Consider the following 126687-nt stretch of genomic DNA (forward strand, 5'->3'; position numbering starts at 1 on the left):
TAATATTGTGCATGTACTTTCAAAGTGTGTGTGTGTGTGTGTGTGTGTGTGTTTATTGTAGGTAGTGCTGACATTTTTTTCTTTTTTTTTTTGGTGTGTTTTTGTGTGTGTGTGTGTGTGTTTTTTTTAGCAGAGAAGATCGTGCAATTTAGGAACAGTTCCTGTTAATCCAAAGACACACAATTCATTGATCATTGCATTCAGCAGTTTGTATACTTGGTAAAATAAACAAATTTTTGTAAATACGAGACACAAACACCAAAAAGCAGATGGCATGAAGTCATAAAGAGCCCATGTTTAAAACTATAAATCTCTCGTCATATCTATCCGGATATTTTGGAGGGCGTTTGCAAATATTTAATGCAAGCAACTGAACCTAGAGCTCAGAAACTGTGTATGAACTGAGACTTCACTGTAGAAGCATTACTGATAGAGGGCAGTATTAGCAAAACACTTGAGGTATTGTTTGCCCTTCAGACTACAGCAAACCTGAGGGAAATGTCAAGTGTGTATACATGTATCATGGCACATCAATTAAAATAGCTTTCATTTTCAAATCCAATCAATTCATAATGAATGACTTTGCCTTTGTACAATATAAAGGGCATTTACAACAGGTTTGTATGAAGGATTATTACTGTAGATAATAAACATGTGGGGAAAAAAGGAGAGAGTTGGCCAAATTCAGAGACCTGTATACATGAGTGTGGATTTGATTGAATTCAAACTTTAGTCAAGCTCACCACAAAGTTTACATCAGAATGGTAACATGTTGGGTTCAAAAGAGTACAGCTGTACAGGTTTTGCATGGTACAGGTGTATGTGGTTTATACAAGATCTTCACTGAAGTGCTGAATACACCCTGTCTTCTACATCAATTTGTAAAGGGGCAACCCTGCCTGTTTGTTGTTCTGTTGTTGTATGGTTTTGTTTTTTTTCAATCAGAATTGTATAGCTACTCGAAGTGGTGCTTACACTGGAGTAAGTTAGACACACTTTCTGTACACATAATAATTATTCAACGTACCGTACAATTGTATGTATACCCCATGTACACTACACTTGTATCAATTTATATTGTACGTATACGAAATGGCTACCAACTACTACAGGTGTATAAAAGCAGAAATTTTTGCGGTGTTGAAATTTTCACGCATTTCGCGCAACCAGAAACCAGCGCGAAAATAAAAGTACGCAGATATTTTTGCTTGCCATACGTTCCTGTGCGTGATGTCTTAATTCCACGGATTTAAAAACACGCGAAACTCTTCTTACCCGGCCAAGCACGAAAGATTAGTTGCGCGAAAATATCCACTTTTACAGTACTGGATCCATGGAGAGTCGAATGCAGAAAATCGAAACTGCAATATCCTCCAAAGTAATGCACCAATACGATGCATCATGTTGTCCTACTGAGTTCTAATATGACTACACAAATGCATGTACCCGGTGCATTAAAGTACAAGGAAACAGCTCACAAGTAGGACAAAATTACACAAAAGATGAGAGCACAGCGAGATGAGCTGCGGCATCAGTGCTGCACTCAACTTTCTTCAATGTATTGAAAAAAGCTCTTGAATCTGATGCTCAGCTTCCTACAAATTTGTATACGTACATGTACAGATGTACTCTACATTTACACCAGTATAACAATAACATGCCCATACTGAAAATGAGATGTGCATTAATCTTACTACAATATGTACAGATTCATAATTTGTATGCTGTGCAAAGCTGAACCTGAACTTTCTCATCTATAATTGTAATTAATACATTGTGGCAGAGTGTATTGTACATGTACAGTCATATCTGCCTCTGCGAGGTGTATTTTATACAGGTTCTACAAATTAATAACATGTGAATTAACTGCACCTTTGAGTTCTGGTCAGTTCTCAAGAATCTACATTTGTACCTGTTTATAGTGTATTAACATTTGAATTCTACTCAGGGAGGTTTTTAAAAGTAGCCTCTAAGAACTACAGTTGTACTTTGTACAAGGTGCTACACTGTATCTGTCTAGTCAGGACAAGGACCATTCCAGTTTGACCAGGCTATTTTCATACCATCTTTTTATGAAGTCAATAGAATGCTGCAATGTGTGGAGTCTTGTTCCCTGTCATCTTTAATAATGATGGCCCATTCACCATAATTTGTTTCAAAATTCTTCTTCTCTACAGACCAGATCTTGTTTGGACCAGATCTTGTTTGGAAGTGAGTAAAGACTCCTCCACGATCCAAGCGATGATGTTAGGGACTGGTCTGTGGAAAACACCTCAGTGCTCTTGATATTTTCAGATGGTCAGAATTCAGTTTCTCTTTATATGTCAGGATGGTACATGTACACTGTATATTTGCTGTGGCGACAGCAGTGGGACAAAAGGCAGAATCTTTCCTCTGATACTTGGGCAATTTACATTCATGGAGTACATGTATCTTCAGCACTCTGGGAATCTGAGGCTTACAATGCTTCACTAGGCTATTGGTGATGTGGTGACACGGCGAAGAAGGCAGATGTGTTTTGTCCCCCATGGGGTGAAAGAGGGTCATTCCTTGAAGCTAAAAAAACAATTTGCCACAATATCTAAGAATTCAAATACATATACCGGTAATAGCAATTTTCTTTGCTACCACTTGGCTACCACTGTAACTGTTGACATCTGGAGTAGTTGGCCAAAAGAGGTGGTCTGTGCCTGCTTATTCCGCCCATTAAAAATTAGGGTGGATAAAGGCTGGGTATGGGTAGTGAATAGCATGTGACTGTGAGTACCAGGTAACAAGCCTTAATCTTGGGTGTGTTTACGAGATCGGCCACACCCTTGACCCTTCCCGCCATGCATCTTGTGCACATGTGCAGTAATTGCTTCCATGCACACTACATTAACCCGTTGAGGACGAGTCCCGAGTACACTCGGGCAGAGTGTCTATGGGAAATGCGTGTTGCAGCAAAATTAGTCCGTCCTCAACTGGTTAAAGATACAATTGTAGATCACAGCAGAAATTTCTACATTCTGTAGTGTACGTACGTAGTGTTGCCCATGCCTGACCACAAATAACAAGAATGGACTGTTATTAGTGTTAAATACAATGATCATTATGGAGTGTCTGGTAAATTAACCCGTTGAGGACGAGTCCCGAGTATACTCGGGCAGCTGTCTACGGGAAATGCATGTTGTAGCAAAATCAAACCGTCCTCAACGGGTTAAGTTTACCAGCAGCCATCATGGAGAAACTACACAAGGTCTTCTCCTTTTTCTCCGGTGTAGATTCTCCAGTGTTCGTGATCCAGTCAACCTTCAGGTTAGAGTGAACGGGTAATACACTGTAGTTAGCACCCTCCTGAACATCCCAATAGTGAAAGCTTGAACTACATGTAAATGCAAGTTATTATATTACACTAGGATGCAGTAATTACCCTCAGACAATTCATATTCTGAACACTAGCATTTTAGCACAGTTAATTTTTAAAACTCGCCTGGGTAAAGATGAATAAGCATGTTTTCAATTCTACGAAATCAAAACATAAAATACATACACTGTACTACATGTATGTAGTATTACACATGACAAACAAGAAAATATTAAAGCGTATACTGTACTCTAATTTTGTACAAGTTTTGTTACATTGTATGTAAAATGAGAAAAAATATTTAGAAATCTAGGTCTACACTGCCAAAATTTCAAACTTACTTAGACTAAATTAAACAACCCCCTTTGCGGCATGCTTTGTACAGGGTGCCTATTTGCGCCAAGGGGCCACTTTATTCATTGATGAAAAGGCCCCATCTGGTGTCACTGTCAGTCACTTCCCATAACACAATTGCGAGTAACTGCAACCAGCCCGAACGCGAAGCGTTCGCACAGTACTACTAGTGACTGTGTCTGTGTACAAGGAGTGCCCCAGGGTTACACAAAGTTGCGAGCAACTCCTGCTTGTGTTCTGCAGTAGGACTTAACCCCGGGGCGCTCCTTCACACAGTTATACTGTGGGACTAAGCACACATGGACACACACGATGTTCATTAACCCCGGTGCGAGGCGCTATTACTACTGCTACTAGTACGCGTTGGGGCTGACCGAAAGGTCAGTCTGTATTTGGTCGTCGGGGATATGTTCCGCGGAGACTGCGTCTGGCTTCATGGATCCCCTCTGCTCTGGAGGAGAGCGATAACGTCAAAAAAATAAAAGACTCCTCCAGACAGACATATCTTTCCGTCTAGTGTTGGGTTCGCTGTTAGTGTTAGTGTTGCGGTTAGACGCTCATTACTGTAGTCGTTAGCTGTTTTGATGAATGAAGGTGCCCCTGCCAGAAATAGGCACCAAACCCAAGGCCTGCCGCATACAGGGTTGTTTAAATTACTATCTAACGACGTTTACTACTTGTACTTGTAGATATATATGCTAGGTCTTGTTGTTTGATCTGAGAACAAAACTGACAGATCCCTGGCTTGCCTACAGCTACACTACCTAGTACACTGTAGATATCTACAATGTACTATGGAAACACTCGCTACAGACACCAGTACAGTCTGCAGCCTGTGTGTTGGTCACCCACCCTTGATTATTTTTGGTCCTTACCTATGTAGGAAGAGATGTCAACATCTCCATAGTCAGGGGACATTCCATTCGGTTCACCAGACATCTTGGTTGGTGTGTATCTTCGGCTTCGCTAGTCCTTGCAACAACCTGTAACAGTGTGAGTGTGATAGTGATAGTGTCAATGACAATGGCTTGATGCAGAGCCTGACGTATCAGTCACAACCAGCTGTTTCAACCACTCACGTTTCGATCCCGTTAAGTTGTACACAAAACTTTCTCCGGCCTCGATGGAATGTTGAAATGACTGTGAGTACGGGTGTGATACGAAATCCGTCGTGGAGCTGATGCAAAGGAAAGTGTAGGCGGAAGGTTACTCTGTCTCGAAATGGGATCAGCTAGCAGCTTGTCGTAACTATTGATAGAAAGTCTAACTCCGTAACTTTTTTACTCTCAATCTTCTGTTCGCTCGATGCGTGACACATAAACTTACAACTTTCGCTGGATCTTCACGGTGACGTCGCGTTCGCTGGCCGCTGCGTTGAGCTTGCATGTGAGCTGAGCCTGGAGGCCAAAGGAACTCTGTTGTGCAGGCTGCTGCTATCTTATGACAATTGTATCACTTTTCTTCTATGCTCTATATCTCCTATCCACCTCGTCCTGACAGCTCGTCCGACTGAGAGCTATTACGGGAATATTAACAATGCAACTCTGATTTTTAATATCAACTTCAGCAATGTTTTCCCACTTGTATTCTGCAGACGTGTTGATGCCCTACGACCCCGGAAGAACTACCTGTATCCAAAAGCTCTGTTGTATACGGGTTGTATACATAGGCTCGTGTGTGTGTGTAGAGCGGCGCTGCAACCGATCATGCCGCTAGCGCAAATTTCTACACTTCGACCTGTGCACTACCGCAACTGCCGCTGCACGCTTCACACGCTGTGTTGTGGTACACGCCTACTTTCTAAGAACGTTTGGCACGAAAAGTGTAATTAGTCTACCACCAAGGAGCATCAAAATAAATGCGTAAAACGAAAGAATGTATAGGCCTTACACTCAGCAAAAAAAAAAAAAAAAAAAAAAGTAAACACTTTTTCGGGTTCATAATTTTCATAGAAGATTTTGATGAAACTCAATGTATCATAATAATTATACCATATCAAAGCTAATTTAATTGGCTATCAACCTAATTTTGATACACTGTAGTTGGTCAATATGAGTGAACACATTCGTTTCTGTCCTCCAAGACACAAAAGTGAAAATTGCAAATATTTACATGTTGTCTTTCGGCATTTGCAAACGCCCTTCAAGATAACAATGATAACAAAAGACCACTTGAGAAACATGAATAAGATAGCAAAAAAAAAAAAAAAAAAAAACCTTAGAAACCTCAAACAAAATCGAATTTGGAAATTAGGCCTAAAGCAGGAAGATAAGAATTTTCTGTCAACTCAAACTTCAAATGACATAAATTGAGTAAGGGCACAAAGATGATTCTTATGAAAAGAATATCTTTATTTCATTCTTCTTATTTAGTAATTCAAGAATTCATTAGACAAATTCAAGAAGCAAATACTATTTACAATTTTTCCTAATTGAGAAATCAATTCCTGCAATTTCTTCAATATTGTTTCTTCTCTCATTTCATTTCTTAAGCTGGATTTGACAGAAAATTCTTCAATTTCCTCCATTATTTTTAAGCTTTTATTGATCTTTTGGGCTTCAAAGATATCATAGGGATCATATTGAGTTTATTTTTTGTAACTTAATTCATGCTTTTTATTGCGTTAAATTTGTCTTTTGTTCTTATTGCTACATGGAAGAGCACTTACTCATGAATGACAACTTGTTTATTTTTGCAATTTGTACTTTTGTGCCTTGGAAGAGAAAAACAAAGGTCAATTCGCTCATGCGTAAAGTTTCCCTTTTCATTGACCTGGTAGGTTGGTAGCTAATTAAATTACCTTTCATATGGTATGAAATATGATAAACCTATACATTAACCTTTAGCCAAATATTCTACGAGAAATGTAAACTTGAAAAGTGTTTACTTTGTTTGTTTGGTTTTTTTTTTTTACTGAGTGTATATCAATAATTATGGAAATGAAAATGGACAATAAGAATATGAAATACATGGATCATCAATACAATATAACAAGTGTGAGGATAACCTTTAAATTTTGTGTGGACTGCACAGAATTGTATAGGTTGTAATGATCCAATCGAACATAATCATTATAACAATAATAATCATAATAAGCCTTAATAACTACAATTCTCCGACATCAGAAGAAGCTGCCATGGACTTCGATTTTTTTTTGTAACTGCATGTTTACTGACATCACAGGGACGGCGGAACCGGGGAGGGGGGTACTTTTTTTACCCAGGAAGTGGCACTAGGAAAAAATGGAACCTTGAAGTGTAAGCGCGGTAAATTTATTCATTATTATTATTATTTTTCTTTTTTGCTTGTCAGCTAAAGAAACCCGGAAGTATGGAATGTGAAAGATGGGCTGAAGACCTTTTGTTTGTTTGTTTGTTTGTTTGTTTGTTTGTCTGTTTGTTTGTTTGTTTGTTTGTTTTTTGATTGTTAGTTGATGAAACCCGGAAGTGGCACCAAAAGTATAAAGTGCTCCCCCCCCCCCCCCCCATTTTTGAAAACGTGGCGCTGGCACGGCATCAACCGATCACCTATTTGTATTGTGGAAGGTTTAACCCCTTGGCTCTTCATCCTGGATCTTGCGACGTATATTTCCGCCTGAATTATTATCAGCACTGTCTGCAGGAAGCCGTTAGTTTTGTTTGATAAGAACCTTATTTTCTATTCCTACCATACCACATACAATGCCTATACATGGAAGCTCTGACGGCCATCGCAAATATTTAAATCTCGTGGTGAAATTTACATCGAAATTCAAAACTACTTTACATGGCATTGATTTATTTGCGAATTTGTCGAAAATGCTTTCTCTCACCTAATTCAAAAAACAATGACATTCTATTCAAAAAATATATCAGATGTTCGTGCATTGAATTCTGCTACAGATTTCACTAACGTTTCACAAAATGTTCACAAAATGATATTAAGCAAAGTTTGCAAGCAATATTATCGCAAACTCCGTATTGACCAAAGTCTTGAATATCATCGCGATTTTTTCCCCCCGAGAGTTATAGCTTATAGGTGTTCGAGGCATGTATGGCATCATTAACCTTCACGGAGCTCTGCTGGTATAATCTGATAATGTGTTTGAATTTTGTGTACATATTAACTTTTTGACTCATTGGTCAAGGAAAGGTTGAAGGGCGACGGAACTTAATTGTTATCAATTTTTATGATAATATGATTATAGTTTGTCATTTTTTTGGGAGGGGGGTTGTCAATACGAAACAGTGTTGTGTAAAGTGTCATTATTTTGTTCTATTTCTTTTCTTTATGTCTCCTTGTAAAGTTGTAAAGCTGTAAAGTTTGATGTAAACCAAATAATTATGGTTAGTCTTCAGACTTTCATTTGGTGTTTTTTTAATAAAACCGAAATGGAATTGAATTGAATTGAATTGAACTGAATTTTCCTCTCTTGTTGTTATTCTTCATCTTCTTCATCTTATAGCTGTTTCATTTTATTTGGAAGGGGGTGGCAATGGAAAACAAGGACATTGTAATACAATGACCCGTCTTGAATACAATGTGCTTATGATAGGCCTTACACATCAATTATTTTGTTCTATTATCCAATATTATATGAAGGTCTTTTTTTTTCTTGCACATAGGGAGTTTGCATTTTGCTGAAATTAAACGCTGTATTCGAAGAGGCGAATTACATTATGTGGAAGCCTCGTTGGATAGGGTGGCGTATATCTTTTAATTTTGATTTTGTAAAGAACAATGAGGTAAATAGATAATGTACAAGACAGGCGGAAGATTATAGATTACCCAAATTTAAGTATGAGCTTTCACGATCCACAAAAAGATATTTCGGCCCTCTTAAGATATGGAATAGTCTTCCAGATGATATTAAGCAGTGTGTCTCCATGTCTTCATTCAAGAGAAAACATTAAGAATATATATTGTAAAATCATTTATGTGCAATAGTGCCCTCCTGCATGCAATAGACCCCTTCTCATTGATGCTAGTATAGTATCAATATTTTTTGTTTTATTTTGTTTTTGTTTTGTTTTTTCGCATTGTTTCGTCTTGGTGTTAATCATAATAATTGTTACCTTGAATAGGGAGAAGCCTTGACAGGTCAATGGCCTTTGCTTCTCCCTCTTCACACTGTATTGCATAAGATTGACATGTTGTCCTTTATTGTTCATTCTTTTTTTCACCAGTTGTGCAAGTTGTGGAAATAAAATGAAATGTAAATATTATATATATATATATATATATATATATATATATATATATATACATACATAATACACAACGTCTCATCATCTTTCAGCAAACGCGAAAGTTTGTACCGTCACACTCCTGATCATTACTTTTGCATAATGTCAAATTTTTAACAGCAAACTAATGATTCAAGATATGGTTAGGCAAGAAGTATACAAAAAGCTGCTTCGGCATCAGATAGCCGTGTGAAGGCGCTGTAACGTGCAGCAATAGCAAAACCATCGAGGAATTCATTGGTTGCATCAAAGAATAATATCTAATCATCAAGACAAAACAGAACCGGTGTTGCATATATTATACACAATAGCTTGCTCGAGACATTTTTTTTTCTTTTCACGGGAGTAATATTATTCCATGAATACTGAGTAGTTTGCTCTGCGATTCTATAAAAATTGAGTATTACAGATTTCTATTTCGTCAGCTGCACCGCTTTTGGTTTTAAAAACATCATTTTGTATAATATAAGGTTTAATTAATAGATGTATAAATTGCTATTGACATTACATTGCTTTTGTAAATCAAGTTTGATTATTCCATTCGTTATTTCCTATATGTCACACAGTTTCGTATACATTATTCGTTGTTGTTCTTGTTTTATCAGGCATACCGTCACTCTGATATTTCGTTGAATTAAAAATATAGTTCACACATTTATAGGATGTTTACTGCTACAACGTGTATATTTTAGTCATCTATTGAATAAATGGACCCTATTTTGCCTATTCATTCATACGCGTATTTTTGTCCACTCCTCAGAAGCATTTCCCGCTCTTTCAACATAACAGTCTACTAGCAATAATCAGATTGACACAACATAGAATGTATGATTGATGTCGAGAGAACCCCTAACAAAAGGAGCGCATTAGAAGATTCGAGTATAATCATAACATTTCATTCGTAGAATATGCATGCGCAAAACTCAGAATGGTATCTAAACGTATAGATGAGGTAACGGGGGGGGGGGGATTTCAGGCACACCCATATAGACGTAATACGACGTCACTCTCCCACTTTTGTGAGTGAAACCTATACTTGATGGTTGATGGTTGCTTTTTTTGTGTGTGCATATCAATCATGAATTGGAGGAAATAAAAGACATGCAAGGGTGGATCATAAGATAAATACAAAAAACATACACAAGTACTACACCCATGTACCACACAGGCACACATACACGCAAATAGTTTTATAGAGTGCCCGTGATTTCGCCGCAAGAAAAGACAATAATATACATAAAATATTGCACGTTCACAACCGATTTCAGACAACCCCCCCCCCCCCCACCCAATCCAATCCCCGAGCGCAAGCATCTATATTGTAGGTAAAAAGGTTTATAGATTCTGGACTGAATGTTTTTCCTTATTGGGTCGACGCCACTTTCTAACCTTGAGCATGCGTGGTTCCTTAAAATGACGTCATTACCTCGACGGCCACGTTCAGGTCTGGAGGTGAAATCGAAAAGCATGCAGAACTGAGACTTTGTACCTTTCTCGCTGGCTCCGATGATGGCGCTCTTTATAGCATGAACACTCATAAAGGACAAGTCCACCTTCACATTTTGGATTGAGTGAACGCAACACTAAATTAGTAGAACACATTCATCCGTGAAAGTATGGGGAAAGTCGGACAATCCGTTCAAAAGTTATGAATTTTTAAAGTATCTGCGAAGTCACTGCTGAATGAAGAGACTACTACAGTGTATGATATGTCACATGCGTACAACGATATAAGGAAAATAAAAAGAGAATTTAACAAAACTCTACTTTTTTTTTAAATAAAGTGTACATATCTTCGACTTGTTACTGACATGATGTTAAGGGTAATATTATTCCCCCTACCTTCTGAAAGAGAGAAGTCAAGTATTATTTTACTATGCAAGAAATGTGAAAATGATAGATGTTAAATATTCTTTATTCTTTCTTCATATCGTTGTACACATGTGACATCACAAGCTACAGTAGTCTTCTCATCCAGCCGTGACTGAGCAGAAACTTCAAAAATTCATAACTTTTGAACGGATTGTCCAATTTTCCTCAAACTCTCACTGATATGTTGTACTAACATTGCTGCATTCACTCAACCCACATTACTAAGAAAGTGAACTTGTCCTTTAAGGGCTCACAAGGGTAAATATTCCCCTTAGAGAGGTGTGCTAAAATAAAAAAAAAATAAAAAAAATCTGTCAAATAGCTGGGAGAAATCTGGTGCTTCATCTTCACTAACCTGGATCCATCAAATTTCCAAAGGAGGTTCTTCAGCTCAAACTCTGTCCAAGGGTTCGCAAAGCCAGACTACGAGTTCTTTTCACTCAAAAAATCACCTATTATCTGTACATGCACCCAAGCAAATAGTCCATTTAAATTCCCTGAGAAAAGCTTTCATCTTCCAAACAAAATGCAGTTTGTAGAGGAATTCATACTCAATATCTGCAGCTATTTATTTTTTTTGTAAAACTGTATTTCTAATCTTTAATTACTTTTTTCTTCATTTATTTCAGTATCTTTGGTACGATTTTGTGATGCCGTCAGGGACATTCCATTTTATTTACAGGTGTGAGCCCTATAGTAGAGGTCATATTTCTTAATTGATTTTTCAAAATCATAAATGTGTTTTAGATGATATTTGCCCCTACATCATATGAGAAATTGCACATTGAAGGGTTGTAAAGCTTCTCAAAAGGACACTTTGGAAAATGATGCACATTGGGGTTTTTTTCAAAATAAATCCTGCAGTTTTAGTTAGTTCAACATAAGATGAATATAAAGATACAGGCAGTTATCCTTGCATAAGGGGGTATCATCATCACCTAATTGTAAGCACTGTAAAAGACTTTGATTTATCAAACAGATTAATTTTATGTATTTTGAACTGTTTCAGTGGTATAGCCAAAACAAAGAAATACATAAAAATACCACAATCATTGAAAGTTGTGTGGTAATGACTACTTTATTATTCATGAATTCTAGTCTACTTTGTACTAAGATCTAGTACAAAGTGTAGTTAAGCAGAGTAAGTGAGGTAGGAGAGGGGGGGGGGGGGAGGGAGGGATTTGACAGAATAGATCAACATAAACCAGCAGAGCTTGTATGAGATGAATGTTCTCCTTGACTTGTGTGCATTACATGTATACTCTACAGGGCTCACACGCCCCGGGTAAATATTTCCCCATAGAGACGTGTGTTAAAATTCAAATTAAAAAAAAAAAAAAATCTGTAAAATAGCTAAGAGAAATGAGATGTTTCATCTTCACTAACCTGGATAAGTGAGATATACCCTTTTATCCATCACATTTTCAAGGGGATTCTTCAGCTCAAACTCTGTCCAAAGGTTCGTAAAAGCCGTGTTCTTTTCACTAAAAAAATTACCTATTTATTTCAATATTTCAATATTTCAATATTCAAATTTTATTTTCGTATTTCTGGATGGAAAAATACATAAAACAACACAAAAGGGCTGTGAGTTGGCTCAGTCGGTAGCGCGTCTGCCTCACGATCGAGAGTCATACAACTAATGCACGTAAAAGATCCCGCTTCATTCATTCATCGTAAAGAGCAGGGTGTTTAACCCGGTGAAGTGGTCCCGCTTCACATCCTCTGGACCCCATGGAAGACCAGCTTAGTGTAGCTGAATATGGGCTATCCAGTCATCTTCTCAGATGGAAATGAACAAACAAACAAACAAACAAACAAACAAGCAAGCAAACGAACGAACAAACAAACAAACAAAATATAATAACAAAATGTCCAGCTTGGATATACTAAAAAGAAACACAAACATAGTACATAGCGGTCGATGTGTCATTTTCAATCAAAGTCAAAGAATGTTAAAGAGAAATACGATGGAACCTACTAAAAAGCAAAGCTTGTTGAGTGTAGGTCCAACAAAAGCCTAGTGTGGAAAACAGGATGAGGAGCACGGATACAATTAAAAACCAAACTAAAGAGAATGACTATTAATACTAGGGGATACAGAAGATTCTTCTCACATAATTTTATGTGTATGATAAAATGAGAATAAGTAACCACATGCTGCACACTATATAGCAGTTGCTCTAATAGCAATTTTGACAGGGGAGTAATTATGTAAACACGACATAATTTTATGGTTTTGACATTCCGGATTCCATTGAAAAACACACGGGGAAAGAGTCGGAAAATGGAAGACATGAATCAACAATTCCTATATGTGATATACCAGCCAGCTGTAATGCCGCGTGAAATAAAGAAAGAAAGGGAAACATGAGGCGACCTAAGGTCTTATACTAGAAGTGGAAGGAAAACACCGATAGGCAGGAATTTGAGAGAGCATGCGACTACTTGTGCATAAGTCTGTTCACATGGCAACAACCGAGCCGTATAGCAGAACATCCATGAGCATGATAAAGAGGAATGTTAGTGCACTTGTGTGTTGTAACTATATTCAATACATGCTGTCTGAGTTTACGCTTAAAGGATGATAATGACAAACAGCTTGTAACTTCTGTAGTTGGGAGATCATTCCAATATTTTGGACCTGTAAACATAATTGTGTTTTGGGGGAAAATTGTTCGAGTGCGTGGAAGGTGATTTTGTTAGCGTCACTCTGGCGAGTTGGATAGTGGTGGACAGAATTGTTTCTTATGAACATCTGTTTAAAAAAAAAAAAAAAAAATTACGAAGATATTTGAGGAAAACTTATACATAAAATACCTAAGTTATAATCAAACTAATTTGTTAGTTTCAAAATTTTATTTTTCTGGAATAATGTGTTTGTGTGAGATAAATACCCGGCATGGTTAATAATTCTGATCCGAGTCGCTCGCTTTTGAAGAAGAAAAAGCGAATCCAGCAAATATTTGGATTCGTTACCCCACGCAAGAATTCCATAGTTGAGATATGGGGAGATCATGGTTAAATATAATGTATTATAATCTGCAAAATATGGTTGGGAAAAAAAATGTTTCAGTTTGTTTAGGATTCCTGTGTTTTGTGACAACAAAAAAATGCTTAAAAAATTAAAGTGAATTTTCTAGGAGAGGTCGCTATCGATGTAAAGTCCTAAAAACTTAGTACTATTTAAGTACTACATTTTCTGTACATGCACCCAAGCAAACATAGTCTCTTTAAATTCCATGAGAAAAGATTTCATCTTCCAACCAAAATGCAGTTTGTAGAAGAATTCATACTCAATATCTACAGCTATTCGGATTTTTTTGCCAAACTGCATTTCTTATTTTCAATTAATTTTTCTTCATTTATTTTAGTATATTTGGTACGATTTTGTGAAGCGGTCAGGGCCATTCCATTTTATTTACAGGTGTGAGCCCTATTCTTGTCATACGATCGGTAGAAAGAGATTTTTATCCTCCGTACTTACTGGGGAAAAGCTCCTTGCATGCGGTTTGCTTTGTTCAGGGCGGCCACCTCCCTGCTTTGTTGCCGTCTTGCCTTTTCGTTCTTTAGTAAGCAATGATGAAGATGACGGTGAAGATGCAGGAAGGCAAACGAGCTTTTGTAATCGCAAGAGTAGGGATGAGTGTCTTTGTGTGAGGTCAAGGTAATTCTGGCTCACAAAATGATATTGTAACTGAATTATTAACACTCGTGTGAGCGGGAAGAATGACCAATCAATTTACGCCCTTGTGTGTCGCGTTTTATAAAACCTTCTCTGCCATTTTGGACAATTACCTTATGAGGCTCGAACGAGAGGATGCATTAATTTTTAATCAAGAATAGACAAAAATAAAACTACTCAAAAGCTTGTGATATTGCCCCCCCCCCCCCACACACACACACACACTTCTCAGATTGAAATCCCGTCGTTTTTCACTTAGACTATTTCCTCTAAAGTTTCTGGAAGTTGAAAGAAACAACTTGCCGAGTTTCTCTTGTTGAAACGGAAAAAAAAAATGAAACGATGCAAACAATTCATGCACGTCAGGTTCGAGAGTGACTGAATTCTTCAAAGGAAAATCATCTTCATCTATATCATTGCTTACTTGCTCAATTAGTTCGTTCAATTGACTTTCTATTTCATTTATGTATGAAAAAGAAATTCAGATATCAAATCAAATCAAACCAAAATTACCAATGACTGACTACTGACTAACCACTTATCAGGGTATAATACTTTCCCATTAATCAATGAATCATTCGTGGGAATGAACTGCAAGTTTCAGCTCATTATTCATCGACAGACGCCTTTCTTGTAAAATGCATCGAGAGAAGAACAATACAAGATGATTTCTACTCTTGGATTGTCCACACAATCACTGAAACCCACCCATACCAAGGCGGTCACAGGTTTAGCTTCCCAGTCGTTTGTTTACATTGAATGGGTTAAGACCAGTAATTTAGGACAGTCAACCCTTGAGCAGGTATTTTCTTTAACCCTTTGTGGGCACTCAGTGCTGATTACACTGAAAACATAATAGTGTTGAACACACGGTCCAAAGTCCCTGACACAAAAAGGATTAAATAACCTTAACGTGATTTAAGTTTACTCTGGTTGTTGTTCTTCGGTAAAGATCATGTGCAAAACGATACTGACATTAGGCCTATAACCTTCCAATAGACTTAATTATTGTTCAAATCTGCTCATGGTTGAAACTACTATGTGTAATTCGAAAATTCCAAACAATAGGTTATTCTTTACCTTACTAGTGTTTAGTAGGCCTTTCTATGATGATAATAATATATGGCAGGTAAACCTATTATAACAGGAAGTGGTTGGAAGAGAAAAACATATTGATTATAGTACAGTTTTTTTTTTAACAGAAACAATGAACTAAATCATTCACTTGACATTCGAGATTAAAAGTTTGAATAACGTGACATTGTTTCTGTACTTTACACAGGCACGCTGCCAATGTGAAGCAGAGACAGTCGTTCTCACGAAACATTTTTTGTGTTTTGTTGTCAGAACTTTCAAGATACTTTGACATGTCGGAGAAAAGTAAAATAAACTTTTTGTTCAAATGAGTACTTTGACTTCCCTGATTGTGGGAAAAATTTCGCGACTTGCGCATTCAAACGGTGCCCTCCCCCCCTTAGGTTTTAAGATCTGCACTGTCTACTGAGTCTCGCTGGAGTGGAAGATTCACTCTATAGCTTTTGATTATGCGAAGTGATTTGAGTTCGTGTTATGTCTTACTCAAGTGGAAAATATCTTCAAAATCTATTCTACAGTAAGTCAGAGCAGGTAAGGCGTTGGACCAGCGTTTCTCCTCGCACGTTCAATGCCTACGCTGAAAGGAGTGGAAACAGATAACAAGGATAAGAACAACTGTCGAATATGGGGTCCGTCGAAATTGCTGAGCACGCGAGCTCGCGGGCGACATCCAAACGTATAAAAAGATCTACACGAATAAGATCACTTCATATTGGTATTAAGTCAGCCGAAGTTGCAGGGCAGCCGTCGTTAAGGTTCATAAGACTTTGGTGACATCCTCCTCTCACACCAGTACGATGGGAAGCCCACTCCTTGTCTGCCGGGCAATATTTATCTGCCTCGTCCTCGGGAATCACATTCGTGGTATGATTTACAGATTATTTCTCCTTTCCTACTTTTCAGATCATTAATCTATACTTTCTATAATATTCTAAGAAAGATCTAGCTTTATGTACCTATTTCAAACCCTTAGAATCAATGCATAAAATATTGTTAATTTCGGTTTGTTCCTTTCATTTCTTCGTTAGAAATGCTTGTGCGACTTAAGTGTATGGAAACGGATTTGGGCGGATAAAGCTGTTGTCCGCTGGTTCTCAGATGGCTGATTAATAAGCATGAAAGCGTAATATGTAATGTAAAATGTCAACTAAACCGATCATACTCGTTAAGGTGCAGACACATAATGCAAGCCTCACACCGATTTGATTCATGGCTTCGTTTGTTTCGTTCATGTCTTTTTTTTTAAGCCACATCATGCATTTCGCTTTTTAAAATTTCCAATCACTCTCATCACAAACTGCCAGAAGTACTAATAGGAAACACATCAGAGTATAGTCACTGCATTATAAACCTAGAGAATGGTGATGGATAATTTTTATATAGTGATAAAAGGGACTATTGGTTGGAGTTTGTCTGTGTGTGTGTGTGTGTGTGTGTGTGTGTGTGTGTGTTTCGCCCATAATGCCATACAATAGTTATTCTTCTTGTTGTCACTATCAATTCGTCCATCAATCTGGAAACACGGGAGTAATTATGACAAAAATGTTCATGTTTTCGAAGCTATCTTATAGGCGTTAAGAAAGCGTGGCAGACATAATAGCCACAGAGAGCGAACGAAAGAAAGTAAACATTAAGTGACTGAAACAATGTGTTTTCTGAGTCACGGTATAGTATTGCATTAGGCACACAATTTGTTATAGAATACTAGTTGCTATTAAAGTCTTCAACCATATACCCACCAAAGGCATCAATTTATTTTATCTAGATTACTCAAAACACTTTATTCTATGCAAGTTTAATCAAATTGGCTCACTGTGAGATAAACTCACCAATTAGAGAAACTATACTATAGGTATTGCAACGGTTTTCAAATAAACGTTGTAACTTATTTGAATTAAATGCAGATGGTTCCATCTTTGCAAACAATCGCAATTAGCTAGATAATGCTAAATTGGGAATCAGTCAAACTAACAGTAAAATGCAGTGTCTTAAATACGAACACAATACAGTATGGAAAACCGAACATAAAACATGCTATAATAATCAGACTTGAGCAACATAAAAGCTCTAATAATGAACAGATTATTCTCACCAAAGTCTTAAAAAAAAGGAAGTAAAACGGACATTTTCATTTTCTATGCAACCGGTTAAGTTACACTAGTCTTCACAAGACGACAAGAACAATTCTCTTCAACATTAAAGGGGAAGGCTAGTAACTGATCAGTGGGAATCAGTGGAAATGCTGGGAGATGATTGTTCCAATCCTTGTGAATTCATTTAAGAGTACATTATATATCTATCGTTGTGTGAAAATTATTAGCTTCAGAACGGTCTCATATTTAAGTAATGTGCGGATTAATGCCCCGTCACTGACCAAGCACGCTAACCTGGAAACATTAAACTGCACATTACGTGAATATGAGACCATTCTGAAGCAAATAATTTTCACACAATAATATATATATAATGTACTCGTAAATGAATCCCACAAGGATTGGAACAATCATCCCCCAGCATTCGCACTGATTCCCACTGATCAGTTACTAGCCTTCCCCTTTAAGAGAAAAAAGTTTTTCCGCCTTTCACAAATGTATTTCTCTATCATATTACTTTTATTGATTTGACATGGAATTTACAACAAATCATCTTTTTGCGGTAACCACTATTTTTGTTTGTTTCTGTATTGCGCTGTATTTATATTGTTGTTTTTTACTCTGCTATTGCATTTGTATGTCTAAACTATAGAAATAAGTTCTAATTGCATTTTGTAATATGAAAAATGTCACAATATGATTCCTTGATCAGCCGATTTACTTAAATGACTGTACTTTTTTTTTGTTACAAACATAGACGAATAAAATGACTAGATAAACCCCTAAAACACCAAAATGCATTTCATATTAGTGGCAAACTGTAGGCCTATATTGTATGGACAGAACTTATTTTTCAGAGACTTAAAAAAAAACTACCAAGAAGTATTTTCATATGGATCAATTGCCGCACGCTTGCACATCATACTTCAGTATCAACATATGCTCGCGTGTTTTTACCATCTTTCAAGAGTGTGGAGTATTCATGACGTGGACGAGACTGATGGACCTCTACTCACCTCTTCAAGAATTTTGATTGAATTACTGGTTTTGATTGACATCAAATTTTGCAATGTGCATAAAAGTCCAGCAATAGCACGCTCTCTGTATTTTTAAAAAGTCAGTATTTGTCTCAAAGTTGAAGAGACGGACTCAAACGAGAAATGAGAGGAAAAACTCTGAGGCCAAGGATCCTTCACCAAAGAAAGAACCTGAGGTACGGAGCCAGAAGCCGTACATGAACCGAGAGCAGACCGGCGAGCCTCCTCCGGGAATTCTCCCCTCACTCCAGCTGGTCAACCAGCCGAGGACCAGTTGAATAGCCCGCATCTCTTCAATAGCATTCGTACACATGCGAACAAACGACCAATGAGGAGACCCATTCAAGCTATTGTCGATGCTGTATAAAAGAGAAGGTGACTCAACGAGTTTACGAGGTCATTCAGCTGGACATTCATAAGCACATGGAGAAAATTGCGACGCTCGAATCATCTGTTCAAGATCTCTCACTGCAGCTGAAAGAAATGCATCATCTGCACGAGGACCGAGAGCAATACTCACAGATACAATGTCTTCGTTTTTATGGAATCCTCGAGGGACAAAATGAAAATACCGATCAACTAGTCATCGACACACACCGATCGCCACCATCCTGGAATCACTCTGGACCCCGGGCACATATAACCGTCGCCATCGTGTCACTTCTCATAAAGATCTTAAGATTTTAAATGATACTTTAAATATTGAAATTAGTAAAGTATCAAATTGGTTTAAGTCTAATAAACTTTCTTTGAATATAAAAAAGACTCACTTCATTTATTTCAAACTTCATTCTCATAATGAAGATACGCTGATACATATTAACATTGATGATATCCCATTAGAAAAGAAAACGAATTCAAAATTTCTGGGAGTATATATAGATGAAAGTTTGACTTGGAATGAGCATTTGCATTATGTTACAACGTGTATTTCTAGAAATATAGGGATAATTTCCAAGCTGAAGTTCTTTCTTCCTCGTTCAACTTTATTTCTATTATATAATTCCTTAATTCTCCCATATATAAGTTATTGCAATGTTGTATGGGGTACTTGCGGCTCTACCAAATAAATTCTATATTCAAATTACAAAAGAAAGTTATACGTATTTGTACAGGATCGCATTTTCTGGCTCATACTGATTCTTTATTTCATGAGCTTAAAACATTGAAGGTTTTTGATTTGAATATTATTCAAGTAGGAGTAATTATGTTTAAATATATACATGATCAACTTCCATCATCGTTGGATAACATGTTTAGGTTCAATACTTCTGTCCATTCGTACCCTACTCGTATATATAGAAATTTTGAATCCCAAATTATTAGTGACACATAAATCTATAAGACATTCGGGTCCGGACATTTGGCATAATCTCCCGGATAATATAAAGTCCTGTTTAAGTATTTATTCTTTGAAAGCTTCACTAAAACGATATTTGATACAATTATATTCTCCAAACCAATTGAGCTGACAAATATTTATAGTAAATGATTGTCATCTTATTGTCAATCTCTATTTTCTTCCTTCAACTGCATCTTGCACTCTCACCTGCAGCTGCACTGCACTCACCTGATCACCTTCCTCCAAGAGAGTTATGTCGTTGGATAGTCATTTTATGAGGCCTCCATCCATTTCAAGCTTAATCGCTTATGATGGTGGTCTCCTGCATTCAATGATCTCTGTTTTTTACTGAAAAATACTGTATATCTTATTTTATGTTTCTGTGTATCTACATTGCTCAATGCAATCACCTATGTGTATCTATTTATGTACTGTTATCGATTTATTTCACTGCACTTGTTGTTCTTTGTCTTTGTACTTTTTGAAGTTTGTATTCAACTTGCATCTGATTGAATGCAGAAATAAAAGCAAGCAAACAAACAAACAAACAAACTTCGAGGTACTGGAACCGCGAATCAGGCCAAAGAACCAACGACCAATCATCATCAAATTCTGCAGGTATATAAAACAAGACATGAAATCTGCTCTGTCAGATCCAGACTCAGGCAGGGTACGGATATCTGCATACAAGAAGATTTCACCACCAAGAGAAAAGCGATTGTCAACAAACTTCGTTCTCATGCGAAAGTCCAGAAAGTCTCTTGACGGAAGGATCACTGCTCTCAGTACAGATGGCAAAAAAGGTCTCCATCTTTAGCCTCGCGGCCATCGATTCTAAACTTTAAAGCCAAACACATTTTACTAACTAATTTCATAACACATGAAGTGCATTATGACTTTGAAATATCATTGGGTTTTTTTTCCTGATCTGTGAAAAATAATCAAAATGACATGAAGTGTCTTACTTGCGATATCTGGATACATCTTTCATGTTCCATTCTATAGATCCTGGTGGTTTTTTTTCTTGATTCCTTCAAAGATTGGATTTGTAATCGATGTGTCATTCTCGAACTGACTTTCAATACATACCATGAAACTCAAACTAATGTTGATGCCTATATGAGTTACTCTTCAGTCGAAATTGTAATAACTCAAAGTGATTTTTCTGTTGATCAGCAATCGTTACAATTCAGTCAATTACAGGCCAAAGGCCTAAAAATATACAGTTTAATGTGAGAAGTTTATTACGAAATGTAGAAGAACTGAAAACTATCACGTCTGGTAGTGCAGTAGATATTGGTGCTTTTAATAAAACTTCGTAAGACGATACACATTGATCATTACAAGATTATACGAAAAGATAGATATCGACATGGTGGAGGCGTCGTTTCATAATCAAACTATGATCTTGAAATTTAAGATCATTCGTCTCTTCAGTGTTTGGAAGCTTTAGATTTCCTTATGCGTAAGAAATTTTCACAGTCATTTATTTATTATATATTACATCCCAGCAACCACGTAACGTTTTCAGAACGTTTCCTAAACGTTTTTTTTTTTTTTTTTTAAGGTTCCGTACGTCTTTGTATAAAATGGACGTTTTAAAAACGTATATATTATAACGTCAAAGTTGGGACTTACAATTTACCGCAAAGCACAGGTTTTTTTTTTAAACGTTAAAAAAAACGTTTTTATAACGTCCATTTGAAAGGTTTTAAATACGTCGAAAACTTTCCACAAAAAGACTTTCTGAAAACGTTTTGACAAAACGTCCAAATAACGAACTTGGATCGTTTCAAGAACGTTCAGAAAACGTCCCCGTGTTAGCTGGGATGGTATCGCCCCATACTCATTATCTCTCCGTAACGCAGGTAACATTGTTCTCTCGAAGCCTCGTACAGATTATTGTAAAAGAACAACACAATACAGGGGATCAGTGCAGTATACAACGCACTGCCGTATGCCTTGGAATCGACTTCCAAGTCCACATATATTTTTAAAGGGCTTGGAAAATTGTGTTTCTGATTTTATGTGATTATCAATATGTAACATGTAAATGTGTATTCTTCATTCATTTTCTTTCTCTGTTGAATGTACTTAAATGCCTATTTTTGTGTGTATATCACTTTTTATCATCAAAGCTTATAATTGTACATGTATGTAATTCTCATATGAAATATGACTCTGAATTTGTGTATTTTTTTCTTGTGTAACCGCATAATTGCTTTAAGTTTCTCACGTAAGGGACCCAACACAGCGCTGTTATGATAGCAGCGCTGAGTGGGATCATCTCTCCATTGAAGGTCTATTTTCACTATTTTTATGTAATATATTTTTGTTTGTATATGTTTTTTTTATGACAGAAAATAAATACAGAACATTACAATACAGTACAATAAAATGAAATACAATATAATACATTTTTTTTTATTAGCCATTTAGGACAAAATGTATTCGATGTTTCCTTGTAATTGTTTCCTTCATGAAAAATAACAACAACTGATACTTTGATCGTTGCCAGAAGCTTAGAGCACTAAACTCAACTATGAACAAAATGTATGATTCCTATGTTTTCCGGCAGGAGGCTGTGGGCAGTGTGAAGGTTTTCGACATATTTGGAGCATCTTTTCACCAAACCTACCCGACAAATACCCACCGGACTTCCGAGGAGAATGGTCAGTTACAACTTCAGAAGACGAACAGGTAAACTTTGAATGATTTCTCATACACTCATTAAAAAGAATGTTCGTTGTGCACCTGCCCCCATCCCCTCAAATCACACACACACATACACACTCACTCTTCCCCGTCCCCCCCCCCCCCAGCTTCAGATCTTCTCAATACTCGGCAATTTTCTAATTTTGAATATTGTTCAGTTGTTTATAGATCAGTCTCTAGTATAAAAAAATAGAATATTGACTTTGTCTTCTTTGTACCAGCGAGTGAATTAAACTATTAAAAGTGCGATGTACAGGCAGTCACGATGAATGCCATTAACAAAGAGATAATTCACCACACCACAACTATAGGAAGTTACGTGCTCTCTCCTAAGACGCTTTCATTGAGGACACCTTACAAACAGAGAATTAGCCTCATTAGCATGGAACCCAAATGGAGCACATCAGTGAATGTAATTATCAGCTGAAATTTCCTCCACGATTATTTCTTTTAAGAGCACCCCTTAAACACTGTTAAAGAAAGAGGGGAAAATGTTTTCTAAAGCAGCATTGATAATGCCACCAGTGATATGAGATGAAAATGCAAATAACTAAACTACATTCAGAGCGTAACATTTAATAAGCTTGCTTCTTCTTCCCACTACTATTCCCCTGTACTCCAGACATCAAGTCTTTGATTATAGGCTTCGTTTTACGCACAGGCGTCATTGCGATATACTGTCATGATTAGCACAACTGGGGTCACATCAGATGAGTAGGCCTATATGAGTATAAGATACGCTATCTTGAGAAACTCCTCATCCTATCATCTATGAGACGTTAGGGAGCTTTAGATTTTCGTGACGGGGACGTTTAAAGGAAAAAAAATGTTCTGAATATGCGCAAAAACTCGCGTCAAGTCGATCTATTTATAGCTTGCGTCGTACGAGTTTTTCACTACGCGTTCTGGGCTATTTTTACGTCCGCTCAAATTCACGACGTAGAGAGCTACTTCATGCACCCATCATAAGGGTGAGCCATTTTATTTTTCATACGTTGCATCCCAGCGTAATCTAAAGCAACTTTTCAGCACGACGCAAGGGGAGAGGATCGTCGTCTCAAACGTCCGCGCCGCAAATCTAAAGCTCCCTTTTCACTGAGAATGATACGACTGCATAAAATTCCATGGCAAGATGAACATGATTATTATGATAAAAGGCACCTTTTCAGCCAAGCATGTACTCCTTTGTTGCTAGCGAGTTTATCAAACATTATCTACAATATTAATGAGTTACAATGCGCTTTCTTGACACTTTGTTAAACTGTTTCTAAAGGTTTCGATACAAGTTAACGTTCTGGAGATCGAGCGACTTTGGGACACGCTCACGGTAACTCACCGGTTCACCCACAATAACAGCACCAACACTTTCAAGCTAACGAGCGCCAATGTGACGTCACTGTTTCTACCGAGTGGCGGTCACACAACAGTCCAGTTTTGCAGTGACGTCATGAGGGAATTTGCTGGGTTTGACTTGGATGTGTACTCGTCTCTCATTGTTTGTAAGAAATTTTAGGTTTCGCTTCCTGTCTTCCTTTCGCTACATGTCCACTTTAATCATGGATAATTTTGAGTTTCATACATGCAGCAATGCCCTTTATTTAATGTTTGAGATAGATAGTTTCGACGGTTTCAATTAATTACATCTCCCCAGTCAGTAAGACTGGCACGTAGGGTATGTTTGATCTTCCTAGAAAGTACAAGATTCACGTGAAACACATGCCATACGACAGGACGCTATGTAAACATCGTGATTCGATTGTCTTTGGTGAAAATATTTACAAAATATATAGAATTATGTCTTTTGATGACGTCACTGGAATGCGCCTTCCAAATATGAAAATGAGAACGAAAAATGTATTAAATCCATCAGAAATAGTATGGGTGTGACCGCCAAGTACGATCTTGAAAACTGATTCCATTAGATGTATGTCAGTACTAGTATCTTGCTTCCCCCGTCTTGCTGGGTGCACGTCACGAGACCGACACCCACGAGTCATACAGCTCAAGAGTCATACAGCCCACGAGTCATATAGGTCACAAGTCATACAGCCCATGAGTTATACAGCTCACGAGTCATACAGCCCATTAGTTTAGCTAAGGAGGCCCATGAGACCGACACATTTAGCCCCAGTTGTATCTGTCAAACTCGTTGGCTGCTTTTACCTAGTGTCGAACTCATGGGCTTTAGTTGCTTAGCGTCGAACTCATGGGCTGTATGACTCGAGAGCTGTATGACTCATGGACCTGATTTCACTGTCGAACTCGTGGGCTGTATGACTCGTGGGTGTCGGTCTAGTGGGATGACCCCGTCTAACCCATCTAGACGCTAGCCTTAGAATAGATTTAACGGAGACCTTTTGCTGACCATTTCATAACAAGTCGCGTTGTTTTGATAACAAGATTACGTGTTGAGCTGAGCATCTGTTATTGAAACGCTCTTTCTGAGTCCCTTTACCCAATACCATCCCTACCATAGCCAACACAACTTGTACACTTTGTACACAATATCTTGGCAATTTCAGGGTTTTCTTCTTTCTTTTTTTTTCCGTAAACGCAATGCAATATTTTCTAGTTTCATATCATATCATGATTATAGCTGACTGATCATTATTTTGAGCTGGATTCATCAAGGACTGACATTATGTTTTAAACTTTTTCAGCAGAAAAAAAAGAACATTCGTCAGTTTCTTGTTCACCGAGATGAACGGAAAATAATTGTGTGGTGATAATATCATCTGCTTAGTTATGTCCGTATTCCTATCAACTGTTCGAGAACTGTTTTTATAAAACTCAGCAAAATTTCACAATTTCTTAACTTTCTTAATATCTATCCCATTTTGATCAGAATTTCCTTGCTGCTCCAATACAATTTTACTCTTACTGATCGTACTAAGTTTTAGCCTTTCGGAATTCTCCTTTAATCTATGCAACGTGTGCCTCCTAACTGTAAAGAGAAACTCGTTTCCATCTTAAAGTATTCAAAGCAAACAAGTTAATAGGCAAACTGTATTATGTTCTTGATGGCATCAGCCACGCGTGGAAGCGTTGATCTTCACGGCTTCGTGTGTTCGTCGGGACTGCAGACGATCAAGACTGTAGCCAGATGTGATCACGTGATCGATTGCCATGACTTTTCCGACGAGATTGGATGCGGCAGTGAGTATTCGTCTACTCGAGTGGATGAAATATACAAAGTCAAAGGGTCATTTACGCACACACTTGCATACATTTAGACATATCTCTCCTTTTCTCACATGCTTTCTCTCTCCCTCTCTATCTCTCTTTCTCTCTCCCTCTGTCTCTCCCTCTCCCCCCCCCCTCTCTCTCTCTTTGTACGTGAGTACAATGCATTTTAGTCTAACAGTGCTATTCAATCAAACCAAATTTTTGACGCTTACACACGTCTTCTTCAGGGTCGACATGAACAACGGGACAATTTATACACGACTCAACAATCATAAAGCCCTGGAATTATGTAATTGACAAAATATACACCAGCTAGCAGCTAGCACCGTGCCATTTTACACCAAAACTTGATAACGAAACGACGTATAAAGAATCATCGTAGAGCTGAAAGACCGTTCACGACTGTTCTGGGAAAGTCGTATAGATGTGCAGTTTCCCACTGCGCATGCTGTTATAGTCATGAGTGACAGCTGTGGGGTCACCTTTCGTGCGCGCTCCCATTCATCCCCGCCCAGTTATACCGTTCTGTGGTCGCCATACGTTCAGACGCACACGGAATGCTGATTCGTTATCGAGTTCTAGTTCGAAACGATGCACTGACCGTCGTTTCGCTATACGTCGTTTCGTTATACGTCGTTTCGTTAGTCAGCGTTCAGACGTATAAATTCATCGTATAGCTATACTGTTTTGGTATAGCTATACCGTTCTAGTGTATTTTCTTTTGCGTCTGAATGCGCTGGTAGTTATACGTCATTTCGTTATACGTCGTTTCGTCATGTCGTCTTTCAGACGTATAAATTCGTCGTACAGCTATACCATTTTAGTATGATTTTTTATTCTTACGTTTACGTCTGAACACCCTGACTGATAGCTGTGTTGGCTGTGATTTACACTTGGAAAAATCAAAATTTTTCTAAAATCTCGAAATTTGGGTGCAAGCTGCTAAGCAACTTCATCCAAACGCCCTTGAAACATCGCCAGAAAAATCGCTAGCCGGAGTGCGATTTTTTGAAACTTCGCGATGTTTGTGGCGAAGTTTAGCAAGTGTAAACCCAAACTGCAGAAATATCGCGATTTTTCATCACGTGACTTTCGGTATTTCCGGATTGCACCGGGTGTTTACGTCACATTTGCGAAATTTCGTGATCCTCCTGAATGCTGCTTTTATCAACTTTCCCATACTTAGCTTAAGTTTTACACACTTATTACGTATGTGATCTAATGTAGCAAGCTAGATAGATTTACTGTAAGTTTACACTCTCGAGAAACGCAAATTTATGTTAGCATCAGACTGATAAAAAGCCATGGCTCAACGTTCCAACCAGCTGCAAGCAAAATATAATACGAATAGCGCGCGCTTCCACTTTTCTACCGTTAACCCCGAAGTGGAAGAGAGGTAAATACACGTGTGCACTACCGAACAAAAAATCGCGATGTTTCGTGAAGCTCAAATTTAAACGGTAACGTAACGGTGGAATCGAAATATCGCGATCTTTAAAATCGCGAAGTTAGGTGTAAATCCTGCTATAGACAATCGATTTGAGTTTTTCTTTGCAATTTCCACCAGTTCTCGAAATACCTAACTGTGAAATCTCGGTATTCACACAGCTAGCTACAGGGAGAATCACTGCTAGCTAGCTTCGCTGATGACCTCTTTTTGGAAATATGAGTGCGCGCTCGAGAGGAGTGTTGTCGTGTACTTCCCCACTGGAAAGAACACAGTGTCCCACAGTGTGTTCACATAGTCGACTATGTGAAAACGCTCGAATTCAACTGTGTGAAGATTTCACACTGTGGTGTGGTTTTCACAGAGTATTCACAAAGTAATGATTTGTTTCATACTGCAAATTAATGACTCACATTAGGTCCTAACTGTTAAAACGCTCGAATTTAACAGCGTGAAGAGATTTCACACTGTGTTCACACTGTGTTCTTTCCTGCAGGGAAATTGAAATAGTACATGACTGTATTTTCAATGATTTGTGTACAACACATAACCTAATTTGGAGCTATTTCGATAACAATCAAAACAACATGAACAACAACAAAACAACCTTTTAACAGATTGTAGTTAAATCACATGTCGATTAATAATCTTCAATTGAGAACGATATGTATTTTTTTTTCGACTAACAGTCACTAATGACGTTTTTCAGACTGCAGTGCTGAGTTTTTCGCGTGTCGAGGAAGCGATATCTGCTTGACAGCGGATTACCAATGTGACGGTGTAAACGACTGCCCTCTATCGGACGATGAGGAAAACTGTGGTGAGTTTTACCAGAACTTTTATTTGTCTCTTTTCATGGATATTTCATTTTCCTCAAGGATCCTACGAATGTTACTTGTATATTTATATCAAGTTTCATGAATGTCACATCTAGACCTCCTAATGCTCAGTTTGACAATGCAGGCACAGTAAGGGGAAAAAGTTTGAAAAGGAGTATAGATTAAGGAGATGATAGATTCTCATGCCCATGACGAAAAAAAAAAAGTCCAAATCTTTTACTGTCAACAGCATATAATGAGACAAAAATGGGAAATTTCTTTGAATATGTTTGTACATATGGCAACGCCAACGTTCTTTATAAAATATAGCCAGTGAATATTAACCACCAGTTCAGCTTTGAAGAATTTTGACCCCCCCCCCCAATACTGAAAGGACTTTAGCAACTTAAACTTTTGGTTCTGTGTTTGTGGGAGTGGAGGTACAATTTCTATGATTATGCCAATAATTAATAAGGAACGTTGTAGAAGAGTGTAATGGTACAACTCTGCAGAAACTCAACGGTGTCCAAGGGGTTGTTCCTGCGGCGAGTCGCCTTACAATGACAGGCACGGACCCCTTCAACCAGCCTGTGGTCAACCAGATTGGCTGCCAATGTGGATAAACTGCTCCAACAGCTGGAACGAAGAATACGCGATGAAAATTAGGAAGAAGGCAATCCTATTGTAAGTTTTGCTACCACAAATGATTTTGTTTTCAAAACTTCATGTCTACATTTCTTGGTTATTAGCAGCACGTTTTCTATTCTTTTGTATTCGTTTTTCATTTGCGACGAACATAAGTCATAAAATGTGAACCATCCTTTTTCCCCTATTGCGGGACTACACACGGCAAACTTCTATATTGACCTTGTTTCAAATTTGCTACGTGTCTGTTTCGTTCCTAACTATAATTTGTTTGTGTGGTGATTCCAGCTATGTGAAGGTAACGTCGTACACTCTTTGCCACTGTATTGGTTATTAAACATTGCTCTACGAGATGCTGGAGTCCCCATTATTAAAAATCCTTACACAACTACAGTAAAGCAAAAAGTGTAGTAGTTGTCATGGTTGTCTTCTTTCTCTCTAGTTACGTTCAGACGGTGATCCTCAAGGTCGAGGATAAGCTATTAAACTTCGAGGATAAGCTCTATGGGGCGCCAAGTGTCAGACGGTCGATTTCGTTACGAAATCCACCGTGCGACACTTGGTGCCCCATAGAGCTTATCTTTGGAGTTAAGGATCACCGTCTGAACATACTTCTGTAATCCAGAAACCTGATCGGTGCAAATATCGGAGATTTGGCAGCTGGGTCATTCCAACGACTGGAAAACGTGCACACGCTGTGAGTTCGACACTCGACTCGTCTGAGACCTATAAAGTAGCATAAGGTTACATTGCAAGATTTTAGGAATTAGCATGCCCGACACTGAAACAAGAAGGCAATTTGATAAATTTCATGACAATTATTGATAGTTTCCCTCCTGTCATCAAAATCAAATAATCAGCTGAACTTATAGGGATGGTATAGTATTGGTTGAGATGAGGATTGAGCTTTTAACTTTTTTTGCGAGATACTTAGAAGTAAAACAAAGCAATCCTGATAAAAGGTGGGTAACATCTTTTATTATGATCCCTTTGTTTTGGATATCTCAGCCATTTCAAAACCGATTTTCATCAATAATAAGCTCTGAATCCCTTTCAGAAATACATGCTCTTTCATATTTCATAAAAGGTTTCGCATTATTTCACCAATAAAAAAAAAAGGTTGTGACACCTGAAGCTCCATCTCGACCAAAACTATAATATCCCTTATATTACTTGGTGCATACATGCTAATTAAACAAACACTGAGAAAGTTTCGAAATCCTTTCTAAGACGAAATGAGACTACTCTGGGATAGATGTGACAACAACAATCCTGCGTGGTTCTTGTACTAATCTCCTCTCTCATGCCTTAGAGGATGTAGTACATAATTCCATTATTGCATAGGATTCATGGCAATGGATGACAGTAATGAATATCCATCAGATAATGTGAAAGTCTGCCGAAGATTTTGAAAGTATCAAGCTCATGAAGAGTCTTCATTTGGCATTTGTCTCTAGATTTACGTAAGGTAGCCTTCATTTTAGCTGTCATATTGTCGCAAATTTTTATTTCCTCTGATTTCGTACAATAATTCTTCCATATAGCTTCTTGTGGTACATATCTTCTGTACAAAACTACTGGAAATAAAAAAAGGGAAACGTCCAAAACTCCTAATAAGATTTGCAGCGTTAACCGCTGCATGCAATCTGGACTTTTATTTTGGGGTTTATGTGGTAGTTCGTTGCCATGGAGACAAATGTTCAAATGTGAAACTTTGCGGAGATGGAATTCTTGAGAAGTAAGCTGTTTCTACGCTATTTCATTGAACTATACTTGATTACACGTTGACACAGTACACATTGCTTCATAATATGTACGACAAATGATTAAAGATATCGAATAGCCTACATAATATTGATACCTCGACTCGTAATATCCCTGCTGGAAAGAACACAGTGTCCCACAATGTAAAACACAGTGTGAACACATTGTGAACACAATGTGAAATCCCTTCACACTTTTAATTCGAGTGTTTTAATAGTATGAACACATTGTCAATCATCAATTCACAGTGTGAAACAGAACATTACTCTGGGAATACCTTGTGAAAAACCACACCAGAGTGTGAAATAATCTTCACATTGTTTAATTCGAACGTTTTCACATAGTCGACTTTGTGAACACAGTGTGAACACACTGTGGAACACTGTTCTTTCCAACAGGGTTCCCAAGTCCATCAATGCACATAGCATGCATACAGTGAAAAAGTTTGTTTGATACATGCAAACTGACACACTCTCTTTTTCATTCAGACCATCACTTACAACTCCATAGAATCGTATGATTCATTTCCACAATATAATGTTGGTGCAGTCAAATGTAAACGGTTGCATATTTTGCTATTGTACATGACCTTTCTAACCTTCTACTGACTCTTTACAGTTATCAGAGTGCGTTAGATTCAAACCCAATTCATCTTCATGATTTTATGATTATAAATTCGGCGTTTGTTTCTCTTTCTGTAGGGATTTATCTTCAAATCACCTTACCCACCTACAGCCTGGTGTCTTCGATGGACTCCATCGCTTGTGGAAACTGTACGTATAAACATTATTCCAAACGACGTTTACCTTGTCTCACTTTGTGTCCATACGTGATGTTTTCAGCAGTTACACTTGAAGAGTTTGGTTGCAAAACGGATTAAATGCCATTTTTAATATTCTAGAGTTCTGTATCTGATAGAGGAAAATAAAACCTTTCCAATGGTACGTCACTAAAGTTAGATGACAAGGAACACTCTTGACATAATAATAAAAAACATATAAATTTATCATGTTTCTTCGTTTTCTAGCAGATTTAATCGCAAAAATCACGTATGTAAACCAAAAACAAAATGGTATTAACTCGTTTCACCATCTAACTCTTCAGTTACAGTTAACATATATGTTAACAGTCATTATAAATAATTGCATGTCCCGATTACAAAGGCATTGAAGACACCTGCTGTTTGTTTAAAGATCTGTTTGAACATTAGTGCTGATTTTTTTTTTTTTTTTTTGCTAAAATCGAAAGTCGACACTTCTCCCTTCTCTGTTACCTCATTCCTATTCATGAGCAATTGAAGGTCTAAGTGAGTGTGAACAATTTTCTAAATATTTTCGATTCGTTTAAAAAGGAAAAGAAATATATTTTGGTGATTTTGTTTTGTTGTTAATTGCAAGAATGGCAGAAAATGATTGCACAGGAGGCTGATACAGAGTAAAACGTAGAATTGAATCTACAATATATTTCACATTTAACTCAGAATACAGATAGTTCTCTTGTTTAAGTTGTGATGTAAGTCTGCAACGACCGTGGACAAAAAGTTCATTCCATGTTGCATACACATTGTAATAACATCACTCTGCCATTAAAGATTGGTTTAGACTCTTTTGAAGACAGCTTGAAATTCATCAGCATGCTTGAAAATGGTATGTGATACCAATTTTGTAAGATTTTCAAGGGATTAAAAAAAAATCAACACAGTTTGCATTCACATAGTGACTACTCTATAAATATTTAATCTACCACACAGAATCATCTTTAACAACAGTTTGTCACATTTAGAAAGAGGCACATTCAGAGGACTGTACAATCTGCGCCTATTGTAAGTATGACTCTGATAGCGGACCTAAGATTCACCCATAAGCCAAACTCCATAACAAACGAGGGAAAAAAAAACTCAAAGAAAAAGTTGTGAAATTGTTAGTTCTGGGAGGTATAGAACAAGGGCCTGTGTGAGTTTAGGGCAATGTGGTTAATATCAATCTGTATAACAGTCCTTGCAGCAATGAAATGTTGGAATTAAAAAAACACAACATACAAATCACAGTAAGAAGAGTGGAAATGAGACTGACTTCACGATTACATAAATTGTAATATGTGATATTACGAATTTAGTAGTATAACCCTAAAAGAGTGAGCAATGCAATAAATGGATACAATAGCTAACCTTCTTGGGACATTTCTGCGTTTTATACCCAAATCATTTTGTTGTCTCCTCCTGGTACACCTTTCAGGGCTCACTGTTTGCTCGCCACCCCCCCCCCCCCTTTCACCTTGCTGTTGCTTTTTCACTCTTTCCCTTTCTTTATCCTTCTGGTGTTCCTTATCTTCTTTGATGTTGCCTCCCTATTCAAACTTTTCCTTCAATGGTTGTCCCCTTGATCCTAATGATCATTACTGACCCTCCTCTACCTTTTGTCTGTCCCCCCTTCTAAGCCTTTTGTCTGCCCACCCTCCTGCTCTAAACCCCCTCCCTTTACCTGTTGGGATCCTTGCCCATGACCTCCCACTCTCTCCTTTGTTTTCTTTGTTCTGTGTACCCAGCCTGTCCCTGTCTGTTCTTGTTGTGTGAAGTCCTTATGTGATTGCTTTCCCTGCTTGTTTGTCATTAATTTTTGCCTCTGACGAAGATTCAGCTAGGATCGAAAGCTCAGGCCCCTTTTGACTCCATATCTAAATCTAGCAGACTGTTATTTAATAGGAAGTTTGTACCAAAGGCTGATGAGCATAATTATCTGAAACCTCATGATGGATGTAAGTTTCATACAAAGACAAAATAACTTATTCATCAGAGAAAATCGATTATAAAATCAAAAAAATTTGGAAGTGATGACTAGTCGATACTTGCTGTCTTGCTTGTTTGTTTCTTATCAAACCCATTTCAAGAGTTCTTTTCCCCTCCACACAAAGGTATCTGGAAAGAAACGATATTTGGAGGTTGGATGATGGCTGTTTTCTAGACCTTCACAACTTGTTCTTCATGTGAGTACATCACTATCAACTGCCAATTAATGTAGATTATGGTATTTATTTGCCTGGCATAGATAAACGTATTATGATTATCACCAAGTATCATGTTCGAACTCTGGTTGTAGAGCATTGATACGAGTGTTTGTTACATTGCTCACAGAGTAATGATGTTGACAGATATTGTATCATAACGGAAATTAAATCAATGAAAAGATATCCCTAAAAATATTGCATTTTGTCTGAATTGGTGTAATTTTGATTTCCGTTTTACTCTTTTATATCTCTGTTAATAAGTTTCTCTTTGACTTTTTTTTAGCTCAATGATTCATTTCTACGCAAAAAGAAAAATTAGCTCTCTGCAAGTCGATACCTTTTCTTGTAAAACATGTATTGCATGTATTCCAAATAAGTGTCCTGTTTTCTAATATGTCTTTTTATCTCACAACAGCGACTTTGATAGAAACCAGCTGAGAAACCTCAGACCGGGTGTCTTTAAGGATTTAGGCCGAGCTCTAGAACGACTGTAAGTGTACTTCATACTATTAAAGTGATAGTGGTGAATGTGAAGATTGTAATTGTAGTAGCATTGGCAGCGATAAGTGTGATGATTTTAACATTGAGAAGAACAAGTAATGATAATACCAATAGGCAGGGCTCGACACTAACGGTGGCCCGGTGGCCCGGGGCCACCAAAAACGCACGTCGGGCCACCAAAATTTCAGAAATTAAGAATTTGGTGGCGCGATCGGGCCACCAAAAAAGTCGGATGTTTGCCTTTGGGCCACCAAAAATGATAGTTAGTGTGGAGCCCTGCAATAGGTAATGATATCAGTTACGTACAATTTTGTTTCTACATTCTATATTCAATACCGCATAATATGATTGTGCCTTATTCATAAATCATTATGTAGTACAATATTGTAGGGCGAAAAATGAACATAATAGACATAAAGCAGTGCCAGATGCACTAGCAGAGGACTCATATACATAGGACCTATGAACATTATGAACTCATAAGATTAAGTCTTCACACAATTAGCAGCCCTCTTCGTAAGGGCCCAGGCCTGTCTGTAGTATCAAACCAGTATCGCCGAGTAACCAATCGTGTATACACTCTTGGGTCAAGAGAAACATCATGTTATTCCTTCAAGCGAAGATGTCAATACTTGAATTATGAAAAATTTGGGACATATATTTCATATCTTGTAGTTCATGCAAGGAATACATACAAAATACAGAAAAAGCTTGTGTATCCTGTTTCATCAATGAAATCAATTTATAAAACCAAATCACACAAATCGTAGTAAATTTTGTGACTATGATATGTAGTTTTTGAACGAAATGAGGGAAATACGAAAGCGTGATTCTTTCAACTATGTATCAAGAAATGGGGACACGTATTGTCGTACGAATCCGTGGAGGAGATACTGCTTATAGAAGTAAAGTTTATGCATACATTTTCTTTCTTGTTCTTAAATCCTATCATCAGTTTGTACAGAGAGAGAGAGATAGAGAATGTCAAAGTTGATTCTATCTATGTTAAGTATATTTGAAAAAAAAACAACAACAACAGTAGGACAGTTAGTAAAATGATGCTACAATCTTTATTTTTCAGAGTTCTAACCCACAACTTTATCACGGAGGTGAATGCGACATTATTCACGGGTATAGAGAAGCAGCTGTCCATTCTGTAAGTGGAGTACCTCCTCGACATGAACCATAAAGTTTGTAAGCGTATCATTGTGACGTCACGTCTTTGGAAAGGTTTTACTTCTTACGTAATGTTTATGTGCACCATCACATCTGTCAAGCAGGCTGAAGCAGCATGCAGAAACAATGACATATGATTTTTTTTTCGACATTTGAGTATAATAGAGTGTTTATTATCAAACACAAAGAATAAAGACAGAAATCGTTAACTATGATTGTAACATAGTTTGTGCGATGTAAAATTGTCAAGTCACTACTACTTTATTGACTTAAACATACATTCAGTAATATTTCTCCTTCGTCCATTTTGCAGCTCATTTCAAGGTAATCCGCTAATGCGCATAGCAACCGGTACCTTCAAAAACCTGAGAGCGCTCGAGAACTTGTAAGTATTTTGTCTGAAACAAAGATCATAAGGCACATACCCAAGTTTCCCCGCATTAGTAAATTAAGCAAGCATCGTTTCCCATCCATCATAAGATTGGCAATTTATCAAAATCAGCGGAATTTGCTGTTTCCTTTTTCTCTTTTTCTTTTTCACTCCGTTAGTGCAATTTATGAAGGCCCTCGCACGTGCTTTCATAGCATTATTTTATATGTGACGTAAATGTGAAAGTATGCTATATGATTCATGGTTTCATAAGTGATACAGTCGTAAAGATTTCTTTTTTCATTCAATCAATATCTACGGCCATCATCGACTGCATCGTTGTACGTGATGACGAATAAAATTGTTGGTAAGAGATTGGTAATATTCCCTGATTCTAAAAGAAGTCACCAGTTAATGGGAAGACATTAGACTTAGAAAGCTCTATGTAATCAGGGCCAGAATAAAGGGTGCCTGTCATCAGGTAGGAGTAAAGATGTAAAGATTTAACTTGGAATACCAGATTGTTTTGAATATAAGAGTCAGTATCGTCTCCTGTACCAGCTTTTCCTATCATCATATCCTTTATGTGTAATTGTCAACAAACAATGCTGTGTGTGTAGTATGCTGTCTATATGTCTTGTGGAAGAAGCACAATGCAACTGTAGCACTAAACCTTTTGGGGCGGGGGAGGATCTTTCATAAAAACAGATTTAACACGCAGGGGAAGGATTTTGTTGGTCAAACTAATTGCCTGTAAGAAGTATGAATTATTAACATACACAAACACTCAATAATATGTCCCCACCTTTCGGTCTACAAGAAGGGAGTTTCCTAAATTATTAGCGTCTCGCCTCCCTGACATCACCCAATGGCATCTACATGCATTTATTATGCATACCAATATGCATATTGTCCATGCACACTTGCACAATGCTCATAAGCACCAGATTATATCCGTAAAGGTGACCTCATCATCAGGTACTAAAATCAATTCAAAGGAGTAAATACTGTACAGGGGCCGCGGAACGTTTTTCCTGCAGTTTGGGGGCTGCGGGAACGGGGGTGTCAAGGTCAAGTTTAATCTAATCAAAAATAATTCAAAAGAGACATGGACATTTATTAATACAACTTTAGGGAAAGAAAAGATTATCACCAATAGAAACAAACTTTTTTGCACAATGGAACTGATATTCATGATACCGCTGATATTGCTGAACATTTTAATGAAAATTACGTTAATATTGGATTAAACATATCCGCTGATAATATGGCTGATACGCATTATAAAGATTTTTCCATTTAGATGAATAAACCTATTTCTAATACTTTTTTTTTTAAACCAGCCGCAGTAGATGAAATTTTAGATATTGGAAAGGCATTAAAGTCTGGAAAAAGCAGTATTTTTGACGATGTTGATCCAACTGTGGTTAAATATGTTTGACCTTATATTGTTGATCCTTTTTTTGCATGGTATCGTACCATCTAGAATGAAAGTTTCAAAAGTTATTCCAGTTAAAAAAAAAAAAATGATCCTAGCGTATTTACAAATTACCGTCCGATATCTATTTTGCCTTGTTTTTCAAAAATATTAGAAAAATATAGTTTTTACTCGTTTTTATGATTTCATGCTTTAATATGATCTATTATACGATAGTCATTATGGATTCCGGCAAAATCTGTCTACAGATATGGCGATTATAGAAATACAAGACAGAATAATTCAAGAAATAAATGATGGTAAAGAATTTGGGCAATATTTATGGATCTTTCTAAATCCTTTGACTGTCTTTCTCATGAAATTTTACTTAAAAAATTGCAATATTATGGTGTTCGTGGTGTGTGTTTTAAATGGTTTAGATCTTATTTATGTGGACGGAAACAATTTACTGTTTATGATTCTTTTCATTAGTCTTCTAGAAATATTAATACGGGTGAGCCTCAGGGATCTATTCTTGGACCTTTATTGTTTTTGATTTATATAAACGACATTGTCAATTCTTGCCATGAATCTCATTTTATTTTATATGCCGATGACACCTCACTTCTTGCCTCTCATAACGATATCAATATTTTAATTGAACTTTTCAACAAAAATCTTCTGCAAGTATATATTTGGTTTAAGTGTAATATGCTCACTTTGAATTTAAGCACACCGCAATGTGTGTTTTTTAAACGCGGAGGTGTGCAGTATAATACTGATAATATGATTTTGAAAATTGGTGATATACGTTTGAAATTTTATGAATCTGTCAATTTTGTAGGTGTTGTATTGAACAGTGAGTTGAGTTGGAATGATCGTATTGATTTTGTTTGTACAAAAATTTCCCGTTTTATTGGTATTCTGAATCGACTGACATATGATTTGCCAAGTTACATTTTGTTCGCTCTTTATAATGCTTATATTCTATCTCTTTTATCTTACTGCAATTCTGTGGGGAAACACATATTCTTGCCAAACTAAAAAACTTTATACTACAAAAGAAAGCAATTTGAATTTGTACAAAGTCAGATTATAGAGCATCAACATCTAAACCTTTAAGTCATTACACACTCTTAAATTGCAAGATTACAATAAAATGCAAATATGTTCTTTTTTGCAACGTTTTCATGCTAAAACTCTCTCACTTTATTTACAAAATAGGTTTTCTGTGAACTCTGATGTACGTAATTAGTATACAAGATTGTCAAATCATTTTCATCGATGGCGTTTTTTAACCGACAAATCTAAATATTCGTTGCGTCATACTGGTCCAGTTTTATGGAATACTTTAGATATGAGCAAATTTGATATACAGTTTAATAATAAATTCAAAAGACAGTACAAGAAAACATTGATTAGTAAGTATTGATATATACATATATATTTAAAATGGGTATATTGGTCTTTTTTCTACTTGTATTATTGTGTTTAATGTTTTTTGTTGTTGTTATTATGATGATTTTTTATTTAAAAGTAACAAAATGATTATTACGCGGGCATGTGCAACATGAAAAGCCTATTCTGGCTTTCTACGCGCATACCATTTTTCGATCAATCAAACACACAATGTTAATGAGTTTCTGTTCTTTATGTACCTGTGATATCTGTTTTCCCCATGTGTTTTTATTCTTTTGTCTTCGTCATAATCTCGCCTTGTTTTGTTGACGTTTCCATCGTTTTTAGACTCACTTTTTGTACAATTTTCTCATATTCACATGTATTTTTATACATTTATTGAATCGGAAATAAAGATTGAATTCAAATGAATTGAATTGAACATGAGGGAACTATTGATTTTTCGGAATGTAAGTGATAAGTCTTGTGCACTCAGAATTATTTAGAATCTTAAGTGGGGGCGACCGCACCCATTCCCCCCCCCCCCCCCCCCCACCGCCCTTTGCTACGCCGATGGTTAGACGGGAACTTTAAATGTAAGGGCAGAATCTCTGGAAATTCAAATTCATGGGTGTTGTGATTTTTTCCCGATTTCCCCCTTTTTTCCCCTTCTTTTTTTCACGAACCAAAAGTGTGTGTGTGTGTGGGGGGGGGGGGGGGGCTGCAGCCCCCAGCCCCCCCCCCCCCCCCCCGTTCCGCGGCCACTGCTGTAGTATCCTTTAGTTGTTGGTTATAAAACACATAATATGGGTTTATGCCAAGGGCATATCTAATTTCGTGGTCACATACTAATATTGTGTATAGCCACACACTATAATTCAATCCTCAAACATTAATTTGTCAAAACATTTAAATGCCATTTGTATAAATATTTTAATGACACTCGTAACAGCTGAAAGAATTCACGCTGTGCAAGACTCCCGAGACGTCCACAGTTCGTTTGTTGTAAGGTATCATTGGCAAGTTAAATATAATCATGTAAGTAAAATATTGCATCATGATCTCTATTACGGCATAGTGAAAATAATTTTCACGCCGAAAGTAGTAGGTTTCAGTCAAATGGTAAAAATGAGCCTACGATAAAGACGTGTATTTTTATCCGTTCAGCAGTTTCATTTCAAACGAGAAATTTTGGATCCTAATAAATTTTCCATCCCTTCTTATGTTTTTCTCTCAACAAAGATACATCTTGGCACGCCCACCGTCTCCCCTTCTGCTCTATCCTGACATATTTGACGGATTAGACCACCTGGATACCATGTAAGACTTTTCACTTTGTTTTAGGCTGTCGTCAGAATAATCTTTCGTTGGGTTCACCTATATTGTCATTTGTGATTATCCACGAACAGTTAACATGGTAAAGCAATGTCAAATTTTCGTTTCATTTGTTTTACACTAATTTAGCAATCTTTTCATCCTTATTGATAATGCATTTATCGTGTAGAGCTATAATCAGAAATGTTGCAAGAAGTCATTACAACTAGCAACAATGGGTCTCTGCGTATATCAGGTATAGTCTCCATGGAATTTAGAAAAGGTCTATGAGGTTAGTGCATGTGGCAGTACTTGCCTTGATTGTTAAGCTTACTACACCGAAGAAATTGGACTCAACATTTGTTATGCTTTAATGGTTGCTTTATTTGTTGTACTGCTTATTTTGACATCTACAGCCAAGAAAAGAGGGGGCAAAGGGAATACTTTTTTTAGTCACTTAATATTACAACATTTTCAAACTGAAAGAGGGTTTTGACATAAACACTGATAGAGGTTTCATTAGGTTATACAGTCCAAAAGTCGGTTCTCGTTTTTGTTTTAGAGACAATTTCTTTTCCCCGACCACGCTTATACATAAAATGCAGCATCCTAAATGTGCAACGTTAAACTGATGAAACTCATAAACTTACTAATCTGTGATTTCGGTCAAGGAGAATGGACCAATGATAAATTTCATGAAAATAATACATGATTTAGTAATTCAACCTGAAATGAGTATGAAATCGTCTCCCGTTTTTGTTCTACAAAGATCTTTTCACGCCAAGATTTATTAAGATTTAACGTGGCCAACATTTTGCCGTTATACTGATCAAACTCATAAATTCATAAATCCAGCAATCTTTTATTCAGCTGAAGAAGAATGGACGGATGTATTTCATTATTGAAACTAATGCATAAGTAAATTAACCTGAGATGATGATAAAGATTCAGTTTTGTTTTTCCGTCCAAGGTTTACCTACAATTTAGCAAGCCTTACATTTTGCCCTCATACTAATCAAACTCATACTATTAAAGAAAAAAATCTTTGATTTTAATAGCTGAAGAAGAATGGACTAATGATTATCATGAAAATAATGCATGAGGAAATTAACCTAACAAGATAAAGTCGGTTCTTGTTTTTGTTTGACAGAGAATATTTCTTTCCTACCAAGGTTTACATAAAACCTAGCATGCTTTACATCTTGACGTCACATTGATTAAACTCATAGATTCCCAAGACCATTAACCTTCAACTTAGTTTGAGAATAATGGGCCGATATTTTGATGAAAACATTTCCTGAGTAAACTGAATTACAATTGTAGATAACGGATAAGCTTACACAGGGCGTCGTGCTTTCGATAAGAATCTGTATCAAATTACAACCTACAGTGTAAGTCAGCAATTGTGAGCCAAAGTAAAGACATATCCATGACGTATAGAACATACAGGTACCAATCAACGTCGCTTAAATGATTATCTTCCTCGTTATATCACTTATTATTTTCCATACATGTTATCTTTATTATCACAAACTTTGCCAGCACGTCTGTTTTAAAGTCAACGTCTGTTGAATGTCAAGATAATAGCAGGGCTCGACATTAGCTATGGCACGGTGGCCCGGGACCACCAAAAACTGATGTCGGGCCACCAAATTTTCAAAAAGGCTATCATTTGGTGGCGAGATCGGGCACCTTAAATTTAGAATGAATTTTATGTTTCCTTTTATTTTGGGGCATTTTCATTTTTTTACTGGCCACTAAAATGTCAAATTCATAGATTTGAGTGGCCCGAGCGAGCGGGCTACCATAGAACGAAGTTAATGTCGAGTCATGCATTAAGTATGTCACATGATTTCCATTTCACGGGATTTTGGTTGAGATGATATTTTTCTATGCTCGCTGACATGTTGATTGTGTGTATGTTATTCTGGGTGCCAGAGGCTGAACCTTGTTTTACCGTCCGCCCGATGGTTTGTGATGGTTTTTCACCCTATTTTCAAGATTCAAGATTCAAATTTATTTTCACTTCCATCAAATAAACAAAGAAGTTACATATAATGCATATGTACAGGATATTTGTAATAATTGCAGAATGTGATTTAACAAAGTACATAATGAAAATGAGTAGCAGATGAAGAAAAACGCAATTATATCTTTAATATATATATACATAAAGCGTATAATACAAGTTAACTAAGGATGGGGACGGAAATGGAGGGTCCCATTAAGAAGCAAAGATTGTACGATATGGGACCCTCAGAAAATACACAAGACAGCAATACAAAACAAAATAAAACGAACCGATGTCAATTGACATGAAATCAAAATAATCGGGAAGGGAAAAAAGAAAGAAGGAAAAAAAGAAAAAAAAATGAAGTCTTAAGGGTGCTGAATCCGAGTGTGGATGATGCAACCTTTGCATCCTTTGGGATTCTGAGGTATTCAAGATGGTTGCCCAAAATTGAAATTCTCATTTCCTTCTAATGGAGGAAAAAATCGAAATGTAATTGTTTCAGCCTACTTCAAGGGTGCTGAATCCGAGCCTTGATGAAAAACAAAAATCTTTTTCATACCTCAGGTTTTTGAGTTATCCAAAATGGCCGTCAAGAATTGATATATTGATAAAGTATTTCCTTGTAAAAACATGCATGAATTTGAAACAAATCGATGGTTTCACCCTATTTCAAGGATGCTGAATCCGAATCTGGTTTATGCAACTCTTGCATCATGGAGGCTTTTGAGATGTTTAAAGGAGACCTCCGGATGATTATCAGATTTTCACATATGAACAATTGGTTATAACTACTTGGTAGCTTGTTTCAGAATTTGTAGCGATGATGATGAGGAATAGGAGTGTTTTCAAAATTTATGACGAGTCACAATGAACAAGAATGATGACATGGCAGCCTCAATACAATAATGCATGAGTAGGGGCTCAAGGAAGCAGAACAAAAGAATTAAGCATGCATAATTCTACACAGGTTAACTTGTAAAGCACGTTATATTGAAATGGATTACATTGATACATTTCTGAATTGTGTGAGGTTCCTATGTCATCATCTTTGTTCGTTCTTGGTTTTTCAGAGTATTGTTTGTTTTTCTTTCTGCTCAAGAACCACAATAAATTTCACAAGTGTATACATGGAGCTGATGATTTACAGTGTATATACTACATGATGTGAAATTATGAAATGCCCCTTTAAAATCGCTGCCAAAATGGATATAAGAATACTGAATACGTCAAAAAAATCTTGGATGCAGGAGTTGCTTCAAACAGATTTGGATTCAGCACCCTCGAAAAGTGTTCAGTTTCAGTTTCAGTTTATTTTATTTCGACACGGTCACTCACTTCAGCCAATGGCTGTTCTTCAGTGAGTCCGTGAAGAGGTAAAAACAGATCAAGGTAACATAATACAACATTAGTGTAATAACATTAATGTCGTATTCATTTATACACAATTTCTAGGAAATATATACTTAAATGGGGATTTCCTTTTTGGCAACAAACTTGGATTTAGAAGAAAAATAAAACCTCCTCATTGATACAATACTTGCACCAACCAGATTCGGATTCAGCACTCTCGAAATAGGGCAAATATATGAATTTATTCTCTTTTTTTTTACGGAAAGACTTTATATCATAATTTCAATTTTTGGCTACCATTTTGGATTTCTCAAAATCCCTCAGGGATCCAAAGTTGTCATATTCACTTTCGGATTCATCATCCTTGAAATAGGTTAAAACCATCAAATCTTTTCAACTTTTTATCGTCTAAAAATTGATATACACAACCCTTGAAATACGGTACAACTTCATTTTCCTGTCCGATTTTTCACCATTCATAAGGAAATTTCAGAATTTTGGCGGCCATATTTGCAGCCTTCTTGAATATCTCAAAAACCCTCAAGGATGCAAGAGTTGCATTATTCAGATTCGGACTCAGCACCCTCGAAATAGGGGAAAAACATCAAATAACATTGGGCAGACAGGTGAAACAAGGTTAGGCCCAAAATCAGACTTGGCACCAGACCATATTCCTTTCATTTTCAGAAACGTCTACGACCCACGCATATGTTGCATATCTCCAGGAGACTCTGTGTGTACGTTGGGTGAACCAGCTCACCCCCTCTTCACCTGTCGAATGACTTTCCTACAGAATCCGCCTATCAAGATTTTCATTTGGATTCTTGGGATCAGCGCACTTATCGGAAACTGCTACGTAATTGTTCAGAGACTGCGAATTAAGTTTTCACATAACACGGCCAAAGTCCAGTCCGTCCTAATTTTGAATCTTGCAATCTCTGACTTCTTAATGGGAATCTACCTCCTGATCCTAGCCATTATGGACATCGTTATTTCGGATTCCTACTTCTGGGAGGGGCGGGCCGAAGAGTGGCGAACCAGCAGCATTTGTCAGGCGGCAGGCTTCATCTCTGTACTCAGCAGCGAGACGTCTGTTTTCTTGATTACCATCATCAGCCTCGATCGAGTCTTTTGCGTTCTCTTTCCGTTCAGTGAACATCGCCTTAGTGTAAAATCAGCTCGTGCGGTAGTAGGAGCGACCTGGGGACTGGCCCTCCTCCTGAGCATCTTTGCTGTTGTACTGAATTACCTCAACCCCGACGCTTATGGACTGAGTGACGTTTGTGTGGGCCTGCCATTGATTCGCAAGAATTCTGGACTCAATAGCGTCGTTGACGAACGCACATTCGCTCAGATTGGTGTTGCGCGGTATGCCACCGTTGCGGCGGCATCGGAGTCAACTTGGCAGTTTTCCATCGTCCTGTTCCTTGGAGTCAACTTCTTTTGTTTCTCCGTCGTACTCATCACTTACATCATCATCTTCATCTGGGTGCGGGTTACCAGGAACAAGGCGGGACGCAGAAACAGTGAAGGAGCTGAAATCAAGATGGCTGCTAAGATGTCACTCTTGGTCGGTACGGACTTCTTTTGCTGGATGCCTATCATCATTCTAGGAATACTAGTCCAGAGTAACATCGTCACACTCAGCTCGGACGTCTACGCCTGGCTAGTGGTCTTTGTCCTACCTATTAACTCATCAATTAACCCTTACCTGTACACAATCGTGGACGCCATGTCTCGTAAACAGAAATTCAAAGAAAAAAACAAGCCTTCAAGATTCACCGCATCCTAATTCTTCTGTTACAATTACGGCTTTGGATATTCTGGCAGTGGATAAAGTTGAACTCTTTTCTAATCATTATGTGTACATTATTTTTGAATTAAAAGAAAGAGACGGGTAAAGAAGGGAAAAGGAATCATTAGTAATGGAAAAATATTTTTAGGCACATGACACACCCTACGACGCGTATGAAGACTACGATAAATTAACGCTTCTTTATAGTATGAGAAGGTAATAGGACCTCGAACTGACATACCAAGTACTGTGTATTTTCGGTGTGTGTATGGGATAAAAAGAAATAAACGAACAAAGTTTCAATAGTCTAATTAAAATCGATTCTACTTGCAGGAAATTTGTACAAATTCCTGAAACGTTCTCCTTGTTCTCTGATTTATAAGAACTACTTTACGCAGTGAGAACAGATTATAAACACCTCGTTCACAGACGTGTGGCCATCACTTAAAAAGGTTCCCTGAAATCCAAATGCATGTTAATTTGTGTTGACTTATGATGCCCTCAACATGGGTCTGTATAGGGCAATTATCCCTTGAGCAATTACCCCGACCCCTTCCTCTGGCCCTAATTATAATCCTAATCCTGAAGTTAATCCTAACCCTAACCCAAACTCCTAACCTTAAACCTCATCCCAACCCTAATCTTAACGCAATAAACCTTACTACTAACCAGTATTTAGCCGCGGGGTAATTGCCCTCTGGGGGTAATTGCCCGGATACGCCTCATCACCACTTTTGCGCTGAAACGAATCTCTAGAAACATTCCATATAGTTTAACGATTTTTTTTCTTCTATTTTTCTTCAGATTACTCTTTTGTTAGTCACATTGATAATACAGAAACATGCAAGTTATGCTGAGTTGAGGGGAAGGTGCATTCCAATGTCTCTTGTTAAACATTTCAGTACTTTAGCAATGATTGACAGATGAGGTCATCTGAGGAATACTGGTTTCGAAAGATTTCTTTTTTTTTTTTTTTTTGGCGTTCCCAAGTAATCTGAAGAAAAATAGAAAAAAAACTTGTTAAGATAATAAAATATTTCTAAATAGATATTCGTTTCACCGCAAAAGTGATGTTGAGGGTATCATAAGTCCACGCAAATCAACATGCAGTTGGATTACAGGAGCCCTTTAATAACTTTAAGTTGGTGAGACTGTCTGGTTTTCAATCAGTCCCAATTCTCGGTATCACCAATACCTAGGTTCGGTGCGCAGAGCAGCTTTAGAGGCATTATGGGATACTCATGCACAGGGACAAACTTGCCCCGCTTTTGACTGCATATGCACTCAGGTCACGTCCTGTCTTTATCCAGGGGTAGTTTTGGTTGAAGATTTCTTCGCTTTCCATCATGTGACCAGCACACTGAAGCCTTGCAGTTGTGAGCCATGACTTTAATGACCGCAAATCAGTAAAATTTAGACATTCTCAACTCTTTTAAAGCTGAATTATAGCCAAGAAAAAAAAAATGGAGTAACAACGTAAAAGCAGACAAATAACTCCATTGGAATCGTATGAGAACTGGGACGCGCGCGAGACAACCGGAAGCGACAATATAACCAAGGAATCCCACAGTGCATCTGTGACAGGGCTTTTCAGCGTGCACATAATTTTTCTGCACATATTGCGATACCAAGAATTAACGCTCCTCATGGAGTGAAAGCTCGTTAAAAACTACCTGAAATAAAAAAAAAGAATGAAGAAACGGTGCAAAGAAAATGTATTTCAACTAATGAATGCGTGATAAATTCCGAGAATATTTCATAAATAGGCCTATGTATGATATTCACTGTTGGTTATGTAAACTTAGAAGAAAACCCAGCTAGTCTATAAACTTTATAGGAGCATCAAAACATGAAGTGTTATTTGGATTGTATTAAGCACCACCCTGCATGTACATAAGGTGACTAGAGTTGGAAGGAGCACGAAGCTCGCATTATTTGTTTTTCTCTTTATTTTTCTAAAACTAAGGTATACACGGCTGGTAGAATTATTATTACACTTATCCGCACATCATCTTGCCAAAGACAGTGGCGTTTTCTCGAAATCCGCAGAGACCTGTCCAGTGCATTATACAATTTATACGAGCCATTTGCCATGATATTTTTCCTACAGATAATATAATATCAGTGGTACGTCAAAAGCACAAAAAGAAGGAAAGAAAGAAAAAAAAAACTTGATAAACTCTTCATGTGTTTTCACGGATTTAACTGTAAGTCATTGCACTATTATAAAAAAAAAGATTAGTGTAATACATCAACGAAATTTACAATACTAGTCATAGCAATTACGTTGGAAACGATATTTTGTAAATAATTATCAAATAGATGTGTCGGTCATTTCAGTTACATGTACAAAAGTTGTATGACCTTCTTGGTATGGACAGATCTATGATGTATGATGTCTAATGTGCGGGTATAACTTCAGATTTTGAGTATACCGGCTGTATGAATTGAGATTGATTAGCAATCCTCGACCTGATCTCAAATATTGCTCACAATAATTATGATTATGTTACAGAGTTACTTCATTTCGAGTCAATGCTTTTTATAATTAAATATGCACCGTACTGTTTGCATGAATAAATAATATGAACTTCTTGTGAGTAGAAATGAATTTCTGTTGTCTTTATCACGGAGACTTGAACTGCAGTCAAAATGATGATGCCATGAGTGTATAATTACTTGTAATCATATTCATTTCAGAACATAGTATTTAAGCCTATATACATACGGCCAGATTGCTGTCAAAGAATTCGTTGCTCAGTAAAAGTTGTTCTAATTGATCAAATTGTTGCTCTGATGGCATCGTATTTCATCACTTATTCTTATCATTGGGGTCTATTAATTTTGATTATTCAACGTTCATGCACATTCTCACTACAAAGGCAAACCCTACATGTCCTATCAGCCAGAGGCTTTTCCCAGGCCTGTCCAACATAGCAACAACAAAATTGCATGACCGAGGGGGCAAAAAATGGGTCTAGTGCAATTACCCCCTAGTGTAATGGGCAATTACCCCAGACCCTTCCGCTGACCCTAACCCTAATCCTAATCCTGAACCTAATCCTAACCCTTAACCTAAACCAAATCCTAATCTTTACTCTGACCTTATTACTAACCAGTTTTTAGCGTGGGGGGTTGATTGTCCTCGGGGGTAATTATCCTGGTACGGAAAAAAAAAAATCTCACGTGTATTAAATGCATAGCTCTAGCGCCCGGTACGTGTATACCGCACACCCGCCTGCCTATCATAGGACGTGGGATCGCTTACGCTTTGTGGGCCCCAACACCCAAAGATATATGTGGATTTAGTAAAAGCAGCAACATTAGTAGAACACATCAGTGAAAGTTTGAGGAAAATCGGACAGTCGATGCAAAAGTTATGAATGTTTAAAGTTTTGGTGTTTGAACCTCTGGATGACGAGACTACTAGATGTTATGACGTCGTGTGTGGACAACAATATAAAGAAAATATTAAGTGAATTCCAAAGAAAAATCACTTTTCTAGCACAATGAAAGAGGACTTGACTACCTGCTTTCAGAAAGTTTATAAATTCTGAATGTTTTTCCTCATGAGGTCAACGCCACTTTCGAGTACTACTGCAGTTTGTGTGATCTTTACTTACACCCTTCTTGCTTGCTCTGATGACTGAGCGCTTTATAGCATGTGAAAACTCTATACGATTGTTCAGGGAGGTCCCCTCCCTGCTGACATTTTCTTTCTTCAGTAAGCAATGATGAAGAGGAAGAGAAGGAGGCAGGAAGGCAAACGAGCTTTTGAGAAGAGTGGGGAGGAATGTCTTTGTGCTGTGAGTTGAAATTATTTGCGACTCAATAAAATTGTGAATGAATTATTATAGCACATGTGAGCAGGAAGAATGATCAAGCACTTAGCGCTCTTAGATAGTCGCGTGTCACACCTTCTTGACCATTTTGGACGATTACTTTCGGAGGCTCGAACGAGAGGATGCATTTTCATTTGGGAAGAGGCAAACCCCCCCCCCCCCCCCCCCAAAAAAAAAAAAAAAAAACTACTCGAAAGCTTCTTTGCCCCTCCCCCTACTTCTCAGATTGAAATTCCTTCGAATTTCATGTATTGATTTCCTAAAGTTTCTGAATGTTGAAATAAAAAATACTGCAGAGTTTCTTTTGTTGTTGAAACGAATAGAAAAACATGTTAATAGTGATCCTGTCAGGTTCACGAATGACTGGTGTGTTCAAAGAAAATTACTAATGACTGACTAACCACTTAGCAGGGTCTATTACTTCCCATTAATCAATGGACCATTCGTAGGAAATGAGCTGCAAGTTTCAACTCATTAGCAAGCGACGCCTTTCTTGTAAAATGCATCAAAGGAAGAGCAATACAGGATGATTTCTATACTAATGGATTGTACACACAGGCTCTGAAACCCTTCCATACCAAGGCTTTATTAGTTATCAGTCTTAGCTTCCCAGTCGTTGGTGAATGGGTTAAGACCAGCCACCCGTTGACAGGAATTGCTGCGTGTATAATAATCGAATATCTAAATAACTGATCGCGTAATAATAATCTTATTTAACCGTATTATGTGTGAAGTGAGTGCTAATTGGCACTGGAAACATCATAGTATTGAACACACTGTCCAAAGCCTCTGACACAGAAAGGGTTAACTATGTAGTTTTAAGTTGACTCTGGTTGTTGGTCCTCCGTAAAGGTCATGAGCAAAACTAGTCTCTCAATAGACCCTTGCCCTTCTGATAGACCTAATTGTTCAAACTGTCAAATCTGCTTGTTGTTAAAACTGCAAATTTGAGAATTCCCAACAATTTGTTATTCTTTTATAACTAATCTTTAGTGTGTTTATGATGATGATCATGTCTGTTTCAAGGAACAGTCCCTATTATAGCATGAAGTGGTTGGAAGAGCAAGAAATATAGATGGTACTTGTTTTTCTTTAACACAAACAATGAACTAAATCATTCACTTGACATTCGATATTAACCTTGTCACGTGACATTGTTTCTGCTAATTCGTATAACAGAGACAGTTATACTCGTGAAACACTTTTTGTGTTTTATTTTCAGAACTTTTAGAATACTTTGTCAGTTAGCAATGCCGAAGGAAAGAAAGTTTTTGTTTTTGATCCGTACTTGGATCTCCCTGATGTGGGGGAGGGGGGGGGGGGGGGGGAATCGTGAGTTGCGCATTCAACGATCCCCCCCCCCCCCCCCCCCTATTGATGCGCTGTTTGTTTTCGCTCGACTGGAAGACTATAGCTTTTTATTCTGCGATATGTTTTGAGTTTGCTGCTATGTCCTACTCAAGTGGAAAATATCTCAACAATCCATTCTAGATTAGTGCAGGTAAGGGATTGGTCCAACCCTCTCTCACGTTATATGCCTGCAAAGGAGAGTGAAAAGATAGCAGCTCTGACGAAATTGCGGTTGCACCAGCGCGCGGGCGGCATCCAAACGTTTAAGAAGATCTTCATGAATAAGATCGCCTCGTATTGGTATTTTTAGTCAGCCGAAGTTGCAGGGCAGCCGTCGTTAAGGTTCATAAGACTCTGCTGAGATCCTCCTCTCACCCCGGTACGATGGGAAGCCCACTCCTTGTCTGTCGCCTCACACTTATCAGCCTCGTCCTCGGCAATCACATTCGTGGTATGATTTACAAATTATTTCTACTTTCCTACTTTCCAAATCATTACTTTCTACTTTCTATTATTCTAAGAAAGATCGAACTTTATAATATGTAGGCCTATATCTTTAAAACTCTGAGATTCAACGAATGAAACCTTACCTGTATCAACTTGTTCTTTTCATTTCTTCGTAAGCAATGCCGGTGCGACTTAGGTTATGGATATAGATTCTGGTGGATAAAGCTGGGATTAGTCTGGGTGCCAAAGCCACTTTTTGGGCCTAACCTTGTTTTACCGTCCACCCAATGTTTTTAGATGGTTTTACCCTATTTCGGGGGTGCTGAATCCGAATCTGGATGATGCAACTCTTGCATCCTTGAGGGTTTTGAGATATTCAAGATGGCCGCCAAAATGGCCGCCAAAACGGCCGCCAAAACCGGAAATTCCCACGTATTTCCTTCTAAATGGTGAGATATTGAAAACAATTAATGTATTTACCCTATTTCGAGGGTGCTGAATCCAAATCCGGATGATGCAACTCTTGCATCCTTGAGGATTTTGAGATATTCAAGATGGCCGCCAAAATGGCCGCCAAAACCGCAAATTCCCACGTATTTCCTTCTAAAAGGTGAGATATTGAAAACAATTGATGGTTTTACCCTATTTCGAGGGTGCTGAATCCGAATCTGGATGATGCAACTCTTGCATCCTTGAGGATTTTGAGATATTCAAGATGGCCGCCAAAATGGCCACCAAAACCGAAAATTCCCACGTATTTCCTTCTAAATGGTGTGAAATTTGAAATAATTGATGATTCTCCCTATATGGAAGGTGCTGAATCCGAATCTGGATGATGCAACTCATGCATCCATGAAGTTTTTGAGATATTCAAGACGGCCGCCAAAATGGCTGTCAAAATGGCCGCCAATTAAAACCGGAAATTCCCATGTATTTCCTTCTGAATGGTGAGAAATTGAAAACAATTGATGGATCTACCCTATTTGTATAGTGTTAAATCCGAGTCTGGATGATGCAAACCTTGCATCCTTGAGGGTATTGAGATATTCAAGATGGCCGCCAAAATGGCCGCCAAAATGGCCGCCAAAATGGCCACCAATCAAAACCGGAAATATCTATGTATTAGCTTTTAAATGGTGAGAAATAGAAAACAGTTGATGGTTTTACTTTATTTCGAGGGTGCTGAAACCGAATCTGGATGATGCACCTCGAGATAGTCAAAATGGCCGCCAAAATGGCCGCCGAAACGGAAACTCTAATGTATTTCCTTCTTATAAATGGTGAGATATTGATAACAATTGATGGTTTTCGTCAATGGCACAGTTTGAACTTGCTGTATATACAGTGAAACCAGCTCTACTGGGTATCTTTGAGTTGGTACGATACAAGTGTGCCAGCAATAATTAATCCTTCAAGACTACAGATGCGGTTGAATAATTTCAAGATTACACTGTTTCCTCTACATATAATGGACAAGTTTTGAACACTAACAATTAATGCACAAGACATGTTCATCTAAATCATATTGTGATAGTGATGTAGAGAAGGGTACTGAAATTACCCAACATTACCTGCCTTAATCCATGAGCAGTTTTAATCTCTTTATCCATGAACACTCAAATTGGTTATTTGGTTTATATTGGTGGTCTTGATGACATTGTTGAAGACACGAGTGGGACATTTTTATTGTTATGCTTCAATTTTTTCTTCAATATGATGTAACATTATGTATGTATATATGTATATAATCTATTACAAACACACACTAGCGTGAGGGGACGGACAAATCACAGGTAACGCGCCTTGGAAAAAAAAAAACTAAATAAAAATCAAACGACAACATGGAAGGTAATAGTTGATAATCCAGTACTTACGAATATCATATAATCGCGCAGAGTGCTTTTGAAATTACCCTTATTGATATCTACTATAGTGGTCATGGATGCAACCATTTCCAATGACCTAATCAGAATATGCGACAAGTTTCACAAGAATACGAGGCGAGACTCGTCAGAATACAAGACAAGTTTCAACACCAAATACCAACATGCCATAATTTGATTTTACTCTATTGATAGCCGAAAATGATTAACTTTACATCTATGGAGCCATATTATTGGAGACCACAAGCATTATTTCATAACAATTATGCATAAAGACATTTTCAATCGTATCTTTCTTTGCGTTTGTACGTTTCAGTATGATGTCAATATCACTTCTTCTTTTTTCCAGTACGTGTTAAAGTTCCGTTTGAGACATATCGGAATATCTCAGTATATTACAATACCATTGTGACTGTCATTTTGACTTTCAATAAATTTTGGCTGATTTGACAAATTCGCTCAACTGAGTTGAATTCAAGAATACGAATTATTGCTTTTAACCCTACATGGGTTTAATCTCCCGCTTCGCGTTGGAGCACAATACTTCACCATTTCAGTATATAAGAACATGTTAAAGGTAGGGAATCCCATTTGCATGCCTTAAATGAAGAGTTGTATAAACACAGTGGTATGTTGAAGAGAGTATCATTTTAGAAACTCCCGTAAAGTATTGAAAGTGGAAGGTAACATTTAGTACATTTTTATTGACCATTAGATTTTGATTTGAAATTTTTCGGGGCTCACCGTAAATTCCAGTACATTACTAGGCTACCTTTGCAGACCCATGCACTGCATGTGTGTCCATCATCATATTTTGTGAAGAAAGTTCATCAAAACTTACAAACATTTCTATAAATACATTCTTGCCACACACTCTATATGTTATTACATCAGCTCTTATACTTTTAGATTTGTGTTTATAGATGAAAAATACAGAAGACTGCAACAAAAAGGCTTAGGTGTGGCTGACACACAGAACTACTGAGTAGTTGAGTTTTGTGCATTATGCAAATTGTAGATAACTGTTGACTTTCAAATTTCTAAGCAGTGGCCTAAACAAGTCCCCTGAGGTTCATATGTAATGTTTTGCTGCATTTTGGGAGTTCTGTAAAAGGTATCCCCTACCTTTAAGGAGTTTCCGTTCATACAGGACATTTATAGATGTCCGAAAACCTTAAAGACCTTCAGCACCCTCGAAATAGGGTAAGACCATCAATTTATTTTAAAAATTTTACCATTAAGAAAAAATATATTGACATTGGAATTTCTGCCACTTATTTTGGCTGTCATCTTGGACGTCTAAAAACCCTAAAGAATGGACGAATTTCAACAACCAAGTTTCGAGGGTGCTGAATAGGGCCTAAAATTTACCAATTTTTGACAGTTATTTTGGCGGTCATCTTGGACATCTCAAAACCCTTAAAAAAAGAACACGAAAGTTGCATCAACCAGGTTCGGATTCAGCACCCTCGAAATAGAGTGAAACCGCCACTTGTTTTCAATTTCACACCATTTAGAAGGTAATATAGGGCTCACATGGAAATTTTCGTTTTTGACGGCCATTTAGGGGCCATTCTGGCGGCCATCTTTATTATCTCAAAACCCTCAAGGAAGTAAGAGCTGTATATTGGAGCTTCAAATTCAGCAAACTCAAAATAGCGTAAAACCACCAACTGTTTTATATTTTACACAATTTAGAAGGAAATAGGGGGTCTACATATGAATTTCCGTTTTTCGCGGTCATTTTTGGCGACCATCTTTATCTCAAAACCCTTAAGGATGCAAGAGTTGTATCCTGAGCTTAGGATTCAGCACACTCAAAATAAGATAAAAACCACCAATTGCTTTCAAATTGTCACCATTTAGAAGGAAATACATGGGAACTTCCGTTTTGGGCGGCCATTTTAACGGCCGTATTGACTATCTCAAAATCTTCAACAATGCAGGAGTTGCACCATCTAGATTCTGATTCAGCACCCTCGAAATAGGGTTAAAAAATCAATTGTTTTCAATTTCTTACCATTTAGAAGACGCAAAGACGTGGGAATTTTCGGTTTTGGTGGCCATTTTGGCGGCCATCTTGAATATCTCTAAAACTTCATGGATGCAAGAGTTGCGTCATCCAGATTCGGATTCAGCACCCTCGAAATAGGGTAAAACCATCAATTGTTTTCAACATCTCACCTTTTAGAAGGAAATACGTGGGAATTTCCGGTTTTAATTGGCGGCCATTTTGGCGGCCATCTTGAATATCTCTGAAACTTCATGGATGCAAGAATTGCATCATCCAGATTCGGATTCAGCACCCTCGAAATATGGTAAAACCATCAATTATTTTTAATTTCTCAACATTTAGAAGGAAATACATGGGAATTTCCGGTTTTAATTGGCGGCCATTTTGGCAGCCATCTTGAAAATCTAAAAAACTCCATGGATGCAAGAGTTGCATCATCCAGATTCGGATTCAGCACCTTCCAAATAGGGAGAATCATCAATTCTTTTCAATTTCACACCATTTAGAAAGAAATACGTGGGAATTTTCGGTTTTGGCGGCCATTTTGGCAGCCATCTTGAATATCTCAAAACCCTCAAGGATGCAAGAGTTGCATCATCCGGATTCGGATTCAGCACCCTCGAAATAGGGTAAAACCATCACTTGTTTTCAATATCTCACCATTTAGAAGGAAATACGTGGGAATTTCCGGTTTTGGCGGCCATTTTGGCGGCCATCTTGAATATCTCAAAACCCTCAAGGATGCAAGAGTTGCATCATCCGGATTCGGATTCAGCACCCCCGAAATAGGGTAAAACCATCAAAAAACATTGGGTGGACGGTAAAACAAGGTTCAGCCTCTGGCACCCAGACTAGATTGTCTATACTGCTTTTCAGATTGGACGATTATTAACAATGACACCACAGAATAAACTTTAAGCGTCAACTAAGCCGATGTTATAAATACACATTAAGGTGCAGGCTCGTTTTATTAAGCGTCACACTGATTCGATGGATCCATTAAATCGTGTCGCATATCATGTACATGTCTTTATTTTTAACCGTATACACTCTCCTTATTTCCTATCCTACTTACAAACAGCCAGGAATCCTACTGATACCGGTGACACGTCAGACATGTCAGAGTAGTCACTGTATTACAAACCTAAAACGGTGATGGCTATTTTTGATAAAGATCAAAGACAATATTTCGGTTGATGTGTGTATATGTGTGTGTGATCTGTGTTCTCGTCCATAATGCAAAAAAAAAAATCGTTATTAATATGGTGTCACTGTGAAATCGTCCATCAATCTCGAAACACTGGAGTGATCATTTAAAAAAAAAAATCATGTTTACCAAAATGGGCGTTTTACTGAGAGAGCGGGGCAGACATATTCAAAGTGAGCGAACGAGAGAAAGTAAACCAATATTCACTAAAACAATAATTGTCTTCTTAGTCACGGTTTACTACATTATTAAATTAAATGTCCGAAGTATTTCAATGTGGGTCCCTTGATCAGCCGATTTACCTATAAAACGACTTTACTTTTTTTTAAAACAAATATCGGCAATATAGACAAATAAAATGAGTTATCAAACCTTTAGCAATTCTTTAAAACGCTATTTAGATGCTTTTCACGTATAGTGGCAAAATGTATTTGAATAGACAAAATTTATTTTCATAGAAAGAGCTATCAACATTGTATTTTCATCTGGATCCATTGTGGCGCTTTTGCCCGTTGCACATCAGTATCAAGATATGTTCGCGTGATTTTTTTTTTTCATTATTCAAGAGTGCGGAATAATGCCTAATATTAGCCATTTAGAATAAAATACTCGATGTTTCACAGAAATTGCTTCTCTCATAAAGAAAGAAACAACAATGATAGATGCTTTGATCGTTTGCCAGAAGCCTATAGACCCTTAAACTGAACTACGAACAAATGTATGAGTTTATGTTTTTGCCGCAGGAGGCTGTGGGCAGTGTGAAGGTTTTCGTCATATTTGGAGCATCTCTTCACCAAACCTACACGACAGATACCCATCGGACTTCCGAGGAGAATGGTCAGTTGAGACTTCAGAAGACGAGCAGGTAAACTTTGAATGATTTCTTACTACACACACACATGCACACACACACACACACACACACACACCACACACACACACACACACACACACACGCAAATATCGTTGTGTACCTGCCCTTCCCCCCCCAAAAAAAACAAAAACAAAACAAAAACAAAACAAAACAAAACAAATGCATGTGAGGTATATTGTGAGAGGTATATCCACATATCAATTTTATTACCACATTGTGTATCGCTAGTCGAAGCCTGTCAATTTCCATTAACTGTAATGCCAATGGGGGGGGGGGGGAATTTCGGTATGTTGCTGTTGTTAATGAAGTAGATATAGAGAGATTGTTCAATAGATAGCCAGACTAATGAACTGAAAGACAAAGACTACTGGGGGTAGGCCAGATGCTTTCAAAACTTTGACAGTTTAAGGGGAATGAAACCTTAACCAATATGAAATCAAGACATATTAGTAGAACATCTGTTCTTTGAGGAAAATCAGACATTCGCCAGTAGTCCGCAAGTTATAAATTTTCGAAAATTTCGCACCTCCGCATCGTTTGAAAAAAATAAACACTATAAGAAATCGTCATAAAAGCAATGATAATGGTTGCTGTTTGTATAGCAAACAGGTCCTGACGCCTTTTGCTACTCGTGGCGCTTCAAAAAAAAAAAAGTTTCACAGTTGGTCAAAGATATTACGAACTTATAACTACAATCCAATATTTATTAATTATTTAATTGTTTATTGTTTTCATTTATCTAGCGTCATGAAAGAGCACTTGGAACACCCCATTTCAGAAGGTAGAAGGGATAATGTTATACTCGACATATCAGTAAAAAGCGGAGGGAATGCGTACTTTTCCATAACTATGCTCTTTTTTTTCTTTCCATGGGCATGAAATATATAATTTTGACCAAAAATTAAAGCAACTTGTATACGCGTTGAGCCGTACATAAGGGGAATGCATGAAATACATGCAATAAAGAAAGTTTCGACGATTGGACACATTCTGTCATGTCTATTGAATATGAGTGATTAGCTGACGATTTTCCCATTATTAATGCCATTGTTTTGATCATGTCAAGAATGAAGTTCTGCGAGCTTTGTCTTTTTAGTGGGTCTCTCCATTTTTTGAATTTAGGGTATTGTTTACTTCCCTCTGATCACTTCAGTTTTCATGAAAATGTATAATTCTTGTAAGGTTCCACAATTATTGTACTCTTTTCATATGACATTGTTTTACTCGCCTTATTTTCTGTTACCACAAAAGTGATGTCTATAATTATATTTCTGTCGAAAAATAAAATAAAGAATTGAATTGAATTGAATTGAATTGAATTGAACTGAAGTTTTCTCGTTCAGGAATCTACGAGTGTGACATGCGGGCTGATCACACCACAGAGATATAATAATGCTTTGAAATGTGGATTATGTACTTGATATGAAAACAGTGCAGTTCTTCTCGAAAGTTTTATATCACTCGGATCCGAAATTATGCTCACCTATCCATTTTATACCCCCAAATCATAACAATTGTTTCACTATAAAATTCTCATTGTTTAAATTATAAATCTTTAGGTATTGGAAAATCAGTTGTCCCTGTTTTCTTGTCTAAAGCTCCCAACTCCAGAACACTTTATCAATCGTTTTCTTCTTTCTCTCAACTTTTCCTATTCTGGATTCCCGTAATTCTTGTCCCGTAGTTTCGTTTCTGTCTTGTTAGGCATATGATACTATACTGTCCCCCACATGTGTTGTCCTCCTCGGTCAAATGACATAGAAAATACTTGAAAGTTCATATTAATTAATCTATTTGTATGTATTTCGTTCCTTCGGTTAAGAATAAAAGAGAACTGTACAAATAACCAAAATGTCAAAAGGCCGTTATCCAAGTCAAACGAATAATTATTGCTTATCGATAATAGTTTCCTCCACCTGAATGCTTTAAGATATACCATGAAATATTATCTACGTATCATTCACATAATTTCTATTTCTTATGAGTACTCTTGTTTATATTTTCATGTGAAAATGGTTGATTTTGATAAACTGATTTCTTTCATACAAGTGGAGAAATAAAACTGAATGAAATTGAAATTGCATTCCACTTCAGCTTCTGATACGAGTGAACATGCTGGAGATCGAGAGAATGTGGGACAAACTCACCCTTAGCCACCAGACCAGACTTCATGGTAACATCAGCACGTTGGAGCTGGTTAGCGGGAATGTGACGTCACTGATTCTACCGAGTGGTGGAGTCACAAAAGTTACGTTTTGGAGTGACGTCATAAGGGAATTTGCTGGTTTCGACTTGGATTTTTATTCGTTTTCCCATAATGGTAAGTATGATAATCTCGTGTTTTTTTTTGTTCATTTGTAAGTCTTGACTATGTTATAATGATGTACTATGGTATATTACCATATTTTACTATTTTTGCGGATCTTGCGAAGGCTAATTTTAAGATAAAGATTCACATCTTCATGTAGCCTTCTTGTGTAGTGTGCCATCAGATGCCATCGTGTGACCTTCTGCAGACATCGGTATTGCCTCGGCTAGTGATCGGTTGTTAACCAAGTTCGGGGCCCTGATTGTCGTGAGAAATTAAAATTCCAAATTAGTATGACTATCTAGATCTTGTGTCAATTTCGGGACAATGTGACGTCACCTTAAAGTGTCTCCTGGCACATCCGATAGAAGGCGAAATAAACTTCTCGTGTTCAAGCAATATTTCAAATGATATAGTAATTCATTTTATAAAATGGACTTTAGAATCTCTACAATCTGATTGGTCATTATGCATTGATTTTCACTGATCCTCACTTAGCCATGCGTCCGGTAAAAATCCGAATCCATGGCTCAAGCCGTGTACAGTGTTGTAGGTGTACTAGACGCATAATGGGCAAAAGTTTAATTTCATGTGTTTACGGGCCCATTTTACAAACGGATCAATGAGAACTGGATGCTCTCATTTAACTTTCATGACTTTGGGACAATGTTTAAACAGTAATAAAGTTAAACTCGCGCATCCCAATTTTCACCAATCCACTCTGTCCTGTGCATCATTTTTATGACAGAAAATGCGATGACAAAGTTTCGCCGCTATCATGAAAATAACCACATCCTACATTATGCAAATGTTAAAAATTGAGATATAGCACCCGTCAGCTTTGAAAGAACAAAATGCTTTATTAATACACCAGAGACAATAGGAGGCGCTGTTCTAGATGACTTCATGTGTTTGTCGGGACTACAGACGATCAGGTCGATTGCCAGGTGTGATCTCGTCATAGACTGTCACGACTTTTCCGACGAGGTTGGATGCAGCAGTGAGTACTTATAAACTAGTTTCTATATAATTATCACATGTGCACGTTGGTACAAATGACCTTTCTGTTTTTTCTCAGCTGGTTTAATAGGCACTTCACTCCTTTTCAATGCAACATAATGAGTACGAATATAAACTTGCCCGACGAAACAAATTGTAGAATTCATGAATAAACAAAGGATGATCTCGCATATTAGGACCAGGTGACCTAAATGATCCGTCAATCAACCCGGGGGGGGGGGGGGGGGGGGCATCCATTTCATTGTTTTGTATTGAATGCATTAAAATATGTTTTCATTGATATAGCTAAATATGACCCACATCGTGCAAGCTTTGCTTTTAAGTGGGTTCCTCATATTACACGTCAATTATATGTCCTTTTGTACATTACATTATTTTGTACATCACACATTACATATGTACATTTGTGCAATTTGATTTCAAACTGACAATTGTGTTAAAAACATTTCTTTTTCAAAATCAAATGGAATATAAAACTTGTATGAAATGTGGAATATGGAACATGACTAAAAAAAAAAATACTATGCTTGCTGCCAGGTGGAATTACTGTCCATTTACAAGGATTGCATGAAGGAAAAAAAAACATATATAACAAAAGGCTTATCTCAGTGAATTTAAAAATTATCATGCCTCTTGGAACGAATGAACTTTTTCTGCTCATTCGCATTGTAGAACTACGGTACCAACAGGCTTGTAGACAGAAGAGATAATACTCACCTCTCTCTCACTCACTCACTTCCTATGTCATCTTATTCCGACTTTCTACAGAAACCGTAAGATAGATTATCACACACACATACACACACACGCACACACACCTTAATGCATTTATGATTCTCGAAACGTGAGTGCCTTTTTTTTTACATCCCTACAGATGGCAAGTACTTCCTACATGATGTTTAATCATGTTTGATAATATGAGACAAGCAACACAGTGGACAAAATGGCGGAATTAAATTTCGTTAAAGGGGAGAAGACTTTTTTATATCGTGCATATTCTAGTACTTATTAACGCGTTTTACTACCACCACTGATGTCACGCAGATTGCAGTGCTGACTCGTATTTGTGTCGAGGAAGCGACATATGCTTGGACGCTGACTACCAATGTGATGGCGTGTACGACTGCCCTCTATCGGACGATGAGGAAAACTGTGGTTAGTTCTATGTCCAGAGCACTGCTGTTATTCCGTCATCTAAAATTTCCGAAAGGATTTCATCAAATGAATAAATAGGTGGAATTTGCCTTCCTTGGATAACAATAGATGAATGAATAGATACATGAATAAACGAGTTAGTAGCTGAAAGAAAAGATATGATTTGCAAACGCTTGTGCCACATTCATTTACTATTCATAGGTTTATATGCAAAATTGTTGCACATTTGACTCATTGACACAGCTAAGGTTAATCATCTATGTGACGTGTTGTACAGTTTTATGTTTTATAGAAGTAACTGTCAAGCTATAGAATTCTTGTTAGGAATAATACACGGATTGTATGCATAATATTTCATCCACACAGAAGCAAAACATTTGCCCAGGAAGGTGTGCAATAAGTAGCATTACTCCAGGATTTGAGAAAATTGTGCTGGAAAAAAAATAAAGTGCGCGTGAACAAAATACAAAATCGGTTACCTCTATCAGCACGGTCAATATGCGTCGTGACGTTCAATGTCGAATGCCGAATAAATTCAATGCTTTTGTTTTCTACGTGATAGTCCAAGATTGTATCTTTACAAGACAAGCGAGGGACTTGTCGCAGAGTATCTAAGTCTGTCGAGGGCAAAAGAAGACGAAGAAGAAGAAGAAGAAGAAGAAGAAGCTGACAGAGCTAGTCCCCTTCACAATGAAATAGATAATTATGTTCCAGTTGAGAACCCATGGCAGGTGGACCTACGATATTTCATAATCCAAACACCTACTTAGATTATCATGGTTTCGATTAAATAAATGTTTATGATAGAGTTCTGTTGTTTTGATTCATTGTTATGAGAAGAATCCGGCACTTTTTGGAATTGAAACTCATTAACCAGTCCTGCCCCCCCTTTTTTTATTGATCTGTTTGCAGCTGGACTAAGTTTCTATTCGTCTTAGTCATGGTGTACAGCATACAATCTTTTGCGAAGAAATTAATGGTGGTCTTTCCTTAAACTATGCTTGCAGGTCGTTCATGAATATCATTACTTACATAAACAGATTGTCTTAGAAGAATTAATGAATGGATGTATGCTCTTGGGAGATACAGGCACGCATACCTGCAGAATTTGAATCGAACACACGGATGTTGTTCAGTCTATTCAGGGAGGTGAAAGAGAGCTCTTCCCCCTCCCTGGTCTATACTTTATAATCATTTTGTTTATCACTTGTAAAATACTTCGTGGATGAATAAGCTGATGGCATCCGCTGTTTTCACTATCCAGAGACCCTTCGATGTCCATCGGGGTGCTTTTGTGGGGAGTCACCGTACAACGAGCTCAACGGCCCTCTCCCGCCAGCTGATGGAAAGCCCGAATGGCTGCCTTGGTGGGTTAATTGTACAAACGGCTGGAACCAAGAATACGCAAAGAAGACGGCAAAGAAGGCTATCATCTTGTAAGTTATATGAGCTCCCCAGAGAGAGAGAGAGAGAGATTTTCTGACTTTTCACGACATATCGTTGGATCTAAAAAACGCCCCCCCCCCCCCCCCCGAGTTGCAGCAGCTGTGATTTTCCTCATAATAATGTCATCAAAACGAACTTTTAACAGGGGATACTCGATACAACAAAGCACTAATAAAACTAAATATCAAAAGTTATTACAAGCAAAATGTAATTTCTGCTTCCCCGATTTTTCTTCCATGCAAGACAATGCATTCGTATTACGCTTGTCCCACTCTATAGGGAGATCGGCTAGAATTACAAAACAACAACAACAACAACAAGAACAACAACAGCAACATAGCTTTACACCTGCTATGTACCAAGAAAACATCTTATAAACAGGTTCAAGTGTCCAAAATAAGGCTAACTAAGTACATTATGCCCACATTGCTTTCAGTATTTTTAGTACTGTGCCATCTTACGTTATTAATTGACACTAAAAACAAGCAAAGGGTTACTTATTTCCGTTCTAGATACAATCATGTACGACCTGGACTACGTTGAAGCGCAAATAGCACTCCATGTACCCAAAACCAACAGTAGAGCGGGGGACAATACTTTTGTGACGGCTGCACCGCGATAGTGGAACGATCTACAATTGTACCTCGGTTCGTCCGCATTTCCCCATCCCTTGATGTCTTCAAGAAGAATCTTAAGACTTTCCTTTTTAATGCTAATCTGTGACTGAAATTTGTTGTGAAGGGCTGTGAAACCAGTCATTGACTGTGTAAGGGTGCTATATAAATGATCCGATTATATTCTATGGTATTGTACGTCTATTAACTGGCCTATTGAACTAACATACATGACTTTACCTATGTTTCCTATCAATCTAGAAACTTGTTTGGAGCAAATACTGGAAATTTAGGAGCTGGGTCATTCCGGAGATTTGAATACATTCATATCCTGTGAGTTGCGTCTTTTGATTTATATTTTTGTGTCCAATTACTAGTATTTTGATAACGGTTATACTAGGATATATTCGATATTGCTAATGTTGAGGAGTCACTGCAGCAAGTAGCATATATCAGACCGTTTATAAAATGAAACAGTTTATCAGCCTTTTTCTCTCACTTCCGCTAATTTGTGCAGCAGTCAAAGTACTTTATAATTATTTCTGCCAAAGTCACAAAAGTTACGTTCAGACGGCGATCTTTAACCTCGAGGATAGCTATAATCAAGGATAAGCTCGTAGTTAAGCACCGTGTATCTAGGCGTGTGCACGCGCTCGTTGATATAGCTAACTTGAAGTTAACTCTAAGATGATGATAATAATAATAATAATGATAATAATAATGATAATAATAATAATAATAATAATAATAATGTGTTATTTACCCAGGATAGCCTCTTCAGTGTTGCCACTGTTCTACCAGAGGGCCCTGCTATCATTATTACCCTAGCGTTGCCAGGTACCCATTTATATACCTGGGTCGAGAGGGACATTGTGAGTAAAATCGTCTTGTCCAAGGACGTAAGGCTGCGCTGAGCGGGACTCGAACTCGTTTCCTCCGATCGGGAGTCGGGAGTCTTATCCACTATGCCACAGCGCCCCCATAAAATACATAAGATAGCTCTGTCCATTATCCTATATCCTATATATCCTAGCTCTCTGTCAACAAGCTGCGGGGAGGGGGTGGGGGTCCCCTTGACTCGTAGTCAAGCATCGTGTGAACACATCTTGTTGATAGGGATTTGTAGATAAGCGCAGTTTTGGGGGCAGTGAGCCTGTCTCTTCGAGGATAGCTACCTTTATCGATAAGCTTCATCGTGTGAATGCACGTGGTAGGTAAGGCATGGAGCTTATCCTCGAAGATAGCTATCCTCGACGTTGAGGATCGCTGTCTGAACGTAACTATGACCAGCCTTTGGATAGAATGCATCCTTGATATTAAAAAAAATGCACATATACCTGTACTAGCAATAACAGCGAGCTTCGGAAACATTTTGGGAGTGTTCCTAGAATACATAATAATCTACAGTTATGGACGGAATTTAAAAAAAAAAAAAAAAAACGTTTTTATTTTCTTATTTTTTGAGTAGTTGTTGTCGTTTAAATACTGCTTGTTTTCTTCGTACTCTTTTAAAACGCAGACAAATTTCTATTTAAAACAATTTGTGCAGATTTATAGATCTGGTGTAATTAATAAGAGTCCATTAATTTTGATTTGATTTATGTTGTATTTGTGCAGTGACCTGTCGTCGAATCAGCTTACTCACGTTAGACCCGGTCTTTTTGATGGAATTCATCGTGTATGGAAATTGTACGTATAGTCATGAAGGGTCTGTAATTCGCATAATCGATTCCTTTGTTAACCCTGCTGGAAAGAACACAGTGCCCACAGTGTGAGAAACACAGTATGAAAACATTGAGAACACAGTGTGAAATATCTTCACACTGTTAAATTCGAGAATTTTAACTGTGCTAACACAATAGGATTCATCACAGTGTGAAACAAAGCATTACTATGTGAATACACTGTGAAAACCACACCACAGTGTGAAATAATCCACACACTGTTAAATTCGAGCGTTTTTACATAATCGACCTTATGAAGACACAGTGAACACACTGTGAACACACTGTGGGACACTGTGTTCTTTCCATATAGGGTTGTATCTCCTCGCAGTTTGAATACTTATGCACGAATTTGCTTGCATAATATTATTTGTGTTGAAGACGTAGTATCAGCTGGACATTCCTAGAATCAAATCAAATCCATTACAGTGCTTGAAATCTCGTGTCGCTATTGTTTGCCGTACATTGTTATCATAGAGAATGAAAGTATACACAAACCCTTTGGCATACACCGAAACCTCCTCATTGAAAATAGTTTAATATGATATAATACACCCACGTATCTTTAAAACATTACCTCTCTTCGTTCCTTCCATTCTCCCAGACCCCTGCGTTCATTTTACTCTCTCCGATTACTTTATGGCCCACGTACAAAAACCTGTTATTGTGAGCGAGCCTTCTCTTCCACTGCCCCACCCTTTGGAATAAACCCCATCTTCATATCCAGAATACCTAATTGAGTCATTTAAAATTCCAGTCAAAACTAATCTTTTTAATCGGTTGATTTTTTTTTCTACAGGTGCACACAGCAGTTACTAATTCTTGTATTACTCCATAACATTTATTTTTCTTCTTTTCGTTACTGTTATTTTTGTTTTGCGTTATCTTTATTTTAATGTGTTTTCGCAATTTCTTGAGTATAAATAGCACCAGTGTGCTTGAAAACACCTGTCTAAAGCGCCGATATAAGTGCAGTTATTATTGTTAGTATCATTATTAATGGTATATATTGGTAACGTTATAGAAACTCTCCTCCAAAACTCAATACTGCCCTATCTCACTACCCACATCATGCACAGATTTCTCTTCAACAACAGTTTAACACATCTAGAAAGAGACACTTTCAGAGGATTATTCAACGTGCGTTTATTGTAAGTATGACTATACACAGAACATATTTTGAATCAGCTATCACACCTGTATATCTACGATTAAAAGGGCGATGAATAAAAACGCATTTTCAGCGTGTTTCTTTTAGGTTTTAAATCCGTCATTACAGTATAAGATAGGAATACATAGTTGGGTGAAACGTTAAGATGATACATGTAGATTTGATGGGTTACGAATAGGTTTGACCTTAGATATTGCAGAATTGAGAATAGTGAATACATCAGTGTGAAGGGTATCCCTATTTCGATTGCAAAAATTGCTAATCTACAGTACATTCAGTTCGAAGCAACTTTTAACACAAGATTGAAATGAAGAAGCCAACATGCCAACTGCCAGGATGATTTATGTTCACAGAGTTTTCGAATGAAGAAGCGGCTTGGGGGTGTAAACATAATTGTCTTTGATATGCTGCTTATAATCCTTCGTAAATGTATCAAATGTCTTTTCTGCTCTTTTCCACAAATTTTCTTCTTCTCTGATTCTCTTCTATATATACAAAGATATTTAGACGGCAATAAGCTATGGCGGCTAGAAAATGGTTGTTTCACGGGCCTTCACAATGTGTTCTTAATGTAAGTATTCACGTAACTTTTTATACTATTTAGTTTGTGCAGCATTCCTTGACATCCTTTTTTTTCTAGATTGCAAGCACTGTAATTATTATCAATCGTTTCACAATTTTTGCTGCTATACCTTACCCGTCAATCGCTCATTATAATAAAAATAAATAATGATAATAATAATAAATAATAGATAGATAAATAAATGATAAAAAAAGTAGTGGACACATTTTCTTAATTTTATTTTTACTGCAAGAAAGAATATAAATGAAATAAGTAAGAATAAATATAAAATTGAACTGTGATTATCATATATTCCATAATGCCTCTGTGTCCTGTCCTATATTTATTGAGATAATACAGGACACATTACTCAATCAAACTATGGCATTATAATGGAAACTAAAGAGACAAAAATCGAGTGGATAGGTATGCTGAATTTATATCAAATGCAATTGTTGTAACGGGAACATTAATTTGTTTGTTTGCCGTTGTTATTGTTTCCGGGGGGGGGGGGTGAGCATAGATTTATACTCTTCCTGTTGTGGTCGGAAAAATAACAAAGGAAGCAATTACCACCCATGGTAACAAACAAACAAAACGAAACAAAACAAGTTGTACATTTCATGTTCGAAAAATATTTGTGGAATAACCACACACACAAAATCATTTTCTTAACACGGACTTTTACTGTTTACTCCTTGAACTAGGTTTATGCAAATATACAATACTTCCAAGACTATCTCAACATTTCAAACCACGAGTCGTATGTCTTTTGAAATGTCATGCAAAATAGGCTTATAAGTATATATTTTTTTGGTTATATTATATTTCATGGCAGAGACCTCAACAAAAATCGACTGGGTAATTTTAGACCTGGTGCCTTCAAGGATGTAGGGCGATCTTTGCAACGACTGTGAGTATACATCCCTGCTGGAAAGATGTGTACAGTGTCCCACAGTGTGTTTACACTGTGTTTATATAGTCGACTAATGTGAAAACGCTCGAATTTAACAGTGTAAAGATTATTTCACACTGTGGTGTGGTTTTTCACATGGTTTTCACATATCAATATTCTGTTTCACACTGTGATTTAATGAGTCACACTGTGAATTGATGATTCACAATGTGTTCACACTGTTAAAATGCTCGAGTTTAACAGTGTGAAGAGATTTCACACTGTGTGTCACACTGTGTTTTACATTGTGGAACACTGTGTTCTTTCCAGCAGGGATGAGCAATATGCTAAGGAAAAATAAAGAAGAATTATGGTCTGTGTGGATCACTCTGAGAAACGGTAGTCATTAAATCAAAATATGTTATGTTTTCTCGTGTGAAGAACATTTTTTTAATAACATTATATTATGAAAGAAAGGGAAGCAGGTGTGATATTGATGAACTCATCATTCTTTCTCCTAGAATTTCATAAATCGAAGAATGGATGAATAAAACATATTACAAATTAAATTATATACATGTACAAACACATTTGAATGCTTCCTACGACTAGACTCTAGAGAAGGCCAATTTAAAACAGAATGAATTTATAATTATAAACACAGGTTGTAAGAGTTTATCAAGCGCGATCTTGAAGGTTTGTTGTTCTGATAAGCATCTCCTATTCCGCCTCTCATATTCCAGAGCTCTCACCTACAACCTTATAACGGAAGTGAATGCAACGCTCTTTACAGGCATAGAGAAGACGTTGCTTATTTTGTGAGTATTGTTTCTTACTCTTGCGGTTATTAAAGACACTCAGTCGTGGCGAGTGGTTTGTGCGGCACAGAGACGAACACAACACGCTGCCTCCCCCATTCTGTATCAAATGTAGTGACCCCCGAATGAGAATAGCGCTGGCTCAATGGGTCAGCGAAAATACGGTAGGCTACAAGAAAGCTCCCTGTGCCCATCTCCTAACCCAAAATGGCTGTCCCAGCGAGCCACGAGAGCTTCCGAATGGACGCACACTCTCAGTGCGCATGCGCATGAAGAGAGGCCAAAAGAGCCACGCGTCTTCTGGCCTCTCTCCTCCAATCACCGCAGCTCGCGGTGACAATATTTGTGTATGATGCGTACACACACACGCGCGCACACACACACACACACACACACACACGCCGCAGCGTCTTCTGGCCTTTCTCCTTCTACCGCAGCTCGCCGTGACAATGTTTGTGTATGATGCGTACACACACACGCACACACACACACTTGTCTCAGTGGTAGCATTGCGCAATTGCATGCACAAACTTCGGTCGTTCGGAGTTTACGTACCATGAGGGATGGCGATCGGTTGCCTTTAAAGACTTGGTATTGAATCTACTTTATTATCGTTATTCCGCCTTCATTTGCGACGCATTAGCAACGTTCATGACTGTGTTGAGGGGTTTTAAAAAAGAAAGATGACATATCGCATCTCGGAGATTTTGACAGTTGATAATGTACGTATTGCATGAATCCTTGCAAAAAGCCTACTACATGTTTAGTATCTAGACATAGATATACATGATTAATACATTGAAATTCACGTGTGTCAAGTAATCATTTTCCCCCAAAAGATTTGTAATAGGTGATTCCATGACCAGAAGTCTCTTACAATATCCTTTGGTTCTCAAGCAGAGGTATAAGTGTTGATGTTATACGTGTGGTAGAAAACGCTTCATGATAAAACTAAAATTGTCAGTTTAATTTGAAATACGTGATGATTAGTCCAATAATGCTTCTTTGTATATCATTTGACAGGTCTATTGAGGGTAATCCACTCGAACACGTAGCACCTGGCTCCTTCAAACATTTGGTAGCCCTCAGGAATCTGTAAGTGAAATGATTGTAATGCATCATTCTTTATTATTTTCTCTCATATTTTGTGAAAAGCTCAGAAAGCACTATTCTCATTAGAATGAGAAGCAATATAATGTGGTAGGTTATTTCTGTAATTAATGAATTATGATCAATATTTAAACTCCATCTGTAATATTCGTTTTTAGTCTACATTAAAAAAAAAAGTTGTTTTATTAAAACGTCACTTTACGGCAGTAATTTGGCTCAGTTGGTAGTGCGTCTGCCTCCAGATCCAAAGAACCCGGGTTCGAATCCCAAGTCTAACTGAGGAATGTTGTGTGTGTAAATTATATTACCGTCCCCTCGTAAGAGACAAAACACTCCGTTTCTCGGATAGGACGTGAAATGGAGGTCCAGTGTGGGGTAGAGTCACAACTCAAAAGAACCCGCTTTATTCATTCATCTTAAAGAGCAGGGTGATAAACAGGCGAAGTGGTCCCACCTCACATCCAACTCAAACTGCACCCCATGATGAAAGACTCAGCTAAAGTATATGAATGTGTAGACTATATCCAGTTCTCTTCTCAAATGGAAATGAAACAAACAAACTTTACATATTTTTACACTTATATACCGTTAGTATATATTGAGTGATAAGAATTCACAGCGAACACTGAACATTAATGATTAAAAAAGCTTTTATGCGGGTTTATCTTGAACAGCCCTCCATTCCACCACATTTTATCAACACAAACACACAATGCCATTTGAATAACGGATAAAACAGCATTTCCTTTCCTGTTGTATTTTTTTTCCTCATATAGTTACTTCATGGTACGACCACCTTCGCCACTCTCAATCTATCCTGATGTATTTGACGGTTTGGACAACTTGAACGCGATGTAAGATTTTTCTCTTTTTTTATACAACTTTGCATTTCCTTGCTGGGAAGAACGTAGTGTCCCAAAGTGTGAAACGCAATGTTAAACACAATATGAACACATTGTGAACACAGTGTGAAATCTCTTCACGCTGTTAGATTTGAGCGTTTTAACAATGTGATCACATTGTGAAACATCTAATACAATGTGAAGCAGAACAGTGTCATGTAAAGACTTTGTGAAAAAACACAAATAACCACGATAACGGTGTAAAATCATCTTTACACCGTTAAAATCGAACGTTTTCACATAGCCAATATGTGAACACATGGAACACATAGTGAGTCCCCCGTATTCTTTTCAGCAGTCGATTTCAGCAAGTTTGAATGATCACAGTGTTGTATAATAAACCTTTAATTGATTTCATCTAGATTCCGTTTTGTTTGTTACCGGTTTTGTTTTGAATAGAGACAGCACATTTTGTCACCATTGATTAGTTAGCGCTATAAGTTCTCATCGTGGTCATACGCAGGCACTGGCAGGGGGATGGGGGTGGCCAGGGGGAAGGGAGGGGGCGGGGAAGGCAGGAGCTGGAGGAAGATGTGAAAGAGGTAAAGAGATAACGGATCCTACTATTAAGACATACATGATGCATTCAGCCAAGTGGGAAGAGGATACCCCTCTCACTCGCTCCCCATTTCGGTACACTTTCGGAGACTTAGAATAGTGATACAGTGAGACACTCACTACACAAGAGATAACATAAACCAGGATTTATCCATACACATTTTCTCTCCGTGATCTTTATTTTCGTAACTCTAATTTCACGAAAAAGTTTCCAACATTTAGCACCCGATATTTGTAAGAATGCAAATGCTCCTTATTATGGGAGGATCTATACCCCTCCGACACCCTTCCAAAGTTTGGTCCACTTCCATAGTGCCATAGTGCCATAGTACACAAGTAAGACGCACACGTAAAACAAGAGGTAAAGGATACCATGATTTAGTACCCCCCCCCCCCTCCGCCATATACTAATTCATCTGATTTAGGGGATTAACAACTTTCAAAATATCGTTGAATTTCAATTCTAAAAATGCGAAAGTTCCCTTGGTGTGGCGGGGGGGGGGGGGGGGGTATGCCCGGGACCACACCCTCCCTCGCTCGGTCGCTGCTGCACTCCCTTAAAGGACAAGTTCACCTTCATAAACATAAGGATTGAGAGAATGTAGCAATATTGGTAGAACACACCATTGAAAGTTTGAGGAAAATCAGACAATCCGTTCAAAAGTTATGAATTTTTGAAGTTTTTGTGCAGTACCAGCTGGATGAGAAGACTACTGCAGTGTGTGAATAACTTAGATGTCACATGCGTACAACAATATAAGGAAAATATAAAGAGAATTTCACAAAATTCCATCTTTTGAAAAAAGTACACATTCCCCTGACTCGTTACCGACAAATGTTATGGGTAATATTATCCCCCCCTGCCTTTAGAAAGAGGCAAGTCAAGTGCTCTTTTATTATGCGAAAAAAGTGAAAATATGTTGAATTTTCTTTTACATTTTCTTTATACTGTTGTACGCATATGACTCACAAGCTGTAGTAGTCTCCTCATCCAGCGGTTCCAACACAAAATTTAAAAAATTCATAACTTTTGCATTGTCCAATTTTCCTCAAACTTTCACTGATGTGTTCTACTAATATTGTTGCATTTTCTCAATCCTTATGTTTATGAAGGTGAACTTGTCCTTTAACTATTGTTGGCGTGGTCATCCCGAATAGCTGAATATCGAACGTATTCTTGCCCCCTTCCCTCAGCAAAGTATCCTGTGTACATTTATGGTTTCAATTGTTCTTCTGGCAATAGTTTTGACTTATGCTGATACCAATTTGGTTACACGTCAGACACATGACTTGGTCGGATGTTCCTGTTACCTGCAGCCTCAGTTGGGTTCTTAATGTTCGTTCATGGTAGTCGAGATATTAATGATTTGTGCTTGACATGACATCACAATTTATTTTCAGTCACGCCTTCGACCCACGCATATGTTGCGTAGCTCCAGAGAAAGCTGTGTGCACTCTCCGTCTACCAGCCCACCCGCTCTTCACCTGCAGACTGACTTTTCTGCAGGATCTTCCCACTAAAATCTTCATCTGGATTCTTGGAATCAGCGCGCTTATCGGAAACTCCTACGTAATAATCCAGCGACTGTTGGCCAAGTTTTCAAGAGATACGGCTAAAGTCCAGTCTATTCTAATTTTGAATCTTGCCATCTCTGACTTCCTTATGGGAATCTGCCTCCTGATCCTAGCAATTATGGACATCGTTATTTCGGATTCCTACTTCTGGGAGGGGCGGGCCGAAGAGTGGCGAACCAGCAGCATTTGTCAGGCGGCGGGTTTCATCTCTGTACTCAGCAGCGAGACGTCGGTTTTCTTGATTACCATCATCAGCCTCGATCGAGTCATTTGCGTTCTCTTTCCGTTCAGTGAACGTCGCCTTAGTGTCAAATCAGCTCACGTGGTAGTAGGAGCGACCTGGGGACTAGCCCTCCTCCTTAGCATCTTTGCTGCTGTACTGAATTATCTCAACCCCGACGCTTATGGACTGAGCGACGTGTGTGTAGGCCTGCCATTGATTCGAAAGAATTCTGGACTCATATCTGTGGTTGATGAAAACACACTCACAGAGATTGGTGTTGTCCACCATAAGACTGTTGCGGCGGCATCGGAGTCAACATGGCTGTTTTCTATTGCCCTGTTCCTTGGAGTCAACTTATTTTGTTTCTCCGTCGTACTCATCGCGTACATCATCATCTTTATCTGGGTGCGGGTTACCAGGAACAAGGCGGGACGCAAAGACAGTGAAGGAGCTGAAATCAAGATGGCTGCTAAAATGTCACTCTTGGTCGGTACGGACTTCTTTTGCTGGATGCCCATCATCATTCTAGGAATACTAGTCCAGAGTGACATCGTCACACTCAGCTCGGACGTCTACGCCTGGCTAGTGGTCTTTGTCCTACCTATTAACTCATCAATTAACCCTTACCTGTACACAATCGTGGACGCCACGACCCGTAAACAGAAATTGAAAGGAAAAACCAGGCTGTAAAAAATAATTTACCGCATTCTACTTCTACTTCTGTCATGTCTTTTACGAATGGAGAAAGTGGAGAAAATTTATGACTTCTTGGTGGGAACTGGTTTTCAGTCAGTCCCAACTAACGTCTTACGTGGAGTGAAAGTTCCGTTAAAGAATAACTAAAATAAAAAAAAGTGAAAAAAGAGCAAATAAGATGAATATGAAACAGATGAATAGGACTACGTAAAACAGTTACAAATGAGAAATCAAGATATTGAAATTAGTATCTAATATGTATGTATGATGCTAACTGTTGATTATGTACACTTGAAAGAAAAATCTAGCTATGTTATAGTCTGTAAACTTTATAGGAGCATCAAAACATGCAGTGTTATTTGGATGGTATCAAGCATCGCTCTGCATGTAAGGTGACAAGAGTTGGAAGGAGAACGAAGTTGCGATTTGTTTTTCTCTTGATTTTGTCAAATTGTGATATACACGCCAGGTAGAATTATCCTCTTATCCACACATCATCTTTCCAAAAGCAGTAGCGTACCAATTATGATCTAAGTTGCTAGAAACATAGGCATAAAGGTTAAAAAATTTGCTTTTTAGCACATTCCTAGAAGATCTGTAAAAATTGTTGCACAATGCATACTACAGGTATATCTTTACGCTGTCACAGTTATTTGGCAGTACAGAGTGAAAAGCATACGCATTTTGATGTGTTTGATGTTCAAGCTTTGAATTGTACAGCAAGGTCATTTCTCTCAAAATGCGCAAGAGATGTTTAAAGTGCATTACATCATGGAGTTGTATAGCAGCTGCGTGTTTACACGAGCAATTTCTCGTGATTTTTTATTTTTTGGTCGTAGATGTGAAATGTCAGTGGTACGTCACAAGTGAAAAAAAACAACAATAGCTTGATAACTGTGTATTGTGTGTGGTCATGGATTTGACTGTAAGTCGTTGCACTATAAGATGAAAAAAGATAATAATATGTCATTTAGTGGAACATGTCAACTAAATTTACAATGCTCATCTAAGCAAGAAAATAATCAGAGGGGTGAAGATTGAGGTGTGCATTTCTTCAATTTTCTTCAATACTATTTCTTTACACTTTAATGCTGATTTTGTCGGCAATTACATTGAAAGTAATGTTTAATAACTAATCATCAAAAAGATGAGTCGGTCGTTTCAATTACATGCATGTTCTTCTTGATATTATGGAAAAGTCTATTGCCGTACTGTGATATTGTACTTTGATTTCTAATTTGTGGGTATAACTTAAGATTTTGAGTAAATCGGCAATGTGAATTGACATTAATTGGATCAACTCAAGCATTCCTTACAATTATGTGACAGAATTTATATTTTCGAGTGCTTTGTTCAATTTGCAAAGCACTTTCTGCCTGGATAAATAATTATTTTTGTGCTGTTTGAAACGAAGCTGTATTGGATATTATGTAACAGAATTTCTTCTTTTCGACTGCTTAGATAAATGTGCACCATAAATGTGCACATGTGAATAAATCAACTTGTGTGTGTGTGTGTGTGTGTGTGTGTGTGTAAAACGAAGTTGTATTGTCATGATCACGAAGACTTGTACTATCGTATAATAAAGATGATACTATGAGTATTTATTGTCTTTATATTTATGAAGACAGAAATGTGGTTTCTTTTTCACTGAGAACATAGTTATGACACTGTGACAACGACAAATATTTAGTCAAATACAATCGTTGACCACTTATATAATAATCTATTTGTACAGTTTAATGCACATATGCATACACACGTAAATACATGCAATTACTACTATCACAATTGCTTGTAATCATATTATTGTCTTTAAATACTGTCCAGATGAAAATGTTCGTTAAGATGTCAGTTAAGATTGTTGAAAATTAAGATAATGAATAATTAAGATTAAATCTTTAAATCTTAAATCTTTAAATCTTTAAATACTGTCCAGATGAAAATGTTCGTTAAGATGTCAGTTAAGATTGTTGAAATTTAAGATAATGAATGATTAAGATTGAAAGTTAAGATAATGTTCTAACCGCTGACATAATGGAATCGTATTTCATGGCTTATTCTCATTATACAAAGGTGGTCCCTTCGATGAAAATGTTCGTTAAGATGTCAGTCAAGATTGTTGAAAATTAAGATAATGAATAATGAATCGTATTCTATTGCTTAATTCTCATTATACAAAGGTGGTCCCTTTACAGAGAGAGGCTTTTCCAGGCTTGTCCGACATAGCACAAAAACAAAAAATTGAATGCATGCAAGCTGGGGTCCATTAGGCTCGAATGATGTCCTTCTATGCCCTCAGAATAAAACAAACAAACGGGGGCCGTTGCTTGGATTCAGGATAGGAGGTTACGCACAGCGTGTGTTTGAGATAAATGAAGTGCAATGCTGGGTTGTGGTTGGTGTGGGTGTCTGTGTATGTAAGTTTGCGTTATGGTGGTGTGTTGTGTTAATAACGGGGGCAAGGTCTTATAATACTTGATAATAGCGTTGGGTGGTGTGTGTTTGAGATAAGATGTTGGGTGTTGTGTGTATTGGTGTGGGTCATCGTGATGGTCAATTATCATGGTTTTTGGAGAGCGTTTGTGATACACGTCCACTCATGGCGACCACCAGGGAGAATTCCGCCCGACCATCCGGGGGGTGCATTTCTTTTATTGACTTCTGAACGTTCTGCATGACTGATCAGAAGTGGTAGTCTCTTCTTGCCAGCCACTAGTGTGAAAACAAGAGACGATTGAAGGAGACAGCATTTGCTTATTATACGATAATCTTGAAAAACAACTGGTAAGTGGAGACTAAGCTCTTACTACGATATAAATGAATGTCCGCAAATGCAATGTAGTGGCACCATAGACTATTAGCCCCATTGGAATTTTAACCTTAAGACGCCATTAATTGTGTATGAATGGTCCTGGAGTATTAAAGTAATCTTATCCTTGCCAGCTGCCTTTATAAACACGCAGAGACAAACGAATTCCAACTACAGCTTTAGCACACTAAGGACAATCTTATGCAAGCGGATTGCATTACAAACTAAAGGAGACCGCGTTCTTGTTCGTGGTCTGGGATACCAAATACCCCCACAATGTAAAGACTACAATCGATCGTCAATACCCCCACCCTCTTCCTATGGTTTCATGACATTGTCGTGAATTCTGACACCGGATGACGTCTCCCATAGTCGTCTAGGGTTTAATGATGATCAAAAATTTGTATACAAATGTAGATGGTCGACGGTTCAAGACTGATTTTCTTTTGGAATTTCTGGAAACGACTGCGGCAAACTCTCAACGAATTCTTCTGCACTTCCGTTTATTCAATGACAACAACCAACACAGCAGGAAAAGGCACATAAACAAGAAAGAAGGAAATTTCAATGGAATTACGCAATGTAATTATTCAATAACTTATGTCTTAATTTGTATTTGAAGGTCGACAAAGACAAACAACCTGCGAGTTCTATGGGGAGATCGTTCCAGTACTTGGGAAGGGAATTGGGAAGGGGAAAAAAGAAAGAAAGAAAGAAAAAAAAAGAAATTAAATCTTAAAGGTGCGGAATCCGAATGTGGATGATGCAACCTTTGCATCCTTTGGGATTCTGAGGTATTCAAGATGGTTGCCCAAAATTGAAATTCCCATTTCCTTCTCATGGAGAAAAAAAAAATCGAAAATTTAATTGTTTCAACCTACTTCAAGGGTGCTGAATCCGAGCCTTGATGAAAAACAAAAAGCTTTTGCATACCTCAGGTTTTTGAGTTATCCAAAATGGCCGTCAAGAATTGAAATATTGATAAAGTATTTCCTTGTAAAAATATGAATGAATTGGAAACAAATCGATGGTTTCACCCTATTTCAAGGATGCTCAATCCGAATCTGGTTTATGCAACTCTTGCATTATGGAGGCTTTTGAGATATTTAAAGGAGACCTCCGGATGATTATCAGATTTTCACATATCGTCGGTTGCGAATGATAAGGGCGTTAAGTTGCCACAAAACCCATAGTGTTCAAGATCACTTAACGCCCTTCTCATTCTCAACAGACGATATGAACAATTGGTTATAACTACTTGGTAGCTTGTTTCAGAATTTGTAGCGATGATGACGAGGAATAGGAGTGTTTTCAAAATTTATGACGAATCACAATGAACAAGAATGATGACATGGCAACCTCAATACAATAATGCATGAGTAGGGGCTCAAGGAAGCAGAACAAAAGAATTAAACATGCATAATTCTACACAGGTAAACTTGTAAAGCACGTTATATTGAAATGGATTACATTGCTACATTTCTGAATTGTGTGAGGTTCCTATGTCATCATCTTTGTTCGTTCTTGGTTTTTCAGAGCATTGTTTGTTTTTCTTTCTGTTCAAGAACCACAATAAATTTCTCTAGTGTATACATGGAACTGATGATTTATATACTACTTGATGTGAAATTATGAAAATCGTCTGAAATGCCCCTTTAAAATGGCTGTCAAAATGGATATAAGAATACTGAATACGTCAAAAAAATCTCGGATGCAGGAGTTGCATCAATCATTTGGATTCAGCACCCTCGTAAAGTGTAACAACATTAATGTCGTATTCATTTATACACAATTTCTAGGAAATATAAACTTAAATGGGAATTTTTCTTTTTGGCAGCAAACTTGGATTTAGAAGAAAAAAAAAACACCTCCTCATTGATACAATACTTGCACCAACCAGATTCGGATTCAGCACTCTCGAAATAGGACAAATATATAAATTTATTCTCTTTTTTTTTAACGGAAAGACTTTATATCATAATTTCAATTTTTGGCTACCATTTTGGATATCTCAAAAACCCTCAGGGATCAAAAGTTGTCATATTCACTTTCGGATTCATCACCCTCGAAATAGGTTAAAACCATCAAATCTTTTCAACTTTTTATCATCTAAAAGTTAATATACACAACCCTCGAAATACGGTACAACTTAATTTTCCTGTCCGATTTTTCACCATTCATAAGAAAATTTCGGAATTTTGGCGGCCATATTTGCGGCCTTCTTGAATATTTCAAAAACCCTCAAGGATGCAAGAGTTGCATTATTCAGATTCGGATTCAGCACCCTCGAAATAGGGGAAAACCATCAAATAACATCGGGCAGACAGGTGAAACAAGGTTAGGCCCAAAATCTGACTTGGCACCAGACTATATTCCTTTCATTTTTAGATACGTCTACGACCCACGCATATGTTCCATATCTCCAGGAGACTCTGTGCGTACGTTGGGGGGAACCAGCGCACCCCCTCTTCACCTGTCGAATGACTTTCCTACAGAATCCTCCTATCAAGATTTTCATTTGGATTCTTGGGATCAGCGCACTTATCGGAAACTCCTCCGTAATTGTTCAGAGACTGCGAATCAAGTTTTCACATAACAAGGCCAAAGTCCAGTCCGTCCTAATTTTGAATCTTGCAATCTCTGACTTCTTAATGGGAATCTACCTCCTGATCCTAGCCATTATGGACATCGTAATTTCGGATTCCTACTTCTGGGAGGGGCGGGCCGAAGAGTGGCGACCCAGCAGCATTTGTCAGGCGGCGGGCTTCATCTCTGTACTCAGCAGCGAGACGTCAGTTTTCTTGATTACCATCATCAGCCTCGAACGAGTCATTTGCGTTCTCTTTCCGTTCAGTGAACATCGCCTTTCATAGTGTAAAATCAGCTCGTGCGGTTGAAGGAGCGACCTGGGGACTGGCCCTCCTCCTGAGCATCTTTGCTGTTGTACTGAATTACCTCAACCCCGACGCTTATGGACTGAGTGACGTTTGTGTGGGCCTGCCATTGATTCGCAAGAATTCTGGACACAATAGCATCGTTGACGAACGCACATTCGCTCAGATTGGTGTTGCGCGGTATGCCACCGTTGCGGCGGCATCGGAGTCAACTTGGCAGTTTTCCATCGTCCTGTTTCTTGGAGTCAACTTCTTTTGTTTCTCCGTCGTACTCATCACTTACATCATCATTTTCATCTGGGTGCGGGTTACCAGGAACAAGGCGGGACGCAGAAACAGTGAAGGAGCTGAAATCAAGATGGCTGCTAAGATGTCACTCTTGGTCGGTACGGACTTCTTTTGCTGGATGCCTATCATCATTCTAGGAATACTAGTCCAGAGTAACATTGTCACACTCAGCTCGGACGTCTACGCCTGGCTAGTGGTCTTTGTCCTACCTATTAACTAATCAATTAACCCTTACCTGTACACAATGGTGGACGCCATGTCTCGTAAACAGAAATTCAAAGAAGAAAAAAAACAAGCCTTCAAGATTCACCGCATCCTAATTCTTCTGTTACAATTACGGCTTTGGACATTCTGGCAGTGGATAAAGTTGAACTCTTTTCTAATCATTATGTGTACATTATTTTTTAATTAAAAGAAAGAGACGGGTAAAGAAGGGAAAAGGAATCATCAGTAATGGAAAAATATTTTTAGGCACATGAGACACCCTACGACGTGTATGAAGACTACGATAAATTATGTTGAATACATCATTAACGCTTCTTTAGTATGAGAAGGTAATAGAACCTCGAACTGACATACCAAGTACTGTGTATTTTCGGTGTGTGTATGGGATAAAAAGAAATAAACGAACAAAGTTTCAATAGTCTAATTAAAATCGATACTACGTGCAGGAAATTTGTACAAACTCCTGAAACGTTCTCCTTGTTCTCTGATTTATAAGAACTACTTCACGCAGTGAGAACAGATTATAAACACCTCGTTCACAGACGTGTGGCCATCACTTAAAAAGGTTCCGTGAAATCCAAATGCATATTAATTTGTGTTGACTTATAATGCCCTCAACATGGGTCTGTATAGGGCAATTATCCCTTGAGCAATTGCCCCGGCCCCTTCCTCTGGCCCTAATTATAATCCTAATCCTGAACTTAATCCTAACCCTGACCCAAACTCCTAACCTTAAACCTCATCCCAACCCTAATCTTAACGCAATAAACCTTACTACTGACCAGTATTTAGCCGCGGGGTAATTGCCCTCTGGGGGTAATTGCCCGGATACGCCTCATCACCACTTTTGCGGTGAAACGAATCTCTAGAAACATTCCATATAGTTTAACGATTTTTTTCTTCTATTTTTCTTCAGATTACTCTTTTGTTAGTCACATTGATAATACAGAAACATGCAAGTTATGCTGAGTTGAGGGGAAGGTGCATTCCAATGTCTCTTGTTAAACATTTCAGTACTTTAGCAATGATTGACAGATGAGGTCATCTGAGGAATACTGGTTTCGAAAGATTTCTTTTTTTTTTTTTTGGCGTTCCCAAGTAATCTGAAGAAAAATAGAAGAAAAACTTGTTAAGATTATGGTATGTTTCTAAATAGATATTGGTTTCACCGCAAAAGTGATGTTGAGGGTATCATAAGTCCACGCAAATCAACATGCATTTGGATTACAGGGGCCCTTTAATAACTTTAAGTTGGTGAGACTGTCTGGTTTTCAATCAGTCCCAATTCTCGGTATCACCAATACCTAGGTTCGGTGCGCAGAGCAGCGTTTTACAGGCATTATGGGATACTCATGCACAGGGACAAACTTGTCCCGCTTTTGACTGCATAATTATGCACTCAGGTCACGTCCTGTCTTTATCCAGGGGTAGTTTTGGTTGAAGATTTCTTCGCTTTCCATCATGTGACCAGCACACTGAAGCCTTGCAGTTGTGAGCCATGACTTTAATGACCGCAAATCAGTAAAATTTAGAAATTCTCAACTCTTTTAAAGCTGAATTATAGCCAAGGAAAAAAAAAAGGAGTAACAACGTAAAAGCAGACAAATAACTCCATTGAATCGTATGAGAACTGGGACGCGCGCGAGACAACCGGAAGCGACAATATAACCAAGGAATCCCACAGTGCATCTGTGACAGGGCTCTTCAGCGTGCACATAATTTTTCTGCACATAAAGCGATACCAAGAATTAACGCTCCTCATGGAGTGAAAGCTCGTTAAAAACTAACTGAAATAAAAAAAGAATGAAGAGAAGTGCAGATAAAATGTATTTCAACTGATGAATGCATGATAAATTCCAAGAATATTTCATAAATATGTATGATATTCACTGATGGTTATGTAAACTTAGAAGAAAACCCAGCTAGTCTGTAAACTTTATAGGAGCATCAAAACATGAAGTGTTATTTGGATGGTATTAAGCACCACCCTGCATGTAAGGTGACTAGAGTTGGAAGGAGCACGAAGCTCGCATTATTTGTTTTTCTCTTTATTTTTCCAAAACTATGATATAAACGGCTGGTAGAATTATTATTACACTTATCCACACATTATCTTGCCAAAGACAGTGGCGTTTTCTCGAAATCTGCAGAGACCTATCTAGTGCATTATACAATTTATACGAGCCATTTGCCATGATATTTTTCCTACGGGTAATACAATATCAGTGGTACGTCACAAGCACAAAAAGAAGGAAAGAAAGAAAAAAAAACTTGATAAACTCTTCATCTTGTTCATGTGTCTTCACGGATTTAACTGTAAGTCATTGCACTATTATTAAAAAAAAAAGATTAGTGTAATATTTCAACGAAATTTACAATGCTAGTTACAGCAATTATACTGAAAACGATATTTTGTAAGACTACTGAAGAGTTTGTTTGCAAAAACCGATAAGTCCATTTTTGAAGATTTTGAAGTACGGTATCTGTCATAAAGTATAAGATAATACCTTTTAAATGATATATTGGTCACTAGTATAAAATAATACCTTTTAAATGATATATTGGTCACTACACATACAGGTACATTTTTGAAGTTATGGTCAAAAGAAGCACAAAATTTCTTATTATTCCCTTTATTTTTCTTGACCTTTGATCGCAAATATCTCCATTTGACAAATATGGACTTATCGGTTTTTGCAAACAAACTCTTCAAGTAATTATCAAATAGATGAGTCGGTCATTTCAATTACATGTACAAAAGTTGTATGACCTTCTTGGTATGGACAGATCTATGATGTTTGATGTCTAATGTGCGGGTATGACTTCAGATTTTGAGTATACCGGCTGCATGAATTGAGATTGATTAGCAATCCTCGACCTGATCTCAAATATTGCTCACAATAATATGATTATGTGACAGAGTTTCTTCGTTTCGGGTCAATGCTTTTTTATAATTAAATATGCACCGTACTGTTTGCATGAATAAATAATATAAACTTCTTGTGAGTAGAAATGGATTTCTGTTGTCTTTATCACGGAGACTTGAACTGTAGTCAAAATGATGATGTCATGAGTGTATAATTACTTGTAATCATATTCATTTCAGAACATAGTATTTAAGCCTATATACATATGGCCAGATTGCTGTCAAAGAATTCGTTGCTGACTAAAAGTTGTTCTAATTGATCAAATTGTTGCTCTGATGGCATCGTATTTTATCGCTTATTCTTATAATTGGGATCTATTAATTTTGATTATTCAACGTTTATGCATATTCTCACTTCAAAGGTTAACCCTTGATGTCCTATCAGCCAGAGGCTTTTCCCAGGACTGTCCGACATAACAACAACAAATGCATGACTGAGGGGGCAAAAAATGGGTCTAGTGCAATTACCCCCTGGGCAATTACCCCAGACCCTTCCCCTGACCTCAACCCTAATCCTAATCCTGAACCTAATCCTAATCCTTAACCTAAACCAAATCCTAATCTTTACTCTGACCTTATTACGAACCAGATTGCCCTCGGGGGGTAATTATCCTGGCACGAAAAAAAAAAAAAAAAAAAAAAAAAAAAAAAAAAAAAAAAAAAACCTCACGTGTATTATTAAAGGGACTGTACAGTATTGGTTGAGGTGAGGGATTCATGTTTTGAAAATTCCTAAGTGAGATAATGAGAAACCTCTTATGAAATATGAAAGAACATGTAATTTTAAGAAGGATTCAACGTTTATTTGATGAAAATTGGTTTTCAAATGGCTGAGATATCCAAAAAAGTGGAAAAAATAAAAGGCGACAGGCCAAAACTCTATTAGTATCTCTTTGTTTCACCTTGTTTTTGGATATCTAAGCCATATCAAAAGCGATTTTCATTAAATAAACTTTTCATACCCCTTAGAATTGCGTGCTCTTTGACATCCCATAGAGTGGTTTCTGAATATCTCGCAAAACGTTAAAAGCTAAATCCTCGCCTCGACCAGAACTGTTCGAGCGCCCGGTACACGTACCGCACACCCGCCTGCCTATCATGGGACTTGGGGTCGCTTACGCTTTGTGGGCCCCAACACCCAAAGAGAAATATGGATTTAGTAAAAGGAGCAACATTTAATAGTAGAACACATCAGTGAAAGTTTGAGGAAAATCGGACAATCGATGCAAAAGTTATGAATTTTTAAAATTTTTGTGTTGGAACCTCTGGATGACGAGACTACTAGATGTTATGACAACAATATAGAGAAAATAATAAGTGAATTCCACAAAAAAAAAAAATCACTTTTCTAGCACAATGACAGAGCACTTGACTAGCAGCTTTCAGAAAGTTTATAGATTCTGAATGTTTTTCCTCATGAGGTCAACGCCACTTTCGAGTACTACTGCAGTTTGTGTGATTTTACTTACACCCTTCTTGCTTGCTCTGATGACTGAGCGCTTTATAGCATGTGAAAACTCTATACGATTGTTCAGGGAGGTCCCCTCCCTGCTGACATTTTCTTTCTTCAGTAAGCAATGATGAAGAGGAAGAGAAGGAGGCAGGAAGGCAAACGAGCTTTTGAGAAGAGTGGAAGGAATGTCTTTGTGCTGTGAGTTGAAAGTATTTGCGACTCAAAAAATCGTGATTGAATTATTATAGCACATATGAGCAGGAAGAATAACAAAGCACTTAGTGCTCTTAAATAGCTTCTCGACCATTTTGTACAATTACTTGAGGCTCGAACGAGAGGATGCATTTTCATTTGGGAGGAGAAAAAAGAAGAGAAAAGCTGCTCGAAAGCTTTCTTGCCCTTCCCCCACTTCTCTGATAAAAATCCCTTTGAATTTCATATATAGATTTCCTAAAGTTTTTGAATGTTTAAAGATATAACTGCTGAGTTTCTTTTGTTGTTGTAACGAATAAAAGAAAATGATGCTGTCACGTCCACTATTGTCTGGTGCGTTCAAAGAAAATCATCAATGGCTGATTAACCAGTTAGCAGGGTCCATTATTTCCCATTCATCAATGTCCCATTCGTAGGATATGAGCTGCAAGTTTCAATTCATTGTCGACGCCTTTCTTTTAAAATGCATCAAAGGAAGAACAATACAGGATGATTTCAATACTATTGGATTGTACACACGGGCTCTGAAACTCATCCATGTACCAAGTCGGTTATTATCAGTATTAGCTCCCCAGTCGTTTGTGAATGAAAAAGAAATTGCTGCGTGTATAATAATCTACATCTAAACATCTAACCGTGTAATAATAATCTCATTTAACCCTATTATGTGTCTAGTGAGTGCTGGTTGGCACTGGAGACATCAAAGTATTGAACACACTGTCCAAAGTCTCTGGCACAGAAAGGGTTAAAGAACTTCTATGTAGTTTTAAGCTTACTATGGTTGTTGGTCCTCCGTAAGGATCATTGGCAGAACTAGTCTCTCATTAGACCAATGCCATTCTGATAGACCTAATTATTGTTCAAATCTGCTTGTTGTTGAAACTGCAAATTCGAGAATTCCCAACAATTTGTTATTCTTTAACTATAACTAATCTTTAGTGTGTTTATGATGATGATCATGTCTGTTTCAAGGAACAGTCCCTATTATAGCATGAAGTGGTTGGAAGAGCAAGAAATATAGATGGTACTTGTTTTTCTTTAACACAAACAATGAACTAAATCATTCACTTGACATTCGAGATTAACTTTGTCACGTGATATTATTTCTGCTAATTCGTATAACAGAGAAAGTTATACTCGTAAAACACTTTTTGTGTTTTATTTTCAGAACTTTTAAGATAACTTGTAAGTTAGCAATGCCGAAGGAAAGAAAGATCTTCTTTTTTTTTTCTTTGGATCCGTACTTGGATCTCCCTGATGTGAGGGGAAATTCGTGAGTTGCGCATTCAACGATGCCCCCCACATTGATGCGCTGTTTGTACTCGCTTGAGTGGAAGATTATAGCTTTTTATTCTGCGATATGTTTTGAGTTTGCTGCTATGTCCTACTCAAGTGGAAAATATCTCAATCCATTCTAGCTTAGTGCAGGTAAGAGATTGGTCCAACCCCCTCTCACGTTATATGCTAATAAGGAGAGTGAAAAGATAGCAAGGATAAGAACATACTTGCTGCCGAAAAAGGCGCTCTGACGAAATTGCGGTGCACCAGCGCGCGGGCGCAATCCAAACGTATAAAAAGATCTTCATGAATAAGATCGCCTCGTATTGGTATTTTAAGTCAGCCGAAGTTGCAGGGCAACCGTCGTTAAGGTTCATAAGACTCTGCTGAGATCCTCCTCTCACCCCGGTGCGATGGGAAGCCCACTCCTTGTCTGTCGCCTGACACTTATCAGCCTCGTCCTCGGCAATCACATTCGTGGTATGATTTACAAATTATTTCTACTTTCCTACTTTCCAAATCATTACTTTCTACTTTCTATTATTCTAAGAAAGATCGAACTTAATATGTAGGCCTATATCTTTAAAACTCTGAGATTCAACGAATAAAACCCTGCCTTTATCAACTTGTTCTTTTTATTTCTTCGTAAGCAATGCCGGTGCGACTTAGGTTATGGATATGGATTCTGGTGGATAAAGCTGGGATTATCTATACTGCTTTTCAGATTGGACGATTATTAACAATGACACCACAGAATAAACTTTAAATGTCAACTAAGCCGATGTTATAAATACACGTTAAGGTGCAGGCACGTTTTATAAAGCGTTACACTGATTCGATGGATCCATCAAATTGTGTCGCATATCATGTACATGTGTTTCTTTTTATCCGTACATACACTCTCCTTATTTCCTATCCTACTTACAAACAGCCAGAAATACTACTGATATAGGTGACACGTCAGAGTAGTCACTTTATTTTGAATTGAATTGAACACGTTTTATTAAAAATCATGTCTGGCAGCCAAAGGCTGAATTGCACATGTTTTACAACCATAGTTATTAAAACAGACAGATTATTTCGGTGCTCTGTACAAACAATGATATAACGACATGACATAAAAAAGAACAAATATTACAGTGGCTACATGTGTTAAATCACAAGAAGTGATCAATCTATGAGGGTACCTGATCAATCTATGAGGGTACCAGCCCAATCAATTCTGAATTTGCTTTTACAAAAACGAAAAGAAAAAGGAGATAAAAATTATCCTGTCAACATGGCAACACTGCTCAACACTGAATAAAAAAAATAATTACTATTACAACTGATAATGAAATCAGTGAAGGTACCAGCCCATCAATACTCGGATTACTTTTTCAAAAAGAAAAGAAAAACGAAAAAAGAAGAAATGAGGAAAAGGGGAAAAAAATTCACTGTCAACATATCATTACACCACTAGTCATTAAAAAAATAAAATTACTATTTCATCTTCATATATCAATTTTGATTTAAAAAAGAAAAATCACACCTAAACATCACATTAATCACGTGTGCCAAATTTCAATAAAATAAACAATATTTCTTTCTTTTCTTTTAAACAATTATTATCATCATGACAGCTTATCCTTCAACATAAATAAAGCATATCTTTTAGGCCTACATATCAAAAAACTACATCTATCAGAAAAAAAACAACTATATCTCAAATCAAAAATCTGAAATGAAAAAGAGATCAACTCAATCCATACTCATTGTTTTTCTTTATAAAAAAAAAATGCGGTTACCATAACAAAACAATATTCGAAATAAAAAGGTAAAAGCGAAATCTACCCGTCTCTGCTATAACAATCATAAAAATTATGGCTCAAAAACTGATAAATCAGTTAAATCCTCACTATTACTTCATAAATACCAAATATCCGGTTATTTACTCAAATCCGCAATATATTTTTCTATTACAAACAATATCATATCAAAAACAACACAGACAAATAGACTGATGAACAAACAAACCTAAAACGGTGATGGATATTTTGATAATGATCAAAGATAGTATTTTGGCTGATGTTCAAGTTCAAGTTCAAGTTTATTTCATATTTCCACTTTCTCAGTGATGGGATTACAAAATGATTGACAATAAAACAAAAGTACAAAATATATACAACCATATCTTATGTTTGAAAACAAAAAGACAAACAAACATGACACACAAATATAAATGGTCGTTATCATCTGAGGATATCACAAATAAATGTCAGAAATATGATGGGGCTTACATAAAAGCAATGATGCTTGTAAAAACTGTAGGTTCCCGAATTTATAGGCGTGAAATTATAGGGAGAACGGACATGTTTATCTCGACCAACTTAAATTGTACCAGTGCAAAATCAGTATTAAAAAACGAACTATCGAACCACATGAATACTTTAGTATCGCTTTTACGAGACTGTACATATTTCGCCGTGTTTACACACACACACACACAAAGTGCTATAACGGTATCGTTAAATAGCTTGGAGCTGCAGACAAAGACAAAAGACTGGGGGTATTAAAAAAAAAATGTTGCTAAGAGCCTGGTAGTGTCTATCCACTAGTACAGCCGTTTTAGTTTGCGTTTGAAGGTGAATAAGGATAAGGAAGAAGTAATATCTTGAGGGAGGTCATTCCAGTATCTGGGTCCAGTAAACATAATTGTTTTCTTTGCAAAAATAGTGCGAGTACGGGGAAGGTGATAAGGGTCACTCTGACGAGTGGGGTAGCTATGAATAAAGCGATTTCTTTTGAACATGTGAATAAAATCAGATGGTAATTCATTAGTTGTTAGTTTATACATTAAAAAATTCCAAGATTATAATAAAATAGGTCTGGAATTTTCAGAATTCTGTTTTGATGAAAAAAACAGTTGGTATGAGCAAAATATCCGGTGTGGTTTATAATTCTTATTGCAAGCTTTTGAATACGAAGAAGGGAATCTAATAGTAAATTGATTGCATTTCCCCGCGCCAAAATTCCATAATTAAAGTGTGGAGATATTAAAGAAGAATATATACTCTGCAAAATATAAACAGGGAACAAATGTTTAAGCTTGTTTAAAATTCCAATATTTCTGGACAAAATTTTACTTACAAAATTAATATGAGTTTTCCAGGATAATTCTCGGTTAATCCAAAGCCCTAAAAACTTTGCGTTATTGACCTGCGTTAAACATACATCATTTATTTTGATCTCATGTGGGACAACATTCAAAGAATTACTGAATACCATATAATAAGTTTTTTCTATATCCAGGGATAATTTGTTGGCATAAATCCAGGATTGCACAGACCTAAGCTCAGTATTCATCATATCAATTAATGTATTAGGGTCTCGATGTGAAAAAAAAACAAACTTGTGTCATCAGCAAAACAAATAAATGATAAAACTGGCGAAGATTTTTGAAGGTCATTTATGTATAAAATAAATAAAAGTGGGCCCACGAGGGAGCCCTGTGGGACTCCACATGAAATAAGTTTTAACTGCGAATCATAGCCGTTAATGTTAACAAATTGCTTTCTATCAGTTAAGTAACTCTTAAACCATTCGAGAGGTGGCCCGCGAATTCCATAATGATACAGTTTAGAAAATAAAATTTCGTGATCTATCGTATCGAAAGCTTTAGAGAAATCAAGAAAAAGCTGAAAATTATCTATAGCATGAGCTACTTTGTCTATAAAAGTAAATAAAGCATGGGTTGTGTTATAATGTTTTCTGAAACCAAACTGAGAATCTGATAAAATATTATGATTTGTGAGAAATTTCAATAATCGCGTGTAAACTAACCTTTCAAGGATTTTAGAGATTGAAGTCAATAACGAAATTGGTCGGTAATTATTCTCCAAATCTTTCTGTCCCTTCTTAAAGATAGGGACAACTTTTGCAACTTTCATTTTATTGGGGACTTTACCATTAACTAGAGATTGATTAAAAATGTATGTTAAAGGAGAAATGATTTGATTCAAAACATTTTTTAAAAGAAAATTTGTAATTCCATCATATCCTGAACTTTTTTTTATCGTTTAGATTCTTGACGATATCAACAATTTCTTCTTCAACAATAGGTTCAAAATATATTGATTGAGGATTCCTATTACGTAGATATCTGTGATATTCAGTTGGGGATTTCGGGATTTTACTGGCAAGATGTGGACCAAGACTTGCGAAGGAACACTAGATTCATAGTTAGTGGTCAAAATATTCATAAAATTTTCAAATGCTAAATCAGTATCGCTTTGAGAGTATACAGTGGACCAATCTTCTGAACTTAATTTCTCCCTAAGTTTATTGAGGTTGGATTCAGACATTACACGAATACCCGGATTGTGGGTGTGAGAAACATTAGCAGTCATAAAATTTGACACAAGGGCATAGATTGGAAAATGATCAGTGACGTCAGAAACTATTATGCCAGATGTGATGTCAGAAAATAAGTCATTTACAAAAATGTTATCAATAAGAATAGATACATCATCGGTTATTCGAGTCGGTTTTCTTGTAAGGGGAATAAATGATTTCGACAACATAAGGTTCAGAAAATCTGCGCACATAAGATTATCATTGTAATTAAGAAGATTGAGGTAAAAGTCACCCATGACAAAACATGTCTTACTATCAAAATAACTACTCGAAATAAGGCCGCAAAATAACTCTAAAAATTCAGCAGGGTTTGAACTGGGTGGTCGATAAATCTCCCCAATTATAATATTACCTTTATTTAAAGTTTTGACCTCAATAAATACACTCTCAAAAACTTCTGACATCACGCTATATTTTCCAAAAAAAAAAAAAACACAATCTAAATTCTGTGACACATAAAATCCGACTCCTCCTCCTTTCTTCCATGTTCTATTATTTGTTATGAGTCTAAAGCCGTCTATTGTAAGCAGCGAAGAGAGTGATGTCTCCTTTAACCAAGTTTCACTGAGCCCGATAATATTATATTCGGTTTTTAACGTGCTCAAAAAAGAAAGAAATTGATCAAAGTTTTTATTTAAGCTTCTGATATTAAAATGTGAAATAAAAAGTTGAGTTACGTCATTATGAGTGAGTGAAAGAAGTGCATCCTCTGTGTGATAGTGAGTGAATACATTTTGGACTGCGGCATCGTTACAGTCGAAATCTAGTCTTAATTCAGAAGTTTGCATATTTAAGAAAGTGACGATGTCGGAATCTTCGCCCTCTTCGCTGTTTACTGAAATTACTGGTGTCATATCAGCAAGTGACTGAGGATAAAGCATGCTAACAGCAGCGGCGTTCGAGTTAACAGTGGTATTTGGATTCATCATTGTGCATGGTACAGAATAGGTGAATATAAAGATAGGCTGTTAACAGAAAATAGGTGCTCAAAAATACATCTGCTGTTGGATTTTAAAGGAAAATAGGTGAAAGAACATTTACCCTGATAATAGACAGTTATAGAATGTTCAGTTTCCGTACGCAAAACAAGGCATGTCAAAAATTCAACGGTATCTGCGTGAGCATAATGCGTAGGGAATGTGGTTGTTACTAGTCTATAGGAGGGCACAATTGCACTGAACAGTTCAGAGAGGTAATTGCAAAGGCAAACAGACAATAAATTATTGGGGGTGGTCGAAAACACCGTAGAAACACATTTGTGTAAACACAAGGATAACATTTTGCTCAGGGTAGGTGGCAACTTACATAAGGGAGTCAGATACACCAGGGTGACACATTTTTGCATAAACATTAATAACAAATTTCTGAGAGGAGTCGGAAGCACCGTGGTAATACATGATGTGTGTATGTGAGTGTGTGATCTGTGTTTTCGTCCTTAATTCCAAAAAGAAAATCGTTATACTTATTGGCGTCACTGTCAAATCGTCCATTAATCTTAAAACACCGGAGTGGTTATGAAAAAAGAGAGCAAGAGAGCGGGACAGACATATTCAAAGTGAGCGAACGAGAGAAAGTAAACCAATATTCACTGAAACAATAATTGTTTTCTGAGTCACGGTTTACTACATTATTTTCATTTAGAAACGAAATTTGTTACGAAATACTGATTGCTAAGTCTTTAATCATATTATCTATTATAGCCCATGAAAGATATCAATCTGTTTTATCTAAATTACTCAAAACGCTTTATTCCATCCAATTTAATCAAATTGTCACACTCTGGTCAGATATACTTGCCAAGAGAGACTATAGGAGACCATTATATAGGATGCATATTAGATGCATATTATTCCATCTGCTCAAACAATCTTAATTACTGGATTCCGTTTATAGGAATTAGGCCATTAAACACTGGAAAGAACAAAAATCAGTATAGAAAGCAGAGCATAAAGCATATGAACAAATTATTCCTACCAAAACCTTAAAAAAGAAAGTAAAACGGACATTATTATTTCCCAAACAAACAGATTAAAACAATCCACCACAACAAGAAGATAAAAATACTTCTCTCGCAACTACGAAAAAAACACGATTTTTCCACCTCGTACAAATGTATTTCTCTAAATATTACACTACGTTTATTAATTTGACAAGGAATTTAGCTGTGTGTGTGTGTAGTTTTTTTTTTTTTTTTGCGGTAACCTCATCTTTTTTTCCTGCATTTCCCTATATTTACATTGTGCTTCTTCTTTTTTTATTCTGTTTTACGTTTTGTACGCTTGAAGTCTAAAATGCATTCTGAGTGCATATTGTTAATGTCCGAAGTATTTCAATATGGATCCCTAGATCAGCCGGTTCACTCATAAAACGACTTTACACGCTTTTTGTTACAAATATAGACAAATAGAATGAGAATGAGAAATATTAGAAAATAGAATGAACCTTGATGCGTTTAGCCACGTTGCTGTTCGTGGCGAAATGTATTTGCATTGACAAAATGTATTTTTCATAGACTTTAGAAATAACGATCAACATGTATTTTCATCTGGATCAATTGTGGCATTTTTGCACGTCACGCATCAGTATCAATACTTATGTTCGTTTGATTTTTTCCCCATCATTCAAGTGTGCGGAGCATCGCTTTATTAGCCATTTAGGACAAAATATATCCGATATTTCTCAGAAATTGCTTCTCTCATAAAGAAACAACAAGGATTGGTGCTTTGACCGTTTGCCAGAAGCCTAGACCCCTAAAATGAACTATGAACAAACGTATGATTCTTATGTTTTTGCCGCAGGAGGCTGTGGGCAGTGTGAAGGTTTTCGTCATACTTGGAGCATCTCTTCACCAAACCTACCCGACAAATATCCACCGGACTTCCGAGGAGAATGGTCAGTTACAACTTCAGAAGACGAGCCGGTAAACTATGAATGATTTCTTACTACACACACACATGTACACACACACACACACACACACACACACACACACACACAAACACACGCAAAGATCGCTGTGTACCTGCCTCCCCCCCCCCCCAAAAAAAAAAAAAAACAGACAAATGTATGTGAGGTATATTGTGAGGTATACCCACACATCAACTTTATTACCACATTGTATATCGCTAGTCGAAGCCTGTTAGGTGTAACCAATTCTATTAACTGTAGTGTCAATGAGGGGGGGGGGGGGGGGGTTCGGGTTATTGCTGTTGTTTATGAAGTAGCTATAGAGAAATTGTTCGATAGATAGCCCGACTAATAAACTGAAAGACAAAGACTATTGGGGTTAAGCAAGATGCTTTCAAAACTTTGACAGTTTAAGGGGAATGAAACCTTAACCAATATAAAATCAAGAAATATTAGTAGAACATATCTGTTCTTTGAGGAAATTCAGACAATCGCAGTGATCCGCAAGTTATGAATTTTTGAAACTTTCGCATCTCCGCATCGTTTGAAAAAGAACACTATAAGAACTCGTGATAAAAGCAATGATAATGGTTGCTATTTGTATAGCAAACAGGTCCTGATGCCTTTTGCTACTCGTGGCGCTTCAAAAAAAAATGTCACAGTAGGTCAAAGATATTGCGAACTTATAACTAAAATCCAATATCTATTATTCGTTTATTGTTTTCATTTTTCTAGCGTCATGAAAGAGCACTTGGAATACCCCATTTCAGAAGGTAGTAGGGATAATGTTATCCTCGACATATCAGTAAAAAGCAGAGGGAATGCGTACTTTTCCATAACTATGCTCTTTTTTTTTCTTTCCATGGGCATGAAATATATAATTTTGACCAACAATGAAAGCAACTTGTATACGCGTTGAGTCGTACATAAGGGGAATGCACGAAATACAATAAAGACAATTTCGACGATTGGACACATTCTGTCATGTCTATTGAATATGAATGATTAGCTGACGGATTTTTTTTCCTTTTTAATGCCATTATTTTGATCATGTCAAGAATGAAGTTCTGTAAGCTTTGTCTTTTTAGTGGGTCTCTCCATTTTTTGAATTTTGGGTATTGTTTACTTCCCTCTGATCACTTCAGTTTTCATGAAAAATCCTTGTAAGGTTCCACAATTATTGTACTCTTTTCATTTGACATAGTTTTACTCGCCTTGTTCTCTGTTACCACAATAGTGATGTCTATAATTATGTTTTTGTCGAAAAATAAAATAAAGAATTGAATTGAATTGAATTGAATTGAAGTTTTCTCGTTCAAGAATCTATGAGCATGACATGCAGGCTGATCACAGCGCAGAGATATAATAATGCTTTGAAAGGTGTGTTATGTACTTGATATGAAAACGGTGCAGTTCTTCTCGAAAGTTTCATATCACTCACATTCGAAATTATGCTCACCTATCCATTTTACCCCCAAGTCCTAACAATTGGTTCACTACAAAATTCTCATTGTTTAAAATATAAATCTGTAGGTATTGGAAAATTAGTTGCTTCTGTTTTCTTGTCTAAAGCTCCCAACTCCAGAACATTATCGTTTTCTTCATTTCTCTCAACTTTTCCTATTCTGGTTTCCCCTAATTCTTGTCCGGTAGTTTCGTTTGTGTCTTGTTAGGCCTCTAATATCATATAGGTTTTCCCGGGCAATTTCGCACTTTTTTTTTCCAGTCTAATTCCATATTGCTGTATTCAATTTAACAAAATGTAGCGTAGATGGCCTGTTCGGTATTTCAATTTCATGATCTCTTCATTCAAATTCATTTTGGACCATTCAGATTACCTTTGAACTCATTCTAATTAAAGTTTTTTTCAACTGAAATTCGTAATACTACCACCATTTCGTTATTCATTCATTCAATTTAGAATGATATAGCACGTGATCACGTACATGCTGCGCTCGTTCATTCGAATTCATTTTTGGGCATCCAATCTAACATCTTTTTCCGTCAATTTACCACACATGTTTATGGTTTGGTTCTTTATTTTTTTCATCATATTTATTGTTTTGTAGGCATCATTACATTTCATATTTTCGTATTCATTTCAGAGATTTTGGCAACAGTTTAGCTCCCCAGTTTTTTCAGTGTGATTATTGAGTCTCCCAGTCCGAAAATAGTGCATGTAGTCACAACATATCTTGCCGTTGAGCGCTTTATTCTGAGTGTGTCGGCCAGTTCTAGGAAGTCCAAGGTTATGATCCTCAAATGTTCCTATGATTCTTTCTCTATCTTCTTGAGATATACGTCTGTATCTAACTATTGCTGTCATGAATGTAAGAAGATGAAGTTAATCTGTCGTATTGATACATGTAGGCCTATAAATACATGCATGAAAGAAAAGGGGCGTTACCGAACAACAAACTCGAGTTATATAGGGTCAAAAATATGATACTTTAACTGCTTAACAGTGTGTGGATGAAACAAAAGTCACACAAAAATACACGTTTAAATGTTCTCACCGTTTCAAAAAAAAGAAAGATGTAACATGACGTACATTTGAATGAAAATGTTTGGAATTTGACTGCCCATTAGCGAAATTGAATGACTCAAATACTACCCTTTTCAGCGAGTGATGGCGAATTTGAATGAACGTAGAGTCTAGCCAATTTGAATGCCCTTTTTATGAATTCGAAATCCACATGTCCAGATTTCATTGATGGAAATGCTAAATAACGCACAAGTTGCAATTTTGAAAGACAGACTGTGCGATAACGAGGTTTTTGCTCAATTGAAGGAACCTTCTATCAAATGGACTGACAAAAGTTCGAAATTGGCCTGGAAAACCATACTATATCCCCCACATGTGTTGTCCTCCTCGGTCAAATGACATTGAAAATGAAGAATTTGTTTGCAGACCATTTTTGAAGATTTTGAAGTACGGTCACTGTCATAAAGTACAAAATAATACCTTTCAAATGATATATTGGTCACTACATATAAAGGTATATTTTTGAAGTTGTGGTCAAAAGAAGCAAATATTTTTTTATTATTCTCCTTGTTTTTCTTGACCTTTAATCGCAAATATCTCCATTTGACAAATATGGACTTATCGGTTTTTGCAAACAAACTCTTCAAATACTCGAAAGATCATGCTATTTATTTGATTTTTTATTTGATTTGATCTAATCTATTGGTTTCTGTATCATCATCGTACATGCATGTACATGTACAGTTGTATATACGCATACATAAACATAAGTTGTTAGCAAAATTTATTCTATGTGTGTGGTTCGTTCCTTCAGTTAAGAATGATAGAGAACTGTAACAAACCAAAATGTCAAGAGGCCGTTATCCAAGTCAAACGAATAATTATTGCTTATCGATAACAGTCTCCTCCACTTGAATGCTTTCAGAATTACCATGAAATAATCATGTACGTATCATTCACATAATTTCTATTTCTTATGAGTACTCTTGTTTATATTTTCATGTGAAATGTTTGATTTTGTCATACTGATTTCTTTCATACAAGTGGAGAAATAAAACTGAATGAAACTCAAATTGCATTCCACTTCAGCTTCTGATACGAGTGAACATGCTGGAGATCGAGAGAATGTGGGACAAACTCACCCTTAACCACCAGACCAGACTTCGTGGTAACATCAGCACGTTGGAGCTGGTTAGCGGGAATGTGACGTCACTGATTCTACCGAGTGGTGGAGTCACAAAAGTTAAGTTTTGGAGTGACGTCATGAGAGAATTTGCTGGTTTCGACTTGGATTTTTATTCGTTTTCCCATAATGGTAAGTATGATCATCTCGTTTATTTGTTCATTTGTGAGTCTTGACTGTGTTATAATGATGTACTATGGTATATTACCATAAATTGTACTATTTTTGCGGATCTTGCGAAGACTAATTTTAAGATAAAGATTCACATCTTCATGGAGCCTTTTAGTGTGATAGTGTGCCATCAGGTGCCATCGTGTGACCTTCTGTAGACATCAATATTGCCTCGGCTAGTGATCGGTTGTTAACCAAGTTCGGGGCCATGATTATCGTGAGAAATTATAATTCCAAATATTAGTATGACCATCTAGATCTTGTGTCAATTTCGGGACAATGTGACGTCACCTTTAAGTGTCTCCTGGCACATCCGATGAAAAGCGAAATAAACTTCTCGTGTTCAACCAATATTTCAACTGATATAGTAATTCATCTTATAAAATGGGCTTTAGAATCTCTACAATCTGATTGGTCATTATGCATTGATTTTCACTGATCCACACTTAGCCATGGTTCCAGTAAAATCCGAATGCATGGCTCAAGCCGTGTACAGTGTTGTAGTTTAGGCCTACTAGACGCATAATGGGCAAAAAGTTTAATTTCATGTATTTACGGGCCCATTTTATAAACGGATCAATGATAATTGGATGCTCTCATTTAACTTTCATGACTTTGACACTGTTTAAACAGTTCCAAAGTTAAACTCGCGCATCCCAATTCTCACCTATCCACTCTGTCCTGTGCATCATTTTTATAATGACAGAAAATGCGATGACAAAGTTTCGCCGCTATCATGAAAATAACCACATCTTACATTACGCAAATGGTAAAAATGGACATAAAACACCCGTCAGCTTTGACAGAACAAAATGCTTTATTAATACACCAGAGACAATAGGAGGCGCTGTTCTAGATGACTTCATATGTTTGTCGGGACTACAGACGATCAGGTCGATTGCCAGGTGTGATCTCGTCATAGACTGTCACGACTTTTCCGACGAGGTTGGATGCGGCAGTGAGTACTTATGAACTAATTTGTATAGCACATGTGCACGTTGGTACAGATGACCTTTCTTTTTTCCTCAGTCGGTTTAATAAGCACTTCACTCCTTTTCAATGCAACATAATGAGTACGGATATAAACTTGACCCGACGAAACAAATTATAGAATTCATGAATAAACAAAGGATGACCTCGCGTATTAAGACTAGGTGAATGATCCGTCAATCAACCCGGGGGGGGGGGGGGGGGCATCCATTTCATTGTTTTGTATTGAATGCATCAAAATATGTTTTTATTCATATTGCTAAATATGACCCACATCGTACAAGCTTTGATTTTTAGTGGGTTCCTCATATTATAGTCAGTTATACGTCCTTATACATTTGTGTAATTTTGTTTCAAACTGATAGTTGTGTTAAAAACATTTCTTTTTCAAAATCAAATGGAATATTAAACTTGTATGAAATGTGGAATATGGAACATGAATGAAAAAACAATACTAGGCTTGCTGCCAGGTGGAGGTACTGTCAAGTACCATTTACAAGGATTGCATGAAAAAAAAAGCATTGATTATAACAAATGCTTATCTCAGTGAATTTAAAAGTTATCATGCCTCTTGGAACGAATGAACCTTTTTTTTTTTTTGTAGAACTACCAACAGGCTTGTAGACAGGAGAGATAATACTCACCTCTCTCTCACTCACTCTCTCCCTATGTCACCTTATTCCGACTTTCTACAGCAACCCTAAGATAGCTTGTCAGACACACATACACACACACGCACAAGGGCGTACCGAGGGGGGGTGTTTTGGGTGTTCAAACACCCCCCTTTGCCAAAAGGGGGGTGTTTAAGGTGTTCAAACACCCCCCTTGGGCAAGAGGGAGGTGTTTGAGCTATTCAACACCCCTCTTCAGCAATGCTTAGATGTTGACAAATGAAACAAAAGCTGTCTTTACCGCTTTTATTTCCGTTTTGAATTCCGCATTTCCTTTCTTTTGCGTTCATTTTTTTTTCTCTCTCTTCCTTGTTTTAATGTTTGTGTGGATGATGATACATTATGGAGTTACATAATATCATACGCACTAAAGAACTCGTGTACAGTACGTGTTAATACTACGTTACTGCACCGCGCGCGAAGCTGACGCGCAAACAGAAAACCAAATCAAACAAGATAAAAACAAAACATGAATTCCATGTTTTGTAACGCTGAAATATACAAATTTTCGGCTCGCTCGCTGCGCCCGCTCGCCAAAATTTATCCAAAAAAAAAGAAGAACAAAACGTAATGATGACGTGGAAATATAAAAATTTCGGGTCACTCACTCGTAGTAATTTAGAGTATTTTCCAAGTCCTTAGTTTGTTGGCATAAATCGTTATCTATGAAGCCGTCACTATCCCATCTTGATTAGAATTGTAAGATTTAATAACCAAAAAATGACAAGAATTCCATGTTTTGTAAGGTGAAATACAAAAATTGTCGGCTCGCTCGCTGCGCTCGCTCGCCAAAATTTATCAAAATTTATCAGATTTTATATCACCCTCAAAAAAAAAAAACTTTTAAGTGCTCGAAAAAGCACATCAAGTGGACTTTTTTAAAGTCCCTACCGGGATGGGATTGGGGTTGAACACTGTTGGTATAAATCGTTATCTATAAGACCGTCACTATATCTTGATTAGAATTGTCATTCGAAGATTTAATAACCAAAAATGACAAGAATTCCATGTTTTGTAAGCTGAAATACAAAAATTTTCGGCTCGCTCGCTGCACTCGCTCGCCAAAATTCTTCAATATCTATTACATTTAGAACACCCTCAAAAAGACCCCTTCTATAAGTACTTAAAAAGCACATCATGTGGACTTTTTTAAAGTCCCTACCGGGATGGGGTTGGACACTGTTGGAACAAATCGTTATCTATAAGGCCGTCACTATGATTAGAATTGTAATTTGAAGATTTAATAACCAAAAATGACAAGAATTCCATGTTATGTATAAAGCTGAAATATAAAAATTTTCGGCTCGCTTGCTGCGCTCGCTCGCCAAAATATATCAAAATTTAGGGTTGCCTATTTATACATTTAAATCACCCTCAAAAGACCCCTCTTAAATTTATCAGATTTTATATCACCCTCAAAAAAAAAAAACCTTTTAAGTGCTCGAAAAAGCATATCAAGTGGACTTTCGCTCGCATTTAATCGTTATGCCATTCTCCTGATGTTACTGCCAGCAACTGCCAGCAGTTGCACCCGGTGCGCCCCCTCCCCTTAATTTCTAAAGCGAAAAAATATAGCTGCCAACGGCAGTTTGGGGACTTAAAATGTCAAAATTTTCAAGCTCGCTCGCTTCGCTCGCTCGCATTTAATCGTTATGCCATTCTCCTGATGTTACTGCCAGCAACTGCCAGCAGTTGCACCCGGTGCAACCCCCTTAATTTCCAAAGCAAATATATATATATATATATATATATATATATATATATATATACATATATTATTATACATAGCTACAAACGGCAGTTTGGGGACTGTAAAATGTCAAAATTTTCAAGCTCGCTGGTCATACCTCCCCCAATCATGAACATAAACCGACACCCTTGACGACCAGTGGCGGATCCAGGGGGCGCACCGGGCGCCCCCTCCTTCCAATGCGAAAAAAAATATATATACATGTAGCCACAAACGACAGTTTTTGGACGGTACAATGTCAAAATTTTAAAGCTCGCTCGCTTCCCTCGCTCGCATTTAACCGTTATATTCCATTCTCCTGATGTTACTGCCAGTAATTGCCAGCAGTTGCGCCCGGTGCGCCCCCGCCCCCCCCCCCCCCGAATTTCCAAAGCGAAAAAATATAGCTACAAACGGCAGTTTGGGGACTGTAAAAATGTCAAAATTTTCAAGCTCGCTCGCTTCGCTCGCTCGCATTTAATCGTTATGCAATTCTCCTGATGTTGCTGTCAGTAATTGCCAGCAGTTGCGCCCGGTGCGCCCCCTCCCCTTAATTTCCAAAGCGAAAAAATATAGCTACAAACGGCAGTTTTGGGAATGTAAAATGTCAAAATTTTCAAGCTCGCTCGCTTTGCTCGCTCGCATTTTATCGTTATGCAATTCTCCTGATGTTGCTGTCAAATTGCCAGCAATTGCGCCCGATGCGCCTCCTCCCCTTAATTTCTAAGGCGAAAAAATATAGCTACAAACGGCAGTTTTGGGACTGTAAAATGTCAAAATTTTCAAGCTCGCTCGCTTCGCTCGCTCGCATTTAATCGTTATGCAATTCTACTGATGTTGCTGTCAGTAATTACCAGCAGTTGCGCCCGGTGCGCCCCCTCCCCTTAATTTCTAAAGCGAAAAAATATAGCTGCCAACGGCAGTTTGGGGACTTAAAATGTCAAAATTTTCAAGCTCGCTCGCTTCGCTCGCTCGCATTTAATCGTTATGCCATTCTCCTGATGTTACTGCCAGCAACTGCCAGCAGTTGCACCCGGTGCAACCCCCTTAATGTCCAAAGCAAATATATATATATATATATATATATATATATATACATATATTATTATACATAGCTACAAACGGCAGTTTTGGGACTGTAAAATATCAAAATTTTCAAGCTCGCTTGCTTCGCTCGGTCGCATTTAATCGTTATGCAATTCTCCTGATGTTGCCGTCAGTAATTGCCAGCAGTTGCGCCCGGTGAGCCCCTCCCATTAATTTCTAAAGCGAAAAAATATAGCTACAAACGGCAGTTTGAGGACTGTAAAATGTCAAAATTTTCAAGCTCGCTCGCTTCGTTCGCTCGCATTTAATCGTTATGCAATTCTCCTGATGTTGCTGTCAGCAATTGCCAGCAGTTGCGCCCGGTGCGCCCCCTACCCTTAATTTCCAAAGCGAAAAAATATAGCTACAAAGGGCAGTTTTGGGACTGTAAAATGTCAAAATTTTTAAGCTCGCTCGCTTCACTCGCTCGCATTTTATCGTTATGCAATTCTCCTGATGTTGCTGTCAGTAATTGCCAGCAGTTGCGCCCGGTGCTTCCCCTCCCCTTAATTTCTAAGGCGAAAAAATATAGCTACAAACGGCAGTTTTGGGACTGTAAAATGTCAAAATTTTCAAGCTCGCTCGCTTCGCTCGCTCGCATATGCAATTCTCCTGATGTTGCTGTCAGTAATTACCAGCAGTTGCGCCCAGTGCGCCCCCTCCCCTTAATTTCTAAAGCAAAAAAATATAGCTGCCAACGGCAGTTTGGGGACTTAAAATGTCAAAATTTTCAAGCTCGCTCGCTTCGCTCGCTCGCATTTAATCGTTATGCCATTCTCCTGATGTTACTGCCAGCAACTGCCAGCAGTTGCACCCGGTGCAACCCCCTTAATTTCCAAAGCAAATATATATATATATATATATATATATATATATATACATATATTATTATACATAGCTACAAACGGCAGTTTGGGGACTGTAAAATATCAAAATTTTCAAGCTCGCTCGCTCCGCTCGCTCGCATTTAATTGTACAATTATGCAATTCTGATGTTGCTTCCGGCCATGAGGTGCGCCCCCCCCCCCCCCAATGTCTTGACCCACGGTACGCCACTGAACACCCCCCTCTAAAAAATCCTGGGTACGCCTATGCACACGCACACACACCTTAATGCATTAATGATTCTCGAAACGTGAGTGCCTTTTTTTTAAATCCCTACAAATGGCAAGTACTTCCTAGATGATCTTTAATCATGTTTGATAATCATCTGTTGAGAATGAGAAGGACTTTAAGTTGTCTCGAACACTATGGGTTTAGTGGCAACTTAACGCCCTTATCATTCTCATCCGACGATATGAGACAAGCAACACAGTGGACAAAATGGCGGAATTAAATTTCGTTATTAAAAGGGGAGAAGACTTTTTTTATATCGTGCATTTTCTAGTACTTTTAACGCGTTTTACTACCACCACTGATGTCACGCAGATTGCAGTGCTGACTCGTATTTGTGTCGAGGAAACGACATATGCTTGGATGCTGACTACCAATGTGATGGCGTGTACGACTGCCCTCTATCGGACGATGAGGAAAACTGTGGTTAGTTCTATGTCCAGATCACTGCTGTCATTCCGTGACCTAAAATTTCCGAAAGGATTTTATCAAATGAATAAATAGGTGGAATTTGCCTTCCTTGGATAAATAGATAAATGAACAGATACGTGAATTAACGAGTGAATACATAAAAAAAAGATATGATTTTCAAACGTTGTATTGTTAATCATATATGTGACGTTTTGTACAGTTTTGTGTAGAATTTACTATCAAGCTATAAAGGAGAATTCTTGTCAGGTGTAATACATGGATCGTATGCATAACTTCATCTACACAGAAGCAAAACTGTTACCCAGAGAGATGTGCGATAAGTATAACCCTACTCTAGGATTTAAGAAATTTGTCGGGGCTGGGGAGAGTACTTGACAAAAATATCAAATCGCTTACCTCACTGCAAGAAAGTAATGGTGGTCTTTCCCTAAACACATACTGGCAGGTCATTCATGAATATCATGGCTTACATAAACAGAGGGTATTAGAAGATTTAATGAATGAACATGTTCTGGGGAAATGCAGGTACCCATACCTGCAGAATTTGAATCGAAGTACACGGCCGTTTTTTTTTTTTTTTTTTGTCAGTCTAATCTTTATTATCTTTTATTTTCAAATTTTGTTGATCACTATAAAGTAGGCCTTACATAACCCTCGGATGAATGAATTGATGGCAGCCGCTGTTTTTACTATCCAGAAACCCTCCGATGTCCACCGGGGTGCTTTTGCGGGGAGTCACCGTACAATGAGCTTCACGGTCCCCTCCCGCCATCTGGTGGAAAGCCCAATTGGCTGCCTTGGTGGGTTAATTGTACAAACGGCTGGAACCAAGAATACGCAAAGGAGACAGCAAAGAAGGCTATCATCCTGTAAGTAGATCATAATCATGAGCTCCTAAGAGAGAGATTTTCTGACTTTTCATGACTTTATTGTTGGATTTAGAAAACGCCCCACCCCCACCCCCAGACTTGCTGCTGTTGGTAGCTTTATCACTTTTAATTGTCATCATAATATTGTCATCAAAATAAAATCTTAACAGGGGAAACTCGATGCAACAAAGCACTAATAGATAACAAATAAATTGTCGCTTTCCCGATTTTTCTTCTATGCCAGACAATGTATTCATATTACGCTTGGCCCACGGAGATCGGCTAGAACTGCTATAACCAGCAGGATGTCCGAAATTACACACACAAAAAATAAAACAAAGCTTTGCACCAGCTATAGACTACCAAGAAAACATCCTATAAACAGGTTCAAGTGTCCAAATACTTAGTACGTTATTCTCTTGCCCTTTTGCTTTGAGTATTATTAGTGTTGTGCCATTTTACAAAATCAATTGACACTAACAACACTCAAAGGGTTAATCTACTTCCGTTCTAGATACCTGTACATCTAAAAAGTGCTCTATTAAACTACTTACATGACTTTACGTATGTTTCCTATCAATCTAGGAACTTGTTCGGAGCAAATACTGGAAATTTAGCAGCAGGGTCATTCCGGAGATTTGAAAACATTCATATCCTGTGAGTTGCGTCTTTTGATTTATATTTTTGTGTCCAATTATTTTGATAACGGTTATACTAGGATGTAATTCGATATTCCTTATGTTGAGGAGTCACTGCAGCAAGTAACATTTATCAGACCGTTTATAAAGTGAAACAGTTTGTCACCCTTTTTCTCTCACTTCCGCTTAACTTGTACAGTAGTCAAAGTAAAGGCTGAATGCACTATAACAATATAAGCACCGACAAATTCTGAATTTGCCCCGAAGGCTAGTTATATTCAATGAGGCCGCAGGCCGAATTGAATATAATTGCCTGAGGGCAAATTCAGAATTTGGAGGTGCTTGGTACTTGTTATAGTGCAATAAGATGTCATGCACTATGTGTTATATAAAATAGCATACATATCCAGGCAAGATAAATTGAAAAAAAATATGAAAGCCTAAATCATTTAAGACTTTACACGTGTCTAGACAAGCAATAATACCAGTTTGTTTGAACCTGTGTAGACAAAATCCTGAAGATCCAAATTCAAGTATAGAGTCTAGGGTCTACGTGGTTATATCTAACGTTTTCTAGGCCCTACGATAGGTTAGGTCGGGGCCCTGGCCTAACGTTATACTAGAATCTACGTCACTTACGAGCGACAGAGTTAACGTTAGTTAACACTTGGCCCTACAATAGGTCTACCATGGATCTAACAGTAACACGTTAGACGCCCTACTTACTGCACAGTGGGTCCAGGACCAGGACTAGATGATGTTTTGTAGGATTAGGGATCTACTGGATTTAAACACAAGGCTCGTGCCAGGCATCATTGACGTCACCATTGCTGCACATGTGGATTCCGAGAGTGTGTTGTAAATGTCGTAGTAAAAGTTCATAGCGTAGCGTGATCAACGAGCGCTTAGCGTATACCGTACACACGCTACCCATTTCCACGGCGCACTTCCGCGTAGAATGTACGGAGAAAACGGCACAAATCTTGGGTTGACTTGCTCAATATCCGTCGGATTGATTCCTTTTTCAGAACAGTAGGAGTCCAAAATTCGTAGGGGGTATCTGATGACATCCTTTGTGTCCTTATTGTCTGAGATACTGTTTATATAGATCAGTCTCTGTAAAAGTAGCGAACCTGTTCATTTCAGCTTCCATGTTTAAATCTACCGCTGAAAGTCTAGTCCCACACAGATAAATTGCTGGCATACACAGCGAGAATTGAGATTAACGATAATATCGAGCAAAGCATATCGCGGTTAAGGATCGCCGTCTGAACGTAACTATGACCAGCCTTTGGATACTTTGGATAGAATGCATCCTTGATATAGGGGAAAAATGCACATTTACCTGTACTAGCAATAACAGTGACCGTCGGAAACATTTTGGGAGTGTTCCTAGAATACGTAATATAACAGTTATGGACGGAATTTAAAAAAAAAGATAAATATTTCTTTTGATTAATTGTTACCGTTACTGCTTGTTTTGTTCGTATTCTTAAAACGCTGACAAATGTCTATTTAAAAGGATTTGTGCAGATTTATAGATCTGGTGATACTAATAAGAGTCCATCAATTTTGATTTGATTTATGCCATATTTATGCAGTGACCTGTCGTCGAATCAGCTTACTCACGTTAGACCCGGTCTGTTTGAGGGACTTCATCGTGTATGGAAATTGTACGTATAGTCATGAAGGCTCTGTAATTTGCATGCAAGCTTCCTTTGTTAACCCTGCTGGAAAGAACACAGTGCCCACAGTGTGAGAAACACAGTGTGAAATCTCTTCACACTATTGAATTCGAGCATTTTAACAGTGTGAACACAATGAGAGTCATCACAGTGTGAAACAAAGCATTACTATATGAACACACTGTGAAAACCACACCACAGTGTGAAATAATCCACACACTGTTTTCACATAATCGACTTTGTGAAGACACTGTGAAGACACTGTGAACACACGGTGGGACACTGTGTTCTTTCCACATAGGGTTGTATCTCCTTGCACTTTGAATACTTATACATGAATTTGCTTGCATAATAATAACAGCATTATTGTGTTGAAGACGTGGTATCAGCTGGAAAAGGGTTGTTGAATAAATACGATCCCCGTCAATGAAATATACAGAGCTGTTTCCCTTTTTTCATCCTATTTAATTCATATAATCAAATCAAATCAATCACAGTGCCTGAGATCTCGTTTCGGTATTGTTTGCCGTACATTGTTATCATACAAAATGAAAGTATATACACAAAAGCCTTTTGCATACACCGAAAGCTCCTCATATAATACACCCACGTATCTTCAAAACATTGTCTCTCTTCGTTCCTTCTATTCTGCCAGACCCCTCCGATCATTTTCCTCTCTCCAATTACTTCTATACCCACATACAAAAACCAGTTGTTGTGACAGAGCCTTCTCCTCCATTGCCCCCACCCTTTAGATAAAAAACCTCTTCATATCCAGAATGCCTAATTGAATCATTTAAAGTTCTTTTCAAAACCCATCTTTTTAATCAGTTGTATTTTTTTTCTAGAGGTGCACACAACAGTTACTAATTTTTGTATTACTCCACAACATTTTTTTTCTTTTCGTTACTGTTATTTTGGTTTTGCATTGTCTTTATGTTAATGTGTTTTCTAGTTTTATTGAGTATAAATAACACTAGTGCGCTAAGCGCCAATATAAGTGCAGTTATCATTATCATGTATTATTATGAATGGTATAATGGTAACGTTATAGAAACTCTCCTCCAAAACTCAATACTGTCCTATCTCACTACCCACATCATGCACAGATTTCTCTTCAACAACAGTTTAACACATCTAGAAAGAGACACTTTCAGAGGGTTATTCAACGTGCGTTTATTGTAAGTATGACCACACAGAACATTATTTTGAATCATGAGTATTATACGGACGACACATCAGCTATGACACCTGTATATTCGGGCAGATTTACGAACAAAACAGCGATGAATAAAAACGCATTTTCAGCGTGTTTCAATTAGGTTTTGAATCCGTCATTACAGTATAAGATAGGAAAACATAGGTGGGTGAAACGTTAAATTTACATGATAAGATGATACATGCAGTTTTGATAGGTATACGAATAGGTTTGACCATAGATATTGCACAAATGAGAATAGTAAAAAAAGTGAACACATCAGTGTGAAGGGTATCCCTATATCGAATGTAAAAATGCTAATCTACAGTACATTCAGTTTGAAGTAACTGTTAACACAAGATTAAAGGGGCTGTACAGTACTCTTTGAGGTTGGGATTCATGTTTTTTACATTCCTAAGTGACATAATGAGAAACCTAAATGAAATATGAAAGAGCATGTACTTTAAGAAGGATTCAACGTGTATTTGATGAAAATTGGTTTTCAAATGGCTGAGATATCCAAAAAAGTGATAATAATAAAAGGCGACAGGCCACAACTTTATCAGGATCTCTTTGTTTCACGTTGTTTTTGGATATCTCGGCCACTTCAAAACCGATGTTCATCTAAACTTTTGATACCCCTTAGAATTGCATGCTCTTTGACATCTCATAGAGTGGTTTCTGAATATCTCGCAAAACGTTAAAAGCTAAATTCTCACCTCGACCAGAACTGTACACACCCTTTAAAATGAAGATGCCAACATGCCAACGGGCAGAATGATTTTATGTTCACAGAGTTTTCGAATGAAGAAGCGGCTTAGGGGTGTAAACATACATTGTCTTTGATATGCTGCTTATAATCCTTCGTAAATGTATCAAAATCTTCCAGACAGTATAAGCATTCTGCCAGACAAGGCTATCATCAAAATGTAAAAAAAAAAAACGAATTAAAAAAAAACAAAACAAAACAAAGAACAGCGGGGACGAATCTTCTCAATTATTAAATTTCTTTTCTTCTCTTTGTCACAATTTTCTTCTTCTCTGATTCTCTTCTATATACAAAGATATCTAGACGGCAATAAGCTATGGCGGCTAGAAAATGGTTGTTTCACGGACCTTCACAATGTGTTCTTAATGTAAGTATTCACGTTACTTTTTATACTAACTTACTTTGTGCAGCATTCCTTGACATCTTTTTTTTTTTCTAGATTGCAAGCACTGTAATTATTTTCAATCGTTTCACAATTTTTGCTGCTATACCTTACCCGTCAATCGCTCATTATCTATCTTTACTTAATCGCAAAAAGTAGTGGACACATTTTTTTTTATTTTTATGCAAGAAAGAATATAAATGAAATAAATAAGGATAAATATGAAATTGAACTGTGATTATATTGTATATGCCATAATGCCTCTGTGTCCTGTCCTATTTATTTAGATAATACAGGACACATTACTCATTCAAACTATGGCATTATAATGGAAACTAAAGAGCCAAAAATCGAGTGGATAGGTATGCTGAGGTTATATCAAATGCAATTGTTGTAACGGGAACATTAATTTGTTTGTTTGCTGTTGTTGTTTTCTCGGGGGAGGGGAGAAAGCATAACTTTATACTGATGTTCCTGTTGTGGTCGGAAGAATAACAAAGGAAGCAATTACTACCCATGGTAAAAGAAAACAAAACAAAAATAAGTTGTACATTTCACGTTCGAAAAAGATTGTGGAAAACCACAAAAAAAAACAATCAAAAAACGAAAAAAAAACACGTTTAACCTAATGAGAATCATTTTCCTATGAACTTTTATTGTTTACCTCTTGAACTACGTATATGCAAATAAAGAATACTTCTAAGACTATCTCAACATTTCAAACCGCGAGTCGTAAATGTTTTTTTAAATGTCATGCAAAATGGGCTTATAAGTATGTTTTTGTGCTTATATTATATTTCATGGCAGAGACCTCAACAAAAACCGACTGGGTAATTTTAGACCAGGTGCCTTCAAAGATGTAGGGCGATCTTTGCAACGACTGTGAGTATACATCCCTGTTGGAAAGAACAGTGTTCCACAGTGTGTTCACACTGTGTTCATATAGTCGACTAATGTGAAAACGCTCAAATTTAACAGTGTGAAGATTATTTCACACTGTGGTGTGGTTTTTCACAGATTATTCACATTAATGTTCTGTTTCGCACTGTAAATTGGTGATCCACAATGTGTTCACATTTTTAAAATGTTCGAGTTTAACAGTGTGAAGAGATTTCACACTGTGTTCACAATGTGTTTCACATTGTGTTTTATATTGTGGGACACTGTGTTCTTTCCAGCAGGGATGAGGGACATGCTAAGGAAAAATAAAGAAGAATTATGGTCTGTGTGGATCACTCTGAAAAACGGTAGTCATTAAATCAAAATAATTATGGTATATTTTCTCGTTGGAATAACATTTATTTTATAACATTATATTATGAAAGGAAGGGAAGCAGGTGTAATATGAACTCATCATTCTTTCTCCTAGAATTTCATAAATCGAAGAATGCATGAGGATAACATATTACAGATTGAATTATATACAAACACATTTGAATGCTTCCTACGACTAGACTATAGAGAAAACCAATTTAAAACAGAATGAATTTATAATTATAAACACTCGTTCGTAAGAGTTTATCAAGCACGATCTTGAAGGTTTGTTGTTTTAATAAGCATCTCCTATTCCGCCTCTCATATTCCAGAGCTCTCACCTACAACCTTATAACGGAAGTGAATGCAACGCTCTTTACAGGCATAGAGAAGAAGTTGCTTCTTTTGTGAGTATTGTTGCTTACTCTTGCAGTTATTAAAGACTTGGTATTGAATCTACTATATTATTGTTATTCCGCCTTCATTTGCGACGCATTAGCAACGCTCATGACTGTGTTGAGGGGTTTTAAGAAAGAAAGATGACATCGCATCTCGGAGTTTTTGACAGTCGATAATGTACGTATTGCATGAATCCTTGCAAAAAGCCCACTAGATATTTAGTATCTAGACATAGATATACATGATTAATACATTGAAATTCACGTGTGTCAATTCAATGATGATGAGTTTATAATTTCCCCCAAAAGATTTGTAATAGGTGATTCCATGACCAGAGATCTCTTACAATATCCTTTGGTTCTCAGAGGTATAAGTGTTGATGTTATACGTGTGGTAGAAAACGCTTCATGATAAAACTAATATTGTCAGTTTAATTTGAAATATGTGATGATTAGTCCACTAATGCTTCTTTGTATTTCATTTGACAGGTCTATTGAGGGTAATCCACTAGAACACGTAGCACCTGGCTCCTTCAAAAATTTGGTAGCCCTCAGGAATCTGTAAGTGAAATGATTATAATGCATCATTCTTTATTATTTTCTCTCATATTTTGTGAAAAGCTCAGAAAGCACTGTTCTCATTAGAATGAGAAGCAATATAATGTGGTAGGTTATTTCTGTAATTAATGAATAATGATCAATATTTAAACTCCATCTCCGCTTTGTGATATTCGTTGTTAGCCTACATTAAAAAAAAAAAGGTTTTATTAAAACGTCACTTTAGGGCAGCAATTTGGCTCAGTTGGTAGCGCGTCTGCCTCAAGATCCAAAGAACCCGGGTTCGAATCCCAAGTCTAACTGAGAAATGTTGTGTGTGTATATCATATTACCGTCCCCTGTTTCTCGGATAGGACGTTGTCACGTGAGTGACTTTTTTTTTTTTCCTCTGCTACTCTGACACCGAAATAATGGAAATTCAAACTGTTCGTACACAGTTATGCTCGAGTTTAATATTTCAAATCTTTGTAACTTTCTCGTTCATAACAATACATTGAGCATAAAAGATAATATGAAACAAATCACAAATACATAACTTAGGTTATCTTGGATGACCTGAACTGGTGATCCCCTCAGCTTGGCTCAGTCGCCATAAATGCCGGATACACTCGTCGTCGACCTCGGCACAGTCGCTTGGCTTGTCTCTTGGAAGCATCCCTTGACTTGGCCACTCAGCTAGACGCTACCCTATCGGCGGTCCTCTCAGCTCCTCGGCCTTCACTAGTCCCTGCAACCACGCAGACTCATGCCTTGACCTGCGATGCCCGAGCTCAAACGACGGCGAGCAGGCAAATGGAGATTGAGCTCCGTTCCAAAGTTCGGATCATAACTGTCCGAGTTCAGTTTTATCGGCAGCTGGAGCTCGCATCTCACCGACGTGGAAACCCCCCAGAAGAACGACTGCTGCCTAAGCGGAGATCTATGCTGGATGTCTGATTAAAGTGTTTCTCCTCGATCCTCTACATTACTGAGCTTTTTATTAGCTTCCCTAACCATAGAGATTAACACTAAAGTCCCTTACACTCCGATACACTTACCTTTTCATGCCTTTCCTACACTAAAGAAATCATCCAATCATCATGCTTAAATATAGCCCTATTGAAACTCTACACAATATGTCTAGCCATCGTCTAGACTGCTGTTACATAACATCTTTACTCATGAACTTATGAACAATAAACTACAACCAACACCCTAGTGACACTGACATAGCTGAGTCTCGACTGAGCTAGAGAACATTCCTAGCCACCACCTGGATGGGAGCTATTACATAACACCTCTATTCACTCAATTTCTATAGTCTGAGTTAATACATAATATTACAAACCGGGGATGCTGTTGCCATGCTATTTCTTTAACTTTTGCTTTGTCTCATTTCATGGGACTGCCCTGTCTGACTTTGACTGATCTAGACATGCTGTTGCTATGCCAGTTTATTCTTTAACTTTTACTTTGTCTCATTTAATATAAATTTCCAGACAATCAATCTCTTGCAGTTTGACCTAGTGGCTTTCTAGGACAACTTTAAAGCTCTAAATCTTTTGCAAACTCAAACAAATTCGATTTCACTTCACTGGCAAAATCAAAGATAAATTTCTCTCCTGACAATATCCCCCACCTTAAGATATAATTGGGATATCAAAATTATATCCTACAAGAAATTTATGAAACCTGCTATTCAATCAACCAACATACTATTCACAGTGTATATCAATATGCATATGTTCAAAAAGAGACTTATAGACACCAATATCAACAGCATGTATACATCATACATTACACTATTCTTTTTCTTTTTTTTGTTATCCTTGTTCTGAAAAGAAACAAATTCATAATCATCTCCCAAGGCTTTTAACAACCAACTTTTGCTTTGTTGGTATTCCTAATAAAGGCCTTATAGCTTACTTAATACATCATCTTCAAATGCATAAGCTTTAAGTCTTCTAAAACTAAAATAGAACCATCAAACATGTATACACAAAATCTTCATTGCCTCTAATAATGATACCTTTTAGCAATGATATCTCTACTATCACATATTCCTGCTCAGATATCCTGATATGTTTGTTTGTACCTTTGCTTTCATTTCCCTATACTTCCATGTTGCACAAATCTTACAAAATAATATTATTGCTATCTACCTGTTTATCTGAATGAAAATCTGCTGAAATATAATCTTGCTACCTGGTTAACACCTGCTACCTCTTAGTACGCCTAGTGTTCTAATACCTCATGTATACTTGAATACGTACACTGTGAGATTTAACTAAGCCTTAAGCATTATTCCCTACTCTTAATCCCTTTACATCTACATTGTAATCGCGATTCGCTGATCCTGTAAGAGAAATAAGAGAGAGAGAAAAGCTTTTGTAGCATTTACACTTACATGCGCATTATTTTATTCATAACAACTCAACAAATATATGTTTCATCATTATGTTTTTCTCTTTCTTTGAGCCTTACCTCCTCAACATGTAATGGAAAAGCAAGGACCATTACAACCAACAACAATATAAACAGTTACAGCAATCTACTCATGAGGTCAGCCGTTCGGCTTTTTGACTATCACGATGGATGGAGAGTTAGAAGGCTCGATTACTCCTAACTTCAACATGGAATCAACTTCCTTGCTCATTTCCTCTTCCATAGCCTGAGGTACCCTATGAGGCGGAGATCGCACTGGTCGTTCAGTCGTCAACGAGATTCCACATTGGACTGGATCTACTGTTACCCTGTCAACAAACTCCATCTGTACTACGCTAAGCATACCGGGCATCTCCCTATTCCAACCAGAACCAGCCTCTGCCACATCTTCCTCGTCAGCCATGACCTCAACAACTTCCTCATCGCCTTCGACCCCCTCAATCTCAAAGCAACTGGCCACTGGTACCTCTTCACCTCGACTATAGTACCTCTTCAACAAATTGATGTGGTATGTTTTGGCAACATCATCAACGTCGGCCACACAGTCATAGTCGAACTCGTACTTGAAATTATCAACATGTCCTCTTTTCCGCCGTAGAGGGCGCAACGACTCATCATCTTTCTGTTCCTTTAGAAATTCACTCGACCGCACATTATCAACAGGATCTGCAACAGTAAAACCTTTACTAGGCCTCGAATCCTTCACCTTTTGTGCACGAGTTTGAACAGCCATCCCAGTATCATCCACTTCACCCGGGACTGCGACCTCGACGTCCTGTTGTACACCATCCTTTGAACTTTCTAGACCCATATCCGGGGTAATGACCTCTACATCCGGGTCAGACACAACACTCTTTGGGACCCAATGTAGATTGGGGTCACTCGGTTCACGAGCCCCTTCTACATTCCCGATAACTACCTCACTCAAACAATCAGGCATGCACACGGTTTCAACTTCCCCTTCAAAATATGGCGAGTCAACAGCTACCTTAGCCACGGGAAAACGCCTAACCGTACCGTCAATTAACCTCACTGCCTGATGTTGACCTGTTAATTGGTCATTTCTAACCAATCTCTCTTTCACCACGCACGTACTACAACCTGTATCACGCAAAACCGACACGGGTGTATTATCTGGCATCAATCTTCCAGACACAACCGGCATACGATTCGCCTTCGCAGCGACATCATTGTATGTCATTCCACCTTTTTCAACCACTTCATTCTTTACACACTCAAAGTCGTTGGCCACTCTCTCAAGGAGGAAACAACCTGCCGTCGAACCAACAACTCCCGGCTCGGGCTCACCCAGCGACACCTCATTCGCCACATTCATGTCTACCTTTGGGGCCGTACCTTCCCCAGCACCCATCAAACCTTGAGCTGATACAGGCCTAGACAACATGGGACAATCTCTTTTCATGTGATTTGGGTTTCCACACATATAGCAACCCCTGCCCTCAAAAGTCCTATTTCCCATAGCCTTTCCCGCCTTTGACTGAGCATCAGCCGGTTCCTGATACGTACTACTCTTCTTGACCTGATTTTGTTGGGGCGGTTTGCTATCCGGCTTTGAATCTGATCGGTTTCTTTCCGATCTCTGTACACCCGAAAATGCCTGAGGACCGTGAGCTTCTACATAGATTTCAGCACAATCGACTACCTCCTTGAAATCTTTACATTTTCGTTCCTTGACAAACCTAACTACTTCTCTGGGACAATCTATCAGAAATTGCTCTTGCAAAATCAAATCTTCTAGATCCTTTCTAGTATCCCCGATCTCAGCCTCTTCCACCCAATGATCGAAATACCCCTTCATTCGAGTAGCAAACTGTTTTGGGCGCTCGAACTTCATTGGCTTGGCTGATCTGAAACTCCGCCTATACCCCTCTTCAGTGAGATGATAATACGACATCAACTCGTGCTTCACTGTAGCATAATTCTGGCGATCATCAGCACTCATCCGATTCACAACATCTAACGCTTTGCCTGTTAGATTGGAAATCAAATACAACACCCACATGTCTACCGGGATATTCTGACTTTTCATCAACATTTCGAACTTTGTGACATAAGCATCAAACTTATCATGTGCGTCATCAAATCGACCTACTTTCAGCTTTAAGCCAGCTAACTGGGGCCTACCAACATTCGCTGTTTCTTCCTTTACACGCAACTGCGCTAATTTTAGTTCATGTTCGCGCGCCTTTTCTAGAGCTTCGCGTTCACGATCAGCTTCAATTGCCTGGCATCGCTCTGAAACAAAGCTACTCAATTCACCACCACTAAGGCCCATTTCTCTGCCTAACGAAGAGAACTCTCTGATTTGCTCAACACTAGCCATACTGACTATGTAACTTCCAGACTAAGCATACGTGTAGTCGCACAAAACAACAGCTGACTAGCACCTAGCTATCAAAGTCCGACAAAAGTACTACCTTGCAGCCAGCATACTTATCAACAATTTGTATCTCCGAACGAGCGTACAATTGCAAATGACAAACAGCTGAAATTCACTCAACAAGTATTCCACATACCAAACCGCTAGTATCTTGTCAAAAGCGTACTGGAATGCAGGCAATGTGAAATGACACGAGTTCACTCAACAGACATTCCACATACCAAGCATGCCTTGTCAATAAGCATACTAGAGCTGTATCTCCCAATGAGCATACAATTGATTTGGGACTGTACAAACCCAATGCAATCTACCAAACATGCCTATTACAGGCAACACCAAAGCAAGGGCGTAACCTTGCAATAAAATAACACTCCGCACAGATTCATTCATGCATGCAAACCCCGAATCTATCACACTGCCTCTAACCGACAATACCAAGGGCGTAACCTTGAAAAAGGAGTAACACTCCACATAGACTCATGCACACAAACCCGAATCAATCAAACATGCATATAACATGCAACACCAAGGGCGTAACCTTGAAAACGGAGCAACACTCCACACAGATTCAATACCCGAATCCACATCACACATGTGCCTCTAGTAGGCAACACCAAGGGCATAACCTTGGGGAGAAAAACTTCAATCAGACTGTCACATAAGGCGACATACTCGTACGATTCACACTGGGGTAATGTTTCCGATCAAACATACGAAACGGTTATCATATCGACAATAATAACATGCAATATATGACGGTAATGCGTACGATCGAGCAATGAAACTTCAATCATGAATCAAACACAAACATCGCATTTAAACCTAAAGCATGTTAAAACAGTATCTGAATAACGTTTTCTAATCAGGTAGCAGGGTCTCGGTGGGACCTCCAAATTGTCACGTGAGTGACTTTTTTTTTTTTTCCTCTGCTACTCTGACACCGAAATAATGGAAATTCAAACTGTTCGTACACAGTTATGCTCGAGTTTAATATTTCAAATCTTTGTAACTTTCTCGTTCATAACAATACATTGAGCATAAAAGATAATATGAAACAAATCACAAATACATAACTTAGGTTATCTTGGATGACCTGAACTGGTGATCCCCTCAGCTTGGCTCAGTCGCCATAAATGCCGGATACACTCGTCGTCGACCTCGGCACAGTCGCTTGGCTTGTCTCTTGGAAGCATCCCTTGACTTGGCCACTCAGCTAGACGCTACCCTATCGGCGGTCCTCTCAGCTCCTCGGCCTTCACTAGTCCCTGCAACCACGCAGACTCATGCCTTGACCTGCGATGCCCGAGCTCAAACGACGGCGAGCAGGCAAATGGAGATTGAGCTCCGTTCCAAAGTTCGGATCATAACTGTCCGAGTTCAGTTTTATCGGCAGCTGGAGCTCGCATCTCACCGACGTGGAAACCCCCCAGAAGAACGACTGCTGCCTAAGCGGAGATCTATGCTGGATGTCTGATTAAAGTGTTTCTCCTCGATCCTCTACATTACTGAGCTTTTTATTAGCTTCCCTAACCATAGAGATTAACACTAAAGTCCCTTACTGTAATGTATATTTAGGATATTTTGGGATAACTTCCTGTTCATTAACAACTCAACTTAAATTCCCTTGTTTTTGTAAACTCACCTCAGAATATAACACCAAGATTATTTACTATTAATTTCCTGTCTTTAATTACCCTTGCTTGATGTTTACATCAAGGAGTCATTCAATCACCCTTGTAACAACTCTTCTTTGTCCCTGGTTTAATTACCCAAAGATTATATACACACACCTTGTGAACCACCAGACTCTTTGTCTGCCCCTTATCTTATAATACTTCCTCCTCCACAAAAGAATCCCCCTCTTTTGATTGGTCAAACATCACCCCTTAGGACAACCCCTTTGGTCACTCTTTTTAGTTATCCCTTTTTGATTGGTTGTCTTACCAAAAATTCTCACCCATCACCCATTGAACATTTCCAAGTTTGGTGTTCTTTCCAAGGCCCCAAGAGAGATCATGATTTCGACATCAGAGAGTCAACCTCTACTTGATATTGCTCTCTCTCCTGCATCTTGGTACTTCTATATTTTACTCTGATGTACATACTCGTCATTTAACTTGTCATTGAACTTCATCATGATATTTCTGAACGATTGGGAATAAACACTTTGCATCGATGAAATGTACCACAACTGTACCTGAGCTCCTTCATTTCTGCTTCATAATAATATTCCAAATGTAACACCACCCGTTACATTACATGGTGGAGAACCTTGTATCGATCCTATATCGGAATACCTCATCATTACAACTCGACATCGCTTTTGGAAGGAGACTTTCACCAGACCATGCAGGCCGAGCATTAATAGGACCGTGGCAGCATGCGACCTGAAAATTGTTGAAATGTCACTATAACAGATTTTTCGTCGACTTCGAAACTGCAGTGCTGAATCAGGCGATGGACTTCAACAATTAGACAGACAACAAACTTTGTGGTGACATGGCCTTTGCAAAAGAATGACGACGGATTGACGACCGACGACTTGAACCTCCACCTATTAACAATGGTGATGACCGTGACCTGGATGGCGACATCAAGAAGACTTTGATGACGACGCATCGAGGACTACGACGACCACGACCTGAGGGACGTACGAGGAGGACCCATGACTGGTGTTGACGCGGATGCAGCTCCAGGGAAAATTCTTCAAAAATGGACGCTTTGCTGAATAATGACTGACACATTTTGACAACGATAGGACTACCAGACAGATTCAGGACCAGACACTTACAGTGTAAACACTAATAGCATTTTCAAGGATAATTGACTCTTAACTTGGAGGACTGATAGTTTGACTGCTTGTGATTATTTTCTTGTTTTTGGAATACTATACTATGCAATCATTTTGGGAATTGGAGACTTGGTTGAACCCTTTCACATTGGGTAAGTGGAACTTTGATTGTTATTACTGTCCCAGTGTGAGAGATATTTGAGAGCATGTTGATTTTGATTAGTGCTTACTGAGTTTGCATTATTTTATTTTGACTGGTTACAGTATTTGTATTTAATCCTCATGTGTTTCCTTTCATACTCATATTTGTTTGACTGTTATTACTGATCTTTGACTTTGATATTTGATTAGATAGGCTTTGTGTTACTCAATATTACACCATGACCACCAGTAGGACCCTCCGACAGACCGACTTTTTACCGACTAAATTTTCTGGCAGCCGACTAGATTACAATGACTGTACTGCCCATATTTTGACCTTTGAAGACTATTTAGACGCCCATGACATTGACTCGGACAAAGCTGGCAACTTGACGACTATACTTAAGACTTTCAAGCGGACATTAGAGGGACAGGCCAGACTCTGGATAGACAAATTGACTTTCACTACCTATGACGACCTAAAGACGGCTTTCACTAGGCGATTTAGCCCCGCCAAATCGACTTTTGCTAGGGTTACTGACTTTAACACCATGACTATGACTGATGGAGAGAGTGTCGAAACTTTTCTCCAACGACTCAGACAGACTGCCTCCTACATAGACTATGGGGAGAAGCAAATAAAGGACCGTTTACTTGCTGCACTGACCCCCGACTGTCGTGCCGCCATTCTTATGGCATCGCCGACATCAACGACCACCCCTGACGAGATAGCCGCGAAAGCGCAGCTTTTCATAGATCTTAGGACTGACACTACCCCGACAAAAGAAGTGACATTCGCAACCCAAGACGATGTCGACCTCCTAAGTGAGGAAATTTCCTCCCTTAGATTTAAAACCGAACAGAAAGACTCCCGAGGACGAAGACGAAATCGACATTCCCAACACAATGACTCTGACCGCAGTACCAGCCGCAGCGCTAGTAGGACTCGACATAGGGATGACCACAGCAGACATGAACGTAGTCTAAGTAGGGACCGACATCATTCTGACTACAGACGTAGTTTAAGTAGAGACAGACGACATGATAGTAGAGACAGACATCCTGGACGGCGCTCTCCTTCTCGTGATCGTTATCGGTCACAAAGCCGAGGACGCGACCAACGGTCTCGACCTCGATTCGCTGGCAAGTGTGACTATTGTCACATTCCTGGCCATTTTTGGAGGGATTGTCGGCATAGGTTGAGAGACATTGAACGCGAGAGACGACCCCAATATTACGGACCACCCCCACCCCACAGACAACAATACGATGACTATAACCGACATCATCATCGACATCAACAACAACAACAACATCATCTACAATACACAGGACAGTACTTCGACACACATCCCCAGGGTTTTCATTAAGGGAGGAAAATAGAAGCGCTCTCTATTCCACCTCCCAAAATGAACACCTCAGGCCTAGGGACGGACAAAAACTCAAATCGACATACTTAGGGACAGAGGACGTAGACCTGCAACTGACTAGTAATAACTTTGTAAAGGGACGAATTGACAGTGGTAAGCACATTTTCATTCTTTTTGACAGTGGTGCTACCAAGACATTGATTTCTGACCGCTATGTTAAATCAACTCCACATCTTTCCAACCTAAAGAGGCAGAGCGTGACTCCTACTCGATTTAAACTAGGGAACGGGCAGTTCCTTGAAGCGCGAACCGCGATTAAATTCAGAGTCACAATTCAAGGTTACAAATTCGAAATTTCTGCTTTAGTCGTTGAAAACCTTGTTGGTGTTGATTTGATATTAGGCAATAACACACTTTCGGACGTAGACGGGACTTTGACTTTCAGGGACCATAGGTTCAAAATCAAACGGCGTAGGATACCATTTTCCCCTACATCAAAGGTGAAAATCGAACCATTTGAGTCCAGACTCATGACACTACAGGGACATACACCTGCCCACTTACGTAACTCGGACGTCATACTGACTTCAAATGACTACCTCAGTAGGCACTGCCCATCAACAATGGTGGTAAAACTAACAAAAGGTGCGACTCAAATCATTGTGACTAATACTACTGACAGACCTCTACATTTCTCTAAGGGTAGGGCGATTGCCTTTCTCGACACTACTAACCCCGTACGTGTGACTGAGCCCCTCCCAGTAGATAACATAACTATGACCTTGACTGACAACACACATGCACTTTACTCCACTCAGCTTGACACCGCAGACAGTAACCTTGACAACCAGACTAGACAAGCAAACCTTGACAAATACCCCCACCTTGATCCCAATGACCCCATTGCTAACATGACTGAAGACCAAATCATTAGAGCCCATATTGACTTAAAGGATAGTGTGCTTTCTCCCTCTGAAAAGAATGAGTTGATACAGATCCTTAAAGACAACAGACCCGCATTCTCCCTCTATGGTGAGCTATCTAGTTGCCCAAACTTTGAAGTAGACATACACTTGACCAATGACGAACCATTTTTCATTCGACCATACTTTGCTACTGAACCTGACAAACGACAAATCGAAAAGGAACTGACCAAACTCGTGAAACTTGGTATACTTGAGGTTGGACATCAGGCATACACCTCGCCTGTGTTACTCATTGCCAAGAAAGACAAGACTGAAAAACGAGTAGTGACCGACTTTCGTTACCTGAACTCTAGAATTAGACGTATCAACCATCCCTTTCCCCTACTGACTGAAACCCTTAAACGCATCGGACATGCTAAGACTAAAGTAATGAGTGTCATCGACCTCAAATCTGCCTTTCACTGCATTCCTCTCTCTAAACAAGCACAACAGTATACCGGCATTGCCTCCTATCATGGAGGAAAGCACTATTACTATAAACGACTTGCCCAAGGACTTAACATTTCACCCGGACTATTCCAAGCAAAAATCGACAACATTCTAGGCACCATTCCCAACTCCCGCAATTTCTGCATTGCTCACCATGATGACATAATCTTATTTAGCCCTGACAAGACATCCCACAAACTCCACCTGACCAAAGTATTACAGGCCCTCTCTGACAATGGACTTAAAATCTCTCCTAAGAAATGTAAACTCTTCACCAATGACGTAGACTACATGGGACATAGGATAACTATTAACTCGGACGGTGAGGCTTGTTTTCGACCACTGAACAATAGATGCGCCTCTATACACAACATTACTCGACCCAAGACACCCAGACAAGTTAGACGGTTAATTGGTGCTGTCAATTATGTTGCAGGATTCTTTCCCAACATACAGTCTATTTTGAAGCCACTACACCAGCTTACCCGAAAGAAAAAGAAATTCAAATGGACTGACGAACATGAACGCGCCTTTAACAAAATCAAAGACCTCATGACCAAACCCCCTATACTACACATGCCTACGAATACCGGACGATTCACACTTTACAGTGACACATCACGGACTGCGACTGGATCTTACTTGACTCAAATCATCAACGGACATGAAAGAGTTATAGGCTATTACTCTAAAGTTCTCCCTGACGCTTGCCAGAGGTATAGTGTAACAGAACTAGAATTGTTTGGCCTTTTGATAAACATAACTGCTTTCAAACACTTGTTGCGTGGTTGTGAATTCAATGCATTTGTTGATCACAGCTCAATTGTTCAGATATTAAAGTCCAAAGATGAACCATCCACCACCCGCCTTCAGAAACTAATCTTGAAATTATCAGAGTACTCCTTTAAGATTGCATACAAGAAGGGTACCGAACTTGTCCTAGCAGATTTTCTGTCTCGCATACCAAGCGACAAACATGCCGAAATAGATCATGTAGTGCCCATTTCATTTAGTTTAGTTGATAATCATGACCTAGATCATCTTAATCCCATACAACCTGCCGAGCGTCCAGTGACACGCGCCTTTGCTAAAAAGATGGGTATTTCTGTTCCCAATCTTCATCCTGACAGACCCAAAACTAACAACCACAACAATATTGATACTGACACCGCCCCACCCCCTGAACCAATCATCACACCTGCACCCAATAACAATACCCCACATTCGCATGAACCGGCCAATCAGAGATCAGCATTAGACACACCCCCTGACCTGCCCCCAACTACGACACACTTTGCCCCACATGACCATAACAGACCCCACACACAGAAACCAACACCTAACGCTCCGAAGCAAACAGAACCTAGACTGGTGGACAAACAAAATGAGTCACCGTGTACACAAACATACAGGGATGTGCCCCCAGACTTGTTTACAGCCCCTAAGCCACTGATCTCAAATGTTGAGCAGATTGTTGCTCCACATATACCCAAACAACATGACATAGACAAAGTACTAGACTTGATAAAGAGAAAAATCATCCGTGACTACAACCTGCCCATTGACATACGAAGACTTAAGACAGAACAAGAGACATCTCCATTCTTCAAACCGATCTATGACTTTCTAGCCCACGACATATTACCTAGTGACAAAAAGGCAGCGAAAACAATTCAGCTGAAAGCTGAGCAATACATCCTATGTGATGGTGTATTATTCCGCCTTTTCTTTGACAAGACTGACGACTTTAAACTACAACTTGCTGTACCAGAATCACTGACTGATGTTATCATTTCACAATACCATGACAACCTACTTAGCAACCACCAAGGAACAATGCGCACTTACTTGACAATACGACGTAATTACTATATGCCACAGATGTTTGACAGGGTACAAAACTATGTCAAAGCTTGCCTGAGATGCCAACAGTTCCGTGGCAAACCAGACAAGTTACGCCCATTCCACACTCGTGTACCCGACTCCTATCGACCCTTTGACAGAATAAGCCTTGACTTTAAGACCATGCCTACCTCGGCAACTGGTTTTAGACATTTGATGGTCATTTGTGACGAGATAACCCGCTTTGTTATTTGTGCCCCACTTCGCACTCTCGATGCCGAAACAATTTGTGAGGCATTGATACAAAAGGTTATCTGCATTTTCGGACCCCCTTCCTGCCTTGTGACTGACGCAGCAGCCGCTCTCACAGGCAAACTACTGACTACACTGTGTACCGCCCTGAACATTGATAGGAAAGTGATTAGTGTTGCAAACCACGGCAGCTTACAAGTTGAACGCCACATTCGAACACTCTCTGACTTCCTCAAGGTGAACCTGAACCAATTTGGAACAGATTGGGTTCGGTTTATTCCCACTACTTGCTATGCCTACAACTCATTCTCTTCCCCTCATCTAGGTGACCACTGCCCTTACCAACTTGTATTTGGACGAGACCCCCCACCCATGACTAACTTGACCTTCAACCCAATGTCTGGTCTGACCCAGACTTATGACGAATATGTTTCCCATCTCAAACGGAAATTTGACCAGATCTCTCACACGATGCTTTCGCTCCAAAGGCGAACTCAAGACAAGCAGAATGTCGCCATTACAAATAAACTACGACAAACTCCTATTTATTCAGTAGGCCAGCTAGTCTATTTGTACAAGCCAACTTCTTCCTCCCTCACTGCAAACTCGAGAAAGATTGCAGCTGCTTGGGTCGGACCTTTAGTTGTGCATGAAGTGCTCGATAGAACCCACTTCATTCTCTCCACTCTCAAAGGTGAAATTCTGCGAGATGTCTTTAACTACAACAGGTTGAAACCCTGTTTCATGAAAGCATCGGATGAGAGGAAACCCATCACCCACCTCCAGCGACTGAAAGAGGCACTTGGAAAGACAGTGACCCCTGGAGACGGTGAGACCTCTGACAAACCATCAGTAAATTTTATTGATGAGCATGACCACACCCCTCCTGAATGCACTGCTGATCACATCATGTGCTTTCAGACGACAGACCCAATCCAAACATCTGACTATGTGACATCCATCACCCCTAACAACGGAATAGCCGCCCCAACCCCCCTACGACAAACTGACCTTGAACGACAATTTGACCTTCTAACAACTGCCCCTTCTGACAATGACATAACCCTACACCGAGGACGATTTAAGAACGGGCAATTGCAAGTACTGACTTCATTCATTAGGACTCCGACTGACGGTAATAACCCCAAAGAGGTTAGATTTTGGTGGAACATAGGACTGTATACAGACACAAGTAACTTGATAAGACAAATTCTGATTGAAAGAATCATTCCTGTCACGGGAACACCAAAGAAATATATGAAACGATTATACACATAATTTTCTTGATAAGCTTTATAAGTCTAAAGCTGTATATGATATATTTCTTTGTCATTTTATGATTTGTTGTATTTGTTGCTGAAGTAATATACGTAACTTTCACATTATTAATCTCATTGCCAAAATAATGAGAATATAAGCTTTGGAATCCCTTTTCAAGGCTGTGTAATTGCATGTTATATTATTGTATCAAATTAATTGTCTTGACACTGATTGGAGAAATTTGAGTTTAAACTCGTTTTTAATAAACAGACTTGAAAGTGTCTGTTCTTTCGCTTACTTCTATTGTTATCAATTTGGAGAAATTTACTTTCTTATCGAGTGAGGTTTGAGAGTCATATTCTTCTGTGTACATCCTTCACTGAAGTGATAATTCCTAATAGGCCGCACAGATAGCTCTCATACCTCGAGCGCACTCGTTACCTCTCCGCTGATACTCAATTAGATGCTTGGAAATTAGCGTCTGCGAGAATGACTCAAATTCTTGATTATGATTTGATATACTTGTAGTATTAATTTTCGCTGATATTTCCTGATTTGCTCTTTTAATCATGAATTCCTATTCATGCATATTTTGTGCTGATTTAATTTTCCTTGTTTGATAATTGAGCATATTGAAGTTATAAATTATAGTCATTGCTCAGTTGTTATTTTTATGGTTGAAGAAATTGACCATTTTAGGATAATTATGTTGAAGAATATTGCATTAGTTTTGGTTACTTTATTCACTGTATCTCATTGTAAATAGATCACCATTATGTTATTTAAATGTGTGAGAGTGAATGTGTGAAAGTGATAGTGGGACAGTAATGATTTGAGTTCCACTACCTACCATTCATTTGTTTTTATTTATAATATCTATCATTTTGTTTTTCAACATTCAGATTCTGGAAATTCCAGAAACCTCTCTATGTTCTGATTTGTTCGTAATATTTTGACCCCCCCCCCCCCCCCGAGCCTTGTTTCCTAACAAAAGGGGATGTAATGTATATTTAGGATATTTTGGGATAACTTCCTGTTCATTAACAACTCAACTTAAATTCCCTTGTTTTTGTAAACTCACCTCAGAATATAACACCAAGATTATTTACTATTAATTTCCTGTCTTTAATTACCCTTGCTTGATGTTTACATCAAGGAGTCATTCAATCACCCTTGTAACAACTCTTCTTTGTCCCTGGTTTAATTACCCAAAGATTATATACACACACCTTGTGAACCACCAGACTCTTTGTCTGCCCCTTATCTTATAATACTTCCTCCTCCACAAAAGAATCCCCCTCTTTTGATTGGTCAAACATCACCCCTTAGGACAACCCCTTTGGTCACTCTTTTTAGTTATCCCTTTTTGATTGGTTGTCTTACCAAAATTCTCACCCATCACCCATTGAACATTTCCAAGTTTGGTGTTCTTTCCAAGGCCCCAAGAGAGATCATGATTTCGACATCAGAGAGTCAACCTCTACTTGATATTGCTCTCTCTCCTGCATCTTGGTACTTCTATATTTTACTCTGATGTACATACTCGTCATTTAACTTGTCATTGAACTTCATCATGATATTTCTGAACGATTGGGAATAAACACTTTGCATCGATGAAATGTACCACAACTGTACCTGAGCTCCTTCATTTCTGCTTCATAATAATATTCCAAATGTAACACCACCCGTTACATTACATTACACTCCGATACACTTACCTTTTCATGCCTTTCCTACACTAAAGAAATCATCCAATCATCATGCTTAAATATAGCCCTATTGAAACTCTACACAATATGTCTAGCCATCGTCTAGACTGCTGTTACATAACATCTTTACTCATGAACTTATGAACAATAAACTACAACCAACACCCTAGTGACACTGACATAGCTGAGTCTCGACTGAGCTAGAGAACATTCCTAGCCACCACCTGGATGGGAGCTATTACATAACACCTCTATTCACTCAATTTCTATAGTCTGAGTTAATACATAATATTACAAACCGGGGATGCTGTTGCCATGCTATTTCTTTAACTTTTGCTTTGTCTCATTTCATGGGACTGCCCTGTCTGACTTTGACTGATCTAGACATGCTGTTGCTATGCCAGTTTATTCTTTAACTTTTACTTTGTCTCATTTAATATAAATTTCCAGACAATCAATCTCTTGCAGTTTGACCTAGTGGCTTTCTAGGACAACTTTAAAGCTCTAAATCTTTTGCAAACTCAAACAAATTCGATTTCACTTCACTGGCAAAATCAAAGATAAATTTCTCTCCTGACAGACGTGAAATGGAGGTCCAGTGTGGGGTAGAGTCACATCTCAAAAGGACACGCTTTATTCATTCATCCTAAAGAGCATAGTGATAAACAGGCGAAGTGGTCCCACCTCACATCCAACTCACACTGCACCCCATGGAAGACTCAGC

General features: G+C 38.0%; 4 protein-coding genes and 1 pseudogene across 4 annotated transcripts; 4 read left to right on the top strand and 1 right to left on the bottom strand.

Moving 5' to 3' along the window:
- Positions 1 to 22600: 22600 nt before the first annotated feature.
- Positions 22601 to 44959, top strand: LOC139716038 (G-protein coupled receptor GRL101-like). Its single transcript, XM_071627593.1, has 9 exons — positions 22601 to 22749; positions 31326 to 31397; positions 32375 to 32446; positions 33535 to 33606; positions 34043 to 34117; positions 35210 to 35284; positions 35618 to 35689; positions 39732 to 39809; positions 43855 to 44959. The coding sequence occupies exons 1-9, from the start codon at positions 22601 to 22603 to the stop codon at positions 44957 to 44959; spliced, it is 1770 nt and encodes a 589-aa protein (XP_071483694.1).
- A 13732-nt stretch (positions 44960 to 58691) lies between these two features.
- LOC139716039 (G-protein coupled receptor GRL101-like) lies at positions 58692 to 73350 on the top strand. Its single transcript, XM_071627594.1, has 7 exons — positions 58692 to 58775; positions 59815 to 59887; positions 60952 to 61062; positions 62327 to 62498; positions 68218 to 68292; positions 69316 to 69387; positions 72264 to 73350. The coding sequence occupies exons 1-7, from the start codon at positions 58692 to 58694 to the stop codon at positions 73348 to 73350; spliced, it is 1674 nt and encodes a 557-aa protein (XP_071483695.1).
- A 48-nt stretch (positions 73351 to 73398) lies between these two features.
- LOC139716041 (G-protein coupled receptor GRL101-like) lies at positions 73399 to 97558 on the top strand (annotated as a pseudogene).
- A 15342-nt stretch (positions 97559 to 112900) lies between these two features.
- On the bottom strand, positions 112901 to 115126 carry LOC139716042 (uncharacterized). Its single transcript, XM_071627595.1, has one exon. It carries the CDS (start codon positions 115124 to 115126, stop codon positions 112901 to 112903), a length of 2226 nt encoding a protein of 741 aa, XP_071483696.1.
- A 2983-nt stretch (positions 115127 to 118109) lies between these two features.
- LOC139716043 (uncharacterized) lies at positions 118110 to 119485 on the top strand. Its single transcript, XM_071627596.1, has one exon. The coding sequence runs from the start codon at positions 118355 to 118357 to the stop codon at positions 119483 to 119485; it is 1131 nt and encodes a 376-aa protein (XP_071483697.1). The 5' UTR covers positions 118110 to 118354.
- The last annotated feature ends 7202 nt before the right edge of the window (positions 119486 to 126687 follow it).

This window comes from Diadema antillarum, unplaced genomic scaffold (assembly GCF_040938485.1).
Source record: "Diadema antillarum isolate AM-2024a unplaced genomic scaffold, OU_Dant_1.0 scf00000060, whole genome shotgun sequence".
NCBI classification, from domain to species: Eukaryota; Metazoa; Echinodermata; class Echinoidea; order Diadematoida; family Diadematidae; genus Diadema; species Diadema antillarum.

Excerpts from the sequence above, each read along its gene's own strand:
- LOC139716038 (XM_071627593.1), top strand. The coding sequence starts at position 22,601 with ATGTATGATTCCTATGTTTTCCGGCAGGAGGCTGTGGGCAGTGTGAAG. Across the intron at positions 35,690-39,731 it reads CTGAGAGCGCTCGAGAACTT|ATACATCTTGGCACGCCCAC; the intron begins GTAAGTATTTTG and ends CTCTCAACAAAG. Across the intron at positions 39,810-43,854 it reads TTAGACCACCTGGATACCAT|AAACGTCTACGACCCACGCA; the intron begins GTAAGACTTTTC and ends TTTCATTTTCAG.
- LOC139716039 (XM_071627594.1), top strand. The coding sequence starts at position 58,692 with ATGCTGGAGATCGAGAGAATGTGGGACAAACTCACCCTTAGCCACCAG. Across the intron at positions 58,776-59,814 it reads ACATCAGCACGTTGGAGCTG|ACGATCAGGTCGATTGCCAG; the intron begins GTTAGCGGGAAT and ends TCGGGACTACAG. Across the intron at positions 68,293-69,315 it reads GAGAAGACGTTGCTTATTTT|GTCTATTGAGGGTAATCCAC; the intron begins GTGAGTATTGTT and ends ATCATTTGACAG.
- LOC139716043 (XM_071627596.1), top strand. The coding sequence starts at position 118,355 with ATGACCACCAGTAGGACCCTCCGACAGACCGACTTTTTACCGACTAAA.
- LOC139716042 (XM_071627595.1), bottom strand. The coding sequence starts at position 115,126 with ATGGCTAGTGTTGAGCAAATCAGAGAGTTCTCTTCGTTAGGCAGAGAA.